The sequence below is a fragment of the Rhinoderma darwinii genome, chromosome 2 (assembly GCF_050947455.1).
Source record: "Rhinoderma darwinii isolate aRhiDar2 chromosome 2, aRhiDar2.hap1, whole genome shotgun sequence".
Lineage (NCBI taxonomy): Eukaryota > Metazoa > Chordata > Amphibia > Anura > Rhinodermatidae > Rhinoderma > Rhinoderma darwinii.
This window is the reverse complement of record NC_134688.1, coordinates 288,015,002-288,159,180: the sequence shown is the minus strand read 5'-3', so window position 1 is coordinate 288,159,180 and position 144,179 is coordinate 288,015,002.

Sequence of the window (144,179 nt, the reverse complement as noted above, 5' to 3'; positions counted from 1 at the left end):
ATTTATGCTGCAAAATGGTTGCGCATTTGTTTCAGATTTCCCCATTGAGTTAAATGAGAAAGGAAAAATCTGCAGCAAATGATCAGTGTCGGGAGTTACCCTGCAGAAAAGCTGAGACGCCACAGGAAAAATAACAAGCAAGAAAAAGGATTTTTTTTTACTTTAAAATAAAAACAAAACATACTTCTCCCTCTGGCGATCCAGTAGCAATGCCTCACTGCTCTCCTGGGTTGTTCTCTGTACAGCCAGCCTCCTGGGATGACATTTCATCCCATGTGACCACTGCAGCCAATCACAGGATGCAGCAGGTCACATGGAAAGCAACGTCATCCCAGGAGGGGATGCAGTGATTGATCGCTGCAGGAACGCCTGAGTAGGTGAGTATGGCCTTTTTTTTTTTAAATCCCCTATTCCCCCCTGATCTCCTCTGCAGCGGCAAATCTGGTCAAAAATCTGCACCAAATCAAACACGGTTTGGAGTAAACTTTTGTCCGGAGTTCCCTAGAGTATCTAAGGCTTCATGCACACGAACGTGCTTTTGCGGACGCAATTCCCCCAAAAATCCACGGGAGAATTGCGGCCCTATTAATTTCTATGTGGCCATGCACACGACCATAGTTTTTACGGTCTGTGCATGGCCCGGGAGCCCGCACCCCAGAAAGAACGGACATGTCTTATTATGGCCGTGTTCTGCGGTCCGGGCTCATTGAAAATAATGGACGTGGCCATGTGCATGACCCGTGATTTGCAAGCGGCTCGCGGCTGACAGTCCGCTGCCGGCCGACCCGTAAATCACAGCCGTGCACATGGCTACGGTCGTGTGCATGAGGCCTAAGTCGGATTTACTGCATCGTTTTCCGCAGCAAATCCAACCTGTGTAAACTTACTATAATGATGAGAGTAATCATTAATAATTTTATCATACTTTGTCAACTACACCCAAAGTTATGTTAAATATTTTAGTAGAGATTGTCCTAAATACAACTTGTAAATGTAAAACACTAAATAAAGAATGTATTCACTTGTGGACTCACAAGATTGTCAAAATAAAAGATATACAATGCATATGGTTGTATGGTTTATACAACATTTATCTGCAAATAACAGCTCAGGCGTGAGTTGTGTGTTCAGTGCGGATATGGAAACAATAATCTCAAGAATATTTTCTCTTAGACTATCACTATAAATACTTCCAATCATGGACATGGATTGTGATGGGGCCATATTAAAAATTCTGCTACTCCTAGCTGGTCGTTCTGTAATGCAGGGCTTACTCGAGTAGCGCCCCATCAATACAAATACAATCGCAGACCAAATGACCGTTGGACAATTATCTTTACGGAACACACAACTATTATTACAATGGCCCATCAACTTATTTGGTTACAACACTTAAGACTTCATAGTGTCATGAATGTGTGTTTTAGGGCTGATTCAGACGAACGTGAGCGTTTTGCGCACGCAAAAACCGCAGCGTTTTGCGTGCGCAAAAGGCACTTGACAGCTCCGTGTGCCCTGTTCATATGGATGCGCGGCTGCGTGCTTTTCGCGCAGCCGCCATCTTTATGGCACTCCATTTCGATGTTTGTAAACAGAAAAGCACGTGGTGCTTTTCTGTTTACATTCATTCTTTTACTGTTATTGCGCGAATAAGGCTTGTCCCACGGAAGTGCTTCCGTGGGGCATCCGTGATTTTCACGCACGCATTGACTTCAATGGGTGCGTGATGTGCGAAAAACGCCTAAATATAGAACATGTCGTGAGTTTTTTTCAGCGGACTCATGCTGCGCAAAACTCACAGACTGTCTGCACTGCCCCATAGACTTGTATAGGTCCGTGCGAGCCGCGTGAAAACCACGCGGGCTGCACGGACGCAAATCACGTTCGTGTGAATCCCCCCTTATATGTTATTTTGTTTTATACAGTACTCTGAGAGTACTTTTTTACAGCAGTACAGTGGCTCAAACAATACTATACTGTTCATATATATATATATATATATATATATATATATATCTACGGCGCAGGCTTTAGCTGGCTGTCTGAGCGATCGGGCAGCTAAATGTCTGGTGCCCAGCAGGGAGAGACTGCTGGGAATCCTGGAGAGCAGATAGAAGCTGCTGCCTTCCAGTCATAATGTGAATGCCGCTGTGTAAATGCTGAGCTGGAAAAAAAGCTCAGAAATTGACCTGCTGTGCATTTTTTTTAAATCCGCAGCATGTCAATTGTATTTGCGGAATTGCTGCTTATTTGTTGCGGGTCTTCCCCATTGAATATAATGGGGGGGGGGGGGTAAAACCCGCAATAAAAAACAATAAATACCTATAACTGTATGTGAGGACAAATTAGTAACACCCCGTAGGGGAAAAAATAAACACCAAATAACTCAAGAAATTTTGCAAAAAATATATATCCTTTATTACAATAAATACAAGAACATGATGGCCATCAAGACCTAAAAACCACAAACAATTAAAATACGCTAAGTGGACAACACAGGGCTACTCAAAAGAATGGCATATATATAATAGAAAATATACCATACAGGGTCATTGTAACAGTCAGGCCATAATCTTATATAGTGTAACAAATAACAGGCCCCTGGAGCTCAATCGCCAGAAGAATATACTGAAACAGAAAAATAAAGACCCTTATCAGAGATGATATGCAAATAGGGCTGAATAGCCAACACCGAATGAACAGTGTGAATATGGTTGTATAGATACCAGGATATCACCCAGAAATTTCAATAGGTCCCAGGAGCCATACCAACCAGTGTTTTGCATATCAGGCCAAAACAATGAATGTCCACCGCAAGAGCCCCGACGCGCGTTTCGCGGTAGCTTTTTCAAGGGGTGCTAGCTAGTGAGATGACCTACACTAATATTTGTACTAAGTTAAGGAAGAGGTGTGTTTGTAAGCAACGAATGGCAGCACAAATCACCGATACACAACACCTGAAGTGTGTCAGGTGTCATGTATTGACGAGTCGAGCCTGCACATGATTACCTAAGTGTGGATTGGTAGGCAGCGAAACCGACGTCATTGGCAATATCAGGTACGTCCGAGAGGTGAGAGGTGCGCATGCGCATACGCGTCATATTAAGATCGTCCCAGAATGAAGGAGATCATCGCATATAGATGACACATCGTACAGTGGGGGCCATCTTAAGTCTGGGCAAAGATAAGGGATGCGGCTATGCAGACGGCCAAATCTCAAGATGCCGGAAGCAAACGTCAAAACATGTATGTAGAAATAAGTAATGACAATAAAGAGTTTAGGTTGAAGGATGAAGGTAGATTGCACATCAAAATACAATAAGACCGTAATATCTACACAGACAGATCATATATAGTATCACAATATCAATTCATATATACATCCATGTTAAATTGATCACAGGTCCAATCATCCATTATACACAATACACAATACATAATATTGGAAAGAGGGGGCAATTTGCATAAATATAATAATAAAAAAATATATATAATAAATAAAAAAATATAAATATACAAAATAACAAATTTCTTTATTTTACATATAAACATATAAACAAATATAAAGAGGTAATATAATAATAAAAGTAAAAGTGAACAACACGTGCAGAGTGAAGTGATAAATAAAAGAAAGTAAATAAAGTGAACCACACGTGACAAATAATACCTTTAAAGATCTATACTACTGTTCATTTGTGTTTAAATACATACAAATAAATATAGGTATATTCCCAAAATGTGATACCAAAAAGTATATACACATAGTAATAATAATGTGTAAATGTAAGTGAATATATTTAATAAGTGTGACCAAAGTGTATATGACAAAAAATATATATGTAAATAATAAATATATATATTTTTATAATAGTGAAAATAAATGTGTGGAATTAATATAAAGATTAGTGTATGAACTATAAATAGGTGTTTGTATATATATAAAATATAACAAATATAATCAACAACAGGAAAAAACTCCATATATAGAGATTTTATATGTATGATATGTATACCTGGATGTGCAATGTATGCAAAAAAAATATTTTATATATATATATATATATATATATATAAAAAATATATATCCATATATAATAAATAAAAATAATAAAAATAAAGAATAAAAATAAGCACCCCATGAAAATGCCTCCGGATAATCAAAATTAGAGATGTTCAGAAGGCAATTGATGAACGAAGTCCAAAGAGATCTTAGTTCGGAAATATAGCATATGATGCTAAGTGTTCACTTCAGCACAACAATAACATCTCACAACGAACATACATGTAGCCCCTAAAGGGAAACAAAAATAAAGATAGTAAACATAATATAAAATGCTACCGAGTATACATGCAGCCACACTGCACAAATGCTTAAACAGAAAACCACACCAAGTATCATCGCAATAGTATGATCAACCAAACTAGCAGAATGTATGCAGGTTAAAAAGTTAAAAGATTAATGATGCTATAGGACCCAAAATATAATGAAAATTACAGAAAAGAAGCAAAGGACATTTTCTCATTGAGACCCAGAGGCGAGCTTGTCTTTAGTTTCGTAATCCATTTACATTCGATCCGTTCTAGTTTTCGGAAAGTATCTCCTCCACGTGAACCAATGATCTTGTCTATGCCATGAACCCTCAAATCCTGCCACTTGTTGTTATGGAAATCCCGAAAATGCAGAGGAATAGTCTTCAATTTGCTAAGTTCTTCCCAGTTATTATCCTCTATTGTTCCTGCTTTTTTAATATCCCTCACATGTTCCTGAATTCGCATTTTTAATTCTCTTGTGGTCATACCCACATATGACAGGCCACATGGGCAAGTGGCCATGTATACCACACCAGTAGTGCTGCAATTGATAAAATGTACGATTCTGAAGCTTTTTGTCTTCTCAGAATCTGTAAAAGTATCAGTTTTCACAATCAATTTGCAGACGGAACAGTGACCACACGAAAAGGATCCCCACACTGGTCCTTTAGAGCCAAAGAGGTAGGTTTTAGGACCAGGAGCACCATAGTGACTCCGGACTAGGTGACCACTCAGAGTTTTACTTCTTTTGGCTGTAAGTTGGGGTTTCAAAGGCAGATGTTTTTTCAGATCAGGATCAGTAAGCAGGATTGGCCAGAAACGACTCACAATATTTCTCATCCCAGTCCATTGTGAATTGTAAGGAGTGATAAGTCTCACTATATCATCCTTCTTCTTGTGTTTCTGTTGGATGAGCAAGTTATTTCTGTTACTATGACGAGCCCTATAATATCCCTTCTCAATATCACTCTTCGGGTATCCACGTTGTAAAAAGCGGGTCCTCAAACATTGTGACTCCTTTTCAAAATTAGAATCGGAGTCACTTACCCGTCTTGCTCTCAGGAACTGTCCCGTAGGGATAGCCCGTATGACATGAGAAGGATGAGAGGATGTTGCATGTAGGAGAGAGTTAACAGAGGTTTCCTTTCGGAAAATGGTAGTACTGAGCTTACCTGAATCTTGTACCATCATTTTGATGTCGAGAAAATCCATATTCGTTTGGCTGATCCTGCTTGTTAGTTTGATGTTCTGTGAATTGCTGTTCAAAGATGATATAAATTCATCAAGGTCTGCTCGCGTACCCTGCCAAATAAACAGGATATCATCGATGAAACGCATCCAACCAACAACACTACCAGGCACCTTATCCATGGTTTCCTGTACAACTTCCTGTTCCCAGTATCCTAGAAATAAGTTGGCATATGACGGTGCACAAGTGGCACCCATTGCCGTCCCCCGGAGTTGTAAATAGTGTTTGTCCCTGAACACAAAGTAATTATGCTCAAGGACAAAACGCATGAGAAGAATCAGAAATTGGACCAGTTCAAATTCAAGGTCACAAGAATCCAAAAAATATTGGATTGCTCTAAGCCCAAGCTCATGATCGATACACGTATATAAAGACTCCACATCGCAGGATATCAAGAACATATCCTGCTCAATGGTAACCCCATCTAGGCATTTGAGTACGTCCGTGGAATCCCTAATATACGATTGAAGATTTTCAACACACGGACGAAGATAGAAATCCAAAAAACGACAGATTGATTCGCACAAACTCCCACATCCTGATACAATAGGCCGACCCGGTGGCTTTTTCTGGTCTTTATGTACCTTTGGTAATAGGTATAACGTGGGGGTAATGGGGAATTTTACAGTAAGCCCATCCATAATTTTTTTGGTGATGATGTTTTTAGCACAGGCTTCCATTAGCAACACATCAAGCTGTTCCTTGAAATCAGTGGTGGGATTGCGCATCAAACGTTTATAGCACTGCACATCCCGTAATTGACGGTATGCCTCCGATTCGTACATCTCGGATGGCCATACCACCACATTTCCACCCTTGTCAGCCGGTTTGAACACGATACCCTTCATCTGCTTGAGCTCACGCAAAGCCTTACGCTGAGCCCAAGATAAATTGTCATAACCACGTTCTTGTGGAAGCTTACGAAGTTCATCCACCACCATTCTGACGAACATCTCGACTGATGGATTTAATGACAAGGGGGGAAATGTGGTGGAGCTGGGACGAATGGTATCAGGAAACCCACCAGCACTAACATCCTGCTCCTGGAGTAAAGACTCTAGCGCCCGGAACCGCTTTTTTTTTGCATACATTGCACATCCAGGTATACATATCATACATATAAAATCTCTATATATGGAGTTTTTTCATGTTGTTGATTATATTTGTTATATTTTATATATATACAAACACCTATTTATAGTTCATACACTAATCTTTATATTAATTCCACACATTTATTTTCACTATTATAAAAATATATATATTTATTATTTACATATATATTTTTTGTCATATACACTTTGGTCACACTTATTAAATATATTCACTTACATTTACACATTATTATTACTATGTGTATATACTTTTTGGTATCACATTTTGGGAATATACCTATATTTATTTGTATGTATTTAAACACTAATGAACAGTAGTATAGATCTTTAAAGGTATTATTTGTCACGTGTGGTTCACTTTATTTACTTTCTTTTATTTATCACTTCACTCTGCACGTGTTGTTCACTTTTACTTTTATTATTATATTACCTCTTTATATTTGTTTATATGTTTATATGTAAAATAAAGAAATTTGTTATTTTGTATATTTATATTTTTTTATTTATTATATATATTTTTTTATTATTATATTTATGCAAATTGCCCCCTCTTTCCAATATTATGTATTATGTATTGTGTATAATGGATGATTGGACCTGTGATCATTTTAACATGGATGTATATATGAATTGATATTGTGATACTATATATGATCTGTCTGTGTAGATATTATGGTCTTATTGTATTTTGATGTGCAATCTACCTTCATCCTTCAACCTAAACTCTTTATTGTCATTACTTATTTCTACATACATGTTTTGACGTTTGCTTCCGGCATCTTGAGATTTGGCCGTCTGCATAGCCGCATCCCTTATCTTTGCCCAGACTTAAGATGGCCCCCACTGTACGATGTGTCATCTATATGCGATGATCTCCTTCATTCTGGGACGATCTTAATATGACGCGTATGCGCATGCGCACCTCTCACCTCTCGGACGTACCTGATATTGCCAATGACGTCGGTCTCGCTGCCTACCAATCCACACTTAGGTAATCATGTGCAGGCTCGACTCGTCAATACATGACACCTGACACACTTCAGGTGTTGTGTATCGGTGATTTGTGCTGCCATTCGTTGCTTACAAACACACCTCTTCCTTAACTTAGTACAAATATTAGTGTAGGTCATCTCACTAGCTAGCACCCCTTGAAAAAGCTACCGCGAAACGCGCGTCGGGGCTCTTGCGGTGGACATTCATTGTTTTGGCCTGATATGCAAAACACTGGTTGGTATGGCTCCTGGGACCTATTGAAATTTCTGGGTGATATCCTGGTATCTATACAACCATATTCACACTGTTCATTCGGTGTTGGCTATTCAGCCCTATTTGCATATCATCTCTGATAAGGGTCTTTATTTTTCTGTTTCAGTATATTCTTCTGGCGATTGAGCTCCAGGGGCCTGTTATTTGTTACACTATATAAGATTATGGCCTGACTGTTACAATGACCCTGTATGGTATATTTTCTATTATATATATGCCATTCTTTTGAGTAGCCCTGTGTTGTCCACTTAGCGTATTTTAATTGTTTGTGGTTTTTAGGTCTTGATGGCCATCATGTTCTTGTATTTATTGTAATAAAGGATATATATTTTTTGCAAAATTTCTTGAGTTATTTGGTGTTTATTTTTTCCCCTACGGGGTGTTACTAATTTGTCCTCACATACAGTTATAGGTATTTATTGTCTGTTCTTTTTTGATATGTGTGGACGTTTACCATAACGTTTATAGTTAGGTCTGGTTCTATATAGGTATTCATCATTGCTTTTGTCTTCTTATAGGCCTATATACAAATATGGATTTCAGTACACGTGAAACCAATTGGCTGTCAGTTGTGACCCAAGTTTTTAGTAATGATGCTGTAGGACCTATGGGTGTAGCCCATATGGGAGCATTGGAAACCCAAAAGAAACTGAAAGAATTATTGAAGCGAAGGATGAGAATATGGTGGAATAAGGTGTCTTTGGAGCAATATCTCACCAAGGACCTGATCCCCAGAGGCCTGCGGGTTCAGGTTTTCCCCTCCTTTACGTTTGATGATGTTATGTTTCGTTCTCGATGGGAAGAGGCATGTAAATCCTGCTCACGGACGTTTATTGAGCTCCTGATTGGCTGGGATAAGAAACAACTGGAAGATGTTGAAAAACTGCTTTTGCCCTTACAGGAGAAAATAAAAATGGAACTTACCCCTGATCTTCTCTCCAAATTTGAACATGAATTGAGTCTTGAATACACAAAATGGGAGAATGATATTAAAGAACTAAAGTCCAAGAAGTATCAACGCGATTTGATGGACTTCCAGGAACAAAGGGTTTACAAGTGGCAAAGACGGGGTTCTAATACCAGGTCACGCTCTGAATCCCAGTCCTCAATAGATAGTGCAACATCTGGAGTATCACAGGGTGGCCAACCTATGAGGACAAGAAGATACGAAACTAGATACAACCCTATCAAAAGAAAATTTAACCCTTTGGAAGACAATGCAGGAGGGGAACTTAGGTAATCAACCTTTCAGATATAGTCTTCACTCCCAGTCAAATCTCAGTACTATCTTTGGGGCTGTCATTTTGTCCTGTGACAGGTTTTGATGACTTTTTAGCCATCAAGGATGTGTTCTTATTTGCACGTAAACTTATATACAAAAAATATTATTCTAAAAATGAACCTCACCATCTCTTCACAGTACAAGAAGAATTGGAAGCGGTCCGGGCGCTAGAGTCTTTACTCCAGGAGCAGAATGTTAGTGCTGGTAGGTTTCCTGATACCATTCGTCCCAGGTCCACCACATTTCCCCCCTTGTCATTAAATCCATCAGTCGAGATGTTCGTCAGAATGGTGGTGGATGAACTTCGTAAGCTTCCACAAGATCGTGGTTATGACAATTTATCTTGGGCTCAGCGTAAGGCTTTGCGTGAGCTCAAGCAGATGAAGGGTATCGTGTTCAAACAGGCTGACAAGGGTGGAAATGTGGTGGTATGGCCATCCGAGATGTACGAATCGGAGGCATACCGTCAATTACGGGATGTGCAGTGCTATAAACGTTTGATGCGCAATCCCACCACTGATTTCAAGGAACAGCTTGATGTGTTGCTAATGGAAGCCTGTGATAAAAACATCATCACCCCAAAAATTATGGATGGGCTTACTGTAAAATTCCCCATTACCCCCACGTTATACCTATTACCAAAGGTACATAAAGACCAGAAAAAGCCACCGGGTCGGCCTATTGTATCAGGATGTGGGAGTTTGTGCGAATCAATCTGTCGTTTTTTGGATTTCTATCTTCGTCCATGTGTTGAAAATCTTCAATCGTATATTAGCGATTCCACGGACGTACTCAAGCGCCTAGATGGGGTTACCATTGAGCAGGATATGTTCTTGGTATCCTGCGATGTGGAGTCTTTATATACGTGTATCGATCATGAGCTTGGGCTTAGAGCAATCCAATATTTTTTGGATTCTTGTGACCTTGAATTTGAACTGGTCCAATTTCTGATTCTTCTCATGCGTTTTGGCCTTGAGCATAATTACTTTGTGTTCAGGGACAAACACTATTTACAACTCCGGGGGACGGCAATGGGTGCCACTTGTGCACCGTCATATGCCAACTTATTTCTAGGATACTGGGAACAGGAAGTTGTACAGGAAACCATGGATAAGGTGCCTGGTAGTGTTGTTGGTTGGATGCGTTTCATCGATCATATCCTGTTTATTTGGCAGGGTACGCGAGCAGACCTTGATGAATTTATATCATCTTTGAACAGCAATTCACAGAACATCAAACTAACAAGCAGGATCAGCCAAACGAATATGGATTTTCTCGACATCAAAATGATGGTACAGGATTCAGGTAAGCTCAGTACTACCATTTTCCGAAAGGAAACCTCTGTTAACTCTCTCCTACATGCAACATCCTCTCATCCTTCTCATGTCATACGGGCTATCCCTACGGGACAGTTCCTGAGAGCAAGACGGGTATGTGACTCCAATTCTAATTTTGAAAAGGAGTCACAATGTTTGAGGACCCGCTTTTTACAACGTGGATACCCGAAGAGTGATATTGAGAAGGGATATTATAGGGCTCGTCATAGTAACAGAAATAACTTGCTCATCCAACAGAAACACAAGAAGAAGGATGATATAGTGAGACTTATCACTCCTTACAATTCACAATGGACTGGGATGAGAAATATTGTGAGTCGTTTCTGGCCAATCCTGCTTACTGATCCTGATCTGAAAAAACATCTGCCTTTGAAACCCCAACTTACAGCCAAAAGAAGTAAAACTCTGAGTGATCACCTAGTCCGGAGTCACTATGGTGCTCCTGGTCCTAAAACCTACCTCTTTGGCTCTAAAGGACCAGTGTGGGGATCCTTTTCGTGTGGTCACTGTTCCGTCTGCAAATTGATTGTGAAAACTGATACTTTTACAGATTCTGAGAAGACAAAAAGCTTCAGAATCGTACATTTTATCAATTGCAGCACTACTGGTGTGGTATACATGGCCACTTGTCCATGTGGCCTGTCATATGTGGGTATGACCACAAGAGAATTAAAAATGCGAATTCAGGAACATGTGAGGGATATTAAAAAAGCAGGAACAATAGAGGATAATAACTGGGAAGAACTTAGCAAATTGAAGACTATTCCTCGGCATTTTCGGGATTTCCATAACAACAAGTGGCAGGATTTGAGGGTTCATGGCATAGACAAGATCATTGTTGGTTCACGTGGAGGAGATACTTTCCGAAAACTAGAACGGATCGAATGTAAATGGATTACGAAACTAAAGACAAGCTCGCCTCTGGGTCTCAATGAGAAAATGTCCTTTGCTTCTTTTCTGTAATTTTCATTATATTTTGGGTCCTATAGCATCATTAATCTTTTAACTTTTTAACCTGCATACATTCTGCTAGTTTGGTTGATCATACTATTGCGATGATACTTGGTGTGGTTTTCTGTTTAAGCATTTGTGCAGTGTGGCTGCATGTATACTCGGTAGCATTTTATATTATGTTTACTATCTTTATTTTTGTTTCCCTTTAGGGGCTACATGTATGTTCGTTGTGAGATGTTGTTGTTGTGCTGAAGTGAACACTTAGCATCATATGCTATATTTCCGAACTAAGATCTCTTTGGACTTCGTTCATCAATTGCCTTCTGAACATCTCTAATTTTGATTATCCGGAGGCTTTTTCATGGGGTGCTTATTTTTATTCTTTATTTTTATTATTTTTATTTATTATATATGGATATATATTTTTTATATATATATATATAAAAAAAATTTTTTTTGCATACATTGCACATCCAGGTATACATATCATACATATAATATCTCTATATATGGAGTTTTTTCATGTTGTTGATTATATTTGTTATATTTTATATATATACAAACACCTATTTATAGTTCATACACTAATCTTTATATTAATTCCACACATTTATTTTCACTATTATAAAAATATATATATTTATTATTTACATATATATTTTTTGTCATATACACTTTGGTCACACTTATTAAATATATTCACTTACATTTACACATTATTATTACTATGTGTATATACTTTTTGGTATCACATTTTGGGAATATACCTATATTTATTTGTATGTATTTAAACACTAATGAACAGTAGTATAGATCTTTAACCCCTTAATGACCGGGCATGTTTGTACCTTAATGACCAAGCCAGATTTGTCAAATCTGGTATGTCTGACTTTATCAGAGAATAACTCTGTGAAAGTTTTGAATATCCAAGTAATTCTGACATTGTTTTTTCGTCACATGTTGTACTTTATTTTAGTGGTAAAAGTAGACTGATACGATTTGCGGAAATTAATTAAAAAATAGAAAAATGGAAGAAATTTTGTAAAAATTACCATTTTCCCCTATTTTTAACTGCAATATGTCACATATGTACACACATACTGTACAATTTTTTAAATTAAATATATATTTCTATCTCTTTACTCTATTTTGGCAGCACTTTTGAAAAAATAAAATACATTTTCAGCAATTTAGAGGACTTACAAATTGAATAATAATTTTATAAATTTTGAAGTACATTTTGTTTTCCTGCACCAAACCAGGTTTTCAGAGGCTCATAGGTCTCAGAGTGATGGAGACCCCCACAAATGACCCCATTTAGAAAATTAGACCCCTTAAGGTATTTACCTAAGGGTATAGTAAGTATTTTGACCCCACAGTTCTTTGCTAAATTTAATGCATATCAGGTGAAAAAAAAAATAATTTCACTTTTTTCATAAAAGTATTAGTTTGAAGACCGATTTCTTTTTAAAGCGAACATGAAAATGAAGAAACACACCCAAAAATCTATCACCCTCTTTCTTCTGTTTTCAAAAATACCCACATTGTGGCCCTAATGCGCTGCCTGGACACACGGCAGGACCCAAAAGGAAGGGAACACCCGGAGGCTTTCAGGACTCATATTTTGCTTGAAAATGTTTTAGGCCCCACTGTACATTTGGAGAAGCTTTGAGCTGCCAGAACGATAGAAACTCCCCATAAACGACCCCATTTAGAAAACTAGACGCCTTAAGGTATTTATCTAGGGGTATAGTTAGCATTTTGACCGCACAGTTTTTTTGCTAAATATATTGGAATTAGTCTGTAAAAATTAAAATGTACTTTTTTTCTTAAACAACATAGAAATTTTTATTATTTACAAGGAATAACGAAGAAAATGCACCCCAACATTTGTAAAGCAATGTCTCCCGATTACGACAATACCCCATATGTGGTAATAAACTGCTGTTTGGACCCACAGCAGGGCTCAGAAGGGAAGGAGCGCCATTTGGATTTATGATTTTGCTGGAATGGTTTTCGGTGCCATGTCGCATTTGCAATGCACTGGAGGGACCAAAACAGTGGAAACCCACCAAAAGTTACCCCATTTTGGAAAAACCTTCAAGGAATTTTTCTAGGGGTATAGTGAGCATTTACACCCCACGGGTCTTTTGCAGTGTTTACTGGAATTAGGGCGCGAAAATTAATATCAACATTTTTTTCCACTAAAATGTTGCATTTTCTCATTTTCACAAGGGATAAAGGAGGAAAAAAACAACCATTTTTTATAAAGCAATTTCTCCCGAGTACGGAAATACCCCACATGTGGTCAAAAGTTTTTTCATTAGAAATGAATTAACCCTTTCAGGACTGATCCATTTTTTGCCTTCTTATTTTAGATTTTCACTCCCCGCTTTCCAAGAGCCATAACTTCTTTATTTTTCCATCAATAGAGCGGTGTGAGGGCTTATTTGTTGCGGGACAATCTGTCGTTTTCATTGGTACCATTTTGGGGTACCTGCGATTTTTTTTGATCACTTTTTATTCAATTTTTTTGCAATCCTGAGCAAAAAACAGGAATTCTGACACCGTTTTTTTAGGTTTTCTTTTTGCGGCGCTCACCGTACGCTATAGGTGACATTTTTACTTTATTCTGCGGGTTGGTACGGTTACGGCGATACCATATGTATATAGGTTTGGTCCTTTTTTTTAGCGTTTGCACAATAAAATGACTTATTTATAAAAAAATAAAACTCTGTGTCGCCATATTCTGAGAGCCGTAATTTTTTAATTTTTTAGTCAAAAAAGCTGTGTAAGGGCTTGTTTTTTGCGGGACGGATAGAAGTTTTTATTGGTACTATTTTCGGGTACATGCGACTTTTTGATCACTTTTTTTCTTTATTTAGGGAGCGGTGGTGACCAAAAAAATTGCGATTCTGTCGTCGTTTTTTATTGATTTTTTTTGGGGTGTTCATCGTGTGGGAAAAATAACATTATAGTTTTATATAGTAAAGAAAGGAGGAGACCTCCAGCTCACCAGTAGTTGCGTCTCCAGACACCTCGCACGGATCCCCGCTACGGCCAGCGGTAGGTATATCAGGAAAAAGAAAGAGAAAATCCAGCGCTGTGTTAGATTAAAAAGGAAAATTGTTCCCAATTTTATTGAAAAAATAGTTAAAAGTCTCATATTCTTTTTGCCATGATTAAGAGCAACACGCTTGCTCGAAACGCGTAGGCCAAGGTCATCCAGCCCGCTATACATACACCTTGAGACTGCGTCTCCGTGTAACTTTTAACTATTTTTTCAATAAAATTGGGAACAATTTTCCTTTTTAATCTAACACAGCGCTGGATTTTCTCTTTCTTTTTCCTATTATAGTTTTATAGTTGGGTTCGTTACGAACGCGGTGATACCAAATATGTGTACTTTTTTAACGTGTTCATTTTTTTTTCTATAATAAAAGTCTTATTATAAGGAAAAAAAGCATTTTGTGTTTATAGAACTTATAACTTTTATTTTTACACTTTTTTTAAAACATTTTTATTACTTTTTTTTACCTTTTTAACTTGTCCCACTAGGGGACACTTAGTCTTGCAGCTTTGATCGCTGCTAGAGTACATTACACTACACACGTAGTGTAATGTACTCTAACTGTCATTGTGACGTGACTGTCACACTGACAGGAAGCAGAGGAGGAACGGCCAGAGGCTGTTCCTCCGAGGCTTCCGTACATGGCAACCCGGAGGTCATTATCTGACCTCCGATTGCCGTGACAAGCATCGGTAGCCCCCACAATCACTTCGTGGGGGCTGCTGATGTGCTTCAAACCACTTAAATGCGGCGACGGCAATCCGTCGCCGCACTTAAGGGGTTAACTGCCGAAAGCAGCGGCGATGGTCCGCTGTCCGGCGAGACTGATGTCTCAGCTGTCTAGGACAGCTGTCAGCGCGGGTCTGTCACTCTGTGTTTACACAGAGTGACAGTTTGAAATGCGGACGAAAATGAACGTCATGGTGCGGGAACTAGCAGCCGACCATGACGTTCATTTTCGTCCTTGGTCGTTAAGGGGTTAAAGGTATTATTTGTCACGTGTGGTTCACTTTATTTACTTTCTTTTATTTATCACTTCACTCTGCACGTGTTGTTCACTTTTACTTTTATTATTATATTATCTCTTTATATTTGTTTATATGTTTATATGTAAAATAAAGAAATTTGTTATTTTGTATATTTATATTTTTTTATTTATTATATATATTTTTTTATTATTATATTTATGCAAATTGCCCCCTCTTTCCAATATTATGTATTATGTATTGTGTATAATGGATGATTGGACCTGTGATCAATTTAACATGGATGTATATATGAATTGATATTGTGATACTATATATGATCTGTCTGTGTAGATATTACGGTCTTATTGTATTTTGATGTGCAATCTACCTTCATCCTTCAACCTAAACTCTTTATTGTCATTACTTATTTCTACATACATGTTTTGACGTTTGCTTCCGGCATCTTGAGATTTGGCCGTCTGCATAGCCGCATCCCTTATCTTTGCCCAGACTTAAGATGGCCCCCACTGTACGATGTGTCATCTATATGCGATGATCTCCTTCATTCTGGGACGATCTTAATATGACGCGTATGCGCATGCGCACCTCTCACCTCTCGGACGTACCTGATATTGCCAATGACGTCGGTCTCGCTGCCTACCAATCCACACTTAGGTAATCATGTGCAGGCTCGACTCGTCAATACATGACACCTGACACACTTCAGGTGTTGTGTATCGGTGATTTGTGCTGCCATTCGTTGCTTACAAACACACCTCTTCCTTAACTTAGTACAAATATTAGTGTAGGTCATCTCACTAGCTAGCACCCCTTGAAAAAGCTACCGCGAAACGCGCGTCGGGGCTCTTGCGGTGGACATTCATTGTTTTGGCCTGATATGCAAAACACTGGTTGGTATGGCTCCTGGGACCTATTGAAATTTCTGGGTGATATCCTGGTATCTATACAACCATATTCACACTGTTCATTCGGTGTTGGCTATTCAGCCCTATTTGCATATCATCTCTGATAAGGGTCTTTATTTTTCTGTTTCAGTATATTCTTCTGGCGATTGAGCTCCAGGGGCCTGTTATTTGTTACACTATATAAGATTATGGCCTGACTGTTACAATGACCCTGTATGGTATATTTTCTATTATATATATGCCATTCTTTTGAGTAGCCCTGTGTTGTCCACTTAGCGTATTTTAATTGTTTGTGGTTTTTAGGTCTTGATGGCCATCATGTTCTTGTATTTATTGTAATAAAGGATATATATTTTTTGCAAAATTTCTTGAGTTATTTGGTGTTTATTTTTTCCCCTACGGGGTGTTACTAATTTGTCCTCACATACAGTTATAGGTATTTATTGTCTGTTCTTTTTTGATATGTGTGGACGTTTACCATAACGTTTATAGTTAGGTCTGGTTCTATATAGGTATTCATCATTGCTTTTGTCTTCTTATAGGCCTATATACAAATATGGATTTCCGTACACGTGAAACCAATTGGCTGTCAGTTGTGACCCAAGTTTTTAGTAATGATGCTGTAGGACCTATGGGTGTAGCCCATATGGGAGCATTGGAAACCCAAAAGAAACTGAAAGAATTATTGAAGCGAAGGATGAGAATATGGTGGAATAAGGTGTCTTTGGAGCAATATCTCACCAAGGACCTGATCCCCAGAGGCCTGCGGGTTCAGGTTTTCCCCTCCTTTACGTTTGATGATGTTATGTTTCGTTCTCGATGGGAAGAGGCATGTAAATCCTGCTCACGGACGTTTATTGAGCTCCTGATTGGCTGGGATAAGAAACAACTGGAAGATGTTGAAAAACTGCTTTTGCCCTTACAGGAGAAAATAAAAATGGAACTTACCCCTGATCTTCTCTCCAAATTTGAACATGAATTGAGTCTTGAATACACAAAATGGGAGAATGATATTAAAGAACTAAAGTCCAAGAAGTATCAACGCGATTTGATGGACTTCCAGGAACAAAGGGTTTACAAGTGGCAAAGACGGGGTTCTAATACCAGGTCACGCTCTGAATCCCAGTCCTCAATAGATAGTGCAACATCTGGAGTATCACAGGGTGGCCAACCTATGAGGACAAGAAGATATGAAACTAGATACAACCCTATCAAAAGAAAATTTAACCCTTTGGAAGACAATGCAGGAGGGGAACTTAAGGTAATCAACCTTTCAGATATAGTCTTCACTCCCAGTCAAATCTCAGTACTATCTTTGGGGCTGTCATTTTGTCCTGTGACAGGTTTTGATGACTTTTTAGCCATCAAGGATGTGTTCTTATTTGCACGTAAACTTATATACAAAAAATATTATTCTAAAAATGAACCTCACCATCTCTTCACAGTACAAGAAGAATTGGAAGCGGTCCGGGCGCTAGAGTCTTTACTCCAGGAGCAGAATGTTAGTGCTGGTAGGTTTCCTGATACCATTCGTCCCAGGTCCACCACATTTCCCCCCTTGTCATTAAATCCATCAGTCGAGATGTTCGTCAGAATGGTGGTGGATGAACTTCGTAAGCTTCCACAAGATCGTGGTTATGACAATTTATCTTGGGCTCAGCGTAAGGCTTTGCGTGAGCTCAAGCAGATGAAGGGTATCGTGTTCAAACAGGCTGACAAGGGTGGAAATGTGGTGGTATGGCCATCCGAGATGTACGAATCGGAGGCATACCGTCAATTACGGGATGTGCAGTGCTATAAACGTTTGATGCGCAATCCCACCACTGATTTCAAGGAACAGCTTGATGTGTTGCTAATGGAAGCCTGTGATAAAAACATCATCACCCCAAAAATTATGGATGGGCTTACTGTAAAATTCCCCATTACCCCCACGTTATACCTATTACCAAAGGTACATAAAGACCAGAAAAAGCCACCGGGTCGGCCTATTGTATCAGGATGTGGGAGTTTGTGCGAATCAATCTGTCGTTTTTTGGATTTCTATCTTCGTCCATGTGTTGAAAATCTTCAATCGTATATTAGCGATTCCACGGACGTACTCAAGCGCCTAGATGGGGTTACCATTGAGCAGGATATGTTCTTGGTATCCTGCGATGTGGAGTCTTTATATACGTGTATCGATCATGAGCTTGGGCTTAGAGCAATCCAATATTTTTTGGATTCTTGTGACCTTGAATTTGAACTGGTCCAATTTCTGATTCTTCTCATGCGTTTTGGCCTTGAGCATAATTACTTTGTGTTCAGGGACAAACACTATTTACAACTCCGGGGGACGGCAATGGGTGCCACTTGTGCACCGTCATATGCCAACTTATTTCTAGGATACTGGGAACAGGAAGTTGTACAGGAAACCATGGATAAGGTGCCTGGTAGTGTTGTTGGTTGGATGCGTTTCATCGATCATATCCTGTTTATTTGGCAGGGTACGCGAGCAGACCTTGATGAATTTATATCATCTTTGAACAGCAATTCACAGAACATCAAACTAACAAGCAGGATCAGCCAAACGAATATGGATTTTCTCGACATCAAAATGATGGTACAGGATTCAGGTAAGCTCAGTACTACCATTTTCCGAAAGGAAACCTCTGTTAACTCTCTCCTACATGCAACATCCTCTCATCCTTCTCATGTCATACGGGCTATCCCTACGGGACAGTTCCTGAGAGCAAGACGGGTATGTGACTCCAATTCTAATTTTGAAAAGGAGTCACAATGTTTGAGGACCCGCTTTTTACAACGTGGATACCCGAAGAGTGATATTGAGAAGGGATATTATAGGGCTCGTCATAGTAACAGAAATAACTTGCTCATCCAACAGAAACACAAGAAGAAGGATGATATAGTGAGACTTATCACTCCTTACAATTCACAATGGACTGGGATGAGAAATATTGTGAGTCGTTTCTGGCCAATCCTGCTTACTGATCCTGATCTGAAAAAACATCTGCCTTTGAAACCCCAACTTACAGCCAAAAGAAGTAAAACTCTGAGTGATCACCTAGTCCGGAGTCACTATGGTGCTCCTGGTCCTAAAACCTACCTCTTTGGCTCTAAAGGACCAGTGTGGGGATCCTTTTCGTGTGGTCACTGTTCCGTCTGCAAATTGATTGTGAAAACTGATACTTTTACAGATTCTGAGAAGACAAAAAGCTTCAGAATCGTACATTTTATCAATTGCAGCACTACTGGTGTGGTATACATGGCCACTTGTCCATGTGGCCTGTCATATGTGGGTATGACCACAAGAGAATTAAAAATGCGAATTCAGGAACATGTGAGGGATATTAAAAAAGCAGGAACAATAGAGGATAATAACTGGGAAGAACTTAGCAAATTGAAGACTATTCCTCGGCATTTTCGGGATTTCCATAACAACAAGTGGCAGGATTTGAGGGTTCATGGCATAGACAAGATCATTGTTGGTTCACGTGGAGGAGATACTTTCCGAAAACTAGAACGGATCGAATGTAAATGGATTACGAAACTAAAGACAAGCTCGCCTCTGGGTCTCAATGAGAAAATGTCCTTTGCTTCTTTTCTGTAATTTTCATTATATTTTGGGTCCTATAGCATCATTAATCTTTTAACTTTTTAACCTGCATACATTCTGCTAGTTTGGTTGATCATACTATTGCGATGATACTTGGTGTGGTTTTCTGTTTAAGCATTTGTGCAGTGTGGCTGCATGTATACTCGGTAGCATTTTATATTATGTTTACTATCTTTATTTTTGTTTCCCTTTAGGGGCTACATGTATGTTCGTTGTGAGATGTTGTTGTTGTGCTGAAGTGAACACTTAGCATCATATGCTATATTTCCGAACTAAGATCTCTTTGGACTTCGTTCATCAATTGCCTTCTGAACATCTCTAATTTTGATTATCCGGAGGCTTTTTCATGGGGTGCTTATTTTTATTCTTTATTTTTATTATTTTTATTTATTATATATGGATATATATTTTTTATATATATATATATATAAAAAATTTTTTTTGCATACATTGCACATCCAGGTATACATATCATACATATAAAATCTCTATATATGGAGTTTTTTCCTGTTGTTGATTATATTTGTTATATTTTATATATATACAAACACCTATTTATAGTTCATACACTAATCTTTATATTAATTCCACACATTTATTTTCACTATTATAAAAATATATATATTTATTATTTACATATATATTTTTTGTCATATACACTTTGGTCACACTTATTAAATATATTCACTTACATTTACACATTATTATTACTATGTGTATATACTTTTTGGTATCACATTTTGGGAATATACCTATATTTATTTGTATGTATTTAAACACTAATGAACAGTAGTATAGATCTTTAACCCCTTAATGACCGGGCATGTTTGTACCTTAATGACCAAGCCAGATTTGTCAAATCTGGTATGTCTGACTTTATCAGAGAATAACTCTGTGAAAGTTTTGAATATCCAAGTAATTCTGACATTGTTTTTTCGTCACATGTTGTACTTTATTTTAGTGGTAAAAGTAGACTGATACGATTTGCGGAAATTAATTAAAAAATAGCAAAATGGAAGAAATTTTGTAAAAATTACCATTTTCCCCTATTTTTAACTGCAATATGTCACATATGTACACACATACTGTACAATTTTTTAAATTAAATATATATTTCTATCTCTTTACTCTATTTTGGCAGCACTTTTGAAAAAATAAAATACATTTTCAGCAATTTAGAAGACTTACAAATTGAATAATAATTTTATAAATTTTGAAGTACATTTTGTTTTCCTGCACCAAACCAGGTTTTCAGAGGCTCATAGGTCTCAGAGTGATGGAGACCCCCACAAATGACCCCATTTAGAAAATTAGACCCCTTAAGGTATTTACCTAAGGGTATAGTAAGTATTTTGACCCCACAGTTCTTTGCTAAATTTAATGCATATCAGGTGAAAAAAAAAATAATTTCACTTTTTTCATAAAAGTATTAGTTTGAAGACCGATTTCTTTGTAAAGCGAACATGAAAATGAAGAAACACACCCCAAAATCTATCACCCTCTTTCTTCTGTTTTCAAAAATACCCACATTGTGGCCCTAATGCGCTGCCTGGACACACGGCAGGACCCAAAAGGAAGGGAACACCCGGAGGCTTTCAGGACTCATATTTTGCTTGAAAATGTTTTAGGCCCCACTGTACATTTGGAGAAGCTTTGAGCTGCCAGAACGATAGAAACTCCCCATAAACGACCCCATTTAGAAAACTAGACGCCTTAAGGTATTTATCTAGGGGTATAGTTAGCATTTTGACCGCACAGTTTTTTTGCTAAATATATTGGAATTAGTCTGTAAAAATTAAAATGTACTTTTTTTCTTAAACAACATAGAAATTTTTATTATTTACAAGCAATAACGAAGAAAATGCACCCCAACATTTGTAAAGCAATGTCTCCCGATTACGACAATACCCCATATGTGGTAATAAACTGCTGTTTGGACCCACAGCAGGGCTCAGAAGGGAAGGAGCGCCATTTGAATTTATGATTTTGCTGGAATGGTTTTCGGTGCCATGTCGCATTTGCAATGCACTGGAGGGACCAAAACAGTGGAAACCCACCAAAAGTGACCCCATTTTGGAAAAACCTTCAAGGAATTTTTCTAGGGGTATAGTGAGCATTTACACCCCACGGGTCTTTTGCAGTGTTTACTGGAATTAGGGCGCGAAAATTAATATCAACATTTTTTTCCACTAAAATGTTGCATTTTCTCATTTTCACAAGGGATAAAGGAGGAAAAAAACAACCATTTTTTATAAAGCAATTTCTCCCGAGTACGGAAATACCCCACATGTGGTCAAAAGTTTTTTCATTAGAAATGAATTAACCCTTTCAGGACTGATCCATTTTTTGCCTTCTTATTTTAGATTTTCACTCCCCGCTTTCCAAGAGCCATAACTTCTTTATTTTTCCATCAATAGAGCGGTGTGAGGGCTTATTTGTTGCGGGACAATCTGTCGTTTTCATTGGTACCATTTTGGGGTACATGCGATTTTTTTTGATCACTTTTTATTCAATTTTTTTGCAATCCTGAGCAAAAAACAGGAATTCTGACACCGTTTTTTTAGGTTTTCTTTTTGCGGCGCTCACCGTACGCTATAGGTGACATTTTTACTTTATTCTGCGGGTTGGTACGGTTACGGCGATACCATATGTATATAGGTTTGGTCCTTTTTTTTAGCGTTTGCACAATAAAATGACTTATTTATAAAAAAATAAAATTCTGTGTCGCCATATTCTGAGAGCCGTAATTTTTTAATTTTTTAGTCAAAAAAGCTGTGTAAGGGCTTGTTTTTTGCGGGACGGATAGAAGTTTTTATTGGTACTATTTTCGGGTACATGCGACTTTTTGATCACTTTTTTTTCTTTATTTAGGGAGCGGTGGTGACCAAAAAAATTGCGATTCTGTCGTCGTTTTTTATTGATTTTTTTTGGGGTGTTCATCGTGTGGGAAAAATAACATTATAGTTTTATAGTTGGGTTCGTTACGAACGCGGTGATACCAAATATGTGTACTTTTTTAACGTGTTCATTTTTTTTTCTATAATAAAAGTCTTATTATAAGGAAAAAAAGCATTTTGTGTTTATAGAACTTATAACTTTTATTTTTACACTTTTTTTAAAACATTTTTATTACTTTTTTTTACCTTTTTAACTTGTCCCACTAGGGGACACTTAGTCTTGCAGCTTTGATCGCTGCTAGGGTACATTACAATACACACGTAGTGTAATGTACTCTAACTGTCATTGTGACGTGACTGTCACACTGACAGGAAGCAGAGGAGGAACGGCCAGAGGCTGTTCCTCCGAGGCTTCCGTACATGGCAACCCGGAGGTCATTATCTGACCTCCGATTGCCATGACAAGCATCGGTAGCCCCCACAATCACTTCGTGGGGGCTGCTGATGTGCTTCAAACCACTTAAATGCGGTGACGGCAATCCGTCGCCGCACTTAAGGGGTTAACTGCCGAAAGCAGCGGCGATGGTCCGCTGTCCGGTGAGACTGATGTCTCAGCTGTCTAGGACAGCTGTCAGCGCGGGTCTGTCACTCTGTGTTTACACAGAGTGACAGTTTGAAATGCGGACGAAAATGAACGTCATGGTGCGGGAACTAGCAGCCGACCATGACGTTCATTTTCGTCCTTGGTCGTTAAGGGGTTAAAGGTATTATTTGTCACGTGTGGTTCACTTTATTTACTTTCTTTTATTTATCACTTCACTCTGCACGTGTTGTTCACTTTTACTTTTATTATTATATTATCTCTTTATATTTGTTTATATGTTTATATGTAAAATAAAGAAATTTGTTATTTTGTATATTTATATTTTTTTATTTATTATATATATTTTTTTATTATTATATTTATGCAAATTGCCCCCTCTTTCCAATATTATGTATTATGTATTGTGTATAATGGATGATTGGACCTGTGATCAATTTAACATGGATGTATATATGAATTGATATTGTGATACTATATATGATCTGTCTGTGTAGATATTACGGTCTTATTGTATTTTGATGTGCAATCTACCTTCATCCTTCAACCTAAACTCTTTATTGTCATTACTTATTTCTACATACATGTTTTGACGTTTGCTTCCGGCATCTTGAGATTTGGCCGTCTGCATCCCTTATCTTTGCCCAGACTTAAGATGGCCCCCACTGTACGATGTGTCATCTATATGCAATGATCTCCTTCATTCTGGGACGATCTTAATATGACGCGTATGCGCATGCGCACCTCTCACCTCTCGGACGTACCTGATATTGCCAATGACGTCGGTCTCGCTGCCTACCAATCCACACTTAGGTAATCATGTGCAGGCTCGACTCGTCAATACATGACACCTGACACACTTCAGGTGTTGTGTATCGGTGATTTGTGCTGCCATTCGTTGCTTACAAACACACCTCTTCCTTAACTTAGTACAAATATTAGTGTAGGTCATCTCACTAGCTAGCACCCCTTGAAAAAGCTACCGCGAAACGCGCGTCGGGGCTCTTGCGGTGGACATTCATTGTTTTGGCCTGATATGCAAAACACTGGTTGGTATGGCTCCTGGGACCTATTGAAATTTCTGGGTGATATCCTGGTATCTATACAACCATATTCACACTGTTCATTCGGTGTTGGCTATTCAGCCCTATTTGCATATCATCTCTGATAAGGGTCTTTATTTTTCTGTTTCAGTATATTCTTCTGGCGATTGAGCTCCAGGGGCCTGTTATTTGTTACACTATATAAGATTATGGCCTGACTGTTACAATGACCCTGTATGGTATATTTTCTATTATATATATGCCATTCTTTTGAGTAGCCCTGTGTTGTCCACTTAGCGTATTTTAATTGTTTGTGGTTTTTAGGTCTTGATGGCCATCATGTTCTTGTATTTATTGTAATAAAGGATATATATTTTTTGCAAAATTTCTTGAGTTATTTGGTGTTTATTTTTTCCCCTACGGGGTGTTACTAATTTGTCCTCACATACAGTTATAGGTATTTATTGTCTGTTCTTTTTTGATATATGTGGACGTTTACCATAACGTTTATAGTTAGGTCTGGTTCTATACAGGTATTCAATAAAAAACAATTGTTGCGGTTTTTTGCGGCAGAAGTAATTAAAAAAAAAAAAAATTACCTAGAATTCTGTGTGTCTTTGTCCAGGCCGGCCTCCTGTGATGACGTTTCAATCACAGGCTGTAGCGGTCCCATTGGATGTAATGTCATCCGAGGAAGTCGGGATGCAGGACGGTGGAGGGATGTGTCACCATGGCTACGTAAGTATGAATCTTTCTTTTTTTTTTTTAGGTGGCAGTTTTTCCCATCAGACACTCCAGTCGAAGAACTGCACCGCAATTTGGTGCGGTTTTTCGCCCGGCATTCCCTGCGGCACACAGGGCGGGTACGCTGTGGGCTTTTACGCAGCATATCCGTCCTGTGTAGACATGCACTTACATTGGAAAAACATGGGGTAATAGAAGTAAAATAAAGTCCCCCAAAGCTCTTTTTTGACCGTTGGGGAACAGACTATAACAATAAAGAAAAGTAAAGAAAAAACAAAACTTAATGAAATAATAAATACACATAAAATACCCACCCAATAAAAGCGAGAGAGTAAAAAAAAGCTTATTTTTACTATTATATTCAAATTATAGGTCTAAAAATGTTACAAAAGCAAAGAGGATGTGCCTAAAGATTAGAAAGAAACAACCCTACATTATTTATGAAAAAAATGTTACAACAACAACACGTACTTAGCGTAACAAATAAAAACGTTATAGGCATTTAATTAACGCATGCTACTTATGGCTAAGCAATGTATTTTCCATGCTCAAAATAGCCTGTTCCTGAATCGGTTAATCCAGAATGTCTGGGATTAGAAACATTATCTTATTATGTTCAAATAAAGGCCTCCTCCTCCCCTTCAGCCTTGCCTCTCCATCTCCAAAATTGGTGTCTTTACCAATCCTTTGCGTTACTTATTATTAAAAGCAGCAAACAATAAAGTTCCCATAGCCTAGGACCTCATCATCCAGGAAACCAGTCAGTCCAGAATTCCTAAAGAAATATTTTAAAATCCCTGCCTATGAGATATCACATACTACTCTGGGACAAATAAGTACAGACTGGTGGCAAATTTACCAAAACCAAGTCCCTATGGAGTCACTAGTTTCAAAGACTAAGGCCTCATGCACACGACCGTGGTGTTTTTCTGGTCCGCAAATTCCAGGACCGTGTTCCGTGGAATGTCATCCGCAGTTCATCCGTATGTAATCCGCAAAAATGCGGATGAAAAATAAAAAAAAAAAAAAAAGGACTTTTAAACAGGATGCCAAAAGCTTGGTCAAACCCCCTTTAGAAGGTCACATGATCGCTCTGGAGCCATTTCCTGCTGCATTTTTCCTGATCTTTGCTTTGTGCGAGTTCAGTGAGATTGCGCTGCTGATATAGCTGTGGTTTTTGTCAGTTACTCACTGCGAACATGTCTTCTGATGATGTGGATGATGTACTCCTGCACTGGCTCCTCTCCAGGCGATTTGGACAGCAACCACCAATGCTGGACGAAGAACCGAGGAGGAGGAGGAGGAGATATTGGGTTCACCCCATTATCTCACAACGGCTTAGGAAGGGGCATTTTAACATGCTGTACTCAGACCTGCGGCAGCACCCGGACAAGTTCCTCAGCTTCTGCCGTATGTCCGTGCAAACTTTTGACTGTCTGCTGGCGGACCTTCGTCCTGGACTCATCTTCCAGGACACCACCATGAGACGTTGCATTTCTCCAGAGGAACGCCTGATCGTCACTCTGAGGTAAGAAAACCTAAATCCCCTTCTACGACATGTCTCTACCCTGCAAACAATATTAGTATACTTGTCCCCTGTGCATATTGCCGCCTTGCCACCGTGCTGCAGATATTTTTCCTGTATGTGCATATTTTGTTATATATGTTTTTTTTTTTTTTACAGATTTCTTGCTACCGGCAACTCCTTTGCATCGCTACATTTCCAGTTTCTGCTGGGGTGCTCCACTATTTCGAAGATTGTCAAGCTTACCTGCGAAGTCATCTGGCAGCAACTTCGAGCAGCAGTTATGCCAAAGCCCAAGCCAGAGGACTGGATTCGGATTGCCGATGGCTTCTTACAATCAGCACAGTTTCCCAACTGTGTTGGTGCGCTAGATGGTAAGCACATCCGCGTAAAAAAGCCTGCTCACTCATGGTCTCAGTATTTCAATTATAAGCAGTTTTTCTCGGTGGTGCTGTTGGCCTTGGCTGACAGTGACTATCGGTTTATAATTGTCGATATTGGTGCCTATGGAAGCTCTGCGGATGCTGGCATCTTCAGGGCTTCCAGAATGGGTGAACGTCTAGCATCTAACCAGCTCGACCTTCCGGAACCTAGACAGCTTCCAGGATCTACAGGACCACCAGCACCCTTTGTCATTGTGGGTGATGAAGGTTTCGGACTGTCCCCTCACCTGATGCGTCCATTCCCTAGGCGTGGCTTAGATGAACAGAGGCGCATTTTTAACTACCGCCTTACCCGTGCAAGACGGTATGTGGAGTGCGCCTTCGGAATTCTAAGCAGCAAGTGGCGTGTTCCAGAGCTCCATTCAGATGAATCCTGAAAATGTGACAAAGGTTATACAAGCGTGTGTTGTCCTCCACAATTTTCTGAGGATTCATGAGGCGGCAGTGGACGCAGAGCTGAACCATTTCTCAACTAATTACATCCCTTTGGACTACACACCACATGGAAGACCTGGAGTGTCTGGACTGGCAGTCCGTAATTTGTATACAGACTATTTTGTATCACCTGAGGGAGCAGTTCCTTGGCAAAGGGATGTGCTTCGTGTGCCAAATTAAAATTTTAGTGGGACTGTTGTATTTCCTGTTTATGTTACAAATGTTAGTAGTTAAAGTTGCAGTAGTAGAGTAGGGACTCGCAAGAGAATGAGGACCCTTGACGCGGGTTGCGAGCTAATGTATTTCTGTTTTTTTTTTTTTAATTCTTTATTAATTAAAAAAAAAAAAAAAGCGATTATTTGCATTTGGCAGAAATGCAAACCAATACCTCATTATGTTTTGCAATAATAATAAAGACAAACACATAATTAACTATAAACTTATTTTATTTCTTGCATAAAATAGTGTCAACAAACATAACCAAAACTATGTTATATAACTAAATTATAAATTGTAAAAGGATTGCGAAGGTGCAGGTTCATGATGTGGTCGTGGAACTGCCTCCCCCTGCTGCATGTGCCCATACTGTTGTTGAGAAGGTCCTGGCATGCCATAAACTGAACGATCGTCACTGAATAGCGGCATTGAGTCTACATATGACGGCTGCTGGATGCCTTGCGCGGTTGCTGCAGGTGCTGGAGGGACAGAGTTGAAGGTGCTTGCATCACACCCCCGTCTATGAAACTCGATGGCCTGCTGCATTGCACGTGGGTCAGGATGTGTCGCAAATATTTCCACGACTTCCATTAGTGCTGTTTGGCACCTTATCTGTCTGGAAATTGGCACTCTTTTAAGAATATTAGAGAGAGCGCGACAGAAGGTGCCCTCTTGAGTTTCAGTAGCTCTTTTCTCCAAGTGTTCTAATACACGCAAGTCGACTTCCTGCCTTGGCTCTGTACGTGTTGGACCTTTGGCAGAACGTCGACGTTTACCTCGGGGTATAATTTCTTCGTCCGCGGCACAGACTGGATTATCCACTGTTGTTGGTTCCGCTGTCACAGGAGTGGAAGTGGACCTAGCAGTCCCCAAAGCTACGTCAGGCTCTTCAATTTGAGTCTCATCAGAGTCTTCTTCTTCCTCCAGATTATCCTTGGTTCTGTTTGAAAATGAAAACATAATGTTAGGGAATTTTTGTAGTAATTTAACGTCATGTCTACAGCTGGGCAAATACACTATGTATGCATCACTACATGCAGAGCCCTAACTAGGAAAGACAGGGCCGCATAGCAAACTTTTGACTGGGGCCATCCCTCCACTGGGTGTCACCCCCCCCTTGTAGATAGTGCCTTTTTTGCTGCCCCCCCACCCCTGTAGATAACGCCATACAGCCCCACACTCTACACTGTATGGCATTATCTACCGGGGGACTATATGGCGTTATCTATAGGGGGACTGTACGGCGTTATCTAGTGAGGGGGCTGTATGCCGCTAACGCCATACAGGCCCCCCTCCCCGCCCCCCGGACAAATGCCACCTATAGTGTGTCCTACAAATACATGCGTTATCGCTGGCAGCGATAGGGTGAAGGGGGGACTGAAAGTCCCCTTAAGTTCTGCCGTCTGCACAGCTCCAAAAAATTGAAAGGAGCGCTGGTTATGTATGCGCACAAGCACGACTTTGGCTCCATTCATTTTTACGGAGCTGGCGAAAGTACGAGGTTTGGGATGGAGAAGTTCAGGGTACTTTCTGTCCCCCATTCTCCCTGTCAATGCCAGCGATCACACATGTATCCCCTATTCAGTGGTTAGGGGATACATGTCTGTTGTTTAATGTCAGAGCGGGGAGATACCTCCCTGCTCAGCCGTAGTGTTCAGTTGCGTCCCGCTGTAGTCGTCATAGCGGCTGCTAGCGGAGCCTCCGGACATGGTGTAGTCCCCTCATGCCGCGGTCCCCGTAGCAGTCGCTACGGCTGCTACAGCGGTACTTACACAACTGGCTATATGGGCAGACTACAATGATCAAAGTATATAAGCAATACTTACGGGCCAACCTGCATTACATCAAGAAGAAACGAAAGTTGTTTGGTGTACATGTATGGCTTTTTTTTCAGACGTCCGTCTCCGCTCTTCCCCTTGTCATTCATCTCACGCTTTAATTGGTCTCGGCACGTGTTCCAGCGTGTTTTGACGTTTTCGACTATGATATAAAATAAACCAATCACAGATCAACATTTTAGAAGAGTACATTACTAGATATTAGGAAATGTTGTTTATTATATGAAAATGATGCTGCAAATTTTTGTTGTTTACACAACAAATCTGCACCTACATTTGCATATTTGACAGGTAATTCCGACGTTGCAGAAACTACAGCAGACTTGCCACGTTTTCCATGTGCCCACACGACAGCGTCCGTAACGGCTGAAATGACGTTGCTGGTTTCAGGAGAAAACATCACCCGTAATTTCAGCCGTAAAGGCATGTGCTGGCGCTTTAACGCCGCGTCCATTACGGACGTAATTGATTTTCATAGGAGCCCATGAATAACGGCTCCAATTATGGCACAAGAAGTGACAGGTCACTTCTTTGACGCGGGCGTCTATTGACGCGTAAATATACACGCCGCTTGAACACACAAACGTCAGCCCATTGCTTTCACTGGGCAGATGTTTGTCAATGCTATTGCGGCGTATTTAGCGTGCGTAATAGAGGTCAAACACCCCCGAATTACGTCCGTAATTAGTGTGTGGGAACATACCCTCATAGTGACATGTCACGTTTTGATCGGTGCTGTTCAGAGCCATGAGACCCCCACAATCTCACGTGCACTTCTGCAGCTTCATTTCAGCGATTGGTGGGTGTTTCAGTGATCCAACCGCCAACAATCAAAACGTCAGGCATGTCATTATGACATGACAGGAGTACTCAGAAACCGCATCAAGGTGTGAAACTTACCCATGCGCTTCTTTTGCACTTTAGTTGCCTTCTCCCACTCGGTAAGATGCACCTCACTGCAGACCTCCTGCCAGGCAAGATCTTTCAGATTCCTGTCTGCATATTCTTCCACCCGCTTATCCCACAGACAGGGCTTGTGCTGGACCAGGATGATTAGTTTCTCGACGTTTATAATTGAAGCCATGCTGCTCTCTGCTGCTCTCTGCTGCTTTCATGCACTGTCTCCAGACTTCACGACGACAGAAGTCATTCCCGGTCGTCGCCTAGCAACACTTCCGCAAATCCGCAAACTGCGGATGACACACGGCGGTGTATCCGCAATTTCCACGGGCCCATTGACTTCTATTGGCATGTCCGCAGCGCATTTGCGGCCCGTAATAAGACATGTCCGGAGTTTCTGCGGCACGGATGTGCGGACATGCGGAGAGCCGTGAAAACACGAATAGTGGGTATGGCCACATAGAAATGAATGGGTCCGCAATTAACCCGTGGATTTGCGGTGGAATTGCGGACGCAAAAACACGGTCGTGTGCATGAGGCCTAATATAACACAGTGAACACCATCATATAAAATAAACTCAGGTAACTTCCTAACAAGCAAATGGTGCCATTCCATGACACCTACATGGAATTTTGAAAAAAACACGTCTCTATTACCAATACCTTCCAAGTTTATTTGTCTCGGCATTTCTCCAAAACAAACATGATACCATCTCAGACCACACAATTGTACCTTGAGAGAGGAGCAATAACGTAAACATAACAACTCTCTTTATTGCCCTGTCCAAAACCAGCTAAAGGGACCTACCCTAAATTATTCCACTACACATGCAGCACCAATATCCAAGAAGGGCCCAATAACTGAACCAAACAAACCACTTCTGAACAGACACCTCCATTGGAAATTAGGTGAAAAAAATGGAAATTACACAGTGACGTGATAGCAATTTCATCAGATTACCAATGTGACCATCATTATTTGAGGTACATCTAACTTCAACGTAACAGAATAACATATACAAATATAATTTAAAAAATCTAGATAAAATCTCCTTGATTATACACAACCAATCAAAAGCAAATGAGAGGTCAACATTAACATGATATGTGTGCAAGTTTAAAACAAAATTGAAAACTATACCAAAAATCTGTTTTTTTTTTACAGTAAACAGGAAAATGCAGATGAATTAATTCAGCCAGAAGAGTACACCCCTTTATAATCTTACTTTTTTTTATAGCTCTACAGAAACAAAATGTATTGATTCTTTAGTAATACACATGATAGCTCCATATTGGAAAACAAACAAGGCCTGGATATCCTAAATCTACACAATTTATCATCACACAAAAGCTCTACTAATCTGCTTCACTCCGGGTTCTTTATCTATAAACCTATGGCACCACTACAGGCATTGGCTTTAAGCACAATTTACATATGTGTCTCTAACCATTTGTAAAACAGCTCTTGGAATATTAGCTGAGAAAATAACGCTACTTCTATTATATTGGTCAGATATCACATACTACTCTGGTATATAGAAGAAGAGACTGGTGACAAATTTATCAAAACCAAGTCCCTTTGGAGTCACTGGTTTCAAAGAATAAAAAAACACAGTGAACAACAACACTAAAAGGAGGTCAGATGATTTCCTAACCAGCAAATGGTGCCATACTACGCCACCTAAACAGAATTTTGAAAAAAGCAGATATCTTTATTCCCAATACCTTTCAAGGTTATTGGTCTCTGGCATTTCTCCAAAACAAACATGATACCATCTCAGACCACAAGAGAGAGAGACTCCTAAACAAACATGATACCATCTCAGACCACAAGAGAGAGAGACTGGAGCAATAACATAAGCATTACATCTCTCTTTATTACCCTGACCAAATCCAGCAAAAGGGACCTACCCTAAGTTATTCTAGTACACATGAAGCACCAATATCCAAGGAGGGCCCAGCAACTGAACCAAACAAACCACTTCTGACCAGATATCTCCATTGGAAATTAGATGAACATAATGGAAATAACACAGTGATATGATAGCAATCTCAAAATATCACCAATGTAACTATAATGGTTTGAGGTCAGGACACTGGTGGGAAGGAGCATGTAGGAGCAAGTCTGGTGTTACACCCATTTTTCAACATGTGGTCGTGATTGCTGTGGCTGCTCTCTGTGAAGCTGTGAACACTGATTTCTACCTACCTGCCTGTCTGCTCTGCTGTTACCGGTCACTGGGTGCGTGGTTGTGGAGGACTAGCTCTGAACGCTGATGCTGAACACTGGGTACACTGATTGTGCATGGATTAGTATGCACTAATGTGATGGTATGCACTGATCATGCATCGATTGGTATGGTCTAACTGTGCATCGATTGGTGTGGTCTGATGGTGTGCAGTCCGTTCCGGGGTCTGGATGGTGTGCTCAAGATCCTTGTGGTGTATCAGATGGTCTGCACTAAATGCTGTGTGTTTACCCCTTGCTGGAAGCTGAACGCTGCATGAAACCTGAGGAGAAGTTGGAGGAAGGATTTTAGCAGCAGATATCAAGGGCTTGCTATGTTGTGCTTACTCTGGAAAAACTACAAAGCACAAAGTATAAACTTTAGTATAGCCTCAAGTATGACTCTTATGTTGCTAGTTACTTGCTATTAAATAGTGATAATATAAGAGCTATATGGTCTATTTCTCTGAAGAAAATTGGTATGATTTAGAAGCTCAGATATTCTTAAGCAATTCCTGGAATCTTTGGAAGGGGACACAATGAAACTCATCTAGTCAACTGCATATTGCCTGTTGCTCCAGTGTATAAAGAACCCTGTTTTTTTCTGGACCCTCGAACCTGTAAGAGGGTGAAATCGGAATATGCCAATGGGAAGATTATATTGGAACTTTCTCTTATTTACAAGCTGCTTTAATTGCGGTTTTTGAAATCGGTGGTCTCTGATTAGACTTTATTTAATGACTTTATATTTATATTTTTTTGTTTGTTTTGAGTTTTGTGTATTGTGTGCCTGGAGAGAGTAAAGGGTGGAAGGAAGAATCAGGGAAAATGCCAGCTAAAAGTAGAAAATCTTTGAGCCCTAGTAAGGAGGGTAAGAATACAAGCAAGATGGACAGATATATGATGTCCCCCCCTTGTAGCAGGGAAAACTAGAACAGCAAATAAGACAACTGGGGAGATTTTGAGCGATCAAGCTCTACCATCATTGACTGAAATTTTAGACGCTATTAATAAAGTATCCTCTCAAGTAGGTAGCATTAGTATAGAAATTGCAATAATAAGAGATGATATGGGTAAAATTAAAGAAAGATATACTGAAGTGGAAAATAGAGTGAGTTCACTTGAAGATGAAGTTACCCAATTGAAAAAGGAGATGAAGGGGTTAGTGGAAGGAAATAGCACACTAAAAAATAAAATGGTTGACATAGAAGATCGCTCCAGAAGGAGTAACATCAGATTATTGTGTTTTCCAGAAGGGGAAGAAAGGGAAGGTGTTGAAACTTTTGTCCAAAATTGGATCATAAACAAAATTGGAAATGAAAATCTATAATCAAGGCAAACACTGTAAAACCTATTGGGGAAGTGGTAAGAATTTTTGTTCTTTTTGTTTTTCTCTTTAACCAATATCGGTCTTGAGAGGGTGGGGGGTGGGAGTAGGAGGAAAATGTAAAAATAGGTGTATAGTTGTATTTTCTTTATTCCTTACTTGTACGGAATTTTATATTGTATTGAAAAAACATAAATTAAAAAAATAAAATAAAAAATGAATCTTGAATCTTGAATCATGTATCATGAATCTTAAATCCTGATTAATGTATCATTAATTTTTATCTTGAATCATGAATCATGTATAATGAATTATGAATCTTGAATCATGAATCTTGAATCTTGAATCATGTATCATGAATCTTGGATAATGAATCATGTATCATGTATTATGAATCTTGAATCATGTATCATAAATCTTGAATCCTGACTAATGTATCATGAATTTTTTATCTTGAATTATGTATAATGAATTATGAATCTTGAATCATGAATCTTAAATCTTGAATCATGAATCATGAATCTTGAAGCTTGAATCATGAATCATGAATCATGTATCATGAATCTTGAATCATGTATCATGAATCTTGAACGTTAAATCTTGAATCATGTATCATGAATCTTGAATGATGTATCATGAATCTTGAATCTTGAATGATGTATCATGAATCTTGAATTTTGAATGATGTATCATGTATTATGAATCATGAGTCATGTGTCATGAATAATGTATCATGTATTTTGAATCTTGAATCATGTATCATGAATCTTGAATTTTGTATCATAAATCTTAAATCTTGAATTATGTATAATGAATCTTGAATCTTGAAACTTGAATCTTCAATCATGTATCATGAATCTTGCATCTTACAATTTGAATCATGAATCTTGTATCATGAATCTTGAACCTTGAATCTTGATTCATGTATCATGAATTTTGAATCATAAATCATGTATCATGAATCTTGAATCATGTATCATGAATCTTGAATCTTGAATCATGAATCATGTATCATGAATTTTGAATCATGGATCATGAATCATGAATCTTGTATCATGTATCATGAATCTTGAACATTGAATCTTGAGTCATGTATCATGAATCTTGAATCTTGAAACATGTATCATGAATCATGTGTCATGAATCTTGAATCTTGAATCATGTATCATGAATCTTGAATCATGTATTATGAATCTTGAATCATGTATCTTGAATCATTTATCATGAATATTGAATAATGAATCATGTATGATAAATCATGTATCATGAATCATGAATCATTAGCGACAAACTAGAGAAAAACACGGAGTCATGTACTATTATGATTTTAAATGCCAAAACGCATAGGAAAATATAAACTTTATTGGACAATACAGGGTAAAATTAGTTAAAATAAAGACTTCAAATCAGACAACTGTATATCAGTTGCACAAAGGACATAGGAGCACAAAGTTGTCAAAGAGAAAAGCTCCAGAGGAGGGCTACATAGCCGTGTTTTAGATAGCAATCAAATCACAATATTTTGTATAAGACAAAGTATAGGCAATTATATCATCACATAATGAAATGTAACACAGGTAGAGTATCCGCCGTACTAAACACTGTTGAGGGCGAGGTGGATTATAGCACTACCATATACTGTAACACGCCTCACATCTGAAAAACGCCAGTGAAAATACTCTGCATCTTTGAGCCACAGAAAGGGAGCACAAAGATTCCCAAAATGTAGCAAGAAATATAGGTTCAAGTAAAAAAGTTTAGGTGACTAACCCATGTTGCTCCGAAAGTCCGGTAACTCCAAGGTAAGGAGAGAACCCCAACGCGCATTTCGCGTGGACGGCTTTTTCAAGGGGTATTCCATGAATAATGAATAAATAATGAATGAATAATGAATAATGTATCATGAATCTAGAATCTTGAATTCTGAATCCTGAATCTTGAATCATGTATCATATATCACGAATCATGAATCATGTATCATGAATCTTGAATATTAAAATATCAATCATGAATTTTGAATCATGAATCTTGAATCTTGAATCACGAATCATGTATCACGAATCTTGAATCATGAATCATGTATCATGAATCTTGAATCATGTATAATGTATCATGAATCTTGAATCATGAATCATGTATCATGAATCTTGAATCATGAATCATAAATAATGTATCATGAATTTTTAATCTTGAATCATGAATAGTGTATCATGAAACTTGAATCTTGAATCATGTATCATGAATCTTTAATCATGAATCATGAATCAAGAATCTTGAATCTTGAAACATGAATCATAAATAATGTATCATGAATCTTGAATCTTGGATCATGTATTATCTATCATGAATCATGTATCATAAATCTTGAATCATGAATCATGAATCACGTGTCATGAATATTGAATCTTGAAACATGAATTATGTATCATGAATCATGTAACATGAATAATAAATCTTAAATCATTAATCATAATTCATGAATCATAAATCTTGAATCTTGAATTATGAATAATGAATCATGTATCATGAAACTTGAATCTTGAAACTTGAATCATGAATCATGTATCATGAATCTTGAATCATGTATCATGAATCTTGAATCATGAATCATGTATCATGAATCTTGAATCATGAATCACGAATCTTAAAATCATGAATCATGTATTATCTATCATGAATCATGTATCATAAAACTTGAATCTTGAATCATGAATCATGAATCACGTGTCATGAATATTGAATCTTGAAACATGAATTATGTATCATGAATCATGTATCATGTAACATTAATCATAAATCTTGAATCATGAATCATAATTCATGAATCATAAATCTTGAATCTTGAATTATGAATAATGAATCATGTATCATGAAACTTGAATCTTGAAACTTGAATCATGTATCATGAATCTTGAATCATGTATCATGAATCTTGAATCATGTATCATGAATCTTGAATCATGAATTATGTATCATGAATCTTGAATCACAAATCATGTATCACGAATCTTGAATCATGAATCATGTATCATGAATCTTGAATCATGTATCATGAATTTTGAATCATGAATCATGTATCATGAATCTTGAATCATGAATCATGAATCTTAAAATCATGAATCTTGAATCATGAATCATGAATAATGTATCATGAATTTTGACTCTTGAATCATGAATAGTGTATCATGAATCTTGAATCATGTATCATGAATCTTGAATCTTGAATCATGAATCATGAATCACGAATCTTGAATCTTGAAACATGAATCATGAATAATGTATAATGAATCTTGAATATTGGATCTTGAATCATGTATTATGGATCATGGATCATGTATCATAAATCTTGAATCTTGAATCTTAAATCATGAATCACGTGTCATGAATATTGAATCTTGAAACATGAATAATGTATCATGTAACATGAATCATGAATCTTGAATCATGAATCATAATTCATGAATCATAAATCTTGAATTTTGAATTATGAATCATGAATAATGTATCATGAATCTTGTATCATGTATCATGAATCTTGAATCATGAATCATGTATCATGAATCATATATCTTGAATCTTAAATCATGTATCATGAATCTTGAATATTGAATCATGAATAATGAATCATGTATCATGTATTATGTATAATGAATCTTGAATCATGAATCTTGAATCTTGAATTTTGAATCATGTATAACGAATCATGAATCTTGAATCTTGAATCTCAAATAATGTATCATGAATCTGTGTCATGAATCACGAATCTTGAAACTTGAATCATGAATAACAAATCTTGAATCATGAATAATATATCTTGAATATTGGATCATGAATCATGTATTATGTATCATGATTCATGAATCTTGAATCATGGATCATGAATCACGTATTATGAATATTGAATCCTGAAACATGAATCATGTATCATATATCATGAATCATGAATCTTGAGTCTTGAATCATGAATCTTGAATCATAAATCATGAATCATGAATCATTAGTCATGAATAATGTATCATGAAAATCTTGAATCTTGAATCATGTATCATTAATCATGTATCATGAATCTTGAATCATGAATAATTTATCATGAATTAGGTATCATGAATCTTGAATCTTAAATAGTGTATCATAAAACTTGAATCTTGAATGATGAATGATGAATCATGTATCATGAATCTTTAATCTTGAATCTTAAATCATGTATCATGAATCTTGAATCATGAATCATGTATCATGAATCATGTCATGAATCTTGAATCATGTATCATAAATGTTGAATCATGTATCATGAATCATGTATCATGTAACATGAATCATAGATTCATGAATGATTCATGATATATGATCGTGAATCATGTATCATGAATATAGAATATTGAATATTGAAACATGAATCATGTATCATTTGTCATGTATCATGAATCATGAATCTTGAGTCTTGAATCTTGAATCATAAATCATGAATCATGAATCATTAAGTCATGAATAATATATCATGAAAATCTTGAATCTTGAATCATGTATCATTAATCATGTATCATGAATCTTGAATCATGAATAATTTATCATGAATTAGGTATCATGAATCTTGAATCTTAAATAGTGTATCATAAAACTTGAATCTTGAATGATGAATGATGAATCATGTATCATGAATCTTTAATCTTAAATCTTAAATCATGTGTCATGAAACTTGAATCATGAATCATAATTCATGAATCATGAATTATGAATTTTGAATCATGAATCATGAATAATGTATCATGAATCTTGAATCATGAATCATGTATCATTAATCTTGAATCTTGAATCATGAATCATGTATCACGAATCTTGAATCATGAATCAGGAAACTTAAAATCATGAATCATGTATCATGAATCTTAAAACATGAATCATGAATAATGTCATGAATTTTGAATCTTGAATCATGAATAGTGTATCATAAATCTTGAATCTTGAATCATGTATCATGAATCTTGAATCATGAATCACGAATCTTGAATCTTGAAACATGAATCATGAATAATGTATGATTAATCTTGGATCTTGAATCATGTATTATGTATCATGAATCAAGAATTATTTATTTTGAATCTTGAATCATGAATCATGAATCATGTATCACGAATCTTGAATCATGAATCATGTATCATGAATCTTGAATCATAAATCATGAATCAGGAATCTTAAAATCATGAATCATGTATCATAAATCTTGAATCATGAATCATAATACATGAATCTTGAATATTGGACCTTGAATCATGTATTATGTATTAAGAATCATGTATCATGAATCTTGAATCAAGAATCATGAATCATGAATCACGTGTCATGAATTTTGAATCTTGAATCATGAATCTTGAATCGTAAATCATAATTCATGAATCATAAATCTTGAATCTTGAATTATATATCATGAATAATGTATCATAAATCTTGAATCATGTATCATGAATCTTGAATCATAAATCATGTAGCATGAATTCTGTATCATGAATTATGTATCATGAATTATGTATCATGAATCATGTATCATGAATCTTGAATCATGTATCGTGAATCTTGAATCATGAATCATGTATCTTGAATCATGTATCATGAAGCTTGAATCTTGAATAATGAATCCTGAATCATGTATCATGTATTATGTATCATGAATCTTGAATCATAAATCTTGAATCTTGAATTTTGAATCATGTATAATGAACCATGTATCTTGAATCATGAATCATGTATCATGAATCTGTGTCGTGTATCATGAATCTTGAATATTGGATCATGAATCATGTATTATGTATCATTTGTCATGTATCATGAATCATGAATCTTGAGTCTTGAATCTTGAATCATGAATCATTAGTCATGAATCATGTGTCATGAATCTTGAATCATGAATCATGTATCATGAATCTTGAATCATTAATCATAATTCATGAATCATGAATCTTGAATCATGAATCATGAATCATGAATCATGTATCATAAATCTTGAATCTTAAATCATGTATCATAAATCTTGAATCATGTATCATGAATCATGTATCATGAATTATGTATCATGAATCATGGATCAGGAATCTTAAAATCATGAATCATGTATCATGAATCTTGAAACATGAATCATGAATAATGTCTTGAATTTTGAATTATGAATTATGAATAATGTATCATGAATCTTGAATCATGTATCATGAATCTTGAATCATGTATCATGAATCTTGAATCATGAATCATGAATCATGTATCTTGAATTATGTATCATGAATCATGTATCATGAATCTTGAATCATGTATCGTGAATCTTGAATATTGAATCTTGAATCATGAATCATGTATCTTGAATCTTGAATCTTAAATCATGTATCATGAATCTTGAATCACGAATCATGTATCATGTGTTATCTATCATGAATCTTAAATCATGAATAATGCATCATGAATTTTGAATCTTGAATCATGAATAGTGTATCATGAATCTTGAATCATGTATCATGAATCTTGAATCATGTATCATGTATCATGAATCATGTATCATGAATTATGTATCATGAATCATGTATCATGAATCTTGAATCTTGAATCATTTATCGTGAATCTTGAATCTTGAATCTTGATTTATGATTCATGTATCTTGAATCTTGAATCTTAAATCATGTATCTTGAATCTTGAATCATGAATCATCTATCATGTATTATCTATCATGAATCTTGAACCCTAAATAATTTATTATGAATTTTGAATCTTGAATCATGAATAGTGTATCATGAATCTTGAATCATGAATCATGAATCATGTATCTTGAATTATGTATCATGAATCATGTATCATGAATCTTGAATCATGTATCATGAATCTTGAATCATGAATCATGAATCATGAATCATGTATCTTGAATTATGTATCATGAATCATGTATCATGAATCTTGAATCATGTATCGTGAATCTTGAATATTGAATCTTGAATCATGAATCATGTATCTTGAATCTTGAATCTTAAATCATGTATCATGAATCTTGAATCATGAATCATGTATCATGTGTTATCTATCATGAATTTTAAATCATGAATAATGCATCATGAATTTTGAATCATGAATCATGTATCATGAATTATGTATCAAGAATCATGTATCATGAATCTTGAATCTTGAATCATGTATCGTGAATCTTGAATATTGAATCTTGATTTATGATTCATGTATCTTGAATCTTGAATCTTAAATCATGTATCTTGAATCTTGAATCATGAATCATCTATCATGTATTATCTATCATGAATCTTGAATCATAAATCATGAATCAGGAAACTTAAAATCATGAATCATGTATCATGAATCTTAAAACATGAATCATGAATAATGTCATGAATTTTGAATCTTGAATGATGAATAGTGTATCATAAATCTTGAATCTTGAATCATGTATCATGAATCTTGAATCATGAATCACGAATCTTGAATCTTGAAACATGAATCATGAATAATGTATGATTAATCTTGGATCTTGAATCATGTATTATGTATCATGAATCAAGAATTATTTATTTTGAATCTTGAATCATGAATCATGAATCATGTATCACAAATCTTGAATCATGAATCATGTATCATGAATCTTGAATCATAAATCAGGAATCAGGAATCTTAAAATCATGAATCATGTATCATGAATCTTGAATCATGAATCATAATACATGAATCTTGAATATTGGACCTTGAATCATGTATTATGTATTAAGAATCATGTATCATGAATCTTGAATCAAGAATCATGAATCATGAATCACGTGTCATGAATTTTGAATCTTGAATCATGAATCTTGAATCGTAAATCATAATTCATGAATCATAAATCTTGAATCTTGAATTATATATCATGAATAATGTATCATAAATCTTGAATCATGTATCATGAATCTTGAATCATAAATCATGTAGCATGAATTCTGTATCATGAATTATGTATCATGAATTATGTATCATGAATCATGTATCATGAATCTTGAATCATGTATCGTGAATCTTGAATAATGAATCATGTATCTTGAATCATGTATCATGAAGCTTGAATCTTGAATAATGAATCCTGAATCATGTATCATGTATTATGTATCATGAATCTTGAATCATAAATCTTGAATCTTGAATTTTGAATCATGTATAATGAACCATGAATCTTGAATCATGAATCATGTATCATGAATCTGTGTCGTGTATCATGAATCTTGAATATTGGATCATGAATCATGTATTATGTATCATTTGTCATGTATCATGAATCATGAATCTTGAGTCTTGAATCTTGAATCTTGAATCTTGAATCATGAATCATGAATCATTAGTCATGAATCATGTGTCATGAATCTTGAATCATGAATCATGTATCATGAATCTTGAATCATTAATCATAATTCATGAATCATGAATCTTGAATCATGAATCATGTATCATGAATCTTGAATCTTAAATCATGTATCATAAATCTTGAATCATGTATCATGAATCATGTATCATGAATTATGTATCATTAATCTTGAATCTTGAATCATGAATCATGTATCACGAATCTTGAATCATGAATCATATATCATGAATCTTGAATCATGAATCATGGATCAGGAATCTTAAAATAATGAATCATGTATCATGAATCTTGAAACATGAATCATGAATAATGTCTTGAATTTTGAATTATGAATCATGAATAATGTATCATGAATCTTGAATCATGTATCATGAATCTTGAATCATGTATCATGAATCTTGAATCATGAATCATGTATCTTGAATTATGTATCATGAATCATGTATCATGAATCTTGAATCATGTATCGTGAATCTTGAATATTGAATCTTGAATCATTAATCTTGTATCTTGAATCTTGAATCTTAAATCATGTATCATGAATCTTGAATCATGAATCATGTATCATGTGTTATCTATCATGAATCTTAAATCATGAATAATGCATCATGAATTTTGAATCTTGAATCATGAATAGTGTATCATGAATCTTGAATCATGTATCATGAATCTTGAATCATGTATCATGAATCATGAATCAAGAATCTTGAATCATGTATCATGAATTTTGAATCATGAATCATGTTTCATGAATCTTGAATTTTGAATCATGAGTCATGTATTATGAATCTTGAATCATGTATCATAAATCTTGATTCTTGAACATTGTATCATGAATCTTGAATCATGAATTATGAATCTTGCATCTTGAAGCATGTATCATTAATCTTGAATATTGAATCATGTATCATGAATCTTGAATCATGTATCATGAATCTTGAATCATGAATCATGAATCATGCATCTTGAATTATGTATCATGAATCATGTATCATGAATCTTGAATCATGTATCGTGAATCTTGAATATTGAATCTTGAATCATGAATCATGTATCTTGAATCTTGAATCTTAAATCATGTATCATGAATCTTGAATCATGAATCATGTATCATGTGTTATCTATCATGAATCTTAAATCATGAATAATGCATCATGAATTTTGAATCTTGAATCATGAATAGTGTATCATGAATCTTGAATCATGTATCATGAATCTTGAATTATGAATCATGTATCATGAATCTTGAATCATGAATCATCTATCATGTATTATCTATCATGAATCTTGAACCCTAAATAATTTATTATGAATTTTGAATCTTGAATCATGAATAGTGTATCATGAATCTTGAATCTTGAATCATGTATCATGAATCTTGAATCTTGAGTCATGAATCATGAATCACGAATCTTGAAACATGAATCATGAATAATGTATCATGAATCTTGAATATTGGATCTTGAATCATGTATTATGTATCATGAATCATGAATCACATGTCATGAATATTGAATCTTGAAACATGAATAATGTATCAGGTATCAGGAATCATGTATCATGTAAAATGAATCATAAATATTAAATCTTGAATCATGAATCTTGAATTTTGATTCATGAATCTTGAATTTTGATTCATGAATCTAGAATCATTAGTCATGAATCATGTATCATGAATCTTGACTCTTGAATCATGAATCGTAATTCATGAATCATGAAACTTGAATTTAAAATTATGAATCATGAAAAATGTATCATGAATCTTGAATCATGTATAATGAATCTTGAATCATGTATCGTGAATCTTGAATATTGAATCTTGAATAATGTATCATGTATCTTAAATCTTAATTTTTAAATCATGTATCATGAATCTTGAATCATGTATCATGAATCATGTATCATGAATCTTGAATCATGTATCATGAATCTTGAATTTTGAGTCATGAATCATGTATCAAGTATTATGAATCTTGAATCATATATCTTGAATCATTTATCTTGAATCTTGAATCATGAATCATGACTCTTGAATCTTAAATCATGTATTATAAATTTTGAATCTTGAATCATGAATCATGAATCTGGAATCTGGAATCTTGAATCATGAACTATGAATCTTGCATCTTGCGTCTTGAATCATTAATCATGTATCATGAATCATGAATCATGAATCTTGAATCATGTATCATGAATTTTGAATCATGAGTCATGTATTATGAATCTTGAATCATGTATCATAAATCTTGATTCTTGATTCATGAATCATGAATCTTGAATCTTAAACATTGTATCATGAATCTTGAATTATGAATTATGAATCTTGCATCTTGCATCTTGAAACATGTATCATTAATCTTGAATATTGAATCATGTATCATGAATCTTGAATCATGAATCATGTATCATGAATCTTGAATCTTGAATTATGTATCATAAATCTTTAATCTTGAATCATGTAAAATGAATCATGTATCATAAATCTTGAATAATGAATCAAGTATCAGGAATCTTGAATCATGTATCATGAATCTTGAATCTTGAATCATGTATCATGAATCTTGAATCTTGAGTCATGAATCATGAATCACGAATCTTGAAACATGAATCATGAATAATGTATCATGAATCTTGAATATTGGATCTTGAATCATGTATTATGTATCATGAATCATGAATCACATGTCATGAATATTGAATCTTGAAACATGAATAATGTATCATGTATCATGAATCATGTATCATGTAAAATGCATCATAAATCTTAAATCTTGAATCAAGAATCTTGAATTTTGATTCATGAATCTTGAATTTTGATTCATGAATCTTGAATCATGAATCATGAATCTTGACTCTTGAATCATGAATCGTAATTCATGAATCATGAAACTTGAATTTTAAATTATGAATCATGAATAATGTATCATGAATCTTGAATCATGTATCATGAATCATGTATCATGAATCATGTATCATAAATTATGTATCATGAATCATGTATCGTGAATCTTGAATCATGTATCGTGAATCTTGAATCTTGAATCATGTATCATGTATCTTAAATCTTAATTGTTAAATCATGTATCATGAATCTTGAATCATGTATCATGAATCATGTATCATGAATCTTGAATCATGTATCATGAATCTTGAATTTTGAGTCATGAATCATGTATCAAGTATTATGAATCTTGAATCATATATCTTGAATCATTTATCTTGAATCTTGAATCATGAATCATGACTCTTGAATCTTAAATCATGTATTATAAATTTTGAATCTTGAATCTTGAATCATGAATCATGAATCTTGAATCTGGAATCTTGAATCATGAATTATGAATCTTGCATCTTGCGTCTTGAATCATGAATCATGTATCATGAATCATGAATCAAGAATCTTGAATCATGTATCATGAATTTTGAATCATGAATCATGTTTCATGAATCTTGAATTTTTTTATATCATGAGTCATGTATTATGAATCTTGAATCATGTATCATAAATCTTGATTCTTGATTCATGAATCATGAATCTTGAACATTGTATCATGAATCTTGAATCATGAATTATGAATCTTGCATCTTGAAACATGTATCATTAATCTTGAATATTGAATCATGTATCATGAATCTTGAATCATGAATCATGTATCATGAATCTTGAATCTTGAATCTTGAATTATGTATCATAAATCTTTAATCTTGAGTCAAGTATCAGCAATCTTGAATCATGTATCATGAATCATTAATCATGTATCATGAATCTTGAATCTTAAATCTAGAATAATGGATCATGAATCATCAATCTTGAATCTTGCATCTTAAATAATGAATCATGGATCTTGAATATTGAATATTGAGTCTTGAATCATGTATCATGAATCTGGAATCTTGATTCTTGAATCATGAATCATGAATCATGAATCTTGAATCTTGAATCATTTATCATGAATCTTGAATCATGTATTATATATCATGAATCATGTATCATGAATTTTTAATATTGAATCATGATTCATGTATCATGAATTTTGAATCTTGAATAATGTATCATGAATCTTGAATCTTGAATCATGTATCATGAATCTTGATTCATGAATCTTCAATCATGGATCATGAATCTTGAATCATGTATCATAAATCTTGAATTTTGAATCTTGAATTATGAATCATGTATCATGAATCTTGAATAATGAATCATGAATCATGAATCATGTATCATGAATCTTGACTCTTGAATCATGAATCGTAATTCATGAATCATGAAACTTGAATTTAAAATTATGAATCATGAAAAATGTATCATGAATCTTGAATCATGTATAATGAATCTTGAATCATGTATCGTGAATCTTGAATATTGAATCTTGAATAATGTATCATGTATCTTAAATCTTAATTTTTAAATCATGTATCATGAATCTTGAATCATGTATCATGAATCATGTATCATGAATCTTGAATCATGTATCATGAATCTTGAATTTTGAGTCATGAATCATGTATCAAGTATTATGAATCTTGAATCATATATCTTGAATCATTTATCTTGAATCTTGAATCATGAATCATGACTCTTGAATCTTAAATCATGTATTATAAATTTTGAATCTTGAATCATGAATCATGAATCTGGAATCTGGAATCTTGAATCATGAACTATGAATCTTGCATCTTGCGTCTTGAATCATTAATCATGTATCATGAATCATGAATCATGAATCTTGAATCATGTATCATGAATTTTGAATCATGAGTCATGTATTATGAATCTTGAATCATGTATCATAAATCTTGATTCTTGATTCATGAATCATGAATCTTGAATCTTAAACATTGTATCATGAATCTTGAATTATGAATTATGAATCTTGCATCTTGCATCTTGAAACATGTATCATTAATCTTGAATATTGAATCATGTATCATGAATCTTGAATCATGAATCATGTATCATGAATCTTGAATCTTGAATTATGTATCATAAATCTTTAATCTTGAATCATGTAAAATGAATCATGTATCATAAATCTTGAATAATGAATCAAGTATCAGGAATCTTGAATCATGTATCATGAATCTTGAATCTTGAATCATGTATCATGAATCTTGAATCTTGAGTCATGAATCATGAATCACGAATCTTGAAACATGAATCATGAATAATGTATCATGAATCTTGAATATTGGATCTTGAATCATGTATTATGTATCATGAATCATGAATCACATGTCATGAATATTGAATCTTGAAACATGAATAATGTATCATGTATCATGAATCATGTATCATGTAAAATGCATCATAAATCTTAAATCTTGAATCAAGAATCTTGAATTTTGATTCATGAATCTTGAATTTTGATTCATGAATCTTGAATCATGAATCATGAATCTTGACTCTTGAATCATGAATCGTAATTCATGAATCATGAAACTTGAATTTTAAATTATGAATCATGAATAATGTATCATGAATCTTGAATCATGTATCATGAATCATGTATCATGAATCATGTATCATAAATTATGTATCATGAATCATGTATCGTGAATCTTGAATCATGTATCGTGAATCTTGAATCTTGAATCATGTATCATGTATCTTAAATCTTAATTGTTAAATCATGTATCATGAATCTTGAATCATGTATCATGAATCATGTATCATGAATCTTGAATCATGTATCATGAATCTTGAATTTTGAGTCATGAATCATGTATCAAGTATTATGAATCTTGAATCATATATCTTGAATCATTTATCTTGAATCTTGAATCATGAATCATGACTCTTGAATCTTAAATCATGTATTATAAATTTTGAATCTTGAATCTTGAATCATGAATCATGAATCTTGAATCTGGAATCTTGAATCATGAATTATGAATCTTGCATCTTGCGTCTTGAATCATGAATCATGTATCATGAATCATGAATCAAGAATCTTGAATCATGTATCATGAATTTTGAATCATGAATCATGTTTCATGAATCTTGAATTTTTTTATATCATGAGTCATGTATTATGAATCTTGAATCATGTATCATAAATCTTGATTCTTGATTCATGAATCATGAATCTTGAACATTGTATCATGAATCTTGAATCATGAATTATGAATCTTGCATCTTGAAACATGTATCATTAATCTTGAATATTGAATCATGTATCATGAATCTTGAATCATGAATCATGTATCATGAATCTTGAATCTTGAATCTTGAATTATGTATCATAAATCTTTAATCTTGAGTCAAGTATCAGCAATCTTGAATCATGTATCATGAATCATTAATCATGTATCATGAATCTTGAATCTTAAATCTAGAATAATGGATCATGAATCATCAATCTTGAATCTTGCATCTTAAATAATGAATCATGGATCTTGAATATTGAATATTGAGTCTTGAATCATGTATCATGAATCTGGAATCTTGATTCTTGAATCATGAATCATGAATCATGAATCTTGAATCTTGAATCATTTATCATGAATCTTGAATCATGTATTATATATCATGAATCATGTATCATGAATTTTTAATATTGAATCATGATTCATGTATCATGAATTTTGAATCTTGAATAATGTATCATGAATCTTGAATCTTGAATCATGTATCATGAATCTTGATTCATGAATCTTCAATCATGGATCATGAATCTTGAATCATGTATCATAAATCTTGAATTTTGAATCTTGAATTATGAATCATGTATCATGAATCTTGAATAATGAATCATGAATCATGAATCATGTATCATGAATCTTGAATCATGTATCATGAATCATGAATCATATATCATGAATCTTGAATCTTGAATCATGTATCATGAATCTTGAATCATGTATCATGAATCTTGAATCATGTATTATATATCATGAATCATGTATCATGAATCTTGAATATTGAATCATGTATCTTGAACCTTGAATCATAAATCTTGAATTTTGAATCATGAATCCTTAATATTAAATCATCGGGGCGCTACTACACCAGGCTGCAGTGTGGTGCTACTAAGACCATTAATTTTCCATGGGTAAGCTTGCATACATACCCCATTTGAAACAGATCTTCTTCTGTTTCATGTTTGCTTTAAATGCTGGGTCTTCCTTTCCATCTATATCTACCTTGACTTTGATCTTTCTTTGACCTGTCCTTTTATGGCGTATTTTATGCAACCTTCTGACTCTGGGCACCAAGGAGTACATGGTTCTGTATAAACCCTCTTTCTCCCTTAACCTAAACTTTTTGTACAATGAGGATGCATATACGCTCATATAAATTCAGATATCAAACCCTGATCCTCATTTAAGGTATATGTAATTACCAAGAAGCTTTCTATGTTAGTCACGCTCGATTTAATTGACGTGAAGCAACCACACTGATATTTTTAGATCCCTTTAAATTTTATATTGATGCTATTTTATTGTTGTATGTTCAAATAAAATATTGCAATTATATTCTAATTAACCTGTGGCGTCATGGCTTCTGTTTCTCCGTTTTTTTCTTAAATCATGTATAATGTATATTGAATCTTAAATAATGAATCATGAATCTGGAATCTTGATTCATGTATCATGAATCTTGAATCTTGATTCATGTATCATCAATCTTGAATCATTAATCATGAATCTTGAATCATGAATCATGTATCATGAATCTTGAATCATGATTCATGTATCATAAATATTGAATCTTAAATCATGAATCATGTATCATGAATATTGAATATTGAATTAATGAATCATGTATCTTGAACCTTGAATCATGAATCTTGTATCTTGAAACATGAATCATGTATCATGAATCTTGTGATTTTAAATAATGAATCTTGAATATTAAATCATGTATGATGTATCTTGAATCTTAAATTTATGAATCTGGAATCTTAATTCATGTATCATGAATCTTGAATCATGAATCATGAATCTTGAATCTTGAATCATGAATCATGTATCATGAATCTTGAATTTTGAATCATGTATAATAAATCTTTAACCCCTTAATGACCGGGCCTGTTTGGGCCTTAATGACCAAGCCAGATTTGTTAAATCTGGTATGTGTGACTTTATCAGAGAATAACTCAGCGAAAGTTTTGAATATCCAAGTAATTCTGACATTGTTTTTTCGTCACATGTTGTACTTTATTTTAGTGGTAAAAGTAGACTGATACGATTTACGGAAATTAATAAAAAAATAGAAAAAATGAAGAAATTTTGTAAAAATTATCATTTTTCCCTAATTTTAACAGCAATATGTCACATATGTACATACATACAGTACAATTTTTTTTATTAAATATATATTTCCATCTCTTTACTCTATTTTGGCAGCACTTTTGAAAAAAAAAATATTTTTTTTGAGCAATTTAGAAGACTTACAAGTTTAGTAATAATTTTATACATTTTGAAGTACATTTGGTTTTCCTGCACCAAGCCAGGTTTTCAGAGGCTCATAGGTGTCAGAATGGTGGAAACTCCCACAAGTGACCCCATTTTGCAAACTACACCCCTTAAGGTATTTATTAAGGGGTGTTGTAAGTATTTTGACCCCACAGTTTTTTTGTAAGAATTCATGCAAAGCAGGCGTAAAAAAATATAATCTCACTTTTTTCATAAAAGTATAACTTTGAAGACCGATTTCTTTGTAAAGCGACCATGAGAATGAAGAAACACACCCCAAAATCTATCACCATGTTTCTCCTGTTTTCAAAAATGCCCCCATTGTGACTCTAATGCATTGCCTGGACACACAGCAGGGCTTGAAAGGAAGGGAGCACCCGGAGGCTTTCAGAACTCATATTTTGCTTGAAAATGTTTTAGGCCCCACTGTATATTTGGAGAGGTTTTGAAATACCAGAACGATAGAAACTCCCCATAAACGACCCCATTTAGAAAACTAGACCCCTTAAGGTATTTATCTAGGGGTGTAGTGAGTATTTTGACCCCACAGTTTTTTGCTAAATTTAATGCATAGCAGGTGAAAAAAAATAAAAAATCACTTTTTTCATAAAAGTATCACTTTGAAGACAGATTTCTGTGTAAAGCGACCATAAGAATGAAGAAACACACCCCAAAATCTATCACCCTGTTTCTCCTGTTTTCAAAAATGCCCCCATTGTGACCCAAATGCATTGCCTGGACACACAGCAGGGCCCCAAAGGAAGGGAGCACCCGGAGGCTTTCAGGACTCCTATTTTGCTTGAAAATGTTTTAGGCCCCAATGTACATTTGGAGAGGTTTTGAGCTGCCAGAACGATAGAAACTCCCCATAAACGACCCCATTTAGAAAACTAGACCCCTTAAGGTATTTATCTAGGGGTGTAGTGAGTATTTTGACCCGACAGTTTTTTGCTAAATTTAATACATAGCAGGTGAAAAAAAATTAAACTTCACTTTTTTCATAAAAGTATCACTTTGAAGACCGATTTCTTTGTAAAGCGAACATGAAAATGAAGAAACACACCCCAAAATCTATCACCCCGTTTCTCCTGTTTTCAAAAATACTCTCATTGTTGCCCCAATCTGCTTATTAGACGTGTGGCTGGGCCAAAAAGAGAGGGAGCACCCTTTGGCTTTCAGGGCACAATTGAATAAATTCTAGGCCGCATATCATGCATTTAGAGGCATTGAGCTGCCTGAACAAAAAAAAAAACCACGCAGAAATGACTCCATTTTAAAAACTAAACCCCTAAAGGTATTCATCTAGTGGTGTAGTGGGCATGCGGACCAAAATTTTTTTAAAGGAGGAAATAATGGGTATCATTTCAGACACTATGGGTATATAATGTTTTCTTCAAACTCTTATTACGTTTCCACATGAAATAGAGGAGATGTGGTAGAAGGTTATTTTGTTAGAAATATGCCACATTAATAAATTTGTGCGGCACAGAATAGAAGTGAAGCCGTGTTTTCATAATGGATACATGTTGCTATAGACGTATTTGCCTGTACTTATGACTATGTCTTGCTGAAGAAGCATTTGGTGCCATTATGATGTCATTTTGGACAGAATTCTGTTCTAATATAAAATCAGTCAGAGAGGAAAAAATAAACTGTACTGGAGTGACAGGCAATATCTTCAAACAAATGGAGGAAAATGTATCCAACTATGTTGCAAACTCGAGTCTGTTCACTAGATAGAAGAACACCTGCAGGGCTGTCAAGACAAGTTTTTTTTTTTTCAGTGACTGGTTGTACAACGTCTCTTTAGCTCCATCAATCCTTATGAGGGACGAATGTGCCAAGAGACGCGGTACACAATAACAGGCCCCTGCCCGGCAAGGTAGGAACCGCTATGTGCAGAAAACAACCAATCACCTACAGAATATATAAAGGGACAGTGTCCAAAACCATCTATAGGAACAGTAAAGGATCACTAATCCCCAAAATGATGTCAGTATTTCCAGAAGAACCGTAACAAAGCCCATGGTGTATTGATAAGGAACAGCTCGATTATTAGAGATCCTCCAAAAAAAAAATATCATGCCCGTATCACGGTACAGAATTAGGAATGTAACAGCCTTATGTGGCAGGACATAGTAGTCATAAGAAAAAGGAAATACATCCCCAATTTATTCTTGTAACCATTACTAAAATGCACGACTTCCACTAATTCAGGGGCGGCACGGGCCGCAGGTATTGGATTTATCTACTAATAAATGCAATGGCCAAATTTATTTTTTATTTCAAGAACACTTGTGGTGTCCATGTTCTGAATAGACAGATGTGGGCTCCTGCACAATAAACTGTATTCATTTGTGAGTGATCAAGTCCTGGATTTAATTGTCCAAGAATTGTATAAAAAAAATCATAAAGGGGAAATTTAGTTTTACAGTCTGAAATAAATAAACCTCCCCATGAGAATCCCTCCCTCCCTTGGAAAGCCCAGAAACGAAACAAAAAAATATGCATAAATGAAATTGACTCCCTAAAAAGAATCCCCCCCACCCCACCCTTTTTGGTTTTCCCTAAATTATAGATAAAATTAATAATTAGAAACGGTGTGGTAGGTCTCAAAACAGGGGTAGTTGCACAGGCCTGGATTTGAAGGGCACATGGGGCAGTAAAACCGGGAATTGCTCCTCCTTCCGTGTTTACTGCACACCCGGCATCTATTTTGGGGGTATCTTTGGTTCACAGAGGCAGGGACGGGGTGAAGTAAGTGGCGCTCAGTGAGCCTTTTGACATCCTCTGACTCGAAGGAGTCTCTAGGTGCGGGGGAGTCAAACAGGAGGTGCTCTATAATTTTCTCCTGATACTGGAGGAAACTGAGCGTTCCCTGGGTCTTGTAGAGCACATAGCTGTTGTAAGTGGCCATTTGGATAAGGTAGATCGCTACCTTTTTATACCAGGCCCTAGTTTTGCGCTTGACCAGGTACGGTTGTAGGACCTGGTCAGATAGATCGACTCTCCCCATGAACTTGTTATAGTCCACCACGCAGACCGGTTTCCTCTTATCAGAGGTAGCGCTCCTCTCTCTTACTGCCACTGTGGTGTCCTCGTGCACGGTGGAGAGCATGTACACGTCCTTTTTGTCACTCCATTTGACAGCGAGCAACTGGTCACTTGCAAATGAGAGTGACACACCCCTTACTAGTTGCCTGGACACCAGTCGTTGAGGGAAGCCGACTCTATTTTTTCGTACCATCCCACAGGCCCCTGTATTCGCAGCATGGAGGGACTTATACAGGGAAACACTGGTGTAGTAATTGTCGGTGTACACATGGTACCCTTTTTGTAGGAATGGCACCATGAGTTCCCAGACAATTTTCCCACTAATGCCAATATCCTCTGGGCATCCTGGGGGATTAAGGTGGCGGTCCCTGCCCTCATAAATAAAAAAGCCACAGGGGTAGCCCGTTGTGCTCTCGCACACCTTATAGAGTTTCACTCCGTATCGGGCTCTTTTGGAGGGGATGTATTGTCGAAACGATAGACGGCCCTTGAAGGACATAAGGGACTCATCTCCCGCTAGTTTTTGGCCTGGGGTGTATAAATTGAAAAATGAGTCACTTAGGAGGGAGATTAGGGGTCTCAGTTTGTTGAGGCGATCATAGGCTGGGTCACTTCTTGGGGGGATTTTTGTATTGTCAGAAAAATGCATGAAACGCATTAGAGTCTCATAGCGCGTTCGGGCCATAACGGCTGCAAATACAGGCGTGCTATGGATAGCGCTGGTAGCCCAATAGGAGCGGATAGAGGTTTTTTTTACTATCCCCATGTTTAGGGTAATTCCCAAAAAAATGTTTATTTCAGAAACTGTTGTGGGGATCCATCCTCTGGCATAGCAAGATCTGGGATTTTGGGTGCCAAATTGCCTGGCGTATAAATTCGTCTGCTGGACGATTAGTTCCAGGACCTGATCGCCTATAAACAAATGAAAAAAATTATAGGGACTAAAATTTGAGACATCTGCGTTGATGCCTGGAGTCGTTGTAAATGGCAAAACTTGGGGGGAGAAATCAATTGCAGGATCCCAAATTGCGGAAGGGACTGCAGTACTAGGCCCGTCTCCTGACGCTTCACCGCTGACCGCTGCGTCCACCACCATAGGGCTGGGGGGTCCAGTGGCAGAAGCAGAACTTGTGTCGCTTTCTGAGCCAAGTTCTGCTTCTGACGCAGTGTCTGTATCACTGCCGGAACCGCTAGAGCACAGCATGGCGTATGCCTGCTCTGCAGAGAACATTCTGCGGCTTCTGCGGTTCATGTTCACCACACTAATAATTGTTTTTTTGTTTTTTTTTTAGAATACAAACAAAAAAACGGGGGTGATTACGTGTAATCTGGGGTGATTACTGGTAATCTGGGGTAATTACGGGTAATCTGGGTTAATTACGGGTAATCTGGGGTAATTACGGGTAATCTGGGGTGATTACGGGTAATCTGGGGTGATTACGTTAATCTGGGGTAAATTACGGACAATATTCGGATAATATCGGAACACTGGCGAGTAAGTATGTGGTGTATTTTACAGTATAATACAGCACAAGATTTGTATAGTATCTCTCTCTCTCCTCTCACAGATCAACTACAGTGAGAGGAGGGAGGGAAAGAGCAGAAATCTTGTGCTGTATTTTGAAAATATGGGACTATGGTCACTGTGATAGGTATATCACAGTGACATCTGATCAGGGACCAATTATAACGGTCCCTGATCAGTTTCTATTTACAGGCAGAATAGCTGCCTTTCACTGACAGCGCATGCGTGAGCCATTTTTTTTTTCCCCTGCGGTTGGGGGGAGGGGGGCACGATCGGAGGCCTAACAAGTAGTTTTTTATCTCCTCTCACCAAACATTCATGGTGAGAGGAGATAAAAAGTTAGATTTCAATGCAGCATTAATTGTAACGGCGATCGCCGGTATTCGTTGAATACCGGCGATCACCGGTTTGGGGACCGCAAACAACGGTCCCCAGACTGTGCTCCAAGCCCTCAGCTACCTCTGGTAGCTGAGGGCAGGGAGCTATCACTCTGCACGGCGCCTTAATTAGATTGTGTGCGCATGCGCGGGCGCCATTTTTTTCTCTTCCCGGCAGCTGCGGGAGGAGAAGAGAAGGGGGGCACGATCGCGGGCATCGGAGGCCCTTCAGGTTAGTTTTTTATCTCCTCTCACCAAACATTCATGGTGAGAGGAGATAAAAATGGTGATTTTACACCGCTGCGTTAATTGCAACGGCGGTCGCCGGTATTCGTTGAATACCGGCGATCGCCGGTTTGGGGACCGCAAACAACGGTCCCCAGAGTGTGCTCCAAGCCCTCAGCTACCTCAGGTAGCTGAGTGCAGGGAGCTATCTCTTTTCACTGCGCCGCAATTTTATTCTGATGCAGTGCCGTGAAAAGGCCTATGCATCAGAATAAAGCCCGTTAGTGGCCGTCGTGAAAAGGCGTATTGGCGGTCACTAACGGGTTAATCTTAAATCATGTATCATGAATTATGTATCATAAATCTTGAATCATAAATCATGAATCTTGAATCTTAAATCTTGAAGCTTGAATCCTGAATCATGTATCATGAATCTTGAATAATGAATCATGTATCATAAATCATGTATCATGAATCATGAATCATGTATCATGAATCTTGAATCATGTATTATGAATCTTGAATCTTGAATCATGTATCATGAATGTTGAATCATGTATTATATATCATGAATCATGTATCATGAATCTTGAATATTGAATCATGTATCTTGAACCTTGAATCATAAATCTTGAATTTTGAATCATGAATCCTTAATATTAAATCATGTATAATGTATATTGAATCTTAAATAATGAATCTGAAATCTTGATTAATGTATCATGAATCTTGAATCATTAATCATGAATCTTGAATCATGAATCATGTATCATGAATCTTGAATCATGATTCATGTATCATAAATATTGAATCCTAAATCATGAATCATGTATCATGAATCTTGAATATTGAATTAATGAATCATGTATCTTGAACCTTGAATCATGAATCTTGTATCTTGAAACATGAATCATGTATCATGAATCTTGTGATTTTGAATCATGAATCTTGAATATTAAATCATGTATAATGTATCTTGAATCTTAAATAATGAATCTGGAATCAGGAATCTTAATTCATGTATCATGAATCTTGAATCATGAATCTTGAATCTTGAATCATGAATCATGTATCATGAATCTTGAATTTTGAATCATGTATAATAAATCTTTATTCTTAAATCATGTATCATGAATTATGTATCATAAATCTTGAATCATAAATCATGAATCTTGAATCTTAAATCTTGAAGCTTGAATCCTGAATCATGTATCATGAATCTTGAATCATAAATCATGCATTATGAATTTTGAATCATGTATCATGAATCTTTAATCTTGAATCTTAACTTGTATCATGAATCATTTATCATGAATTTTGGATCATGTATTATGAATCTTGAACATTGAATCTTGAATCATGTATCATGAATCTTGAATCTTGAATCATGGATCATGAAATTTGAATCTTGAATCTTGAATGATTTACTATGTATCATGAATCATGAATCATGAGTTATGAGTATTATGTGTGATGAATCATGTATCATGAATCTTGAATCTTGAATCATGTATCATGAATCTTGAATCTTACATCTTGAATCATGAATCTTGTATCATGAATCTTGAATCATGTATCATGATTCATGTATCATGAATCAAGTATCATGAATCTTGAATTTTGAACCTTGAAACTTATTCATGTATCATAAATCTCAAATCATGAATCATGTACCAGGAATCTTGAGTCTTGAATCATGTATCATGAATCTTAACACTTGAATCTTGAGTCATGTATCATAAATCTTGCATCTTGAACCATGAATCATGAATAATGTATCATGAATCATGAATAATGTATCATGAATCATGAATAATGTATCATGAAACTTTAATCATCTATCATGAATCATGTATGATATTTCATGAATCTTAAATCTTGAATCATGTATCATAAATCAAGAATCATGTATCATGAAAAATGTATCATGAATCTTGAATCTTGTCCCATGAATCATGAATCTTGAGTCATTCATCTTGATTCTTGAATCATGTATCATGCAACTTGAATCACGTATCATGAATCTTGAATTTTGAATCATGTATCTTGAATCATGAATCTTGAATCATGTATCATGGACCTTGAATCTTGAATCATGAATCTTGAATCTTGAATCATGAATCATGTATCATGTATTATGAATCTTGAATCATGTATCATGAATCTTGAATCATGTATCATGTATTAAGAATCTTGAATCTTGAATATTGAGTCATGAATCATGTATTATGAATTTTAAATCATGGAACATGTATCATGGATCTTCAAAATTGAATCTTTAATCAAGTATCATGAATCATGAATCTTGAATCATGTATAATGTATCTTGAATCTTGAATCATGAATCATGTATCATGGATAATAAATCTTGAATATTGAATCTTGAATAATGTATCATGAATCTTGAATCATGAATCTTGAATCATGAATTTTGAATCTTGAACCATGAATCATGTATCATGAATCATGAATCATTAATCATGTATAATGAATCTTGAATCTTTAGTCTTGAATCAGGAATCATGAATCATCAATCTTGAATCTTGAGTCTTATATAATGAATCATGGATCTTAAATCTTGAATATTGAGTCTTGAATCATGTATCATGAATCTGGAATCTTGATTCTTGAATCATGAACAATGAATCATGTATCATGAATTTTTAATATTGAATCATGATTCATGTATCATGAATTTTGAATCTTGAATCATGTATCATGAATCTTGAATCTTGAATCAGGTATCATGAATCTTGAATCATGTATCATAAATCTTGAATTTTGAATTTTGAATCTTGAATCATGAATCATGTATCATGAATCTTGAATAATGAATCATGTATCATAAATCATGTATCATGAATAATGTATCATGAATCTTGAATCATGAATCATGTATCTTGAATCATGAATCATTGATCATGAATCTTGAATCTTGAATCATGTATCATAAATATTGAATCTTAAATCATGAATCATGTATCATGAATCTTGTATATTGAATTAATGAATCATGTATCTTGAACCTTGAATCATGAATCTTGTATCTTGAAACATGAATCATGTATCATGAATCTTGTAATTTTGAATCATGAATCTAGAATATTAAATAATGTAAAATGTATCTTGAATCTTAAATAATGAATCATGAATCTGGAATCTTAATTCATGTATCATGAATCTTGAATCTTGAATCATGAATCATGAATATTGAATCATGAATCATGTATCATGACTCTTGAATTTTGAATCATGTATAATAATTCTTTAATCTTAAATCATGTATCATGAATTATGTATCATAAATCTTGAATCATAAATCATGAATCTTGAATCTTAAATCTTGAAGCTTAAATCCTTAATCATGTATCATGAATCTTGAATTTTGAATCATGATTCATGTATTATGAATTTTGAATCAAGTATCATGAATCTTTAATCTTGAATCTTGAATCACGTATCATAAATATTGAATCTTGAATCATGTATCATGAATCTCTAACTTTGAATCTTGAATCATGAATCTTAAATCTTGAATCATGAATCTGTAATATTGAGTATTTAATCATGTTTCTTGAATCTTGAATCATGAATCCTGTATCATGGATTTTGAATCATGAATCTTGAATTTGGAATATTGAATTATGTATCATGAATCATGAATCATATTTCATGTATCACGAATCTTGAATCTTGAATTTTGAATATTGAATCATGAATTATGTATTATGAATTTTAAATCATGTACCATGTATCATGGATCTTCAAAATTGAATCTTTAATCATGTATCATGAATCTTAAATCTTGGATCATGAATCATGAATCTTGAATCTTTAATCATGAATCATGTTTTATGAATCTTGAATCATGAATCATAAATCTTGAATCAGGAATCATGAATTTTGAACCATGAATCATGTATCATGAATCGTAAATCATTAATCTTGAATCATGAATCATGTATCATGAATCTTGAATCAGGAATCATGAATCATCAATCTTGAATCTTGAGTCTTAAATAATGAATCATGGATCTTAAATCTTGAATATTGAGTCTTGAATCATGTATCATGAATCTTGAATCATGAACCATGATTCAAGTATCATGAATTTTGAATATTGAATGATGAAACATGTATCATGAATTTTGAATATTGAATGATGAAACATGTATCATGAATTTTGAATATTGAATCATGTTTCATAAATTTTGAATCTTGTATCTTGAGTCATGTATCATGAATCTTGAATCATGAATCATTTATCGTGAATCTTGAATCTTGAATCATGTATCATAAATCTTGAATCTTGAATGATGTATCATGAATCTTGAATCATGTATTATATATTATGAATCATGTATCATGAATCTTGAATATTGAATAATGAATAATGTATCTTGAACCTTGAATCATGAATCTTGTGATTTTGAATCATGAATCTTGAATATTAAATAATGTATCTTGAATCTTAAACAATGAATCATGAATCTGGAATCTTGATTCATGTATCATAAATCTTGAATCATGAATCTTGAATCGTGAATCATGTATCATAAATCTTGAATCTTAAATCATGAATCATGAATCTTGCATTTTGAATCATGTATCATGAATCTTTGTTCTTAAATCATGTATCATGAATGTAAATCTTGAATCATAAATCATGCATCTTGAATCTTAAATCTTGAAGCTTGAATCCTGAATCATGTATCATGAATCTTGAATCATCAATCATGTATCATGAATTTTGATTCATGTATCATGTATCGTGAATCTTTAGTTTTGAATCTTAAACCATGTATCATAAATATTGAATCTTTAATCATGTATCATGAATCTCTAATCTTGAATCATGAATCTTGAATCATGAATCTGGAATATTGAGTCTTGAATCATGTATCTCGAATATTGAATCTTGAATCATGTATCATGAATCTTGAATTTTGAATCTTGAATTATGTATCATGAATTTTGAATCATGAATCATGAATCATGTATCTTGAATCTTGAATCATGTATCATGTATTGTGAATCTTGAAACTTGAATTTTGAATATTGAATCTTGAATCATGTATTATGAATTTTGAGTAATGGAACATGTATCATGATCTTCAAAATTTAATCTTTAATCATGTATCATGAATCTTAAATCTTGAATCATGTATCATGAATCTTGAATGTTGAATCTTGAATGATGCATCATCTATCATGTATCTTAAATCATGAATCATGAGTCATGAGTCATGTGTCATGAATCATGTATCATGAATTTTGAATCTTGAATTATGAATCATGAATCTTGAATAATGAATCATGTTTTATGAATCTTGAATCATGAATCATGTATCATGTATCATGTATCATGTATCATGGATCATGAATCATGGATCATGAATCTTGAATCTTGAATCTGGAGTCATGTATCATGGATAATACATCTTGAATATTGAATCTTGAATAATGTATTATGAATCTTGAATCATGTATCATGAATCATGTATCGTGAATCTTGAATCTTAAATCAATTATTATGATTCTTCAATCTTGTATCTTGAACCATGAATCATGAATCTTGAATCATGAATCTTGATTCTTGAATCATGTATCATGCAAATTGAATCATGTATCATGAATCTTGAATCATGAATCATGAATCTTGAATCTTGTATCATGAATCATGTATTATGGATATTAAATCTGGAATTTTGAATCTTGAATCTTGCATTAAGTATCATGAATCATGTATCGTGAATCTTGAATCATGTGTCATGAATCTTGAATCTAGAATCATGAGTCATGATTCTTGAATCATGTATCATGAATCTTAAATCTTGAATCATGAATCATGTATTATGAATCTTGAATCATGTATCATGTATCATGAATCTTGAATCTTGTATTATGAATCTTGAATCATGAAATATGAATCATGTATTATGAATCTTAAATCATGAATCATAAGTTTTGAATCATGTATAATAAATCTTGAATCTTGAATCATGTATCATAAATATTAAATCTTGAATCATGTATCATGCATCTTGAATCTTGAATCATGAATCATGAATCTTGAATCTTGATTCATGATTCTTGAAAAGTGAGTCTTGAATCATGTATCATGAATCTTAAATTTTGAATCATAAATCAGGTATCATGAATTTTAAATCATTACTCATGTATTATGAATCTTGAATTTTGAATCTTGAATATTCATGTATCATGAATTTTGAATAATGAATCATGTATCATGAATCTTGAATCTTGAGTCATGTATCACGTATCATGAATCTTGAATCATGAATTATGTATCATGAATTTTGAATAATGAATCATGTATCATGAATCTTAATTCTTGAATCATGTATCACGTATCATGAATCTTGAAACTTGAATCATGAATTATGTATCATGAATTTTGAATAATGAATCATGTATCATGAATCTTGAATCAAGTATCACGTATCATGAATCTTGAATCATGAATTATGTATCATTAATTTTGAATCATTGATCATTTATCATGAATCTTGAACATTGAATCTTGAATCATAAATCTTGAATCATGAATCATGAATCTTGCATCTTGCATCTTGAATCATGTATCATGTATCATGAATCTTGAATCATGTATCATGAATATTGAATCTTGCATCAAGAATCATATATCATGAATCTTGAATCTTGTATCAAGAATTTTGAATCATTCATCATGTATTATGAATATTGAATCATGTATCATAAATCTTAAATCATGTATCATAAATCTTGAATTATGTATCATGAATCTTGAATCATGAATCTTGAATCATGAATCATGTATCATGAATTTTGAATTATGTATCATAAATCTTTAAACTTGAATCTTGAATCATGTATCATAAATATTGAATCATGTATCATGTATCATGCATCTTGAATCTTGAATCATGAATCATGAATCTTGAATCATGTATCATGAATTTTGAATCATGTATCATAAATCTTTAATCTTGAATCTTGAATCATGTATCATAAATATTGAATCTTGAATCATGTATCATGCATCTTGAATCATGAATCATGAATCCTTGAATCTTGATTCATGATTCTTGAATAGTTAGTCCTGAATCATGTATCATGAATCTTAAATCTTGAATCATGAATAATGTATCATGAATTTTGAATGATGTATCATGTATCATGAATCATGAGTCTTGTGTTATGTGTCATGAATCATGTGTCATGAATTTTGAATCTTGAATAATGTATAATGAATCATGAATCTTGAATCATGTATCATGAATCTTGAATCATGAATCATGTAACAGTAATCTTAAATCATGAATCATGTATCATGAATTTGTAATCATTTATCATGTATCATGAATCTTTAATATTGAATCTTGAATCATGTATCATGAATATTGAATCTTGAATAATACATCATGTATCATGAATCATGTATTGTGAATCTTGATTCATGTATCATGAATCATGAATCTTAAATCTTGAATCATGAATCATGAATCTTGAAGCATGTATCATGAATCTTGAATATTGAATCATGAATCATGTATTATGAATCTTGAATCATATATCTTGAATCTTGATTCTTGTATTATGAATCTGGAATCATAAATCTTGAATCATGTTGCATGAATTATTAATCTTGCATCTTGAATCATGAATTATGAATCTTGCAATTTGCATCTTGAATCAAGTATCATGTATCATGAATCTTGAATCATGTATCATGAATCTTGAATCATATATCATGACTCATGTATTATGAATCTTGAATCATGTATAATGTATCATGAATCTTAAATCATGTATCATGAATTTTGAATCATGCATCATGTATTATGAATCTTGAATCATGTATCATAAATCTTGAATCATATATCATGAATCTTGAATCTTGAAACATGAATCATGAATCTTGAATCTTTAACCCCTTCAGGACTGAGCCTGTTTTGGCCTTCAGGACGAAGCCGATTTTTCATATCTGACATGTGTCACTTTATGTGGTTACCTATCCAAGCGATTCTGAGATTTTTTTCTCGTGACATATTGTACTTTATGTAATTGAAAAAATTTATGTGGTTACCTATCCAAGCGATTCTGAGATTTTTTTCTCGTGACATATTGTACTTTATGTTATTGAAAAAATTTGGTTGATAAATTCAATATTTATTTGTAAAAAACACCAAGATTTGGAGAAAATTAGCAAAAATTAGCATTTTTCTAAATTTTAATGTATCTGCTTGTAAAACAGATCGTAATACCACACAAAATAGTTACTAGTTAACATTTCCCATATGTCTACTTTAGTTTGGCATCGTTTTTTGAACATTCTTTTATTTTTCTAGGACGTTACAAGACTTACAACTTTAGCAGCGATTTCTCATATTTTCAAGAAAATTTTCAAAAGGCGATTTTTACAAGGACCAGTTCAGTTCTGAAGTGGCTTTGAGAGCCTTATATATTAGAAAGTCCCCATAAATCACCCCATTTTGAAAACTGCACCCCTCAAAGTATTCAAAACAGCATTCAGAAAGTGTATTAACCCTTTAGGCGTTTCACAGGAATGAAAGCAAAGTAGAGGTGAAAGTTACAAATTTAATTTTTTTTTTTACAAAATTCATTTGTAATACATTTTTTTTCTATACCACAGAAGGTTTTACCTGAGAAATGTAACTTATTATTTATTTCCCAGATTCTGCAGTTTTTAGAAATACCCCACATGTGGCCCTAGTGCGGTCATGGACTGAAACACAGGCCTCAGAAGCAAAGGAGCACCTAGTGGATTTTGGGGCCTCCTTTTTTTTTTAGCATATATTTTAGGTACCTTGTCAGGTTTGAAGAGGTCTTCTGGGGCCAAAACAATAAAGACCCCCACAAGTGACCTCATTTTGGAAACTACACCCCTCAGGGAATTTATCTAGGGGTATAGTTAGCATTTTGAACCCACAGTTTTTTTGCTAAATTTATTTGAATTAGTTTGTGAAGATGAAAATGTACTTTTTTTTCTGAAAAAAACGTAGAAATTTTTAATTTTTTCAAGGAATAAAAGAGAAAAAACACCCCAACATATGTAAAGCAATTTCTCCTGATTATAGCAATACCCCATATGTGGTAATAAACTGCTGTTTGAACCCACAGCAGGACTCAGAACGGAAGGAGCACCATTTGGATTTTGAAATTCTGATTTTGCTGGAATAGTTTTCAGTGCCATGTCGCCTTTGAAATGCACTGGAGGGAACAAAATAGTGGAAACCCCCGGAAAGTGACAGCATTTTGGAAACTACACTCATCAAGGAATTTTTCTAGGGGTAAAGTTAGCATTTTGACCCCACGGTTGTTTTGCTGAATTCATTGGAATTATTCTGTAAAGGTAAAAATAAACTGCTGTTTGGACCCACAGCAAGGCTTAGAAGGGAAGGAGTGCTATTTGGCTTTTGGAGCTCAAATTTAGCTGAAATGGTTTTTGGGTGCCATGTCGCATTTGCAAAGCCCCTGAGAGGCCAAAACAGTGGAAACCCCCCAAAAGTGGAAATTACACCACTTAAAGAATCTATCTAGGGATATAGTGGGCATTTAGACCCCACATGTCTTTTGCAGGATTTATTAGAATTAGGCCGAGAAAATGAATATCAACATTTCTTCCACTAAAATGTTGCATTTTTTCAATTTCACAAAGGATAAAGGCGGAAAAAAGCTGCCCAACATTTGTAAAGCAATTTCTCCCGAGTACGGCAATACCCCACGTGTGGTCATAAATGGTTTTTCATTAGAAAGTAATTAACCCTTTCTGGACTGATCCATTTTTTTCTTTTCCTTTTTAGTTTTTTCCTCCCCACGTTCCAAGAGCCACAACTTTTTTATTTTTCAGTCAATAGAGCGGTATAAGGGCTTATTTATTGAGGGACGAGCGGTCGTTTTTATTGGTACCATTTTTTGGTACATACAACTTTTTGAGCACTTTTTATTACATTTTTAGGAAGAGCCAAGGTGACCAAAAAAACAGAGATTTTGCCGTTTTAAATTCTTTATTTTTCACGTGAGACGCTCCATACATCATCCCCCACACTAAGACATGCTATGTTGTGGTGCGCGAAGGGGTTAATGCGCAGCGCATGGTGCGGAGTGAAAATTAAAATTTTCCATTCATATGCCATTTTAGTGCACTATATGTTGTGCCCAGTTTGTGCCACTGAAGACAAATACCTCATAAAATATTAACCGGGTTCTCCCAGGTATGGCGATGCCATATCTGTGGACGTAAATTGGTGTTTAGGCACGCTGCAGGGCTCAGAAGGGAGGGACGCCATTTGGCTTTTGGGGCGCAGATGTAGCTTGGTAGTTGTTCTGTTTATAATGTGGGCGTATATGTAATCTGTGCGGGGTACATCAGGGTATAATAAGAGGGTATAATAATGCAGTAAATAAATAATAATCCGCAGATATGTGGCCGGTGTCGCACTGATAAATGGCGCCCGATCTTATCTGCTTTTGGAACACTCTGCACGTTTTGCATCGCTATATTCTGAGAGCCAGAACTGTTTTATTTTTTCTCCACCGGAGCTGTGTGAGGGTTTATTCTTTGCGGGACAATCTGTAGTTTTCATTGGTACCATTTTGGGGTACCAGAAATTTTTTTGATCACGTTTTATTCCATTTTTTGGCAAGCAAGGTGACCAAAAACCATCAATTCTGACAATGTTTTTTATTCTTTTTTTTATGACCGTCACCCTGGGCTATAAATGACCATTATACTTTATTCTGTGGGTCGATACGATTACAGTGATACCAGATGTATATAATTTTTTTATGTTTTGCAGCGTTTGTGCAATAAAATCACGTATTTAAAAAATAAATAAATTTTTGTGTCAGCATATTCTGAGAGCCATAACGTTTTTATTTTTCAGTCAAAATAGCGGTGTAAGGGCTTGTTTTTTGCGGGACGGGATGTAGTTTGTATTGGTACCATTTTGGTGTACATGCGACTTTTTGATCACTTTTTATTGTATATTTTGGGAGGGTTGGTAACCAAAAAATTGTGATTCGGGCACTGTTTTTCGTTTATTTTTTTTGCGGTGTTCACCGTGCGGGAAAAATAATATTACAGTTTTATAGTTGGGGTCGTTACGAACGCGGCGATACCAAATATGTGTACTTTTTTTAACGTGTTAATTTTTTTCCTATAATAAAAGACTTATTATAGGAAAAAAAGCATTCTTTGCTTAGGTCACTTATAACTTTTATTTTTACACTTTTTAAAAACATTTTTATTATCTTTTTTTTACTTTTTTTACTTGTCCCACTAGGGGACACTTAGACTTGCAGCTCGAAATGAATCAGGGAATGGGAAAGAGGGAAAGAATGTGGTCTGTGAAAAAATTTATATATAACTTTTATTATTTTGCATTAAAAGGAAGTGATGTGATTAAAAGGTCCAGTGGTGCAAACTGGTATGTGTGAGTGACCCCTCAGCTCACATACCCTTGGCCATGAATTGTATAATAAAGTGTTGTGTAATATTGCTGTCAATGTGCTCCGGTGACAGAACTTGAATATGTGAGCTGTCAAGATGCCACAATTTGCGTTTCAAATTGATAGAGCTAGTGGGCTGCAAGTTATAGCAATCTCTCAGTCCTATGGTGATAGGAACTTGCTGTATTGCTAAGGCTGGGATTGTCTCTATTACACTATTATAAATGACAGGCAGCGCAGCTAAACCAGTTGAACCAGTTTAGGTATGCCTTGCTGCGTTATGAATTATGAAGTAGCGGTAAGCGAGGTTGAGCCCCGCAAGAATCACTCCCTTGCGTTATAATAGTATTGCAGTGTGAACAGTTGGTCAACCGCACCCTCACGCTGGTGTCCCTGCAGACCAGAGCAGCAGTGTGGGGAGCGGCCGAGATGGAAAGTGAGAACACTCTCAGCTGTCAGCCAAGAGACGGTGTAAAAGAGCCGTCCTCAGGATTGACTTTGCTGTCAAAGCGAACGTGAGTAATTGTGGTGGCCGTGCTGAGCTGTCAGCCTAGAGGCGGTAACACGGTGTCAGCTTGCAGATTGCCTCTGTTCTCCAGCAGAGTCTAGCCCAGTGTGCACACTGGGTTTGGGGCAGAGCGGCAAAGACTCAGAGTTGAGACCTGAACGCCACCCCGAGGACGACTTATCCTGTGCGGCGGGACTGCTGTCAGTTCCCGTGGGTGAATATGAGTCACCAACGATCAGAGCTTGGCGCAATGACCAGATGGGGAATGCACACCCAGCTGATCTGAGAGATACAGCGGGGCGCGCTGAAGCCCCGAGTATATGGCAAACAGCAGATAGCTAGCAGCCGTGGACGCACATGAAAGGATCATAGAACTAGTGGATTGAGTGAGCTTGAGCCTTGACAGCTAGGGCCAAGTGATGCACCAGAGGAGTGTTTAAAATTTGCTAAGCACCCGACGCGCGTTTCGCCAGAATTCTGGCTTCTTCTAGGTGTGAAAGGCCGCCATTGTACCGCCCTATAAATAGGGTCCTAGTTGATTGACAGCCCCATTAGCCAATCAAGGACCTTGGTCTCGATTGGTATGGAAATACAAGCATTTATCATCAAAGACTTTAAAAGAGCATATGGCAATTAGCTGTAGTGCACCGTAAATGTATCTGAGTTCGAGTTAAATGTAGCAGGCATCTAATGAGCCCTGCAAGTATGCAAGATATCACGGGAGAGAGAATGGGGGGATTTAACATCCTTTGTGCCCATTATGTTATAAGAAGCAGCCAAAGCCAAAGTTTTCATTAAGTCCCGAGGGACTTACCCAGTGGTGTAACTACCGCCGTAGCAGCAGTAGCGGCTGCTACGGGGCCCGCGGCATGAGGGGGCCCGTGTCGCCCGCCGGCACGGGCCCCCACCATGGCCGGAGGCTCCGCTAGCAGCCGCTATGGCTGCTACAGCGGGACGCCACTGAACACTACGGCAGAGCAGGGAGGTATCTCCCCGCTCTGCCATTAACTGGTTCCCGACCGCTGGCTGTATTTTTACGGCCAGCGGTCAGGGTCCTTAAAGCCCGAGCCATAGACTTTCTACGGCTCGGGTTTTAACTTGCTGCCCGCGCGATCGGGCAGCTGAATGACGGGTCTCCGGCTTTCAGTGACTGCCGGGGACCCTGAGGAGAGGATAGAAGCAGCTTTCGCTGCTTCTGTCTTCTCTGATCACTTGTACACAGCGCTGAATGCGCGCTGTGTACAGGAATAGAGACAGCAGCGGCGCTGTCTCTATTCCTCCCGGTTATCATGTGACAGGTCACATGATCGCGGGTGCCGTTACTGACAGACTGTTGCTGGGTCTTACTAGACCCAGCACAGCCCTATTAGTGACAATCGTCACTATGAGAGGGCTGATTTCCCCTGTAACTGGGGCTGCTGTGCAGCTCCAGTTACAGTGGAAAAACATGGTGTAAAAGAAAGAAAAAAAATATATAAAGTTCCCCAAAGGTGTTCTTTGACCTTTGGGGGACAGACCATAGTAATAAAAAAATAATAAAGTAAAGTGCAAAAAAAATTTAAATAATAAATACACATAAAATACCCACCCCAAAAAAAAAACGTTCCCCCCCCCGCCAATCATTGTTGTAACACTAGCGCTGACCCAATTACTCTAATATAGACATGTAATATATAAAAATTTACGGTAGAGAATGACGATCACAAATAAATGGTCTATTTTAGGGTAAAACTATATGATTACCAAAAAAAAAAATAGCTGAAATGTAAAAAAGCTTATTTTTTTACTATTATTTTCAAACTTTATGAATAAAAATTCTAAAATAGCAATGTGTAAAAATAGCAGTGTGTATAAAAATGATAAAAAATGAAACCTGCATTGTCTACGGAAAAAACGTCGCAAAAATCACGTCGTTAGCCCAACAAATAAAAAAGTTATAGCCATTTAACTAACACGTGCTAAAAATGGCTAAACGGTGTCTGGTCCTGAAGGCGCAAAATAGAGCAAAAGACATGTATCCCCCCCCTCTCCACAGGACATGTATCCCCTCTCCACAGGACATGTATCCCCTCTCCACAGGACATGTATCCCCTCTCCACAGGACATGTATCCCCTCTCCACAGGATGTCCACAGGATGAGGGGCTTAGTTGGACATGACTCCTGACAAGTGATGTGTGGTCAGTGTGCGGTCTATGGCCGGGCTCATGCACTGTGTGTATTATCTGCTCTTCATTTTTTAGATAACGCCATACAGCCCTCCCTGTAGATAACGCCATACAGCCCTCCCTGTAGATAACGCCATACAGCCCCCCCTGTAGATAACACCATGCAGCCCCCACTGTAGATAACACCATGCACCCCCCTGTAGATAACGCCATACAGCCCCCCTGTAGATAACGTCATACGGCCACCAACTCCCCCCGAAAAAAACGGTCTAAAGTTTGTCCTACAAAAGACATGTATCCCCTCTCCACAATACATGTATCCCCTCTCCACAGGACATGTATCCCCTCTCCACAGGATCTCCACAGGACAGGGGATACATGTGTGATCGCTGGCAGCGATAGGGAGAACGGGGGACTGAAAGTCCCCTGAAGTTCTCCATCACAAACCTCAGACTTCCGGGGTCTGTGTCGGCAGCTCCGTAGAAATGAATGGAGCGCCGGTCGTGCTTGTGCGCATGCGTGACCAGCGCTCCTTTCATTTTTATTGAGCTGCGCAGACGCCGGAAGTCAGAGGTTTGTCATGGAGAAGTTCAGGGGACTTTCGGTCCCCCGTTCTCCCTATCGCTGCCAGCGATCACTCATGTATCCCCTATCCTGTGGAGATCCTGTGGAAAGGGGATACATGTATTTTGTAGGACACACTGTAGGTCACATTTTTTGGGGAGGGGGGACGCTGTATGGCGTTCCCTACAGGGGGGGACGCTGTATGTCTGTAATGGCAGGAAGGAGGTGAGGGGAACAAGTGAGCCCTAATCTACCCACCGCCCTGTCCCTGCCTACTTGCAACGACCCGCCCTAGGCGACGGGGTACAACTTGGCGGCGGTCCCTACGCTGTCTAAGTGCAAGGGAGTACAAACAGGGAACACGCAAGGGAAGGGGCAGTAGCCCACGGAACGCAGCGAGGAAACGGAGCGGTGAATGAGTCAGTCAGGATCAGGATGTAGTGGAGTATACCAACGAGAGCAAGGAGCAGGAAGCAAGCCAGGGGCAAAGCGAAGCAGGATAAGCGGAACTCAAGCAAGGCAGAAGCACGGCAGAAGCAGGCTGGAGCAAGGCAGCAGTGGGGCCAGGAATCCAAGAAGAATAACAAGCAATGAGGAAGAGAAAACGGCAGGTATAAATGGACAGGGGGCGGAGCTAACTCCGACTGACCAGGCCGCGATAGGCTCTCCCACTCCTGAGCCTGCCACCCTGATTGGTGGGAGCCGGTGTCAGTCTAAGAGGTCTGGCCTCAGGTGTCGACTGATTAATCCCGGGAGTATACACAGACGTAGTACCTGGCAGATCATTTACAATGGCGTTCCCTACAGGGGGGGTTGGCTGTATGGCGTTCCCTACAGGGGGGAGCTGTATGGCGTTCTCTACAGGGGGGGGCTGTATGGCGTTCTCTACAGGGGGGGCTGTATGGCGTTCTCTGCAGAGGGGCTGTATGGCGTTATCTACAGGGGGCTGTATGGCGTTATTTACAGGAGGGCTGTATGGCGTTCTCTACAGGGGGATGTATGGCGCTATCTACAGAGGGGGGGCTGTATGGCGTTATCTACAGGGGGGGGCTGTAAAAAAGGCACTGTCTACAAGGGGGGGGGGGTTGTGTGACACCCAGGGGAGGGGGGGCCCCAGTCAAAAGTTTGCTATGGGGCCCAGTCTTTCCTAGTTACGCCCCTGGACTTACCGTCTTCATGTTGAAGATCCATTCGCTCTCCTTTTTAAGGAGTGCCTGATCTAGATTGCCCCTTCTAATGCCCAGATGTATCTGGCACAGGGCCCAACCCTTCAGGGTGGTCCAGTCAGAGTTGTGTACGTCCCCAAAATGTCTGGCTATTGGGGTTGGAGTAAAAGGTTTATTTTTGGTCTTGCAATCATTCATATTTTTCTCAAAATTGATTATTGAGTTGATATGCTCGCGGATCCGTATGCGCAACTCTCTCTTGGTTTTCCCAATATATTTGCATCACTTGGCCCTAGCTGTCAAGGCTCAAGCACACTCAATCCACTAGTTCTATGATCCTTTCATGTGCGTCCACGGCTGCTAGCTATCTGCTGTTTGCCATATACTCGGGGCTTCAGCGCGCCCCGCTGTATCTCTCAGATCAGCTGGGTGTGCATTCCCCATCTGGTCATTGCGCCACGCTCTGACCGTTGGTGACTCACATTCACCCACGGGAACTGACAGCAGTCCCGCCGCACAGGATAAGTCGTCCTCGGGGTGGCGTTCAGGTCTCAACTCTGAGTCTTTGCCGCTCTGCCCCAAACCCAGTGTGCACACTGGGCTAGACTCTGCTGGAGAACAGAGGCAATCTGCAAGCTGACACCGTGTTACCGCCTCTAGGCTGACAGCTCAGCACGGCCACCACAATTACTCACGTTCGCTTTGACAGCAAAGTCAATCCTGAGGACGGCTCTTTTACACCGTCTCTTGGCTGACAGCTGAGAGTGTTCTCACTTTCCATCTCGGCCGCTCCCCACACTGCTGCTCTGGTCTGCAGGGACACCAGCGTGAGGGTGCGGTTGACCAACTGTTCACACTGCAATACTATTATAACGCAAGGGAGTGATTCTTGCGGGGCTCAACCTCGCTTACCGCTACTTCATAATTCATAACGCAGCAAGGCATACCTAAACTGGTTCAACTGGTTTAGCTGCGCTGCCTGTCATTTATAATAGTGTAATAGAGACAATCCCAGCCTTAGCAATACAGCAAGTTCCTATCACCATAGGACTGAGAGATTGCTATAACTTGCAGCCCACTAGCTCTATCAATTTGAAACGCAAATTGTGGCATCTTGACAGCTCACATATTCAAGTTCTGTCACCGGAGCACATTGACAGCAATATTACACAACACTTTATTATACAATTCATGGCCAAGGGTATGTGAGCTGAGGGGTCACTCACACATACCAGTTTGCACCACTGGACCTTTTAATCACATCACTTCCTTTTAATGCAAAATAATAAAAGTTATATATAAATTTTTTCACAGACCACATTCTTTCCCTCTTTCCCATTCCCTGATTCATTTCGATTTAGCCTGGTGGTGTACACCAATGTGGTCTCCTTGATACGACATAATCTAGTGTGATAGGCGATCTTCACCAATATTGTAGACTTGCAGCTCTGATCGCTGCTAGAACACATTACACTACACACGTAGTGTAATGTGTTCTAACTGTCATTGTGACGTGACAGTCACACTGACAGGAAGCATCGGAGGACCGGCCAGAGACTTATCCTCCGAGGCTTCCGTACATGGCAACCCGGAGGTCATTGTCTGGCCTCTGGTTGCCATGATAAGGATCGCTAGCCCCCGCAAATACATGTGGGGGGCTGCCGATCCGCTGTAAACCTCTTCGATGTGGTGATCGCAATCGACCACCGCATCAAAATGGTTAATTGCCGATTTCAGCGGCGACAGGCCGCTGATCGGCAATGGGGAGAGCAGGGCTGACACCCTGCACAGTTACCCGCCTCTGCGGTGTAGCGCCGCGCACCGGTTAACTGTTAAAGCGCGTACGTAACTGAACGCCCAGGTGCGCGAAGTTACTGCTCACCTGGACGTGCATTTATGCCAAGGTGCGGGAAGGGGTTAATCATGAATCATGTATCATGAATTTTGAATCATGTATCATAAATCTTGAATCATGTATCACGTATCTTGAATCTCTAATCTTGAGTCATGAATCATGTATCATGAGTTTTGAATCTTGAATCATGTATCATGATTTATGAATCTTGAATCTTGACTCATGTATTATGAATCTTGAATCTTGAATCATGAATCATGTATCATGAATCTTGAATCATGTATCATGAATCATTAATCTTGTATCATGAATCTTGAATCTTGAATCATTTATCATAAATCTTGAATCTTACATCTTGAATCATGAATCTTGTATCATGAATCTTGAATCATGTATCATGATTCATGTATCATGAATCAAGTATCATGAATCTTGAAACTTGAACCTTGAAACTTATTCATGTATCATAAATCTCGAATCATGAATCATGTATCATGAATCTTGAATCTTGAATCTTAGATCATGTATTATGAATCTTGAATCTTGAATCAAGAATCATGTATCATGAATTTTGAATAATGTATCATGAATCTTTAATCTTGAATCTTGAAACTTGTATCATGAATCATTTATCATGAATTTTGAATCATGGATCATGTATTATGAATCTTTAACATTGAATCTTGAATCATGTATCATGAATCTTGAATCATGGATCATGAAATTTGAATCTTGAATCTTGAATGATGTAGTATGTATCATGAATCATGAGTCATGAGTATTATGTGTGATGAATCATGAATTATGAATCATGAATCTTGCATCTTGAATTATTTATGATAAATCTTGAATCTTACATCTTGAATCTTGTATCATGAATCTTCAATCATGTATCATGAATCAAGTATCATGAATCTTGAACCTTGAAACTTATTCATGTATCATAAATCTCGAATCATGAATCATCTATCAGGAATCTTGAGTCTTGAATCATGTATCATGAATCTTGACTCTTGAATCTTGACTCATGTATCATAAATCTTGAATCTTGAATCATGTATCATAAATCTTTAATATTGAATAATGTATCATGAATCTTAAATCTAGAATCATAAATCATGAATCTTGAATCTTTAATCATGAATCCTAAATCTTGAATCATAAATCTTGAATTTTTGAATCATGAATCATGTATCATGAATCATAAATCATGTATCATGAATAATGTATCATGAATCTTTAACCATGAATCATGAATCTTGAATCATTAATCTTGATTCTTGAATCATTTATCATGCAACTTGAATCATGTATCATGAATCTTGAATCATGTATCATGAATCTTGAATTATGAATCTTGAATCATGAATCATGATTCATGAATCATGAATCTTGAATCATGAATCATGTATCATGGATAGTACATCTTGAATATTGAATCTTGAATAATGTATTATGAATCTTGAATCATGAATCATGTATCATGAATCATGTATCGTGAATCTTAAATCTTGAATCTTACATCTTGTATCATGAATCTTCAATCATGTATCATGAATCAAGTATCATGAATCTTGAACCTTGAAAGGTATTCATGTATCATAAATCTCGAATCATGAATCATCTATCAGGAATCTTGAGTCTTGAATCATGTATCATGAATCTTGACTCTTGAATCTTGACTCATGTATCATAAATCTTGAATCTTGAATCATGTATCATAAATCTTTAATATTGAATAATGTATCATGAATCTTAAATCTAGAATCATAAATCATGAATCTTTAATCTTTAATCATGAATCATAAATCTTGAATCATGAATCATAAATCTTGAATTTTTTAATCATGTATCATGAATCTTGAATCTTGAACCATGAATCATGAATCTTGAATCATTAATCTTGATTCTTGAATCATTTATCATGCAACTTGAATCATGTAACATGAATCTTGAATCTTGAATCATGTATCATGAATCTTGAATTATGAATCTTGAATCATGAATCATGATTCATGAATCATGAATCTTGAATCATGAATCATGTATCATGGATAATACATCTTGAATATTGAATCTTGAATAATGTATTATGAATCTTGAATCATGAATCATGTATCATGAATCATGGATCTTGTATCTTGAATGTTGAGTCTTGAATCATGTATCATGAATCTTGAATCTTGAATCATTAATCATGTATCATGAATTTTGAATCTTGAATCATATATCATGAATTTTGAATCATGAATCATGTATCATGAATCTTGAACCTAAATCATGAATCATGTATCATGTATCACGAATGTTAAATCATGTATCATGAATCTTGAATCATGTATCATGAATCTTGAATCATGAATCTTGAATCTTGAATCATGTGTTATGAATCATGAATCTTGAATCTTCAATATTGAATTATGTATCATGAATCTTGCATCGTGAATAATGTATCATGTATCATGAATCTTGAATCATGAATCATGTATCATGAATATTGAAACATGTTGTAAAGGATTTGCCTGACAAAGCTTCTGTGTCGACGCCAGTGGTTAATCAGCCTGCATCTGTTCCTAGGTCTGCTAGAGTGACTCGATCTGCTACCACTCAGGCTGGTAGGCTGAGGAGTGGGAGAGCCTATCGCAGCCTGGCCAGACAGTTCTAGCTCCCGCCCTTGGTCTACTTATACCTTCATTTGCTGCTTGTCCTTTGCCTGTGATTCTCCTGTTTCCTGGCTCTGCTGTTTCTGCTGTTACCATTGACCTCTGCTTCATATTGACCCTGGCTTGACTGACTATTCTCCTGCTCTGCATTTGTTACCACGTACACTCCTGGTTTGACTCGGCTCGTCCACTACTCTGTTGCTTGCGGTGTTGCCATGAGCATCTGCCCTTCTTCCCTTGCTTCTTTGTACCCTGTCTTGTTTTGTCTGTCGTGCACATATTGAGCGTACGGACCGTCGCCCAGTTGTACGCCGTCGCCTAGGACGGGCTGTGCAAGTAGGCAGGGACTGAGTGGTGGGTAGATTAGGGCTCACCTGTCTGTCTCCCTATCCTGACATTACATAATCACAGGCCCATTTACCTTTTCTACCCTGGTCCCTGACACACTATAGATCCCCTTGAGGCCCTGGCTCAGCAAATGCAGGGTCTCTCCCTACAGGTCCAAGACCTGGCTCAGAGGTGCAACCAGCGTGATGCTACCCAGGTAGTACCCTCCACACCACCTCTTGAACCCCACCTCAAGTTGCCTGAACAGTTCTCAGGGGACTGGAAGACTTTTTTCTCATTTCGGGAAAGCTGTAGGCTCTATTTCCATTTAAGGCCCCACTCCTCAGGTTCTGAGAGCCAGCGAGTGGGTATAATTATGTCCCGGCTCCAGGACAGCCCCCAGGAAAGGGCCTTCTCCTTGGCCCCTGACGCCCCTGAACTCTCTTCTGTTGATCTTTTCTTTTCGGCTCTCGGAGTCATCTATGATGAGACTGACAAGACTGCCTTTGCCGAGAGTCAGTTGGTGACCTTACGTCAGGGTAAGAGACCCGTTGAGGAGTACTGTTCTGACTTTAGGAAGTGGTGTGTAGCTTCTCGTTCAAATGACCCTGCCTTGAGGTGCCAGTTTAGATTGGGTCTGTCGAATGCTTTGAAAGACATGTTAGTTAGTTAGTTAGTTATCCCTCTTCTGACTCTCTAGATCAGGTTATGGCTTTAGCGGTATGTCTCAGGGAACGACGACTTGAACGTTTTTGTGCCTTCTCCTCTGGCTCCCTTGTGATGGCTCCTGAGGTTCCGCTGCTTCGTTCTTACACGGAAAACTCGGATGAACCGATTCAACTCGGGGCATCCGTGTCTCCCCAACAACGAAGAGAGTTCCGCAGGAAGAATGGTCTCTGCTTCTACTGTGGGGAAGGCAAGCATCAAGTGAACGACTGTCCTAGGCGTAAGAATAAGCAGCCAGAAAACTTCCGCGACCTAAGTGACCATCGGGGAGGTCGCCCTGGGCGCACAGGTATTTCCCGTATACATGAAACCTAATAAGATCTTGCTTCCCCTTCAGGTCTCTTTTTATGGTAGGTCTGCCACCGGCAGTGCCTTCGCGGATTCAGGGTCTTCTGCTAATATTATGTCTGTGGAATTTGCTATGTCTCTAAGCTATGCCAAATATTGATTTGACTAAACCTGTCCCGGTAGTGGGTATAGACTCCACTCCACTTGCTAATGGTTATTTTACGCAGCATACCCCTGTTTTTGAACTCATTGTGGGCTCCATTCATTTGGAGCAGTGTTCTGTGTTGGTGATGCAGGGATTATCGTCCGATTTGGTTTTAGGCCTTCCTTGGTTGCAGATGCATAATCCCACGTTTAACTGGAATACTGGGGATCTTACTAAATTGGGTAATGAATGCATGACGTCCTATTTTTCTATTCATTTGGTTTCTCTCGCTGAGGAGGTGAACACTCTACCTGAGTTTACTCAGGATTTCGCTGATGTTTTTTCTAAAAAGGCTTCTGAAGAGTTACCTCCTCATAGAGAGTACGATTGCGCAATCGATTTGGTACCAGGAGCTAAGCTCCCTAAGGATAGGATGTTTAATCTCTCTTGTCCCGAACGTGAAGCCATGAGAGAATATATCCAGGAAAGCCTGGCCAAGGGTTAGATTCGCCCCTCTACTTCTCTAGTAGGTGCTGGCTTCTTCTTAGTAGGGAAGAAGGGTGGTGGTCTTAGGCCGTGCATCAATTACCGAAACTTGAATAAGGTCACTGTAAGGAACCAATATTCCCTTCCTCTGATTCCTGATCTCTTCAATCAGGTTCAGGGGGCCCAATGGTTCTCTAAGTTTGATCTTCGGGGGGCTTATAACCTTATCCGAATCAGAGAAGGGGATGAGTGGAAGACTGCGTTTAACACGCTCGAAGGTCATTTCGAATACCTCGTCATGTCCTTTGGGTTGTGTAATGCTCCCGCGGTCTTCCAGAATTTCATAAATAAGATTTTAAGAGACTACCTGGGGGTATTTCTTGTAGTGTACCTTGATGATATACTTGTGTTTTCCAAGGACTTGTCCTCCCACATTGAGCATGTCAGGAAGGTGCTCCAGGCCCTTCGGGAAAACAAACTCTTTGCTAAAACCGAAATATGTGTGTTTGGGGTGCAGGAGATACCATTTTTGGGTCAAATCCTTACTCCTAACGAATTCCGCATGGACCCGGCCAAGGTTCAGGCTGTGGCTGAATGGGTCCGACCTGCCTCCCTGAAGGCTTTACAGTGCTTCCTGGGGTTTGCTAATTATTATAGGAGATTTATTGGTAACTTCTCGGACATCGCCAAGCCTCTTACGGACCTTACTCGCAATGGTGCCGATCTCCTCCACTGGCATCCGGAGGCGGTCCAGGCTTTTGAGGTCCTTAAGAGGTGCTTTATATATGAAATAGTAAAGGGAGGAAACCTCCAGCTCACCAGTATGTTGCGTCTCCTGACTCGCTGCACGGATCCCCGCTACGGCTGGCGGTAAGTAATAGAAAAAACAGTAGAAATGATCCAGCGCTAAGTCCAGTTGTAGATTAAAAAGGAAACGATGTTCCCATCTTTATTGGGGTGATGTGAATAAAATGGAAGGGAGACGCAGTCCCAAGAAAAATGTGAGTAGGCAATAGTGCCCTGGCCTACGCGTTTCGAGCAGCCCCTGTGCTCTTAATCATGGCAAAGAAATGTGAGGACACTAGCCGCCCTGTATGCTTAATAAACGTAACTAATGAGTACGCAAAAAAACAGGTGAATAGTTAACCCTGGTTTACGATGGTCTCCTCAGGTGAAATACACCATGCGTAGAAACTGCATGCAACGGTGTGATCCAAAAGGTGTGAATCATATGTAGAAGAAATACTAAATAAATATATTTAGGCAGGCTAATCAAATTGTAATATGTTGCATGCAGTATCATAGGTTTAGTAATATATACAGCAGGCAAGGCAACTATGTCCCCACAATCCTCACAACGTATATCACAGATATTATAAATTCGATATACAAAGTTTAAAAACAGCACATATTAACGATTCAGCCAGGTTCCGAATATTGCATCTTCGAACACTTATGCAAGCTGTTGAAAAATATAACATAGACATCCAAAATCGAAAATATAATTAAAACACAAACGGGAATATAATTCCCGGTACAATAAAATATGAATTGATTTTCACATAAATGACCTGGGTGAACTATATAAGTGTAAAAATTGCATACTATAAGTACATACAGGTTCATCTAAAGATCTCGAAAAATTATATAAGGTTGCGTAGATATTTACTTGGAAATGGTTGTACAGACTGAATAGGAGTAAGGTCTGAATAGAGGTATAATGTGCACATGCGTTTTGACACAGGTATATACAAAAATTTCTCTCAATAATTCCTATGCTGATTCATTACAGGGAAAAGACATTATTGCACATCCTTGCACTCTGTTGATTATAAAAGTTTATTTCTAGAATTGAATAATTCCGGAAAAAAATGTAGCATAAATCAGTGTCAAAAAGACCTTCTTTAAGTTTGATGTTTGCATAACATTACATACTAATGTGTGATGCATATGGTCCTTAGATATATAAAATCGCCAACAGCAAAGCGTCATCAGAGATCTATGGTTCAACCATGAATAGAACGGAGTGTGTCTAAGAAATGTGCAACAAGGGCATCCATGTACACGAACCACCCGACCGAATGAAAAAACGGATTTCTGTGTTGAAGTATACAGAAAAGATGCGTTTGTAAATATCAACTATATTGTATGAAAAATAACTAAAAAATGTTGATGTTATTAAATATATGAGGTTCATTCTACAATCGGTCTTGTGTTCAATGACGGGGGAAGAGGGGGGGCAGGAAGCACAGATCGAATGGACATCATTCAACCCAGACGACTGAGGAATCAGAGATGAACTTAGATGTGATCAATCTATCATCTGCACCTCTCTCCCCAATTCAACTCAGGGTGTTATCACGAGGACTCAATTTTGTGGCAAATCTAAATTTTGATGTCTTTTCCACCCTACTTGATATTAATAAATTTATCCGCAATCTCACGGTGAAAAGGCACTTCCTAACTACGGAAGCAACCATGGATGAACAAACAGCGGAGCCCATTGTCCAGAGCAACAACTACAGAAAACTTATGTTCCAGGAACAGCTGGCATTAACTTGTCTTGAAGACCTTGCAGAAGAACACAAACAGAAGGCAGATACTAGTCAAACACCTAAATTCACTACAAAAAATTACAGGTTTTATCCTACTCAGTCTCGGACGGAATCCATGGACACTTTTCAATCAATCATGGAGAGAGAACTGCACAAAATTAAAAATCAAACGGGACTTGACAAAACTTCACATAATTTATCCATCGCAGAAAAACAAGCCATTAAATCCTTGAAAGAAAATGAGAACATTGTAATTCGCATGGCGGACAAGGGAGGTTCCATTACAATTATGGACAGGGTTATGTATATGGACCAGATTCTCTTACTATTGGATGATGTTAATACCTATGTGAAGTTGTGTCATAACCCTACCAAGGATTTTTCTAATGCATTGAGGGATATATTGGATGAGGGCTTAGGCCAGGGTTTATTAAGCAAGAAACAGTATGACTATCTATATGTGGAATTCCCAGTGATACCTATAATGCACGCATTGCCCAAAACACACAAGGGCATCATTCCGCCTCCGATGCGGCCCATAGTATCCGGGATAGGGTCTCTGACGGAGAGAATCTCAGAGTGGCTCGATTGTCACTTACAGCCATTGGTTCTGAGGGTGCCGGGTCATCTGAGGGACACGAAGGATGTACTTTCCATCTTTCATAATAAAATCTGGAACATAGACCACACATGGCTGAGTTGTGATGTAGTCTCTCTCTACACGAGTATTCCACACTCAATCGCTGTCAAGGCCCTCACCCACCATCTCCTTAAATATAGTGGATACGACCCAAGCTTGCAAAACTTTATAGTCAAAGTGACCAATTTTTTGATGGCACATAATTATTTCAACTTTGCAGGCATCTTTTATCTCCAGAGGAGGGGGGTATCCATGGGGGCCAAGTTTTCTCCATCTTTGGCCAACTTGGTCATGTCTTGGTGGGAGGAATCCACTCTTTTTTCCCCATCTAATCCATATGCGGGTCATGTCCACTGGTATGGCAGATACATCGATGACCTCCTATTCATTTGGGAGGGCGATGTGTCTGCCATACCGGAGTTCATGGCCTTCATTAACAATAATGATCTAAATCTCAGGTTCACATATGTCACCAATGACACAACCATCAATTTCTTAGATATCAAGTTTGTTTCTGAGGTAGGCTCGAGGGTATGCACAGAGATCTACCATAAACCTATATCAGGTAACACGCTGTTACACGCCACTAGCTGCCATCCCAAGCACACCATTTCAGCAATACCCGTAGGAGAACTGACGAGAGCTAAGAGAAACTGCAGCACACAGTCAGGATACACCAAAGTGGAATCCAGAATATGTCGTAGGCTCGCAGCCCGTGGGTATAGGAATTGGACACTAGAAAGGGCTAAAACCATTGTCAAAAACAAAGATAGAGACAGTCTCCTGTCCATTGAACGTAAAACAGACACCACATGCTTTGGCACAATAGATACCAATATACCAACTTTGGTACTACAATATAGCAACCAATTCAATCTTATTAGAAATATGGTACTTAAATATATTCCTTTGCTATATGAGGATGTCAAATTGGAAGAAGTACTAAATAATGGTTGTCGTGTTGTATCACGGAGACCTCCTACCCTTGGGAACATGTTAGCCCCCTCGCTGTTGACAACCAGTCTCCCCAAACCTTCATGGTTAACCCATAAAGGATATTTCAAATGTGGAGCACACCCGTGTAAGGTTTGCAATTTTTCAAAAATAGCTAAAGAGTTTTCGAATTCCTCAAACAACACCAATTTCCCCATCAAATCGTACATTAACTGTAATAGTAACAATGTAGTTTATGTTATAGAATGTACTATTTGCAATTTAAAATATGTGGGGTGCACCACAAGGAAATTTAAACTCCGGGTTTTGGAACACCTGAGCTATATCAGGAACCCCAACTTTTTGAATATCTCAAGTGCCTCTAGACATTTCATTTCACAACATAACCGCTGCACCAATTCATTTTGCTGCTATGCAGTGGAAAAAGTTAGAGGTAATATAAGAGGGGGCAATATCAGACAACGTCTGTTAACGAGGGAGGCCTTTTGGATTTTCAGCTTGGAAACACGATTTCCACTAGGTCTTAATGTTAGAAAGGAACTCATGTTTCATTACTGAAACATTAAATCGTATAAAATTAGCCAATTTCGTCCCCTCAGGACACTGAGGGATTAACATCGTTAGCTACATGATTTTCCCCACGAGGATATGATCTATCTTGGCTTATCATTACTTTCAGCACCACACACGGTGGACAGCAACAATGGCTATGTGATGTTTCTACTTTAAATATCTCTCTGACTTTCCTGATTTAATAATAGGGTACATTATTTTGATATTTAGCTTTTCCAACTCAGGGGACCAATTGTTGGGACAGTCTAGAGTATACTTAGTACTATCTACCATGGATAGCAATATCATAAATAAAAAACGTCAGCTTAATAATTTGCGAACATACTTGAATTATCGGAAGCCAGTTTAATATTGTAGATTCCTGGAGATTATGTACAACAATTGGACGGGCACTTATTGGTGAGATCATACTCTTAAATAAAGTCACTGATTATGATACGGTGGCTTACCTTGCATAGCAAACTCAATATTCTTTACTATCAACACTCACTGTGAGGTTTCTCTCATATCGAACACTGTATTTGAAGTACATTCAGCACCATATACCTTGGACAGCGCCATCAGCTATACGAGCTACTTCTAGATAGATCATATTAATGCCAGTTGTACCTAACTGGACATGCATACTAACGATACTTAGTTATCCAGGTATTATTCTCTCTGGAAGATATTCACCCTATGAGTTGAAATCCAAAATCATTGAACACAAGACCGATTGTAGAATGAACCTCATATATTTAATAACATCAACATTTTTTAGTTATTTTTCATACAATATAGTTGATATTTACAAACGCATCTTTTCTGTATACTTCAACACAGAAATCCGTTTTTTCATTCGGTCGGGTGGTTCGTGTACATGGATGCCCTTGTTGCACATTTCTTAGACACACTCCGTTCTATTCATGGTTGAACCATAGATCTCTGATGACGCTTTGCTGTTGGCGATTTTATATATCTAAGGACCATATGCATCACACATTAGTATGTAATGTTATGCAAACATCAAACTTAAAGAAGGTCTTTTTGACACTGATTTATGCTACATATATTTTCCGGAATTATTCAATTCTAGAAATAAACTTTTATAATCAACAGAGTGCAAGGATGTGCAATAATGTCTTTTCCCTGTAATGAATCAGCATAGGAATTATTGAGAGAAATTTTTGTATATACCTGTGTCAAAACGCATGTGCACATTATACCTCTATTCAGACCTTACTCCTATTCAGTCTGTCCAACCATTTCCAAGTAAATATCTACGCAACCTTATATAATTTTTCGAGATCTTTAGATGAACCTGTATGTACTTATAGTATGCAATTTTTACACTTATATAGTTCACCCAGGTCATTTATGTGAAAATCAATTCATATTTTATTGTACCGGGAATTATATTCCCGTTTGTGTTTTAATTATATTTTCGATTTTGGATGTCTATGTTATATTTTTCAACAGCTTGCATAAGTGTTCGAAGATGCAATATTCGGAACCTGGCTGAATCGTTAATATGTGCTGTTTTTAAACTTTGTATATCGAATTTATAATATCTGTGATATACGTTGTGAGGATTGTGGGGACATAGTTGCCTTGCCTGCTGTATATATTACTAAACCTATGATACTGCATGCAACATATTACAATTTGATTAGCCTGCCTAAATATATTTATTTAGTATTTCTTCTACATATGATTCACACCTTTTGGATCACACCGTTGCATGCAGTTTCTACGCATGGTGTATTTCACCTGAGGAGACAATCGTAAACCAAGGTTAACTATTCACCTGTTTTTTTGCGTACTCATTAGTTACGTTTATTAAGCATACAGGGCGGCTAGTGTCCTCACATTTCTTTGCCATGATTAAGAGCACAGGGGCTGCTCGAAACGCGTAGGCCAGGGCACTATTGCCTACTCACATTTTTCTTGGGACTGCGTCTCCCTTCCATTCCATTTTATTCACATCACCCCAATAAAGATGGGAACATCGTTTCCTTTTTAATCTACAACTGGACTTAGCGCTGGATAATTTCTACTGTTTTTTCTGCTTTATATATGATTCAGCCTAACCATATGGAGCCATTCATCGTGGAGGTTGACGCCTCCGAGGTGGGAGTGGGTGCGGTCTTGTCCCAGGGTACTAGGTCCCTCACCCATCTCCGTCCCTGTGCCTACTTCTTCAGGAAGTTCTCCCCCACTGAGAGTAACTATGACATTGGCAACCGCAAACTCTTAGCCATTAAATGGGCATTTGAAGAGTGGCGCACCTTCTTGGAGTGGGCTAGGCACCAGGTAACGGTCCTTACCAACCACAAGAATCTGGTTTTCCTAGAATCTGCCCGGAGGCTAAACCCGAGACAAGCTCGATTGGCGTTGATTTTTTTACTAGATTCAACTTTGCGGTCACCTATAGGGCTGTGTCTAAAAATATTAAAGCTGATGCGCTGTCGCGTAGCTTCATGGCCAGCCCTCCTCCAGAGGAGGATCCTGCTTGTGTTTTGTCCCCAGGTATAATCATATGCTCTGTTAATTCTGACTTAGTCTCCGAAATTGCGGCTGATCAAGGGTCAGCTCCCGAGAACCTTCCTGAGAACAAGCTGTTTGTTCCCCTGCAATTCCGGCTAAGGGTACTCAGGGAGAATCATGACTCTGCACTGTCTGGCCATCCAGGCATCCTGGGTACCAAGCACCTCATTTCTAGAACCTATTGGTGGCCTGGGTTGCCTAAAGATGTAAAGGCCTAATTCGCCGCTTGTGAAATTTGTGCTAGGTCCAAGACTCCCAGGTCCCGACCAGTGGGCTTACTATGTTCTTTGCCCATTCCCCAGAGACATTGGACCCATATCTCCATGGATTTTATCACCGATCTGCCTCCATCCCAAGGCAAGACGGTGGTGTGGGTTGTAGTAGACCGCTTCAGTAAGATGTACCACTTTGTGCCCCTCAAGAAACTACCCAATGCCAAGACATTAGCTACCTTGTTCGCCAAACGCATCCTGCGTCTCCATGGGGTTCCTGTCAATATTGTTTCTGACAGAGGGGTACAATTTGTTTCATTGTTTTGGAGAGCTTTCTGTAAGAAGTTGGAGATTGTTCTGTCCTTCTCCTCGGCCTTCCATCCTGAAATTAATGGCCAAACTGAGAGGACTAATCAGTCTCTAGAACAATATTTAAGGTGTTTTATCTCTGACTGCCAAGATGATTGGGTCTCCTTCATTCCCCTCGCCGAATTTTCCCTCAATAACCAGGTCAGTAACTCGTCAGGGGTCTCCCCCTTCTTCTGTAATTTTGGATTTAATCCATGGTTCTCCTCCGTTTCCCCTGGTGGTTCCAACAATCCCGTGGTAGATGTCGTTCATCGGGAACTGTGCAAAGTCTGGGCCCAGGTTCAGAAGAACCTTGAGGCATCCCAGAGCATACAAAAGACTCAGGCAGATAGAAGACGTTCTGCTAACCCCTTGTTTGTGGTCAGGGATCTGGTGTGGCTGTCTTCAAAAAATTTGCGCCTTAAAGTTCCGTCCAAAAAATTTGCTCCCCAGTATATAGGGCCATACAAGGTCATTGAGGTCCTTAATTCTGTCTCCTTCCGGCTGGAGTTTCCCCCGTCTTTTCAAATACACAACGTATTCCATGCCTCCCTCCTTAAACGCTGCTCCCCGTCCTTGTCTACCTCGAGGAGACCTCCTGTCCCTGTTCTCACCCCTGAAGGGGTGGAATTCGAGGTGGCCAAGATTGTGGACAGCAGGATGGTCCAAGGCTCCCTCCAGTACCTGGTCCATTGGAGAGGATACGGGTCTGAGGAGAGGACTTGGGTACCCGCCCGGGATGTTCACGCCGGGTTATAGCTCAGGAAGTTCCACCTTCGGTTCCCCAACAAGCCAGGTCCACCTAGGAAGGGTCCAGTGGCCCCTCATAAAAGGGGCGGCTACTGTAAAGGATTTGCCAGCTTCTGTGTTGACGCCTGTGGTTAATCAGCCTGCATCTGTTCCTAGGTCTGCTAGAGTGACTCGATCTGCCACCACTCAGTTTGGCAGGCTGAGGAGTGGGAGAACCTATCGCAGCCTGGCCAGACGGTTCTAGCTCCCGCCCTTGGTCTACTTATACCTTCATTTGCTGCTTGTCCTTTGCCTGTGATTCTCCTGTTTCCTGGCTCTGCTGTTTCTGCTGTTACCATTGACCTCTGCTTCATATTGACCCTGGCTTGACTGACTATTCTCCTGCTCTGCATTTGTTACCACGTACACTCCTGGTTTGACTCGGCTCGTCCACTACTCTGTTGGTGCGGTGTTGCCATGGGCAACTGCCCTACTTCCCTTGCTTCTGTGTACCCTGTCTTGTTTTGTCTGTCGTGCACATATTGAGCCTAGGGACCGTCGCCAAGTTGTACGCCGTCGCCTAGGACGGGCTGTGCAAGTAGGCAGGGACTGAGTGGCGGGTAGATTGGGGCCCACCTGTCTGTCTCCCTATCCTGACATTACATATGAATCATGAATCTTGAATCTTGAATCATGTATCATGAATTTTGAATCATGAATCATGTATCATGAATTGGAATCATGTATCATGAATCATGTATCATGAATTTTGAATCATGAATCATATATCATGAATTGAAATCATGTATCATGAATCTTGAATCATGTATCATGAATTGGAATCATGAATCTTGAATTTTGAATCATGAATCATGTATCATGAATCTTGAATTTTGAATCATGACTCATAAATCTTGACTCTTGAATCATGTATCATGTATCATGAAACTTGAATCTTGAATAATGTATCATGAATCTTGAATCATGTATCATGAATCTTGAATCATGTATCATGAATCTTGAATCATGAATCATGTATCCTAAATCTTTAATCATGAATAATGTATCATGAATCGTGTATCATGAATCTTACATCTTGAATCATGAATCATGAATCTTGAATCATGAATCTTAAATCTTGAATCATGAATCATGAATCTTGAATCTTGAATCATGAATCATGTATCATGAATTTTGAATCATGAATCATGTATCATTAATTTTGAATCATTTATCAGGTTTAATAAATCTTGAATCTTGAATCATGTATTATGAATCTTGAAACATGTATCATGAATCTTGAAGTTTGAATCTTGAATCTTGAATTATGAATCATGAATCTTGAATCTTGAATCCGAAATCATGAATCATGGATATTGAATATTGTGTCTTGAATCATGTATCATGAATCATGTATTATGAATTTTGAATCTTGAATTATGAATCATGTATCATGAATTTTGAATCATGAATCATGAATCATGTATCATGTATCATGAATCATGAATCATGTATCATGAATCTTGAATCATGTATCATGAATTTTGAATCATGAATCATGTATTATGAATTTGAATTTTGAATCATGTATCATGAATCTTGAATCATGTATCATGAATTTTGAATCAAGAATCATGTATCATGAATCTTGAGTCATGTATCATGAATTTTGAATCATGAATCATGTATCATGAACCTTGAATCTTGAATCATGTATCATGAATCTTGAATCATGTATCATAAATCTTTAATCTTGAATAATGTATCATGAATCGTATATCATGAATCTTAAATCTTGAATCATGAATCATGAATCTTGAATCATGAATCTTAAATCTTAAATCTTGAATCTTGAATCATGAATCTTGAATCATGAATCATGTATCATGAATCTTGAATCATGAATCATGAATTTTGAATCATTTATCATGAATCTTGAATCTTGAATCATGTATCATGAATTTTGAAACATGTATCATGAATCTTGAAGTTTGAATCTTGAATCCTAAATCATGAATCATGGATCTTGAATCTTGAATATTGAGTGTTGAATCATGTATCATGAATCTTGAATCATGTATTATGAATTTTGAATCTTGAATTATGAATCATGTATCATGAATTTTGAATCGTATCATGAATCTTGAATCTTGAATCATGAATCATGTATTATGAATTTGAATCTTGAATAATGTATCATGTATCATGAATCTTGAATCATGTATCATGAATTTTGAATCAAGAATCATGTGTCAGGAATCTTGAGTCATGAATCCTGTATCATGAATCTTGAATAATGTATCATATATAATGTATTATGAATCTTGAATCATGTATCATGAATCTTGAATCTTGAATCATGTATCATGAATCTTGAATCATGACTCATGAATCTTGAATCTTGAATCATGTATCATGAATCTTGAATCATGTATCATGAATCTTGAATCATGAATCATGTATCCTAAATCTTTAATCTTGAATAATGTATCATGAATCGTGTATCATGAATCTTACATCTTGAATCATTAATCATGAATCTTAAATCTTGAATCATGAATCGTGTATCATGAATCTTACATCTTGAATCATGAATCATTAATCTTAAATCTTGAATCATGAATCATGAATCATGAATCTTGAATCATGAATTATGTATCATGAATCTTGAATCATGAATCATGTATCATGAATTTTGAATCATTTATCAGGTTTAATGAATCTTGAATCTTGAATCATGTATTATGAATCTTGAAACAAGTATCATGAATCTTGAAGTTTGAATCATGAATCATGAATCTTGAATCTTGAATCTTGAATCTTGAATCTTGAATCATGAATCGTGTATCATGAATCTTACATCTTGAATCATGAATCTTGAATCATGAATCTTAAATCTTGAATCATGAATCATGATCTTGAATCTTCAATCATGAATCATGAATCTTGAATCTTCAATCTTGAATCTTGAATCCTAAATCATGAATCATGGATATTGAATATTGAGTCTTGAATCATGTATCATGAATCATGTATTATGAATTTTGAATCTTGAATTATGAATCATGTATCATGAGTTTTGAATCAGGAATCATGTATCATGTATCATGAATCATGAATTATGTATCATGAATCTTGAATCATGTATCATGAATTTTGAATCATGAATCATGTATTATGAATTTGAATCTTGAATCATGTATCATGAATCTTGAATCATGTATCATGAATTTTGAATCAAGAATCATGTATCATGAATCATGAGTCATGTATCATGAATTTTGAATCATGAATCATGGATCTTGAATCTTGAATATTGAGTGTTGAATCATGTATCATGAATCTTGAATCATGTATTATGAATTTTGAATCTTGAATTATGAATCATGTATCATACATTTTGAATCATGAATCATGTGTCATGAATCTTGAATCTTCAATCATGAATCATGTATTATGAATTAGAATCTTGAATAATGTATCATGTATCATGAATCTTGAATCATGTATCATGAATTTTGAATCAAGAATCATGTGTCAGGAATCTTGAGTCATGAATCATGTATCATGAATCGAATCATGTATCATATATCATGTATTATGAATCTTGAATCATGTATCATGAATCTTGAATCTTGAATCATGTATCATGAATCTTGAATCTTGAATCATGAATTATGACTCTTGCATCTTGCATCTTGGATCATGTATCATGTATCATGAATCTTGAATCATCAGGGAGCCCTGGAGATCGTTCCACACCCTCCAACAGTGTTATGCCTGGTCAGCATACCCCAACTAGGTGAGTGCAAATTACCCTAGCATTATTTGTTTTTTTTTGACCTCCGGATAATTGCACTATGTGGCGCCGTGTGTTTTTTCTTCTTTTCTAGAATCTTGAATCATGTATCATAAATATTTAATCTTGAATCATGCATCATGAATCATTTATCATGAATCTTGACTCTTGAAACGTGAATCATGAGTTTTCAATCTTGAATCATGAATCATGTATCATGAATCTTGCATCTTGAATCTTTTTTTTTTATTATTTATGTTTATTTAATACAATATAAAATTACATACAAGTAAGGATTAAAGAAAATACAGCTATACACATATTTTTACATTTACCTCCTACTCCCACCCCCCACCCTCTCAAAACCGATCTTGGTTAAAGAGAAATTATTATTTTTTTGCATCTTGAATCATATATCATGAATTTTTAATCATTTATCATGTATCATGAATCTTGAATCTTGAAACATGTATCATGAATCTTGAAGTTTGAATCTTCAATCTTGAATCATGAATCCTAAATCATGAATCATGGATATTGAATATTGAATCTTGAATCTTGAATCATGAATCATGTATTATGAATTTTGAATCTTGAATCATGAATCATGTATGATGAATTTTGAATCATGAATCATGCATCATGTATCATAAATCTTGAATCTTGAATCATGCATAATGAATTTTGAATCATGAATCATGTATTAAGAATTTGATTCTTGAGTCATGTATCTTGAATCATGTATCATGAATTTTGAATCAAGAATCATGTATCATGAATCTTGAGTCTTGAATCATGTATCATGTATTATGAATCTTGAATCATGTATCATTAATCTTGAATCATGATTAATGAATCTTGAATCTTGAATCATGTATCATGAATTAGGACTCTTGCATCTTGCATCTTGAATCGTGTATCATGAATCTTGAATCTTGAATCATGAATCATGTATCATGTATAGAGATGAGCGAACTTATGAAAAGTTCGGTTCGGCTAGTTCGCCGAATTTTCCGAAAAAGTTTGATTCGGACCGAACCTGTAATTTCCGTGCGCCGAGCATGGGACAGTCCAGGGTGCTGAAAGAGTTAATGGGCTGCACTAACTCTTTCAGTAACCTTGACAGTACATGCTCGGCGCACGGAAAATACAATTTTAATGTAATAAAAAAAAATAAATAATAAGTTCATACTTACATTCCTCCTGTCCGGCCTCCAGCGATGACGTTCATCCATGTCGCCGCTGCAGCCAATCACAGGCTGTAGTGGCGGTCACGCACGTTAGGATGACGTCAGAAGGCCGGCCTCCAGGGATGTCGCTTCATCCCACGTGACCGCCTCTGCAGCCAATCACAGGCTGCAGCGGCCTCTGCAGCCAATCACAGGCTGCACCGGCCTCTGCAGCCAATCACACGCTCCTCTCCTGAAATATTCTGTGCTGCGCTGCCTTAAACTCTGTGGACAGGTCAGGATCCTGTTTCTTTTAAATGCTGCTGGGGAACCCGCTCGATCCACTATATAAGGCTGTGCTACAGTGCAGCATTTAAAAGAAACAGGATCCTGACCTGTCCACAGAGTTTAAGGCAGCACAGAATATTTCAGGAGAGGAGCGTGCAGATTCAGTGCTGCTGTGAACTCTGCTATTATCATTACGTGGCTCTCAGTCTGTTACATCTCCTCCACTCCTGTCCTCAATAACACCTTCACATAATTGGCAAGTCACCACGTAATGGTAAGAGCAGAGTTCACAGCAGCACAGAGTATTTCAGGAGATGAGCGTGCAGATCTTGTGCGGGTTGGTGACTTGCCAATCATGTGAAGGTGTTATTGAGGACAGGAGTGGAGGAGAGGTAACAGACTCGTAATGGTAAGAGCAGAGTTCACAGCAGCACAGAATCTGCACGCTCCTCTCCTGAAATACTCTGTGCTGCTGTGAACTCTGCTCTTACCATTACATAGCTCAGTCTGTTACCTCTCCTCCGCTCCTGTCCTCAATAACACCTTCACATGATTGGCAAGTCACCACCCCGCACAAGATCCGCACGCTCATCTAATGAAATACTCTGTGCTGCTGTGAACTCTGCTCTTACCATTACGTGGTGACTTGCCAATCATGTGAAGGTGTTATTGAGGACAGGAGTTAAGGAGAGGTAACAGACTCGTAATGGTAAGAGCAGAGTTCACAGCAGCACAGAATCTGCACGCTCCTCTCCTGAAATACTCTGTGCTGCTGTGAACTCTGCTCTTACCATTACGTAGCTCAGTCTGTTACCTCTCCTCCACTCCTGTCCTCAATAACACCTTCACATGATTGGCAAGTCACCACCCCACACAAGATCCGCACGCTCATCTCCTGAAATACTCTGTGCTGCTGTGAACTCTGCTCTTACCATTACGTGATGACTTGCCAATCATGTGAAGGTGTTATTGAGGACAGGAGTGGAGGAGAGGTAACAGACTGAGAGCTACGTAATGGTAAGAGCAGAGTTCACAGCAGCACTGAATCTGCACGCTCATGTCCTGAAATACTCTGTGCTGCCTTAAACTCTGTGGACAGGTCAGGATCCTGTTTCTTTTAAATGCTGCACTGTAGCGCAGCCTTATCTAGTGGATCGAGCGGGTTCCCCAGCAGCATTTAAAAGAAACAGGATCCTGACCTGTTCACAGAGTTTAAGGCAGCACAGAGTATTTCAGGAGATGAGCACGGCCGGCCACGGGCAGCCGGTCGTTTTACCGAGCCGTGCTCCCATTATAAAGTATAGAAACATGTTCTATCTTTTTAACGGCACGGGCACCTTCCCGTGAGAAAACGGGAAGGTACCCGTGGCTAACAGAAGTATATGGGGCACTATTTCGGGTCGTAATTACGACCCGTAATAACGGGTGTTTTTACGGTCGTGTGCATGAGGCCCTGTAATGACGGGTGACTACATGTGTGCACCCGTCATTACGGCAGCGTTGCTAGGTGACGTCAGTAAATAGTCACTGTCCAGGGTGCTGAAAGAGTTAACTGATCGGCAGTAACTGTTTCAGCACCCTGGACAGTGACTACCGATCACAATATACATCAACCTGTAAAAAAAAAAAGACGTTCATACTTACCGAGAACTTTCTGCTTCCTCCAGTCCGGTCTCCCGGCCGTTGCCTCCGTGACGCGTCCCTCTCGACATCCCAGGGTGACGTTACAGCCCATGTGACTGCTGCAGCCAATCACAGGCTGCCGCGTCAAAAAAGAAGGTCGGACTGGAGGAAGAAGAGGGACTCGTCACCAAGACAACGACCGGTTACGTATGAAATGCTTTTTATTTTATTTTTAATCATCAGCCTCTTTTCTCTATCAGTGAATGATAGAGACAAGTGGCTGCCGATTTGTATAATATTTCTGACCGGGTTCGGTCAAAACGGGTTCGGCCGAACCCGGTGAAGTTCCAATTCGCTGCGAACCGAACTTTTCCTGATGTTCGGACCGAAACCGGGTTCGGTTGTCCCGGTTCGCTCATCTCTAATCATGTATCATGAACCTTGAATCATGAATCATGTATCATGAATCTTGAATCTTGAATCATGAATCATGTATCATGAATCTTGAATCATGTATCATAAATATTTAATCTTGAAACATGAATCATGAGTTTTTAATCTTGAATCATGAATCATGTATCATGAATCTTGCATCTTGAATCTTTCTATTATTATTATTTATGTTTATTCAATACAATATAAAATTCCATACAAGTAAGGAATAAAGAAAAAACAACTATACACATATTTTTACATTTGCCTCCTACTCCCACCCCCCACCCTCTCAAGACCGATCTTGGTTAAGGAGAATTTTTTTGAATCTTGAATCATGTATCATGTATCATGAATCTTGAATCTTGAATCATGTATCATGAATCTTGAGTCATGTATCCTGTATAATAAATCTTGAGTCTTGAATCTTGAATTATGCATCATGAATCTTGAATCTTGAATCATGAATCATGAATCATGAATCATGAATCTTTTATCTTGTATCTTGAAACTTGAATCATGAATCATGTATTTTGAATTTTGAATCATGAATCATGTATCATGAATCTTGAATTTTGAATCTTGAATCATGTATCATGAATTTTTGAATCATCAATCATGTATCATGAATTTTGAATCTAGTATCATGTATTATGTATCATGAATCATGTATCATGAATTTTGAATCATAGATCATGTATCATGAACATTGAATCTTGAATCATGTTGTAATGACAGGGATAGGGAAACAGACAAGTGAGCCCTAATCTACCCGCCACTCAGTCCCTGCCTACTTGCAACGACCCGCCCTAGGTGACGGGGTACAACTGGGCGACGGTCCCTCCCACTCAGTAAGTGCACGACAACAACCAGACAAGGAAACACAGAACAAAAGGAAACGGGGCAGTTGCCCACGGCAGCACCGTGAGCAACAAGAGTAGTAAACGAGTCGAGTCAAACCAGGAGAGTACGAGGTGCCAAACGCAGAGCAGGAGAGTAGTGAACAAGCCGAGTCAAACCAGGAGTGTACGAGGTACCAAACGCAGAGCAGAAGAGTAGTCAGTAAGCCAGGGTCAATACGAAGCAGGGACAAGTAGTTCAAGAAGCTGCAGCAGGGCCAGGAAGCCAACAGAGAAGAACCACAAGCAAGGAGGAACAGGAAAGGCAGGTATAAATAGACAGAGGGCGGGAGCTAGCTCCGTCTGGCCAGGCTGTGATAGGCTCTCCCACTCCTAAGCCTGCCATCCTGAGTGGTGGAAGATGGAGTCAGTCTCACAGACATAAACGCAGGTGCAGACTGATTACCTATGGGCGTGGATACAGAAGCTGTGCCTGGCAGATCCTTAACAGTAGCCCCCCTTTTATGAGGGGCCACCGCACCCTTTCTAGATGGACCTGGTTTATTGGGGAAACGAAGGTGTAACCTCCTAACCAATACCCCAGCGTGAACATCCCGGGCGGGTACCCAAGTCCTCTCCTCAGGCCCGTATCCTCTCCAATGGACCAGGTACTGGAGGGAGCCTTGGACCATCTTGCTCTCCACAATCTTGGCCACCTCAAATTCTACCCCCTCAAGGGTGAGAACGGGGACAGGAGGTTTCCTCGAGGGAGCCAAGGATGGGGAGCAGCGTTTAAGGAGGGAGGCATGGAACATGTCGTGTACTCGAAAAGATGGGGGCAACTCCAGTCGGAAGGAGACAGGATTGAGGACTTCAATGACCTTGTATGGCCCTATAAACCGGGGAGAAAACTTCTTGGACGGGACTTTAAGGCGCAAGTTCTTTGACGATAGCCACACCAGATCCCCGACCATAAACAAGGGGTTAGCAGAACGTCTTCTATCTGCCTGAGTCTTTTGTATGCTCTGGGACGCCTCTAGGTTCTTCTGAACCTGGGCCCAGACTGTGCACAGTTCCCGATGAAGGACCTCTACCTCGGGATTGTTGGAACTACCAGGTGAAATGGAGGAGAACCGTGGATTAAACCCAAAATTACAGAAAAAGGGGGAGACCCCTGACGAGTTACTGACCCGGTTATTAAGGGAAAATTCGGCGAGGGGAATGAATGAGACCCAATCATGTTGACAGTCAGAGATAAAACACCTTAAATATTGTTCTAGAGACTGATTAGTCCTCTCGGTTTGGCCATTAGTTTCAGGAGGGAAGGCAGAGGAGAAGGACAGATCAATCTTCAACATTTTACAGAAGGCTCTCCAAAACAAAGAAACAAATTGTACCCCTCTGTCAGAAACAGAGACGCAGGATGTGTTTGACAAACAAGGTAGCTAACGTCTTAGAATTGGGTAGTTTTTTGAGGGGCACAAAGTGGCACATCTTACTGAAGCGGTCTACTACAACCCACACCACCGACTTGTCTTGAAATGGAGACAAATCGGTGATAAAATCCATGGAGGTATGGGTCCAAGGTCTCTGGGGAATGGGCAAAGAACGTAGTAAGCCCGCTGGTCGGGACCTGGGAGTCTTCGACCTAGCACAAACCTCACAAGCGGCGACGTAGGCCTTAACATCTTTAGGCAACCCAGGCCACCAATAGTTTCTGGCAATGAGGTGCTTGGTACCCAGGATGCCTGGATGACCAGATAGTGCAGAGTCATGATTTTCCCTAAGTACCCTTAGCCGGAATTGCAGGGGAACAAACAGCTTGTTCTCAGGAAGGTTCCCGGGAACTGAACCTTGATCAGCAGCAATTTCAGAGATTAAATCAGAATCAATAGAGGAAATGATTATACCTGGAGGCAAAATACAAGCAGGATCTTCCTCCGAAGGAGGGCTGGCCATGAAGCTACGAGACAGTGCATCAGCCTTAATATTTTTAGACCCAGCGCTATAGGTAACCAAAAAATTGAATCTGGTAAAAAATAACGCCCATCGAGCTTGTCTCGGGTATAGCCTCCGGGCCGATTTTAGGAAAACCAGATTCTTGCGGTTGGTAAGGACCGTTTTCTGGTGCCTAGCCCCCTCCAGGAAGTGGCGCCACTCTTCAAATGCCCATTTAATGGCTAAGAGTTCGCGGTTGCCAATATCATAGTTACTCTCAGTGGGCGAAAACTTCCTGCAGAAGTAGGCACAGGGACAGAGATGGGTGAGGGACCTGGTACCCTGGGACAAGACAGCCCCCACTCCCACCTCGGACGTGTCAACCTCCACAATAAATGGCTCCATTTGGTTGGGCTGAACCAACACCGGGGCCGAGATAAAGCACTTCTTAAGGGCCTCAAAAGCCTGGACAGCCTCAGCAGGCAAGTGGAGGAGATCAGCACTCTTGCGAGTGAGGTCCGTAAGAGGCTTAGCGATGACCGAGGAGTTAGCAATAAATCTCCTGTAATAATTAGCGAACCCCAAGAAGCACTGTAACGCCTTCAGGGAGGCAGGTTGGACCCATTCCGCCACAGCCTGGACCTTGGCGGGGTCCATGCGGAATTCATGAGGAGTGAGGATTTGACCCAAAAATGTTATCTCCTGCACCCCAAACACACATTTTTCGGTCTTCGTTTGTTTTCCCGAAGGACCTGGAGCACCTTCCTGACATGCTCAATGTGGGAGGACCAGTCCTTGGAAAACACAAGTATGTCATCAAGGTACACTACAAGAAATACCCCCAGGTAATCTCTTAAAATCTCATTTATGAAATTCTGGAAGACCGCGGGAGCATTACACAACCCAAAGGGCATGACGAGGTATTCGAAATGACCTTCGGGCGTGTTAAACGCAGTCTTCCACTCATCCCCCTCTTTGATGCGGATAAGGTTATACGCCCCCCGTAGATCAAACTTAGAGAACCATTGGGCCCCCTGAACCTGATTAAAGAGATCAGGAATCAAAGGAAGGGGATACTGGTTCCTTACAGTGACCTTATTCAAGTTACAGTAGTCAATGTATGGCCTAAGACCACCATCCTTCTTCCCTACGAAGAAGAAGCCAGCACCTACCGGAGAAGTAGAGGGGCGAATGTAACCCTTGGCCAGGCATTCCTGGATATACTCTCTCATGGCTTCACGTTCGGGACAAGAGAGATTAAATATCCTACCCTTAGGGAGCTTAGCTCCTGGTACCAAATCGATAGCGCAATCGTATTCTCTATGAGGAGGTAACACTTCGGAGGCCTCCTTAGAGAAAACATCAGCAAAGTCCTGAACAAACTCAGGTAGCGTGTTCACCTCCTCAGGGTGAGAAATAGAATTAACAGAAAAACATGACGTCAAGCATTAATTACCCCATTTGGTAAGATCCCCAGTATTCCAGTCAAACGTGGGATTATGCAACTGCAACCAGGGAAGGCCTAAAACCAAATCGGACGATAATCCCTGCATCAACAGTACAGAGCACTGCTCCAAATGCATGGAGCCAACAAGGAGTTCAAAAACAGGGGTATGCTGTGTAAAATAACCATTATCAAGAGGAGTGGAGTCGATACCCACTACCGGGACAGGTTTAGGCAAATCAATCAAAGGCATAGCTAGAGACATAGCAAATTCCACAGACATGATATTAGCAGAAGACCCTGAATCCACGAAGGCACTGCCGGTAGCAGACCTACCACCAAAAGAGACCTGAAAGGGAAGCAAGATTTTATTAAGTTTCATATTTACGGGAAATACCTGTGCGCCCAAGTGACCTCCCCGATGATCACTTAGGCGCGGAAGTTTTCTGGCTGCTTATTCTTACGCCTAGGACAGGTGTTCACTTGATGCTTGTCATCCCCACAATAGAAGCAGAGACCATTCTTCCTGCGGAACTCTCTACGTTGTTGGGGGGACACGGAGGCCCCGAGTTGCAAAGGTGCCTCCGAGTCTTCCGTGGAAGAACGAAGCAACGGAACCTCGGGAGGCATCATGGGGGAGTCAGAGGAGAAAACACATAAACGTTCACGTTGTCGTTCCCTGAGACGTCGGTCAAGTCGTACCGCTAAAGCCATAACCTGGTCTAGGGAGTCAGAAGAGGGATAGCTAACTAGCAGGTCTTTCAGGGCGTTCGACAGACCCAACCTAAACTGGCACCTTAAAGCAGGGTCATTCCACCGAGAAGCTACGCACCACTTCCTAAAGTCAGAGCAATACTCCTCAACAGGTCTCTTACCCTGACGTAAGGTCACCAGCTGACTCTCGGCAAAGGCAGTCCTGTCAGTGTCGTCATAAATGAGTCCGAGAGCAGAAAAGAAAAGAACAACGGAGGAAAGTTCAGGGGCGTCAGGAGCCAAGGAGAAGGCCCATTCTTGGGGCCCTTCCTGGAGCCGGGACATAATTATACCCACCCGCTGGCTCTCAGAACCTGAGGAGTGGGGCTTTAAGCGAAAATAGAGCCTACAACTCTCCCGAAAGGAGAGAAAAGTATTTCGGTCCCCTGAGAACCGGTCAGGCAACTTGAGGTGGGGTTCAAGAGGTGAGGTGAGGGGCACTACCATGGTAGCATCAGGCTGGTTAACCCTCTGAGCCAGAGCCTGGACCTGTAGGGAGAGACCCTGCATTTGCTGAACCAGGGTCTCAAGGGGGTCCATAGTGGTGTAAGGGACCAGGGTAGAGTAGGTATATGGCTTGTGATTATGTAATGACAGGGATAGGGAAACAGACAAGTGAGCCCTAATCTACCCGCCACTCAGTCCCTGCCTACTTGCAACGACCCGCCCTAGGCAACGGGGTACAACTGGGCGACGGTCCCTACACTCAATCTAGAGCGGTAAGCCGCCCAGTACTCACTATAGCAGCGCTACATACGCATTATATTTTGCACCGATCCAGTCCCCAGCACGGTTCAGTGCCCGACGAAGGTCTTATCGACCGAAACGTCGACGTCGCACATGTAGCCTCTGGCATCCATCCAATAAAGATATATATTTTTGTAACACAAGCAAGGTGTGCCGACTACAAATTCTTGACCTATACCCGGGTTGGGACCCTACCTCGAGCACCCAAAAGAAACCAGTGCCATCTGAACACAACCACATAGGTCCCTACACTCAGTAAGTGCACGACAACAACCAGACAAGGAAGCACAGAACAAAGGGAAATGGGGCAGTTGCCCACGGCAACACCGTGAGCAACAAGAGTAGTAAACGAGCCGAGTCAAACCAGGAGAGTACGAGGTGCCAAACGCAGAGCAGGAGAGTAGTGAACAAGCCGAGTCAAACCAGGAGTGTACGAGGTACCAAACGCAGAGCAGAAGAGTAGTCAGTAAGCCAGGGTCAATACGAAGCAGGGACAAGTAGTTCAAGAAGCTGCAGCAGGGCCAGGAAACCAACAGAGAAGAATCACAAGCAAGGAGGAACAGGAAAGGCAGGTATAAATAGACAGAGGGCGGGAGCTAGCTCCGTCTGGCCAGGCTGTGATAGGCTCTCCCACTCCTAAGCCTGCCATCCTGAGTGGTGGAAGATGGAGTCAGTCTCACAGACATAGAAGCAGGTGCAGACTGATTACCTATGGGCGTGGATACAGAAGCTGTGCCTGGCAGATCCTTAACACATGTATCATGAATCTTGAATCATGTATCATGAATCCTCAATCTTGAATGATGTATCATGAATCATGAATCATGAGTCATGAGTCATTTGTCATGAATCATGTATCATGAATTTTGAATCGTGAATCATGAATCATGAATCTTGAATCTTGAATCATTTATCATGAATTTTGAATCATGAATCATGTATCATGAATCTTGAAACTTGAATCTTGAATCATGTATCATGAATCTTGAATCTTGAATCTTACATATTGAATCATAAATCTTGTATCATGAATCTTGAATCATGTATCATGAATCATGTATCATGAATCACATATCATGAATCCTGAATCTTGAACCTTGAATCTTGATTTAGGTATCATGAATCTCGAATCATGAATCATGTATCATGAATCTTGAATCTTATATCTTAAATCATGTATCATGAATCTTGAAGCTGGGTTCACATGACCTATTTTCAGACGTAAACGAGGCGTAGTTTATGCTTCATATGAAACTACTTGTGAGGAGGGACTATTTAGGGCTCTATGGGTGGGTTGGACATCAATCCCTGACAAAGCATCTGCAAAACGCACGTTGGGTTCAGCAGCGGACCCCCGGTCTTGATCTCCCGGCTATTCCCGTACTTTGCAGGTGTAGGTATATTGCTGCTCAAACGTGATTGTTCGATTGTACTTACATTTATTTAGGTTTATGTACCAATCTGTGCAAAAGTCTCATACCTATTACCTGTTTAAAAACTTACTATTCATGCACTTTAGCATTTTGGGGGATCGTGTGACCGGATTACTATCTGGGTGTTCCGCTGCGTTAGTGTTCTGATTACATCTTTTATCCTGCGAGGGTTATGCTATTTTATCTTGTCTAATGTTGTCTGTTTGCATGTGTCTATTTGACATTAATAAAGGATTTTTTGTATTTTTTCAATTATATGGTCGTGACCTTTTCTTCTTTTTTGGTTTGATCCATCAGTCACTAGGACCACTGGTATATTTGGGGTTATTGCTCGAGTGGCAAAATTTATCATGAATCATGAATCATATATCATGAATCATTTATCATGAATCATGAAATATTTATCATGAATCTTTTATCATTAATCATGAATCATGATTCCTTTATCATGAATCATTAATCATGTATCATATATCATTAATCATGGATCATTTATCATGAATCATGGGGCATGACCAGACGTGGCGGAGTTCTGCATACACTGTCCGCATCAATGCCGCACAGAATCTGCGTTGCAGATTCTGTTGCGGCTTTGCCTAAAATGGGCATTAAATTGATACGGACTAGCCGTTGCGTATTGAGGGGAAGAGGGCTTCCCTTCTCTCTATCAGTGCAGGATAGAGAGAAGGGACAGCCCTTTCCCTAGTAAAAGTAAAAGAAATTCATACTTACCCGGCCGTTGTCTTGGTGACGCGTCCCTCTTTCGACATCCAGCCCATCATTATCATTACTCATATATCATGAATCATGAATCATGAATCATTTATCATTAATCATTTATCATTAATCATATATCATGTATCATGAATCATTTATCATTAATCATTTATCATTAATCATATATCATGTATCATGAATCATTTATCATGTATCATGAATCATTAACCATGAATCATTAATAATGATTCTTGATACATGATTCATGAATCATGAATCATGTATCCTCAATCATTAATTATGAATCATGAATATAACTGAAGAGATAAAAGGTCAAATATATAAACAAATGGAGCGGGCTGCACAGGCTGGTACTGTATTAATAATGGGAGATTTTAATTACCGGGATATTAACTGGGGTCATGGTTCGGCTTCAACTGAAAAAAGGGAGAAATTTCCTCAACCTGGTGCAGGAAAATTTTATGGGCCAGTTTGTGGAAGACCCAACTAGAGATGAGGCTCTGTTGGATCTGGTCATTTCTAAGGGTATGTTCACACACTGAGTAAAAAACATCTGAAAATACGGAGCTGTTTTAAAGGGAAACCAGCTCCTGATTTTCAGAAGTTTTTTAAGCCACTCGCGATTTTCGCTGCGTTTTTCGTGGCTTTTTTTTTTTAAACGTTTTTGGAGCTGTTTTAAATAGAGAGTTTGAAAAATGGCTCCTAAAACGTCCCAAGAACTGACCTGCACTTCTTTTTCACTGCGTTTTTTTTACGTGGCCGTTTTTCAAAACGGCTGCGTAAAAAAACAGATCATCGCAACAGAATCCCGTTTTTCCCTTTGAAATTAATGGTCAGTTGTTTGGAGGCGTTCTGCTTCCAATTTTTCGGCAATTTTTCTGCCATTTGCGGCCTGAAAAGTGGCCGAAAATAAGCAGTGTGAACATACCCTAATAATGCAGAGCTTGTTGGGAATGTCAATGTTCGTGAAAACCTCAGTAACAGTTATCACAATATAGTTACATTTTACCTATACTGTAAAAAACAAACACAGGCTGAGAGGGCAAAAACACTTAATTTTAAGAAGGAAAATTTCCCCAGAATGAGGGCTGCAATTCAGGACATAGACTGGGAAGAACTAATGTCAAATAATGGTACAAATGATAAATGGGAGATCTTAAAATCTTAAAAAGGGCAATATATGACTAAAAAAAGGGGCATTTGAAAAATACCTTTTTAAATTATAGAGAGCTTAATAAAATCTGTAAAAAGGTAATAAAATTAGCAAAAATACAAAATGAAAGGCAGGTGGCCAAGGATAGTAAAACAAATCCCCAAAAAATCTTCAAATATTTAAATGCAAAAAAAGCCAAGGACTGAACATGTAATACCCCTAAATAGAGGTAATGGAGAGTTAGGCACAGGGGCTCAATAGAAGGCAGAATTACTAAATGGGTTCTTTAGCTCTGTATATACAACAGAATAAAGAGCAGCTGATGTAGCCGATGCCAGTGCTGTTAATAAATCAGTTGATATACTGAACTGGCTGAATGTAGATATGGTCCAAGCTAAATTAAATAAAATAAATGTACACAAGGCCCCGGGACCAGATGGGTTACGCCCTAGAGTTTATAAAGAGCTTAGTTCAGTTATTTCTGTCCCCCTCTTCATAATATTTAGATATTCTCTAGTGACTGGTATAGTGCCACGGGACAGGCGCAGGGCAAATGTGGTGCCTATTTTCAAAAAGGGCTCCTGGTCTTCCCCGGGTAATTATAGACCAGTAAGCTTAACATCCATTGTGGGGAAAATGTTTGATGGGCTATTGAGGGACTATATACAGGATTATGTGACAAAAAAATAGTCTAATAAGTGACAGCCAGCGCTGTTTTACTAAGGACAGACCTTGTCAAACCAACCTGATTTTTTTTTATATGAAGAGGTGAGCAGAAGCTTAGACAGAGGGGCCACTGTGGATATAGTGTTTTTGGACTTTGCAAAGGCATTTGACACTCTCCCTCATAGACGCCTAATGGGTAAATTAAGGACAATAGGTTTAGAAAGCATCATTTGTAATTGGATTGAGAATTGGCTCAAGGACCGTATCCAGAGAGATGTGGTTAATGATTCCTACTGTGAATGGTTCCCGGTTATAAGTGGTGTACCTCAGGGTTCCGTGCTGGGACCACTATTATTCAACTTATTTATTAATGATATAGAGGATGGGATTAATAGCACTATTTCTATTTTTGCAGATGACACCAAGCTATGTAGCAATGTTCACTCCATGGAAGATGTTCGTGAATTGCAAGCGGATTTTCAACAAACTGACTGTTTGGGCGTCCATTTGGCAAATTAAGTTTAATGTAGATAAATGTAAAGTTAAGCATCTGGGTACCAACAACCTGCATGTATAAGTCCTAGGGGGAGCTACACTGGGAGAGTCACTTGTTGATAAGGATCTGTGTGTACTTGTAGATCGTAAACTAAATAACAGCATGCAATGTCAAGCAGCTGCTTCAAAGGCCAGCAAAATATTGTTGTGTATTAAAAGAGGCATGGACTTGCGGGACAGGGATATATTAGCACTTTACAAAGCATTAGTGAGGCCTCATCTAGAATATGCAGTTCAGTTCTGGGCTCCAGATCATAGAAAGTATGCCCTGGAGTTGGGAAAAATACAAAGAAGAGCAACAAAGCTAATAAGGGGCATGGAGATTCTAAGTAGAGATGAGCGAACTTATGAAAAGTTTGGTTCGGCTGGTTCGCCGAATTTCATGAAAAAGTTTGATTCGGACCGAACTAGTTCTGATCGAACCTGTAATACAAGAAAGCCCCTAAAAATCGTGCATAACACTGTTTAAAAGCCCTAGAAGCTCTGTATAACACTCTTAGGTCACCCATGAGTACTTTTGAGCTGTCTTTAAGGCAAAGTTAGTGTCAAAGCTACGCCAACATGTATGGCTATAGGAAAACGGATGGGACACGGTGATAACTAACAGAAACCACTGCACTTGTGCATGTTGTATGCTTAATGCATTGTTAAAAAAGGTACAAAAATTAACCATTTTTGGCAGCAGATGCCTGCCAGGGTTCATACATATAAGGTGGTAAAAGAAGAAGCAATGGCTTTTGACAAGCCCTCCAAAAATTTACCCTTTATGGTGGCAGATGCCTGCCGGGGTTCATCCATACATGGATATAAAAGCAACAAGCAATGGCTTTTGACAAGCCCTCCAAAAATGTACCCTTTTTATTGGCAGATGCCTGCCGGGGTTCATCCATACATGGATGTAAAAGCAACAAGCAATGGCTTTTCACAAGCCCTCCAAAAATGTACCCTTTTTATTGGCAGATGCCTGCCGGGGTTCATCCATACATGGATGTAATGTAAAAGCAACAAGCAATGGCTTTTGACAAGCCCTCCAAAAATTTACCCTTTTTATTGGCAGATGCTTGCCGGGGTTCATCCATACATGGATGTAAAAACAACAAGCAATGGCTTTTCACAAGCCCTACAAAAATGTACCCTTTTTATTGGCAGATGCCTGCCGGGGTTCATCCATACATGGATGTAAAAGCAACAAGCAATGGCTTTTCACAAGCCCTCCAGGCCTGCTTGTAGAAGACGGCAGTGGAGGTGTATTGGTGGTAGTAGAGGTAGCCAACGGACAGCAAGGGTTATGGTAGTAGTAGTAGTAGCAGCACATTAAAAGAGACTGGACAGTCACAGGACAAAGCCCTGTGGTGGGACAGGCCTCAGGCCTGCTTGTAGCAGACGGCAGTGGAGGTGTATTGGTGGTAGTAGAGGAAGCCAACGGACAGCAAGGGTGGTAGTAGTAGTAGCAGCACATTAAAAGACACTGGATAGTCACAGGACAAAGCCCTGTGGTGGGGCAGGCCTGCTTGTAGCAGACGGCACTGGGGGTGGATTGGTGGTAGAAGTAGTAGCAGCACCAACAGCGGCACATTAAAAAAAGAGTGGACAGGACAGAATCCCGTAGTAGCAGGCGGCAGTAGCAGGCGGCAGCAGCAATGTCAGATCTAATCAGTGGCATCAGGCACAGGGGTTTTAAAATCCTCACCGATCCACGCTTGATTCATTTTCAGAAACGTGAGATTTTCCAAGCTGTTGGCGGACAATCTTGTTCGCTTAGGGGTGACGAAGCCCCCTGCCGCGCTGAATACCCTCTCTGACGCTACACTGGAGAGTGGACAAGACAGTACACCCATGGAAAACTGGGCCAGTTCTTGCCAATGATCCAATCTGCTGACCCAGAAGTGCATGGGGTCTGGGATCAGCATTTCTGACGGAGAAAGGGCACAGTCCAGGTACGAGTGAACCTGGTTGTTTAGGTGCTGCACCTGGTGATGGTGAACATCCCTTTGGTGACTACGATGTGTGTCAGGTCGGGGTATTGGATGCAAAAATGTTGTCATCATATTTTCCAAACTGAATTGGCTGCTGCTGCTGCTGCTGCTGCTGCCGCTGCTGCGGCCTATTGCAGAGGTAGCTCTGCCAGAGGCGGTGGAACGATGAGACAGTGGGGAGCGGAGATGGCCCCCCGGTCAGACATGCTTGTAGCAGGTGTTTGCCGTTTGAAAGCCATGACAAGCTGGCTGCATAGCTTCTCTCGATAATAAGCCAATTTTGCCTCCCTCTCGGAAGGCGCAAAAAAACTCCCCCATTCTGTCTTTATACACGGGGTCTAAAAGTGTGGCTATCCAGTACTCAACTCTTTGCTTCATGCTAACAATAAGACAGTCAGCGCGCAAGTAACAAAGCATACAGCTCGCCATCCTGGCCAGCGTTTCAGAGGGCCCGGTTGGTTCCATCTCCGCCCCATACTGCCATGGTTGTCCATCATCAAGGTCATCGTCAGACTCGTCATCACCATCACTGTCATGTTGTGCGGCTGCCTCGTCCCCTATCCCTTCCTGTGATTCCATCTCCAAATCCAGCTCCTCTTCAGGTCCTGTTTCCTCATCCTCATCCTCATCCTCCTCCTCCTCCTCCTCCTCAACATCCATAGCCAGATGTGATCCTTCCTCCATCCTTTGCTGAATCATCACTGTGAGCGTTTGCTCCATAATGAATATCAGCGGCATAACATCGTTCATTCCTCTAGCGTCACGGCTCATAAATCGTGTGGCCTCTTCAAAGGGCCTCAAAACGCGACATGCGTCTCTAACCAGCTGCCAGTGCCTGAGCTCGAAATTACACTGGCTCCAAACGCTGCCTGTCTGCTGCATCAGGAAATCATTCACGGCTTTCCGCTGTTCGTACAGACGGTCCAACATGTGCAGGGTGTAATTCCAGCGTGTTGGAACGTCGCAAATCAGGCTGTGTTGTGGGAGATTGTTTTGACGCTGCAAGTCCAGGGGGGCGTGCTTAAATGCATACGAACGTCTAAAGCGAACGCAAACCCTCCTGGACATGGCCAGCACACCCTTCAAACCAACATATGACTTTAAGAAGCGTGTTATGACCAGATTGATCACATGTGCCATGCAAGGAGCGTGTGTCAGGTGACCTAGACGCAGTGCAGCCACAACGTTCTTCCCGTTATCAGAGACAACATTGCCCAGTGTGAGTTTCAGAGGAGACAGCCAGCGTGCGATTTCCTCCTTGATGCACAGCAGCAGCTCCTGCCCTGTGTGGCTTTTCTCGCCCAGGCTCAGCAGGTGTAAGACAGCGTTGTGGCGCTTCACCTTGCACCTATGAAAAGAGGAGGGAGGAGGAGTGGAAGATACGCTGTGTCCTGTCGGGGACGGGAAGACCTCCATTGAGGAGGGCAAGGAGGAGGAGGAGGAGTAGGAGGAGGAGGATGGTAGGCGCCTGGTGTCCAGAGTTGAACCAGAAAGATACAAGCGTGGAGGTGGTAATGCCTGGCATTGCTGCGGTGGTGCTGCAAAATATTCACCCAGTGGGCCGTGAAAGACATGTACTGTCCCTGCCCATAGTTGCTGCTCCACGTGTCGACGGTGGCATGTACCCTGCTGCACACGGATAATTGGAAGGACTGGCCCACCTTTTCCTCCACGTGCTTGTGCAAGGCAGAGACAGCTGTCTTGGAGAAGTAATGTCAGCTAGGTATTCGCCACCTAGGCCGAGCGCACGCCATCAATTGCTTGAAGCCGGCGGAGTTGACCAGGTGGTACGGCAGCGACTGCACCACCAACAACTTAGCCAGGTGTGAATTAAGCCGCACGACAAGTGGATGACTGGGTATATATTGTTGCTTATTGGACAACGATTCCGTAATGGATAGCTGACGGGACGTAGGAGGAGCACTAGATGACAGTGATGATGATGATGATGATGATGACAACGACATGGTGGATAAGGCCTGGCTACTACTTAGATGACAGGGACTCGGAGCAGCAGCAGCGGCAGAGGGGTCTTCATTAGATGTACATGAAGGTGGGGCATGTCGATTGTCCCACATGGCCTTGTGATGCCGCTCCATGTGTTTTCATAGAGCGGTAGTTCCTACATTGCTGCCCTGCCCACGCCTTACTTTCTGCTTGCAGATACGGCACTATGCCATGTTTTCGTCCTCCGGGAAGGTACAGAAAAATTGCCACACGGCAGAGTACCGTAAAGAGGTAGTACCCGAGATACTTCCTGCTGAGATGACCGCGAGCCAGCCGACCAGTCCACAATGGCCGTATTGTCTAAAGTAACCCGTCCACCGGAGGAGATGGACAAGTCTGGCTTGCTGATACTGCTACTACAACCAGAAGGCACATGGCTGCTGCTGGAACTGGGCACATGTCTTGTCAACAGATCCAACATTTGGACTGGAAGAGGACACGGCATGGGTGTTTTTTCCTCTACCCCGTCCTTTCACAACCTTTTTTTTACCAGACACATCACTGCTGGAGTGCAGCAAGTTGAATCAAAACCCGGGGGATGAGCCCCTTCTAAAAGCGTATTCACACACTGGCTTGGCAAATGGCAATGAATGAGAATTTCTATCAGCCACGCCGCGGTGCACTCAGGGAATGCTGGGCGTTGTAGTAGTACTACAAAGGCTGCCTGTATTGCAATTTTGATTGTTATTTGTTATGTTAACGGCCGGGGATGAGCCCCTTCTAAAAGCGTATTCACACACTGGCTTGGCAAATGGCAATGAATGAGAATTTCTATCAGCCACGCCGCGGTGAACTCAGGGAATGCTAGGCGTTATAGTAATACTACAAAGGATGCCTGTATTGCAAGTTCCATTGTTATTTGTTATGTTAACGGCCGGGGATGAGCCCCTTCTAAAAGCGTATTCACACACTGGCTTGGCAAATGGCAATGAATGAGAATTTCTATCAGCCACGCCGCGGTGCACTCAGGGAATGCTGGGCGTTGTAGTAGTACTACAAAGGCTGCCTGTATTGCGAGTTGGATTGTTATTTGTTATGTTAATGGCTGGGGATGAGCCCCTTCTAAAAGCGTATTCACACACTGGCTTGGCAAATGGCAATGAATGAGAATTTCTATCAGCCACGCCGCGGTGCACTCAGGGAATGCTGGGCGTTGTAGTAGTACTACAAAGGCTGCCTGTATTGCAAGTTGGATTGTTATTTGTTATGTTAACGGCCGGGGATGAGCCCCTTCTAAAAGCGTATTCACACACTGGCTTGGCAAATGGTAATGAATGAGAATTTCTATCAGCCACGACGCGGTGCACTCAGGGAATGCTGGGCGTTGTAGTAGTACTACAAAGGCTGCCTGTATTACAAGTTGGATTGTTATTTGTTATGTTAACGGCCGGGGATGAGCCCCTTCTAAAAGCGTATTCACACACTGGCTTGGCAAATGGCAATGAATGAGAATTTCTATCAGCCACGCCGCGGTGCACTCAGGGAATGCTGGGCGTTGTAGTAGTACTACAAAGGCTGCCTGTATTGCAAGTTGGATTGTTATTTGTTATGTTAACGGCCGGGGATGAGCCCTTTCTAAAACCGTATTCACACACTGGCTTGGCAAATGGCAATGAATGAGAATTTCCATCAGCCACGCCGCGGTACACTCAGGGAATGCTGGGCGTTGTAGTAGTACTACAAAGGCTGCCTGTATTGCAAGTTGGATTGTTATTTGTTATGTTAACGGCCGGGGATGAGCCCCTTCTAAAAGCGTATTCACACACTGGCTTGGCAAATGGCAATGAATGAGAATTTCTATCAGCCACGCCACGGTGAACTCAGGGACTGCTGGGCGTTGTAGTAGTACTACAAAGGCTGCCTGTATTGCAAGTTGGATTGTTATTTGTTATGTTAATAGCCGGGGATGAGCCCCTTCTAAAAGCGTATTCACACACTGGCTTGGCAAATGGCAATGAATGAGAATTTCTATCAGCCACGCCGCGGTGCACTCAGGGAATGCTGGGCGTTGTAGTAGTACTACAAAGGCTGCCTGTATTGCTAGTTGGATTGTTATTTGTTATGTAACGGCCGGGGATGAGCCCCTTCTAAAAGCGTATTCACACACTGGCTTGGCAAATGGCAATGAATGAGAATTTCTATCAGCCACGCCGCGGTGCACTCAGGGAATGCTGGGCGTTGTAGTAGTACTACAAAGGCTGCCTGTATTGCAAGTTGGATTGTTATTTGTTATGTAACGGCCGGGGATGAGCCCCTTCTAAAAGCATATTCACACACTGGCTTGGCAAATGGCAATGAATGAGAATTTCTATCAGCCACTGTGCACTCAGGGAATGCTGGGCGTTGTAGTACTACAGCTGCCTGCCTGGATTGCAAGTTGGATGTTAACCCATGCAACGAGGATGAGCCCCTTATAAAAGCTTATTCACACACTGGCTTGGCAAATGGAGAATTTGTATTGTTATTTGGATGTTGAGAGTGGATGAGCCCCTTCGATTGCTGGATTCCTGGCTTTTAGATTCCTAAAGCTTTCCCTAACTGCACAGAGATGCTATCCCTACAGCTCCTGTCTGTAAAATGGCCGCTGAGCTCCATGAATAGACTTTTATTGCAGGCTTGAGCCCGCCCCTATGCTGCCTCCCGATTGGCTGGGAGAGCTGTTTGCAAGGCATTATGGGGTAGCCTGATGTCAGGTGATATTGTGAAATCCACAATTTTACATCTAACATGTGGCAGGCGCCAAAATGTAGCCGTGTTCGGTCAAAACGGGTTCGGCCGAACCAGGTGAAGTTCGGATTCGCTGCGAACTGAACTTTTCCCGATGTTCGGACCGAAACCGGGTTCGGTTGTCCCGGTTCGCTCATCTCTAATTCTAAGTTATGAGGAAAAATTAAAAGAACTAAACCTATTTAGTGTTGAAAAAAGATGAATAAGGGGGTACATGATTAACTTATATAAATATATTAACCCCTATCCGCACGAGTAAGTAACTATACGTTGTCGGGGGAGGTTACTTACCGCACGAGGAAGTATAGTTACTGAGTTGTTTCCGGTGCACACAGTCGGCGACAGTGTGCACCAGGAATTGAGAGGTCAGCTGTTTTGCCAGCCAGCGGTCCTTTGCCGCTGATTTAGGCGAATTAACCCTTTATATGCGGCAATCGGTTGCAATCTCAGCATTTTAGGGGTTTCTAAAATATCGGCCGACCCCACTCCGAAATCGAGGGGCTTGACCATAGTTAGCAATGCAAACGGAAGACAAACAATGGCCCCGTGTCTGCCATGGACGGAAGCCCATCAGTACCAACCTCCGGCTGGTCCTGATAGGCTTCAAGTCAGTTTGACAGGAAGTCACAGTGTCGTTCCCGATGCACACTGTCGGCAACAAGGTGTGCATCGGGAACTGGGAGGTCAGCTTTCCCCGATAGCTGACACTCCAGTGTTGCCGATCAGCGGCTGATCGCCGCTGATTTTGGCAATTAACCTGTTAAATGCGGTGCTCGATTGCGATCGCTGCATTTAGGGGGTTTCTAGCACATCAGCAGCACCCATGCAATTGTGACACCCCCCCCATGCATCTGGCTGGTCCTCGTAGACTTACTGTCAGAGTGACTGTGACGTCACACTGACAGTTGGAATACGTTACACTACATAGAATTTTTACTTTAAGTTTATAGATTTTAATATTTCTAGACATTTTATGATTGATTTCAATATATGGTTATGTTCTCTCTTCAGCTTATCTCAGCACCACAGAGGAGAGAGGTATAAAGGTTTCATAGTCTCAGTGGACAATTAACTGAGTCTTTTCTTTTTTTAGCGCCTCATGCCGGCCCACCGAGAAACTCAACGCCTCATGCTTAGGCCATGGGATAAAGAACAACCAAGAATTGCAACAATCGTGGCAAGCCAGCTGTGTGAAGAGCTGAGGGAGGAGGAGGAGGACAAGTAAGAGCCAGAAGAAGCAGAGGACCGGGAGGAAGAAGAGCAAGAAGAACGGAAGCTGGCTTGTGCGGGACAACAGGACTTGTCTAGAATACAGGACACAGATAGTGCAGTCGTCTCGGAAACTGGACTTTGCTCAGACACCTGGCACAGATAGTGCAGTCGTATCGTACACTGGACTTGGCTCGGACACCAGGCACGGATAGTGCAGTAGTCTCGGACACTGGACATGGCAAGGTCACTGGACACAGATAGTAAAGTCGTCTCGGACACTTAAATGAGCTTGGACACTGGACATGCATAGTGCAGTCGTCTTGAACACTTAACTTGGCTCAGACACTGGACACGGATGGTGCAGTCATCTCAGACACTGTACTTGGCTCAGACATCTGACACGGATAGTGTGGTTATCTCGGATACTGGACTTGGCAAGGACACCAGTCACAGATAGTGCAGTCGTCTCGGACACTTGACTTGGCTCGGACACCAGACATGGATATGGGAAACAGGATACGGGATACAGCTAGGGAACCTTTGCAGAGAAATACTGGGTAGGACACATTGCTTAGGAAATGAGGAAGTGCACAGAGTTTCTTTCAAAGTCCAGAGTGTGCTGGGATTGGTTGAGGTCAAAATTCCTTGTGCACACTCTGGCCCTTTATGAGCGGGCACAGAGCGGTGGAGAGAACAGTGTGCACCACGTCACGGGGAGGGAGATGCCGGCGCTACAAACCCCCCTCCTTTTGCCCCCTCTTCTTAGGTCCAGAGAGTAAGAGGAATTTTTTCATGAGAGCTGGAGAATCCAAATTCTCTTCTGGCTCCCAGGACCTCTCCTCAGGACCAAAACCCCTTCAATCAACCAGGTCGAAGGTCTTCCCTCCAACATTCTTGTAGTCCACGATCTCCTTGACCTTGAAGACATCAGAATAACCACTGGAAGCAATTGTAGAGCCAGTAGATTAACTGTATCTGTTCAGGATCACACGCTTTAGGAGGGTAACATGGAAAGAATTTGGAATCTTGAGAGTAGGGGGTAGACGTAGCTTGTAAGACACATGATTGATTTCTTGCAGAACTTCAAAAGGACCAAGAAATCTGTAAGCAAATTTGTAAGAGAGAATTTTCAGACAAATATTTCTAGAAGACAACCAGACTTTGACTCCAGGAAGAAATTGAGGAAGAAGTCTTCTCTTCCTATTGGCATATTTCTTCATGCGATTCACTGCTTGCAGGAATGCGGACTTGGTTTGCTGCCAGACCTGAAGAAAAGTTCAGAAAGAGGAATTGGCTGCAGGTACTTGAGATGTAGCCGGTACAGGAAGAGGAACACGTGGATGTTGGCTGTAAACAAAAAAATGGAGACGAAGCAATAGACTCACTCGTGTGATTATTGTAGAGAATTCGGGCCATGGAAGAAGATGCACCCAATTGTCATGTTAAACAGATATAAAATGACGAAGATCATTTTCTAGCACTTGATTAATTCTTTCAATTTGGCCTTTGAATTGTGGGTGATATTCAGAAAAAAAAAAGGCTAGTTTCACATCCAGTTTGTACTAGAGCTAATAAAGTAGCACTTTTTTTTGCACCTATGTTTGGAGTACTGCCTATATTTGAATGAGAATAGATAGATAGATAGATAGATAGATAGATGATAGATAGATAGATAGATAGATAGATAGATAGATAGATAGATAGATAGATAGATAGATAGATAGATAGATAGATAGATAGATAGATAGATAGATAGAAATAATAATAATCTTTATTTGTATAACGCAAAAAAACAAACAAAAAAAATAAATTTAGATTACAGTGACCACATTCACTGTCATTACTTGGTATGTAGGCTACGAAACATAGTAATCTTTGGCTGTGCGACCTGTGTTGCAGCCAAAGTCGCCATGTGGCCCCAGCCTAAAACTATACTATATACAGTGATGGAAATAAGTATTTGATCCCTTGCTGATTTTGTAAGTTTGCCCACTGTCAAAGACATGAACAGTCTAGAATTTTTAGGCTAGGTTAATTTTACCAGTGAGAGATAGATTATATATTTTTTTAAAAAACAGAAAATCACATTGTCAAAATTATATATATTTATTTGCATTGTGCACAGAGAAATAAGTATTTGATCCCTTTGGCAAACAAGACTTAATACTTGGTGGCAAAACCCTTGTTGGCAAGCACAGCAGTCAGACGTTTGTAGTTGATGATGAGGTTTGCACACATGTTAGATGGAATTTTGGCCCACTCCTCTTTGCAGATCATCTGTAAATCATTAAGATTTCGAGGCTGTCGCTTGGCAACTCGGATCTTCAGCTCCCTCCATAAGTTTTCGAAGGGATTAAGGTCTGGAGACTGGCTAGGCCACTCCATGACCTTAATGTGCTTCTTTTTGAGCCACTCCTTTGTTGCCTTGGCTGTATGTTTCGGGTCATTGTCGTGCTGGAAGACCCAGCCACGAGCCATTTTTAATGTCCTGGTGGAGGGAAGGAGGTTGTCACTCAGGATTTGACGGTACATGGCTCCATCCATTCTCCCATTGATGCGGTGAAGTAGTCCTGTGCCCTTAGCAGAGAAACACCCCCAAAACATAATGTTTCCACCTCCATGCTTGACAGTGGGGACGGTGTTCTTTGGGTCATAGGCAGCATTTCTCTTCCTCCAAACACGACGAGTTGAGTTAATGCCAAAGAGCTCAATTTTAGTCTCATCTGACCACAGCACCTTCTCCCAATCACTCTCAGAATCATCCAGATGTTCATTTGCAAACTTCAGATGGGCCTGTACATGTGCCTTCTTGAGCAGGGGGACCTTGCGGGCACCTGCAGGATTTTAATCCATTACGGCGTAATGTGTTACCAATGGTTTTCTTGGTGACTGTGGTCCCAGCTGCCTTGAGATCATTAACAAGTTCCCCCCGTGTAGTTTTCGGCTGAGCTCTCACCTTCCTCAGGATCAAGGATGCCCCACAAGGTGAGATTTTGCATGGAGCCCCAGATTGATGTCGATTGACAGTCATTTTGTATGTCTTCCATTTTCTTACTATTGCACCAACAGTTGTCTCCTTCTCACCCAGCGTCTTAATTATGGTTTTGTAGCCCATTCCAGCATTGTGCAGGCCTATGATCTTGTCCCTGACATCCTTAGAAAGCTCTTTGGTCTTGCCCATGTTGTAGAGGTTAGAGTCAGACTGATTAATTGAGTCTGTGGACAGGAGTCTTTTATACAGGTGACCATTTAAGACAGCTGTCTGTAATGCAGGCACCAAGTTGATTTGGAGCATGTAACTGGTCTGGAGGAGGCTGAACTCTTAATGGTTGGTAGGGGATCAAATACTTATTTCTCTGTTCACAATGCAAATAAATATATATAATTTTGACTATGTAATTTTATGTTTTTGTTTTTTTTTATATAATCTATCTCTCACTGGTAAAATTAACCTAGCCTAACAATTCTAGACTGTTCATGACTTTGACAGTGGGCAAACTTACAAAAATCAGCAATCGATCAAATACTTATTTCCTTCACTGTATATGAGATAGGTAGAAATAATAATAATAATATTAATAAGTCAACATGCGCCTAACTGCAGATCATCAAATACACTAGACCCTTTGTTTTGCAGCTGATAAAGTTGTGAATCTTATATATTTGACCAGTTGCAAGATTCGATAAGGTCTTACTAACAGGCATATTTCTACAAGCAATGCACCCCCCCCATCTATAAGTGCCTACAGTAGGTAAACGTAACCACATTTGGATTTTCTACTTTTCAGATGTAAAGTGACTCTTAACCAGGCAATTGCTTAGGGAGGTACCTCTCCTGTAGGTAATTTTTGGGGTAGCATTCAGAACTTTCTTCAAGTCTGGGTCTTCAAGGAGGACATTCTAATATTTGGAGACAATATCCCATACAACATTATGTGCCTCATCAATTGTGGCAATAATCCGGAAGCTATCCCCCCCCCCCCATGTTTGTTTTTATCGCATGCAGGAATGCAGCTAATCTATGATTATGTTATCTCTGTGTTTGGACGTTGCTAGGCAATGCCTTTGGCCTGAGTCTGGATTTGGTCATCATTTAGCTTTGCCTGGTTAATTAGGGAGGAGTAGTTTTTTTGGGGGTTTATAAATACTTCAGGCCTGGATTACTCAGGTGCAGACTGTCACGATCTGTGGGCGTGTGGGCGTGTGGACCAACTGGGCCACACCGCCATGGTGGGATGGCAGCTGGCCAAACTACAGTGTACCAAGTCAATATATATATGGTCCAAGCACAAGGGTACCTGTGATAGTCCAAACAACGGCTAGGCACAGATGGGATCTTGACGGCAGGTGATGCAGATGAGACAGATGTGGCAGATGTGGCCGATGGCAGAACTCGACTCCAACATTATAGAGGGCAGAGAACCAACTACAACACGGGATACAGGTAGCAGGGCATGGGAACAATGGGAACAGGATAACACTAAGGGACCATTTGCAAGACTAACAGAGGAATACGAACAATGCTCAGGCAAAGAGTAAAAGGGCAGAGCCCTTCTTATAGTCCAGGGTGATCATGGGCTAATTAATGATGTTTTACAAGTACGCGCACTGGCCTTTAAGGCTGGGCACAAGCGTGCGCGCGCACCCTACGGGACACAGCAGAGTGGAGCGGAAGTGAGCGGACCATAGCTACGGCCGTCGAGGGGTGAGTAATCCCGACAGTCCGCGGCCATGGATGTTACAGTATTCCCCTCTTATGGGACCAGAGCGAGAGAGGAACTTCTTAATAAAGGTAGGAGCATTGAGGGGTTTTTTGGGCTCCCAGAACCTCTCCACTGGTACAAAACGCTTGTAATCCACCAAATAAAAAGTCCTTCCTCCTACTCTCTTGAAGTCCAGGATCTCCTTTACCTCGAACACATCGGAAGAACCACTGGGAGCAACTGCAGGACTAGGAGTTTTAATGTAGTGGTTCAGGACCACAGGCTTCAGAAGGGATACATAAAAGGAGCTGGGGATTTTGAGGGTAGGCGGCAGCCAAAGACTGGGTTAATTTGATGCAAGATCTCAAAAGGTCAGAGGAACCTGAGAGAAAATTTGTATGAATACACCTTCAGACGGATATTCCTAGAGGACAGCCAGACTTTGGTACCCAGAAGATACTGAGGCGGCTCTCTTCTTCTTGTATCCGCCTTTCGCTTCATGCGATTGACTGCCAGCAGAATAGAGGAACAGGTCTGTTGCCAGATTTGCAGAAAGTCCCCAAATGCAGAGTCAGCTGCGGGTACCTGAGATGTAGCCGCCATAGGAAGAGGTATTCGTGGATGTTGGCCGTAGACAATGAAGAACGGTGTGGCAGTGGTGGACTCACTGGTGTGGTTGTTATACGAGAACTCGGCCCATGGAAGAAGCTGTACCCAGTCATCATGCTGCATGGAGATGAAGTGGCGGAGATAATTTTCCATGATCTGGTTAATCCTCTCAACTTGCCCATTGGACTGGGGGTGATAGGCTGAGGAAAAGTCCAATCTCACATCCAGGCGTTTACAGGGGGCTCTTCAGAATTTGAGGTAAATTGAACCCCCGATCGGACACGATGTGAAGGGGCAAGCCATGCAAGCGGAAGATGTGCTGAATGAAGATACTTGCCAGCCGAGGAGCAGAAGGTAGGCCGGTAAGTGGGATAAAATGTGTCATCTTCGAAAACCGATCCACCACCACCCAGACAGTATTGTATCCATCTGAGGAGGGAGGTCAGTGACAAAGTCCATTGCAATGTGCTGCCATTGGGCATTGGGTACAGGTAGAGGTTGAAGCAGACCGGCAGGCTTTGAGTGAGCAACCTTGTTTGAAGCAAACACAGTGCAGGAATAGACAAAGTCTGAAACATCTTTGAGCAGCATGGACCACCAGAAATGACGAGTTATCAGGTCTTGAGTCTTACGAACACCCACCTGTCCAGCTTGTTTTGAGCTGTGTCCCCAGCAAAGGCTTCTCCTCCTGTCTGCCAACCGCAAAAAAGTCCTCCCCGGAGGGATGTCTTTAACTTGCAGGGGATTAGCCATAATAATGCAGGATGGGTCTTTGATACATTGGGGGGACTCCACAATGTATTACTTTCTCAGGATCCATCTTGAGACCTTGATCTGAGATGATGCAGCCCAGGAAGGGCAGAGAATTTTTTTCAAATATGCACTTCTCCAGCTTGGCATACAGACGATTCTCCCGTGAACGCAGCAGAACTTGACAAACATGCCTCCGATGAGTCGTCGGATCTGGAGAGAAAATCAAAATATCAGCGAGATAGACCACAACACAGACATAGAGGAGATCTCGGAAGATATCCTTGACGAATTCCTGGAAGACCGCTGGAGCATTACACAGACCAAAGGGCATCACCTGGTATTCGTAGTGCCCGTCTCGAGTGTTGAATGCCGTCTTCCATTTGTCACCTTGACGGATTCGGATCAAATTGGAAGCCCCACGCAAGTCTAGTTTAGAGAAAATCCTGGCTCCTCGAATGCGGTCAAACAGTTTGGACATTAGTCGCAACGGGTATTTGTTCTTGACCGTGATCTGGTCGAGACCACTGTAGTCAATGCAGGGTCGAAGAGATACGTCTTTCTTCTTAACGAAGAAGAATCCGGCCCTGGCCAGGGAGGAAGACTTTTGTATGAAACCCCTCTCCAGATTCTCCTTCATAAAGGTTGACATGGACTAAGTCTCTGGCAAGGAGAGAGGATATACCCGTTCACGGGGAGGAGAAGCGTTAAGAACCAGTTCAATCAGACAGTCGTAAGACCGATGTGGAGAAAGCATCTCAGCTTCCTTTTTGCTGAAGATGTCTGCAAACTGGGAAAAATGAGAGGGTAATCTCGCTAATGACTGAGGCAGAGGAGGCTGGACGGGATGGATCTGTAACAGGCAGCAGTGGGGACATTTGGGGCCCTATTGGAGAACTTCTCCTGAATACCAATGCAGGACTGGAGTATGCAACTGGAGCCAAGGCAGACCCAGCAAAACCGGATTGACGTCTTTAGGCAAGACAAGGAATGTAATCAGTTCCGTGTGAAGAGCTCCAACTTGGAGCTTTAGTGGCTTGGTCTCAGACACAATCGGATCGGGCAGAGGAAGACCATTCACCGAGCCAACAGCCAAAGACGTCTCCAGAGGAACAGTGGGCAACTGGAGATGATCCACTAGATCTTGCTGGATGAAGTTTGCCGTGGATCCTGAGTCCAGATAGGCAGAGACCCAGTGCATCTTTTTGCCAGACACTATGGTCACGGGGATGGACAATTTGGGAGAGAGTCTTTTATTTAGCGCCCTTCCACCTAGGGTTGTCTCTCCAACCAAACCTAGGCACTGGAGTTTTTTTGTTTTTGGGGACACAGATGCACAAAATGGCCTCCGAGGCCGCAATACAGACATAGTCCCGAAGTGTGTCTGCGCTGTTTTTCTTGGACAGACAATTTGAGGTGGTCTATTTGCATAGGCTCCTCAGGTGGAGTTGCTAATGAGGGCAACAAGGGTTGCTGAAATGTAGGAGCCAGCCTAGGAAGTCCTCTGGACCGGCGTACCACTTGAGACCATTCCCGAATTTGCATGTCAATTCAGGTGGCTAGGAGAATGAGGTCATCTAGGGTAGAGGGCAGGTCTTGAGGGGCAAGCTCGTCTTTGATTTAAGAGGATAGACCCTGCCAGAATGTGGCCAATAAGGCATTGTTGTTCCAGGTCAGCTTGGCCGCCAGGGTACGGAACTGAATGAAGTACTCGCCCACAGAGGTGTCTCCTTGGTGCAGACTCAGCAGGGATGCAGCTGCTAGAGACTCGTCCAGGTTCCTCAAATACTGTGCGGAAATTTTGTAGGAAGCACTGTAAGTCACGGGTCTTTGGTCCCTGACATTCCCAGATTGGATTCGCCCATGCTAGGGCTTTGCCAGCCAGGAGAGTGACTATGAATTCGATCCTAGCATCATCGGAAGGAAATGCTCTGGCATGTAGGCTGAAGTGGATCTGGCACTGGTTTAGAAATCGCCTGCAGGACCTCGCATCTCTGTCAAAGCGAGGAGGTAGTGGCAGCGAGAATTGAAAGTCGGCACTGGTACTGACAGGAGGTGTAGCAGGAGGAACAGCCGGAGCAATAGAAGCAGGTGCTGTGGTGGCTGCAGCTTGCACATCGAGCCGATATGCAATGGAATTCACTGCCAGGAGGAGTTGGTCCTGTCATGACCGAAGGTCTCGTATGTCTGCCTGCATGGCTTGTGAAGTCGTCATGGTTTTGGGTTGAACAGCGTGGTCCATGGCCTGAGCATACTGTCACGATCTGTGGGTGTGTGGACCCACTGGGCTGCACTGCCATAGCGGTATGGAAGCTGGCTAAACTACAGTGTACCAAGTCAATGTATATATAGTCCAAGCACAAGGGTACCTGTGATAGTCCAGACAGTAGCAACGGCTAGGCACAGATTGGATCCTGACGGCAGGTGATGCAGACGAGATGGATGACACCAGACGTGGTGTAACATACCAGATGTGGCCAATGGCAGAACTCGACTACAACACTATAGCGGGCACAGGAACAACTACAAGATGGGATAAAGAATACAGGTAGCAATGCACTGGAACAACGGAAACAGGATAAAACTAAGGAACCATTTGCAAGACTAACAGAGGAATACGAACAAAGCTCAGGCAATGAGTAAAAGGGCAGAGCCCTTCTTATAGTCCAGGCTGGTCATGGGTTAATTAATGATGTTTTACATGTACGCACACTGGCACTTTAAGGCCGGCCGCGAGCGTGAGCGCGCACCCATACGGGAAACAGCAGAGTGGAGCGGAAGTTAGCGCTGCCGAGGCGGGCCAGCGGTCACCAGACCAAGGCTGCGGCCGTCGAGGGGTGAGTAATCCTGACGGTCTGTGGCCATAGATGTTACACTGGTTATACTGCTTATGGCGTGTTCTAAATGCTTTCCAGATTCTAGCTGGTGACTTTGTTCTTGTCTATGTGTTTGTTTGTACTGTGGGACGTATTGGTCCTCTGCGAGATCTAGTTTTTTTGGGTGGGTTTCATGTGCAACTTAAGATCAGTAGTTCCACTGGTTTGTTTGCTTTTCTTGAGTTTGGTTTGCTGCCAAGCTGTTGTCTTACCCTGTTGTGGGATAGTATTCAAATAGGGTCAGTGAGTGCTGTAAATTCTAGTCTACTGACTATTACTCTGTTTACTACTTGCATGCTATTCATCTGCCACCCACTCCATTTATGCATTGTCTCCATCTTCCAGTACCTTCAGTATTCTGTTCTGCTCATCCACTGGTGAGGTACTCATGCCTTTTATTATCTGTCAGTATTGATGCGTGCTTCACCCTTGTGATAGCGATTGTCTGGCATTGCTGTCTTGGGCACCACCAGTGGTGTAACATTATAACCAACCCTACTGGGAGTTGCATCATGCCTGGTCCTAATCCTGTGCAGAGTTTGACTGATCAGATTTAGACCTTGGGTTCTCTGATGCAGATGGTTCTAGCTCGTTTAGTTTCTCAGGAACAACTTACTCGTAAAATTCAGGGGGTGATGTTACTCCTGCTGCTTGTCCTGAACCTCGTATACCTAACCATTTTTCTGGTGATTGTTTTCAGTTTAGATATTTATATATAGATAGTTGTAGATTGTATTTTTCTTTGCGGCCTAGATCTTCAGGGTCAGAGCCCCAGAGAGTTGGTATTATTAAGACTCTGTTGCAAGGGGATCCATAGTCTTGGGCTTTTAGTCTTAGGCCTGGAGATACTGCATTACTTAGTGTGGAAGCATTCCTGTCAGCTTTGGGTGTTCTCTATGATGACCCGGATGCAGCTACTTCAGCGGCTGCTCATCTTTGGGCTTTGAAACAGAGATAGTTGTGGAAAATTCAGCAAAATTTAGATGGTGGGTCACTGTCAGTGATTAGAATGAGGCCGACCTACGTAGTCAGTATTGTTTAGGGCTTGCTGGCCAGGTAGAAGATGCCATAGGACAATTCAAGTCGTGTAATTCCTTTAATAGCCTTATGCATTAAGCCATCAGTATTGACTGGCATATTAGGGAGGGAAGGTAAGAGAGGAAGACTGCTTTGTGTCATCTTGATGACGTCTATTATCCTAGTGTGACTGAGGAGAAAACAATGCAACTGGGTCCTGTGAGGAGCTCTAAGTCAAAGAAGGATAGGAGGAGACGCTTAGGTCTTTGTTTGAATTGCGGTAAAGAGGGACATTTTTCCCCAAAGTGGGAAACTTCAGAGTCTAGAAGTCAATGGCGCGGTCCTTCTAGGCGTACTTAATTTTTCTCCAAAAAATATTGTGCTGTTGTCCTCTAAGATTGATTGGGAGGGTATTTCTTTGCATATGCAGGCCTTTGTTGATTCTGGGGCTGCAGCAGATTTTCTAGATACGCAATAATAATGCCCTTTTTGTGCCCAAATACAGTAACAATGTCTCCTTTAGTGGCCCCATACAGTAATTATGCCATCTTTAGTGCTCCCATACAGTAATAATGCCTCCTTTAGTGACCCCATACCATAATAATGTCTCTTTTAGTGGTCCCATACAGTATTAATGCCTCTTTTGGTGACTCCTTTAAGAATAATGCATCCTTTGTGCCCCCTTACAGCAAGAATGCCTCGTTTAGTGACCCCCATACAGTAATAATGCCATCTTTAGTGCCCCCTGTGATGGTGCATTTTGTGTGGTTTATTGTGAGACCTCAGCAGCGAGGAATGATTCTGTAATCAGATACCACAGGTCGTGTCTCCAGCCTATGGACAATCAGATGAGTCAGAGGTGCAGTCCACAAGACTGCACCTCATTGTCCAGTCTCCACAGGGGATCATCCGGAGGCACCACAGTTATATTCAGCTCAGGTGAAGACTAGCAAACCAAGCAGATCCAATTATCTCCCCCACTGTGTCCTCATCCTGGCTGTGGCAGAAAATAGTTGGGCAATACACATAATAGTACAAAATACCACAACTCACATACAGACAGTAGAAATACAAATAATGGTGACTAGAAACTGCCTAGATGTTCCTGCCCCTGAGGGGTATATAAGGGCTTGTCCTGGGGAGGATGGGGTTCACATGGATGTAGACTTTAATGAGAGCTGTAGCTGAGGCCAGCGCTCTGAAGATTCTCCTGTGATTACCTGATTTTGTGGACTGTGTGTTGTTCCTGCATTGAAGGCTACTTGTTCTGTAAGCATTGGATTAAATAAACCCTGATGGACTTGCCCTGTCGTCACTGGCTCTGTTGATCGTGTATTAACCTAACGAACCCCATGACACCCCCATACAGTAATAATGTCTCTGTTAGAGCCTCCTTTATTACCGCCCCATTTGCTCCAAATAAATGAAAATAAGACCCTCAGGAAACTCACCTAAACACCGATCCCACGAAAAGCATCAGGGTTCTCTTTTTGCTTTCCACTACCAGGCGCAGGTGGTGCGCTTCAGTGATGTCATCACGATGCCTGTGCCAGGATGCTGTCCCAGCTCCTGGATAAAGGACACACTGTCACAGACTGACCCCTGTAGATAGTGCCAGAGTGCTCATGTAGATAGCGCCACAGTGCCATGTAGATAGTGCCACACAGTGCTCATGTAGATCGTACCACACTGCCCATGAAAATAGCGCCACAGTGCTCGCTGTAGATAGCGCCAGAGTGCCCACTTCCAGGGAAGGGAATTGACGGTTCCCTTGCCTCGCCTGCCCTGCCAATTTTATCCGTGTCCTAAGGACACAGATATAATTGAGTCCAATAGTATGTGCGGGCCACTCTGAGCAAGGGGAATAGCGGGGTATCTGGCCACAGGGGCGGATTCCCGGCAACTAGAAACCCCCCTGCATTCGCCACTGCACTTTTTCTATGGATCTGGTTGCGGTCGCAGGGCAGCGTGACTGGCCCAGACCTTTCGCAGGGGACCCCTGTGGGGATGGGGACCTGCACAATTGCCCATTTTACCCACTTTAATGCCGGCCCTATCCAAACAAATATTTCAGGGGAAATTATTCTGAACATAGCAAGATATCTGAGTGAGTATGTATTTGATATAGAGAATATAAGATAAGCTAAATGATGTCGTAATAAAGAAAAAAAAGCTTGAAAAGTTCTCAGTAACTGATTTTATTCTGTATAATGTGTAAAACTACATTCTAATTATATCCATTCTTAAAATGACAGAGATTATGAATGCATTCTGATTTTTATTACACTGTTAGAGGAGGCTCACTTTAAACTGCAATTTAGTGTATCTATCTAAAAAAATAATTACAGACATTCGTAAAAAGACTGTTATAGAGATATATTCATAAACATGCAGAGAACGCTATGCAAACATGCTTAATAACAATATTAATATTTATGTGATAAATATGAAAAGCAACTTTGCCAGAAAATATATTTAAGTTTGAATTCTGTGTTAGATTAAAAAAATATCAGTCCAAAATACCTTAAAAATTTAGATTTTATTACCTGGCATACTGGGGCGCATGTAGCTGATGTTTCTGTCCCACTGGGTTCAATACCATTATATTTATATTACAGTTTCATAATTGAAAATAATTCTTATATATATTATTTTGTCTTTTTGTGCCATCTAGTGGCGGATCGAGGATATACATATTATAATGCGAAGTTATATACATAGTTCTGTAGTACTCTCCATCCAAAAGCACAAATAAAAAGGTGGTTAAAAAAAGGTGGTTAGAATAGAATTTAAGATTAGCAATGAAATCGCTGCATGTTTATAGTGTAAACCTATACTTTGGGAAGCTCTTGTGACATAACTGTCCACATATGGACATTGCTTCCTGAACAGTTACTCTGCCCCAGGACTCCTGCCCTGGGGAAGTTCCGGACTTCTCTGTCCAAATTTTCATCCATTTCCTGGCTGTCTGACCGTTTTAGTGGCCGTTTGTCATCGGTTTGCTATCTGGTTTTCATGGCCATTAAAAAAAAGAATTTCATTCGTCAGGGTATTTTTGACCTAACCCCCTGAAAACACCACAGTGCCCATGTAGATAGTGCCTCAATGCCTCTGTAGATAGTGCCAGTGCCCACACAGATGGTACCACAGTTCTCACATAGTGCCCACTGTAGATAGTGCTACAGTGCCCAAGTACATAGTGCCACACACAGTGCCCATGTAGACAGCGCTTCAGTGTCCCCTGTAGATTGTGGCCATATTGGTCCACAGTTCCCATGTAGATAGTGGCACCCCCCTGTAGATAGCGCAACACCCCCTTATAGATTTCACCACTCAGGGTTTCCTCTAGGAGCAGAATCCACAGTCAGAGCAATGCTGATGCTCGGGCCAGGGATTCTCGCATTACAAAGCCCCTAACGTCACTATTTATATATGAACGGTGACGTCAGCGGCTCCTCCAAAAGCAGAATCCCTGACCACGCTCTGGCTGGGGATTCTATCATCTCATAACCCCATACATGGGCAGTGATGTCAGGGGCTCCCTCTAGGAGCGGAATACCCAGCCAGAGTGTTGGCAACACTCTGCGCAGGGATTCCGGCATCTCAAAGCCCCTAATGTTACTGACCATATATGGACAGTAACGTCAGGGGCTCCCTCTAGCGTCTACGTACCCTACGCTTTAGCTGAGGATTCTCACAAAGCCTTGTGAGAGCCAGGGTAAGTTTTTAACGGCCGCCACATGGATGGCTTCCTTAAAAACGGCGTTAAAAACAGATCCATTGACTTTTATGGAGGCTGCCAAAACAGGCGAAAATAGAACATGTTCTAGTTTTTGATGGCCAGTATTCACGGCCGTTAAAAAAAATGGATATGTGAATACACCCATAGAACTTATTTGTTCTAAAAACGGGCGTCAAAAAAAGTCAGTCGCACAGCCGTTTTTAACTGTTGTGTGAATATAGCTTTAAGGATAAGAAAGAAGACTTCCAAGTAGAAAAACCTGTCTTGGTCTACTCTGCATCCAGGACTGGGTAGCAGAAGTTCGGTTTTTCTACTTGGACATCTGGTTTCTTCTTCTCTACACTGACAGCCATGCTTATGTGGCACCTATAGCAGCTGTTTTTATTTGTGGCGTTTTACTGACATCCCTGGGATCAGTGGCATTTTGTATCAAAATGCAGGATACTCTAAATATTAGATTTTTTTCAGCCTGGAGTTTTACAACACTACTACGTTTAAAAACAGTACTAAAAAAACTTTGTGAAGAGGCCATCTTCTGCAAAAAATCAGCCACGTGTGAACTTAAAGAGGCTCTGTCACCACATTATAAGTGCCCTATCTCCTACATAATGTAATTGGCGCTGTAATGTAGATATCAGCAGTGTTTTTTATTTACAGCACAGCACATCGAGATCACGCTTGCTGTTATTAAGTCCCACACAAACGTTACCGAAGTGTCGGGATTGTGAATAGACATCGCGTCCTGGCTGGAAGCGATGTCTATTCACTCTCAAGGCACTTCAGTAACATTAATGTGTGAGTAAGTGACAATCACGATGTCTGAGTACATGAATGGAGAGAAGTGTATGACACTGATTTGTCAGCATCATAAACTTCTCTTTACAACGCCCACTTGGTCAAAAAGTAAAAACACGCCCAGTTGTCTATTAAGAAAGTCATTAGCATAAAGCTAAAATAGATCATAACTCCGTCAAAATTGATCGTTTTTCAAAATAAAAACCACTGCTATGATCTACATTACAGCGCCGATCACATTATGTAAGAGATAGGGCACTTATAATGTGGTGACAGAGCCTCTTTAAAGTGGGTGAAAAAGTAGGATCGGGTAACTACTGCCTGGTAAGTCTGACATCTGTGGTATATAAAATATTCAAAGGTATTCTAAGTAATACACTGCAAAATTACATACCAGTAAATAATCTAAAAACTGATAACCAGTTTGAATTCATGAAAAACAAGTCGTGTCTAACCAACATACTCGGTTTCTATGAGGAGGTAAGTGCAAATCCGGTTGTTGGTGTTGCGGGTGATGTGATTTATCTAGAATTTGAAAAAGCATTTAACACTGTACTGTACACAGGACCAGGGGGCATTCTTTACTTGCGGAGGAAAGGAGTTTTAGACTTAAGCATAGGAAAGGATTCTTTAAATTTAAAGCAGCTAAACAATGGAATAACCTACCCCAAGAGATAGTATTGGCAGATACAATGACAGCATTAAAAAAAATAAAAAAATACATCCTTATTTACTGACTAATGGAATTGAGGGTCATGATTAATCTAGGAATGAATGATGTATAATTGATCTGAGAAAGCATTTTTCAACCTATGGAATTTGTTGATTTTTTATTTTATTTGACCTTTTAATGTCCAAGACAGGCTGGAGATAAATAGTGCAGTATCAGGGCAATAGGCAGAAATGTATATATGTAAAAGCTTGGATCCGGGCAGGTGGAATTCTTGCAGCATAGGTAACAAGGAACAGGGTCAAACCAGGCAGTGTACAGAAAGTGAAATCAGGAGTCAAGCCGAGTTGAACCACAAAAACATAATACCTTGGCAGATTACAAGAATTAATTGAACCTATTACTCAGGAAAGGAAGAGGAGGTCTTTTCTTAAGGCCCTTTTACATGGCCGATAATCGCATGAACAATAGGCTATATCGCCGATCGGCGGTCGTTTACTGCCATATATCTGCCAGTATAAAAGAGTCCTTAGTCTTACATACAAAGAGATGCTAAACCAGAGGCTGGGCAATACTTAAAATTGACTTCTACAGCTTCCAAGAGCTACGTCCCTCTGGGTTTTAGCTTTGTGATCTCTGAATCTCTGAGCTTTATGTTGATTGCACTCATAGACTTGAATGCACAACACATGCACATCAGGGGCCTCCTATGAGCTACTAAGGGAAAGTATTCTCTGCTGCCACTAGAGGGAACTCACTGCTTATGAATTTATTATTGAGTTAAATGAAATCTGTAAATATCAGTCAGCTACCCCTAGTGGCAGCTGCAGGAAGACGTCATTTTATCATGTTACACTATGGATGTGTAAATGGAACAAAGAAATTTAGAGCTCTTTATAAAAAATACCAAAAAAACAACAGTACACTGACCTCTATAACAATTTTGAAAGTACTTATTAAATTTTATTTATTGAATTATAAGTGCACCTTCCTGCCCAAGACCACCACTACCCCCTGCATAATTGTAAACAATTTAATTATATTACATAATGATATAAATATACTAAAGCTTAAAATCAATAAAGCTCCATAGACATCCAGGAATATTAGATATTATCCCATAACCACCGTGTATAATGTATATCAATACCCATTCTTCACCTTAGACCACCAGAGTAATAAACTGCTAAACACTCTAGACCACCAGGAGTATTAAAGTATTACTATCACTAACCGCAACACCACCTTATGTAAAAGTGCATGATGTCAGGGGTGTTTTGCTGTCTCCACTGTGGGCACCAATACACTTGGAAACCCTATTTAAAAATATTGTGTTTGCTCCTGGACATACAACTTACCTGCCTGTCACTTTATATCTTCTACTTGTAACCTCCCCTCTGTCACTACACCACTCCTCCCTGTGGCCTCAAAAGTCACTACACCTCTGCGTTCCTTTGTCCTCCCCAGACCAGTCACCAAAATGTTTCTTCATGCATTCCCTTATACACCTCTCCTTCCTATAAGCCACTACATTAGGCATACCTCCCAACTTTTGAACCTTGAAAAGAGGGAAATGTTTAAGCCACGCCCCCTAACCACGCCCAATATCTTGCATAAGCACATCAAATCGCGCCCAGCTCCTCCTTCAAATAACAAGAGCATATTCTCACTGTGGCTCTCTAGACTTACAAACAAACGATATGGATATTATAAATATTAATGATCTGTTTACATCTTGTAGAGAGAGAGAGAGAGAGAGAGAGAGAGAGGGAGAGAGAGAAAGAGAGAGATATGTTTAATGGAGAAATGTTTTTTTTTTTTATTACTATTATTTATTACTATTCTCCCTCTACTGCCAGGAGAGGGATAAGTTACAGCAGTCCAGCGAGGAGGGCGCGAGAGGGGGGCACCGCGAGGGGGTGCACGAGGGGGGTGCGGGAGCCGCAAAAAAAATGTGCCTGGAGACACAAGATTTTCTAAAACCATAAAATAATGTAATTTATTTTATGATTTTAGAAATTATAGTGTTCCCAGGCACTAAATTGTTTAAACTGTGTACTCACCAGTCACTACTGTCCTGTGGCTTTGTTCTTCTCCTCTCCAGTGTTCCGCTTCGGTGTGTCTGCTGCACTCTGCTCCATTGCTCTAGGCAGACTGCTGCGCAGGCAGCTTCGTTGCAGGGGGGCGTGGCTGGCAACAGGGAGGGTCCGGGGCAGGGCGGGACATTGCTCAGACCACCGGGACGGCGGTGAAAAACCAGGACTGTCCCGCCGGATCCGGGACTGTTGGGAGGTATGCATTAGGATATCGCTACACATTTTTTCCCTGAGTCCCTCCAGTCACTATACTCTCTGTGCCTCCATCAAGGCTAACGACATTATAATTGACTATTATGTAGGCAATGTACGATAGTATTACTTGAGCACTGTATCCCACTGGTACTGTTGGCACAAATAAAATTCTGTACAGACCATGAGAATGCTCGGAGAGCTAAACGCTAAATAATTGTAAATTAATCTGTGAATAAAATTGGACTTACAATAGATATCGTAACTCAAGGTCAATACTAGACATAATGCAATCTATTTACAAAGTTACTTACAAGTTTTTATGTAAGGTATATGGATATGTAAACTGTAAAATGGTGTTCAAAGGTGGACATAAACTCAAAATGGGCACTAGGGAAGAGAGAATATGTGTTTGTATAAAATGATTATAGACATTTCAAATTTAGTTTTAGTATGTTATTCTTAGCTGTTATGGGTTGTAACAAGAAGTATGCTTGGTATGTGGAAAAATAAAGGATTGCTAATTGCCCAGGGCAATTCATATGTCATGTAATATCCCTAAATGCTGACAAGAGCATTAAGAGCATTCCCACACTAAAGAATATAAATATACAAAAGTACACAGCATAGTAATAATAAGTCTGTAAGCAATGTTATCACAGGGTTGGGTCCATTCCCCATTCACTATTCCAAATCCATAGCCCTTATAGCTGAAAAAATCACACGTAGAATTGTTGTGAATAAGGATTAATGAAAACGCATTTTGAAAGCCTGTTTCTTACTTAAAATTTGGGGCATTACCATTGCGAGGCAGCAGGCATGTGGACCAATTTTTCCCAAACGCTAATTCCAAGAGCAAGTACCTACTACCAGGCTGTATAAGACTAATCCCTAAGACCACCCCCACCTGAATAAAACAATGCTTGGTACAATTTGTTCTGCAAACCAGACACAGACCTATTGAATTCAAATGAACTTCATCCTGAACTACCATCCCAATTGTCACTTTCTAACATTTTAGGCTTCGTTCACATCTACGCCAGGTTCCCATTCCGTCTGAGCTTTCCATCAGAACGGAATCCTGACTGACACAAACGGAAAAAATAGGTTTCTGTTTAGTCGACTAAGGTATTGATTCCGTCAAAACGACGGAACCCTTGCACAACGGTGACAAACGGAAACCATTGGCACCGGATCCGTCACCATTGAAATCAGTGGTAATGAAAACGGAAACCTATGGTTTGTGTCAGACAGGGTCCCGTTCTGACACAAAGCTCAGACGGAATGTCAGAACAGAGCCCTGACGCAGATGTGAACTAATCCTTATGGCGCGCTGCCACTCCTCCTAGTGAAGGCATATGCTGGAACCACAGAAATGTGTCTGAACGGAGAGCCACTCTGGTGGATCCATGTAATACTACAACAAGACTTCCCGGAAATTACTTCTAAACCCGAACTATTGTACCTACAGCATATGTAAACAAGTTCAGATCCACACTGGTAACCTCCACTTTCTGACACAGTGATGGTCCCTTAACCCCTTAACGACCGCCCACCGTCTTTTGACGGCAGGCGGTGCAGGTCCTTAGTCTACATCGACAGTGTAGATTAGGCTGATGAGCTCTCCTGTGAGGGCTCATCCTCTAAGCAGGAGCTGTAACTAACTGAACTTAGAGCAGACTGCTGAATACAGCTGGGGTCGGAAAACATTCGACACTTAACATTTAACACTTTGACCGCGGCAATATTAAAATAACTTCTTGCTTTGATCTCGTCATCGGAAACCTGGTGACGTGATTAAACACCGGGGAATCCCTCTGCAGTCAGCCCTGGGGACCTACAAAGGACCCCAGGGCTGTCTATTCAGAAAGCCTGTTGTTTGGGCACACTATGTCCTGCCCTAATAGAAGCCTGTGTCATAGTGATGACTTACAAGTAAAAAATAAAGTTATAAATAAAGTTATGCCTTAATGGGATTAAAATAAAAAAAATAACAAAAAAATAAATAAATTAAAAAAATAAAGTCCAAAACAGAAAAAGTCATTATTTTGCATAAAATATATTTTATTGCCCCTACATTAAATAAAGACAAAAAACCTACACATATTAGATATCTAAACGACCGTAATAACCTGAAGAATTAATCTACTGGGTTATTTAGCATGAAACATGAACGGGATAAAAACTAAACAAGAAAAACTATGCTGAGAATCGCTTTTTCTTATATTCACGACGTAAAAAGAATTTTATTTTATCTTCAAACAATGAAAAAAATATATACAATTTCTCCCACATAAAACAAGGCCTCATACAGCCACGTCAATGAAAAAATAAAAAAGTTATGGCTGCTGAAATGCAGAGAGGTAAAAACTGAAAAATGTAGCTGGTCATTAACCCCTTCCCGCATTTTCACGTACAGTTACGTGATGGGAGATGGCCTTTTCCCGCATCTCCACGTAACTGTACGTGATGGAGATGAAGCTGGCTCAGGAGCTGAGCCAGCGACATCACCGCCGGGTGACAGCTGTATGTTACAGCTGGCACCCTGAGGTATCGGCCAGGACCGGAGCTAGCCTCCGATCCGACCGATTAACCCCTCACATGCTGCGTTCAATAGAGATCGCAGCATGTGAGGAGTTTATAGCCACCGGCGACAAAGCAACGTGATCGCTGGGTTGCCGGTGGCTGAAAATGCGATCGGAGGGGTAATACTTACCTCCCGGTCCGCCAGTAACGGAATCCTCCTATGCCCCGTCGTCGACGGGGCCCAGGAGGCTTCCGGTACCATCGGCAAGATGGCGCCCGCTCAGCTTCCGGTTCAGAAGCTGAGCCGGCGTCATCAGCAGTGGGTGTCCGCTGTATGTTACAGCGGACACCCCGATCTATCGCCAGGAACCGGAGCTAGCTCCGATTCCTGGCATTAACCCCTTCAATGCAGCGATTCAATGCAATCGCTGCATCAAAGTGGTTTGTATGCAATCGGCAGCCTTGCCACGCGATGGCAAGGCTGGCGACTGCTACTATGGCAACAGGATGCCTAACAATGGCTTCCTATCTGCCATTACGTTAGCCGATTAGGCCCCGCCCGGAGGCGGAGCCTGATCGGCTTGCTGTCAGTGAACAACTGACAGTTCTAATACATTGCACTACATAGGTAGTGCAATGTATTAGAACATCAATAAAACAGTTGGACCTTCAAGTCCCCTAGTGGGACTAAAGAAAAGTGTAAAAAAAAGTGTAAAAAATGTAAAAATAAAAGTTGTAAAAAATACAATAAAAGTTTTAAATAATAACACAAAACACAATCGCCCTTTTTCACTTATCAAGTCATTTATTATTGAAAAAAATAATAAAGCCATACATGTTTGGTATCGCTGCGACCGTAACGACCTGAACTATAAAATATTATGTTATTTATCCAGCGCAGTGAACGCCTTAAAAAAAAAACTAAAAAATACTGACATAATTGCTATTTTTTGGTCACTTTGTCTTCCAAAAATTGAAATAAAAAGTGATCAAAAAGTCTCATGTACCTAAAAATGGTACCTATAAAAACTATAACTCGTCTCGCTAAAAACAAGCCCTCATACAGCTCCGTCGACGAAAAATGTAAAACCGTTCTGGCTCTCACAACTTGGCGACAGAAAAAATCCATTATCTTTACAAAAGTAATTTTATTGTGCAAAAAGTTGTAAAACATAAAAAGTGCTATAAATTTGGTATCGCCAGAATCGGACTGACACGCAGAATAACGTGAACATGTAATTTATAATGCGTGGTGAACGCTGTATAAAAAGAACTAAAAAAATATGCCAGAATTGCTGTTTTTTGGTCACCTTGCCTCCCAAAAAAAAAGGATAACAAGTGATCAAAAAGTCGCATGTGCCCCAAAATAGTACAAATAAAAACTACAGCTCGTCACACACAAAAAAAAACAGCCCTCATACCACTACGTCTATGAAAAAATAAAATTAGTCAAGGCACCAATAAGCCAGGAAATAAAAATATGCAGTTGTGCCGGCCCGAGGGGAACGTTTCTTCTGTTTCAAGTGGCGAATTATCAAGGCCCCTAAAATTAGGGAACCTGGAAGGGGAGGGCCCAAACATATCTGCTGGAAGTGAGGGCGCCCGTATTATACCAGGACAACACTTTCCTGCAAAATCCCCCAAACTGCAAAGGTCCAGAGTGTGGTCCAAAAGGGGACTAAGTAAAGACCATTTATTAGTGCGACACCGGCCTGTGCAGAAAGTCACAGCATAACACACATCTATGGATTATTTTATTGTTTTTTTTTTACCCCACTATACCACCTGACTATGCCCCTTATATACTCCGCCCGTCTTACATGTACCCCCACATTATAAACGGAAACACCAGTAAGACTCAAAACAAAACTACTACAAGCAAAATCCACGCTCCAAAAGCCAAATGGCGCTACCTCCCTTCTGAACCCTACAGTTTGCCCAAACAGCAGTTTACTTCCACATATATGGCATCGCCATACCCGGGAGAACCCTTTTAACAATTTTTGGGGTGTGTGTCTCCAGTGGCACAAGCTGGGCGCCACATATTGGCATATCTATTGAAAAACCCTTTTCACTCTGCAACATCGCGTGCACACCAATTTCTGCCAATCACCTGTGGGGTTAATATGCTCACTACACCCCTAGGTGAATACTTTGACGGGTGTAGTTTCCAAAATGGGGTCACTTCTGGGGGGGATCCACTGTTTTAGTCCCACAGGGACTTTGCAAATGCGACATAGCGACCAGAAACCAATCCAGCAAAATCTGTACTCCAAAAGCCAAATGGCGCTCTTTCCCTTCTGAGCCCTACTCTGTGCCCAAACAGCAGTTTATGACCACATATGTGGTATTGCCGTACACAGGAGAAGTTGCTTTACAAGTGTTGGGGAGCTTTTTTTCATTTATTTGTTGAGAATATGAAACATTTTCAGCTAAAACTACGTCTTATTGAAGAAAAAGGATTTTTTTTATTTTCACTGCCCAATTCTAATAAAATCTATGAAACACCTGTGGGGTCAAAATGCTCACTACACCCCTAGATGGATTCCTCAAGGGGTGTAGTTTCGTGAATCGAGTGACTTTTGGGGAGTTTCCACTGTACTGGTACCTTAGGAGCTTTGCAAAAGTGACATGGTGTCAAGAAATCAATCCAGCAAAATCTGTGCTCCAAAAGCCAAACGGCACTCCTTCTCTTCTGATCCTTGCCGTATGCCCAAACAGCAGTTTATGACCACAAATGGGGTATTGCCGTACTCCAGAGAAGTTGCTTTACAAATGTTGGGGTTCTTTTATTCCTTTATTTGTTGAGAAAATGAGAAATGTTGAGCTAAAGCTACGTCTTATTGGAAAAAAAGGATTTTTTTTATCTTCACTGCCCAATTCTAATAAAATCTATGAAGCCCCTGTGGGTTCAAAATGCTCACTACACCCCTAGATGGATTCTTCAAGGGGTGTAGTTTCCTAAATGGAGTCACTTTTTTGGTGTTTTCACTGTTTTGGTCCCTTAGGGGCTTTGCAAATGCGACGTGGTCTCCGCAAACCATTCCTGCTAAATTTGAGCTCCAAAAGCCAAATAGCGCTCTTTCCCTTCTAAGCTCCGCCGTGTGTCCTAACAGCTGTTTATGACCACATGCAGGGTACTGTTTTACTCGGGAGAAATTGCTTTACAAAACTGGTGGTGCATTTTCTCCTTTTAGTCCTTGTGGAAATTAGAAAAAATAAGCTAAACCTACATTTTCTTTGAAAGAATTTAGATTTTCATTTTCACGGCCTACTTCCAATAATTTCTGCAAAAAACCTGCGGGGTCAAAATGCTCACTATACCCCTAGATAATTTCCTCAAGGGGTATAGTTTCCAAAATGGGGTCACTTTTGGGGGATTTCCACTGTTTTGGTGCCGCAAGAGCCTTTCAAACCCGACATGGTGCCTATAATATATTTTAATAAAAAGGAGGCCCCAAAATCCTCTAGGTGTTCCTTTGCTTCTGAGGCCTGTGCTTCAGTCAATAAGTGCACTAGGGCCACATGTGGGGTATTTTTAAAAACTGCAGAATCTGGGCAATAGATATTGAGTTGCGTTTCTCTGGTAAAACTTTCTGTGTTACAAAAAAAAATAGATGAAAAATGAATTTCTGCAAAAAAAAAAGAAATTTGAACATTTCACATCTACTTTGCCTTAATTCCTGTGAAACATCTAAAGGGTTAAGAAACTTTCTAAATGCTGTTTTGAATACTTTGAGGGGTGAAGTTTTTAAAATGGGGTGACTTATCGAGGGTTTCTAATATATAAGGCCCTAAAATCCACTTCACAACTGAACTGGCCCCTGTAAAAATAGCCTTTTGAAATTTTCTTGAAAATGTGAGAAATTGCTGCTAAAGTTCTAAGCCTTGTGATGTCATAGAAAAATAAAAGGATGTTCAAAAAACTATGCCAATCTAAAGTAGACATATGGGTGATGTTAATTAGCAACAATTTTGTGTGGTATTACTGCCTGTCTTACAAGCAGATACATATAAATTTAGAAAAATGCTAATTTTTGCAATTTTTCGCTAAATTTTGGTGTTTTTCACAATTAAATACTTAATGTATCGAGCAAATTTTGCCAGTATCATAAAGTCCAATGTGTCACGAGAAAACAATCTCAGAATCGCTTGGATAGGTAAAAGCATTCCGAAGTTATTACCACATAAAGTGAAACATGTCCGATTTGAAAAAATTGGCTGTGTCCTGAAGGCCAAAACAGGCTGTGTCTTGAAGGGGTTAAGGCTATGTTCACACGGGGTATTTTGCCGAGTTTTTTGACGCGGAAACCGCGTCGCAAAACTCGGCAAAAACGGCCCGAGAACGCCTCCCATTGATTTCAATGGGAGGCGTCGGCGTCTTTTTCCCGCGAGCAGTAAAACTGCCTCGCGGAAAAAGAAGCGCCATGCCCTATCTTCGGGCGCTTCCGCCTCTGACCTCCCATTGACTTCAATGGGAGGCAGAGAAAAACGGCGCGAAAATCGCCGCGAAAATCGGCGTGCAGGGAGAGGAAAATCTGCCTCAAAGTTCCAAACGTAATTTTGAGGCAGATATTCCTCCCCCAAAATACTCCGTGTGAACATAGCCTAAGACCTTTGCGTAGCTAGGTTCTCCAGCACCCGGGGCAAAGATTCAGTTTGGCGCCCCCCCCCCCAACCTCTTTCCCGACATCTCCTTCCCCCTCGCCGTGTTTGTTTTCTCTACCAATCAATGACGTGTCATTTCTTTTCCACATTTCTTTTTATGTAACTCGAGCATAAAAACATTTGTACATTTTACAAGCAATATAGTTCTATACACAACACCAGAACCAAGCTCAGTACATAAATACAGCCCCAGAACCAAGCTCAATACATATATACAGTCCAGAACTCTATGATGACTTCTCCCGGTCACAGCCCATTTCTGCGGTTTGCCACTCAGATGTCTTCAGCTTCTCACTTTTCCAACATTTCTACACCTATAAATAAAGATAAAGTTATCATTATACCACACTCCTAAATATAATAGCGCCATACACTGCACCTCTAATTATAATAGCACCATACACCGTGTTCCACACACACACACTGTGCCCCCTGTAGATAGTGTCTGCCATAGAGCCCCCTGTAGATAGTTCCCCCATAGAGCCCCCTGTAGATAGTTCCCCCATATAGCCCACCCCTGTATATAGTGTCCCACAAATAGCTCCCCCTATAGTGCTCTACAGATAGCCCACTCCTGTATATAGCCCCTCTGTAGATATAGCCCAGCCCTGTATATAGTGCTCCACATATAGCCCAACCTTGTATATAGCCCCCTGTAGATATAGCCCACACCTGTATATAGTGCTCCACAGATAGCCCACCCCTGTATATAGCCCCCCTGTAGGTATAGCCCATCCCTGTATATAGTGCTCAACAGATAGCCCATCCCTGTATATAGCCCCCTGTAGATATAGCCCACCCCTGTATATAGTGCTCAACAGATAGCCCATCCCTGTATATAGCCCCCTGTAGATATAGCCCACCCCTGTATATAGTGCTCCACAGATAGCCCACCCCTGTATATAGCCCCCTGTAGATATAGCCCACCCCTGTATATAGTGCTCCACAGATAGCCCACCCCTGTATATAGCCCCCCTGTAGATATAGCCCACCCCTGTATATAGTGCTCCACATTTTGTCCACCCCTGTATATAGTGCTCCACATACACTACCATTCAAAAGTTTAGGGTCACTTAGAAATGTCCTTATTTTTGAAAGAAAAGCACAGTTTTTTTCAAGGAAGATAACATTAAATTAATCAAAAATACACTCTATAAATTGTTAATGTGCTAAATGACTATTCTAGCTGCAAACGTCTGGTTTTTAATGCAATATCTACATAGGTGTATAGAGGCCCATTTCCAGCAACCATCACTCCAGTGTTCTAATGGTACATTGTGTTTGCTAACTGTGTTAGAAGGCTAATGGATGATTAGAAAACACTTGAAAACCCTTGTGCAATTATGTTAGCTCCGCTGTAAACTGTTTTGCTGTTTAGAGGAGCTATAAAACTGACCTTCCTTTGAGCTAGTTGAGAATCTGGAGCGTTACATTTGTGGGTTCGATTAAACTCTCAAAATGGCTAGAAAAAGAGAGCTTTCATGTGAAACTCGACAGTCTATTCTTGTTCTTAGAAATGAAGGCTATTCCATGCGAGAAATTGCCAAGAAACTGAAGATTTCCTACAACGGTGTGTACTACTCCCTTCAGAGGACAGCACAAACAGGCTTTAACCAGAGTAGAAAGAGAAGTGGGAGGCCCCGCTGCACAACTGAGCAACAAGACAAGTACAATAGAGTCTCTAGTTTGAGAAATAGACGCCTCACAGGTCCTCAACTGGCAGCTTCATTAAATAGTACCCGCAAAACGCCAGTGTCAACGTCTACAGTGTAGAGGCGACTCCGGGATGCTGGCCTTCAGGGCAGAGTGGCAAAGAAAAAGCCATATCTGAGACTGGCTAATAAAAGGAAAAGAATAATATGGGCAAAAGCACACAGACATTGGACAGAGGAAGATTGGAAAAAAGTGTTATGGACAGACGAATCGAAAATTGAGGTGTCTGGATCACACAGAAGAACATTTGTGAGACGCGGACCAACTGAAAAGATGCTGGAAGAGTGCCTGACGCCATCTGGCAAGCATGGTGGAGGTAATGTGATGGTCTGGGGTTGCTTTGGTGCTGGTAAAGTGGGAGATTTGTACACGGTAAAAGGGATTTTGAATAAGGAAGGCGATCACTCCATTTTACAATGCCATGCCATACCCTGTGGACAGGGCTTGATTGGAGCCAATTTCATCCTACAACAGGACAATGACCCAAAGCACACCTCCAAATTATGCAAGAACTATTTAGGGAAGAAGCAGGCAGCTGGTATTCTATCTGTAATGGAGTGGCCAGCGCAGTCACCAGATCTCAACCCCATAGAGCTGTTGTGAGAGCAGATTGACCGTATGGTACGCAAGAAGTGCCTATCAAGCCAATCCAACTTGTGGGAGGGGCTTCTGGAAGTATGGGGTGAAATTTCTCCCAATTACCTCAGCAAATTAACAGCTGGAATGCCAAAGGTCTGCAATGCTGTAATTGCTGCAAATGGAGCATTCTTTGACAAAAGCAAAGTTTGAAGGAGAAAATTATTATTTCAAATAAAAATCATTATTTCTAACCTTGTCAATGTCTTGACTATATTTTCTAGTAATATAAGTGTGAGTTTTCATGGAAAACACAAAATTGTCTGGGTGACCCCAAACTTTTGAACGGTAGTGTATAGTCCACCCCTGTATATAGCCCCCCCTGTAGATATAGCCCACCCCTGTATATAGTGCTCTACATATAGTCCACCCCTGTATATAGTGCTCCACAGATAGCCCACCCCTGTATATAGCCCCCCTGTAGATATAGCCCACCCCTGTATATAGTGCTCCATAGATCGCCCACCCCTGTATATAGCCCCCCTGTAGATATAGCCCACCCCTGTATATGGTACTCCATAGATAGCCCACCCCAGTATATAGCCCCCCCCTGTAGATAGACACCCCCCGTAGATAAAGCCCCCCCCCGTGTAGATAAAGCACCCCCCCGTAGATAAAGTCCCCGCCGTAGATAAATTAACCCCTTTAGATAAAGTCCCCCTTGTAGATAAAGCCCCCCGTAGATAAAGTCCCCCCCCCGTGTAGATAAAGCCCCCCCTGTAGATACAGCCCACCCCTGTATATAGTGCTCCATAGATCGCCCACCCCTGTATATAGCCCCCCTGTAGATATAGCCCACCCCTGTATATGGTACTCCATAGATAGCCCACCCCAGTATATAGCCCCCCCTGTAGATAGACACCCCCCGTAGATAAAGCCCCCCCGTGTAGATAAAGCACCCCCCCGTAGATAAAGTCCCCGCCGTAGATAAATTAACCCCTTTAGATAAAGTCCCCCTTGTAGATAAAGCCCCCCGTAGATAAAGTCCCCCCCCGTGTAGATAAAGCCCCCCCTGTAGATACAGCCACACACTTTTTTATCACAATAAAAAAAAAAAACTATTCAAACTCACCTTAATCCCGTTCCCACGCCGGCCGGCAGCAATGGAGACCTGCTCTCTTCTGTGCAGGTCTCATGGGGGTTGAACGAAGCGTCTATGAAAGGCGCTCATTGGCTGGGCAGGATGACTTTGCCTGTCATTCAGCGCCTTTCAGCGATGGAAGCGTGACTCGTACAAAAGAGCTGAATGGACGGGCACGGAACGTACACGGCCATTCATGCTTCTAATTGTACCTGTGTCCTATAGACACTTCAAGACCCTGCCTATAGGGATCACATTGTATGCATCAACTAACAAATTCAACTAAATCTGCATCTGAATAGTTCCTTTACTAGTCACAACAAACTGGTCAATACAAGACACTAAACATGCTGGCAGAAGAACCGAGTGAATACCAGCCTCATAGTGAACCATCTACACTAGAAAAGAAATAAAAATCTCAAAGTAGTAACAGAAAACCCCATTGGCAAACACGTTAACATAACACCATCCAAGCAACAACCGAACAAATGAAATGCCATGATTGACAAAGTCGCCCCCCCCCCCCAGTGGGAAAGAAGGATAATGAATTAAATGAAATGTTTCTGCCTCTTTCTTGAGGACCAATCCCACCGATGAAACCCACAAAATTCGAAGCAGTGGCTTACTATTTGTAAGCACTCTTCTGTAAGATATATCAGATGTATTTATTTTTTTAATATCTGATGGAAAATTATGTTTCTATATCTTTACAGTGAAAAGGTGTTTAAGATGAACATACGCTTTAAACCAAGGAGACTAGTAAAAGAAAGGAGAGAATTACTTTCTAACAAATCTTTTAACACTTATATGTATATATCAGCACTATAAGAGGAAATTGAAGAATTTTTTTATTTTTGATTCTTCATGATCCTTGGCATTCGGTATAATCTCCAGCACCACATGTCTGATCTCTGTAGGATTTGTACAGATGAGGTTTTTGTCCATAGAGTTATAATCCTAGGCGTAACCAGATTATAGTGTAGCTTTTAACTGGGTGTTTACATCCATAAAGATCCTTTTTATGTCGTGTGAATACTGACCTTTACACCAGTAATGACCATTATTTTTTCCAGCTTCCAGCACCAACCCATAATGAATGGCTTCTTACATTGGGTTTTGTGAGCTACATACTGTACAAGCATAGAACAGATGATATGTAGCATATATGCCAACAGAGTAAAATAGGCAAACTACTCTGAATTTGCTTATCATTTTCTTACTTTTCCCATAAATATCTCTACTTTATCTATTAGCAATCATTGTAAATTATTAAATCGGATCTGTCAGCTGAATATGCTGCCCTAGTTAACGGCAGCATATTACAGAGAAAAGGTCCGTCCTCCTACTAGACAAAACAGCACAAAAATATTTTGCCGTTTGGCTTATAGGAGTAATCAAATATTACGTCAGAAGTCCAGTGTATTCATAAAAAGAGCGCTCCTTTTACCCCTCTGCCCGGTGATAGACAGCTGGTTGCTGTATAATCTGCATACACAGCAGTCCGTCAACTACTTTGAGGAAGGTGAGGGGAGTGCTTTCATCATGAATGCTCCGGACTCACAACTATGAATATGGTGTATACTTTAATCGCTCCTATTAGTCAAACGACACAATACCGAGTCCCTGTAATATGCTATCTTTACCTAGTGAAGCATATTCAGCCGACAAAGCCGCTCTAAAGGGAATGTTTCACCTATGTTGTTTTCCTAAATAAAACCAAATAGTGAAACATTATTTTTGTTTCTTATGTATTTTTTTATTCTATTTTCTGTACATTATTATGGGGTCAGCCATCTTGTCTGACCTTCTGTTAACAGCATTTCAAGATATGATTTAGGGCACGTTCAGATGTGGCGGAATTTTTCCGCTGCAAATGTTGGTGCAGATTTGGGGCAATTACGCAACGAATCTGCACCAACATTTGCATATTTGACAGGTAATTCAGACGTTGCAGAAAACACAGCGGACTTGCCACAGATTTCGGTTTTTGCATTGCAAAGGCTGAAATACGCAGTGATATTCCGCTTCTTCTCCGCAATAGACAGTGCAAGCTGTGGACTGAAAATTCCGCACTGCAGCCTATGGTCGGCAGCGGACTTTTCCGCAGCGTCTGCACGAAGAAAACTAAAAAGGTGTGGAAACCAATGGACAAACTGTCTGCTAAGGATTTCCACTGCGGACTGTCCGCAGCGGAATTCCACAGCAATTCCGCCACGTCTGAATGTGCCCTTACAGCAGCCACATTGACTTTTTATGGGAGAGTGTTCTAGGCATGCTCTGTGACCCCTGCAAGAGGTCATTGTGCAGGAAAGGAAAGGAAAGGAGGGGAACTGTGTCAATCACCTATTATCAATGGTGGATCCTGTGTTTTCTATATAAAGAAGTGTTAACTTTTAGGCTGGGTTTGCACGACCTATTTTCAGACGTAATTTACGCCTTGAATTACGTCTGAAAAAAACGGCTTCAAAACGTCGGCAAACATCTGCCCATTGCTTGCAATGGGTCTTACGATGTACTGTGCCGACGACCTGTCATTTACCTGTCAAAAGACGGCGCGTAAAATTACAGCCTCGTTAAAAGAAGTGCAGGACACTTCTTGAGACGTAATTGGAGCCGTTTTTCATTGAATTCAATGAAGAACAGCTCCAAATTACGTCCGTAAAAGATGCCCCGCAAAACGTGAGTACATGCAATTACGTCTGAAATTCAGGAGCTGTTTTCTCCTGAAAACAGCTCCGTAATTTCAGACGTAAATGCAGTTATCGTGTGCACATACCCTTAGGGTCAATGCACACGATGCGTATTACGTGTGGTTTTTCCGCGCGGATTTGCGTGCAGCAAATCCGCAACGTAATACAGTACCAGCATAGTCAATGAGATTCCAGGAAATCTTATGTATACGCTGCAGTACTTTTCGGGGCGGAAATTAACCTGCGGTGTGTTTTTTAGAATCTGCAACATGTCAATTTATCTTGCATTTCCGCTTGCGAATTGTATCTGCCTAGTGCTGTGGAAAATCGGAACAAAACCTGCAGCATGAAATGTGCCGAAAAACAAATCAAAACAGAAAAACTGCACCGAAAAACGCATAAAATAACCGCATGATCCGGTGTGCTTTTTACCTGCTAATTTCCTGTGTATTACTGTGGTTTTGGTGCATATTTTCCGTAGCAAAATTTGCGACATGTGCATGTAGCCTTACTATAAGGGCAGATTCAGACGAACGTTGCGTTTTTGCGCGCGCAAACAACGCGGCGTTTTGCGAGCGCAAAAAATATTTGACAGCTGCGTGTGTCATGCATGTCTGATGCGCGGCTGCGTGATTTTCGCGCAGCCGGCATCATAGAGATGAGGCTTGTCGACGCCCGTCACTGTCCAAGGTGCTGAAAGAGCTAAATCTTTCAGCACCCTCGACAGTGAATGCCGAACACAACAG